The sequence below is a fragment of the Pantherophis guttatus genome, chromosome 1, assembly GCF_059756535.1.
Source record: "Pantherophis guttatus breed Tessera chromosome 1, ASM5975653v1, whole genome shotgun sequence".
NCBI classification, from domain to species: domain Eukaryota; kingdom Metazoa; phylum Chordata; class Lepidosauria; order Squamata; family Colubridae; genus Pantherophis; species Pantherophis guttatus.
In genome coordinates this window covers 162397265-162503253 of record NC_142063.1, presented here as the reverse complement: position 1 = coordinate 162503253, position 105989 = coordinate 162397265, and the positions used below count along the sequence as shown (strand labels likewise).

Here is a 105989-nt window from a genome sequence, read left to right as displayed (position 1 = left end):
ATTGAGAGTCAACATTTCTTTTTAGGTTCCATAAAAAAATAGGGGCAGAGCTATTCTAAACTTGAAGTAACTAAATGATTCTATGGAATTATTCCAAGGTGAAAAATATCAAGTCAATGCTAGCAGCAATGCACAGGAATAATTTCTGGCCTCCATCACTGTGTTAGAACCTTACTTGCTTGTTATTATCCAGGAAATTAAAAGTTTGTTCTAATACAGTATCTTGTTTTGGTTGACATGAATCACTTTCTTCAGTCTTCATAAAAGGGATGATGGCATCTTTCGAAATGTTTATTTCGGTGATATTCTTAAACTACTATGCCTCATCAATGTTCAGCTGCGATTCAAAGCAATCAATTTTCATGGTTTTGTGAACACAATCAATGCCTTGCAATGACTGGCATGTCTCAGGGTGGCCTTGAATACACATTCATAAGGTTTCTTATGCTGGTGATTCTGAAGAAGAGTCCTCTTTAAAGTTGCTGCAACTGGCCAAATTTGTATTGCATCTTTTTAATTTTTTTAAAATAAGGTTCCTTTAACAGTGATAGGCTTAAATACTATCTCAAAAAACAGGATGACTCTTAGTTGTAATAATTGATAATTTTAATAGGGCACAATTGGACATAATAGAACCTGTCTGGTCAAATAAGAATATTTTTGGTGTAAGGATGAAAAAGTCATATGCCCACTAAATTAAATTTCTATAAATTTCCATTATATTCTATACATGGTACCAGATTTATATAGACTAATATTGCAATCTAAGAATGGATGTAAAACCTGATGATGAAATTCAATGGATTAGGAAAGTAAGTGAAACTATTGTTCAAACTGATTGCATGTTAGATTTTTGATAGTTTATGTTTTGCATATGTAATCTTCTAGGAGTCAAGTTTAGAATTCTACATTACTAAATGACTTGAGGTATGAAATAAGACTAACTCAAAGATTCTTTGCAAATATATTTGCTTTGAAAGGGGAATTTCAGGGATGATGGAGTTTTCATGAAAAAGGCATTTTATTCTCTTGGGGTTTCTAATAACTCTTTTGTAACTATAGGAAAACAGAGGAAGGTCAAAATGACATTGATCTAATGTATGTTGGGTTCAGCCATAAATCCTAGAGTAAGGAGGACAATTTCTTCTGAGACCATGAAGCTTGGGCAAGAGTGAGGAACATGATTATAATGGTACTTCCATCTTTGTTCACAATTTCTGACAAAATTGTTGAAATGGCCTGAATGAACTTCACAGCACATGAATTGGAGAGCAAAATTGGGAAGCATTTTCAGCTCAGCTATGTTTATAATCTGTACTAGCTATCTTCATGAAATGCAGTTCTAAATGGAAAGTGAGGTGAAATGGAAATTCAGTGGGGCAAACATCCTGATTTTCAGCAAAAAAGCAACATGAGCTTAGGAAGCACAATTTTATCAAACCTGATTTAATTTTCTGAGTTACCTTAATAAAAACAGATTATAATCTGGTGTACTCTTTATATAGTATATGATAAATTTTCACATGTACACTACCTGACTTTTTTATTTACATGGTAATAGATTTTTGTTTGTATTTTTTTCTATTTCTTTATCTTTTTCCTCATGTATGCATATATGTACTTCGGAATTATGTTAATACAGCTACCTGATATTGTAAAAGAAAAAATAGATAAATATAGCACTTCTCCTTTAAAACCAAAAAGTAAAATGAGGTTTTGGTAACTCCTTATCATAGTGGCAAAAAAGAGGAAGTTGTGCCATCAAATACGGCTGTCTGGTCTTCGTTTTCCATTCTTCCACTAAAAACCTGGATGTGATTTTGTATGGTTCCATTTTTTTATACATGGTGGAAATGGTGACTCTTATAACCATTTTATAGTTATAATTTTATGTTTTGTTTTATCAAGCTGTGCTGCGAGTGAGAAAGGGAGAAACAGAACAATGTTGAAAGAGAACAAGAAAAACAGACAGCATGGAAGAGTTTTGAGTTTTCAGATGGGGCGATGAGCAGGAGATGGCAAAATAAGGAGGACAATGGGAGAAATAGACTGTCTATTATAAGAAATAAGGTTGTCAAATCTGGACTGCAAAAATCTAGATGGCCACGTTTCTTTCCTGCCATATTTAATAGTCACCCAAATTTGTTATAGTTGCTATAAAATAGCCATACCAAGGGAAATGACTTAAGTCTGGGGAGCAGCTTTATATAAAGGGATGAAGTTGATGGGCTGAAATTTCAACCCTTGACAGTCATCTAATCAACATGGAATGGAGTCTCAAGGTTAAAAAAAAAGAAAGGACAAAGCCCATTGATCTGAAAAGATAGGAAGAAGAGGCCTGGGATTTGAGCCTGAGACTGATCTATACAAGGCAGGTTTCTTGTGTGTTGCTATAGGCTGAAGGTCTCCATATCTATACTTTCCTAATTATTTACAATAAAGTTACTCAGTCTGCCTGGCAATATGAATGAGAAGAAAGATTAAGCCGTTGTTGGAACTTCTCAGCTCAATGGAATTTAAAAAAAAAAACACAGCAGAATCAGATGGTTCTTCATCTGGGAAGCCCTTGTATTTTCTCAGTGAGCAAGTTATATTAAAGATCATTTATGAAACCTCCAGAAGAGTAAAGCAACACAGAAAGGACACCACAAAGTTTTATTACAATATTTTATTATGTGTCTCTGTAAAGAAAAGACCAACAACTGTATAAAAGCTTACAAAGATGGTTAACCTCCAACACCATACATGTGTGAATGTGACAAGAGAAACTCATGATTCTGCATCTTTATTGACTTTTACAGAGTGAAGGAAGAAAAGCCCTTCAGAAATGGCCTACCAACCATATGGCATCCAACAAGAGACATGTATGACTGTTGTCAAGTTTTGGTGTTTCTAGGCAAGTCAATAAAACCTGGCTTGCAGATTTACAAGGGAAAACATACACAACTAGCACCATCATATGTATCTTTTTTACACTTCCCTAATTTTAGTGGTTGACCAGCAATGACAGGAAAGTTTTGGAGCACCCTTAAAACATGCAATGCAGTCCAGAAATAAAATAACGCAAGTCTGTTGGTATCAGGGCATTCTTTTCTTCTGATGGACTATACTCTGTTCAGCTCAATCTGGCACAGGAAGAAACTAACAAACATAAAAGACCAGATGTATTCCTTGGTCCCAACACATTTTTCTTTCTGCTTTCTTGATGGGAATCATCAAACTTATCCCGGTTTCTGTCCATGTTGAGGTAGTTGAAACAGGGAATTCTCTCTAGCTTTATGAACTGCATCTTATAATGGAAAGTAAACTTGGATGCTGGAATCCGTCAGTGCTTGATTGATTGGGCAAGCATTCAACTAAAATTATCATTTTAAGTTTTACTGAGTGTTGAAGTTGCAATGTAGCACCATGAGAGTATTGTTGAACATGGGAGTTTGGTGAAAGGAAAAAGAGCAAAAGACATTTTTGTTGTATTCTGTGTGAGAGCAAAATAAGAAAATGGTAACCCTTTATGTGAATTTATCTTATTTTTTTCCTCCCCCCTCTTTCCAGAATTTTTGCAAATAAATAACTGGGGTACTGTTGATTTGACTCTAATAGTTGCCAAGATTAAAACAAGAGCAAAGATGAAGTGTGAATTTGCTTTCTAGGGTTCAGAATGAGCATTACTCGTGATTTATAAGAAGCAAACTGGGCCAACGTCCACACCAAATTCTTGATTGGGAGCGCCAATGTCGAAAGGTGCAATATCTATCACCGGCAACCTCATCGGCTTGCGTGTTCTGTATTCAAAGACGGTTTTACCCCATTCGTCAGTATGTTTCTGTGAAATGTTAAAAAAACAACAGCTATGTTAAAATATACTCATGTAGGGCTGTCATACTTGCTCTTCTGCCTACCCTGATTTCAGAACTTTTGAGAAACCCAGTAACTTGCTGGGCTTCTACTAGCAAATGTAACCAAAGGAAATGAGGAAAGAATAATCTTGATATCTTACATCCCCACCCATTGGATAGATTTAAAAATGGAATGCTTTGAAGGATCTCTTTTCATTGATGTGGACGGAGAAGAGTAAATTGCTGTCAGCTGCTTCTTGCAGATGCTATATTAAAATATTACTTTGCTGTTCCAATTCTGATACTTCAATTTTTCCTCCTCTAAATAATTTCATGAAAAAACTTTTATACTTCTTACAGATTAGATCCAGGTAAAGTAAATGAGTCATGGAAACATATTGTTCCCATTGATTTCAGCGGGACCCAAATACACACGTCATCTGTAGCCATCATATCTTTCTAACCAATCTTGCGTCCTCTTGAGATATGTGGCAGAGTGAAATAACAATTTCACTTAGACTTATATACCACTTCATAGTGCTTTACAGCCCTCTCTAAGCAGTTTACAGAAACAGCATATTGCCCCCAACAATCTGGGTCCTCATTTTACCCACCTCAGAAGGATGGGAGGCTGAGTCAACCTTGAGCCGGTAAGACTCAAACTGCCAGACTGCTGGTGGCTGGCAGTCAGCAGAAGTAGCCTACAGTTCTGCATTCTAACCATTGCGCCACTACAGCTCTCATAAACAGTACATAAATGTAGTTTTGGGGCATTCAAATCAACAGAACTGCACTAAAGTTTAATATGGAGATACGTCCATTTGAAAAATTCTATTTTTTACAATTGTTGTGTATGTATTTGTATTTGACTTTCTGTAATGACTAAAAATACTGAATGTCTCTCTCTCTCTCTCTCTTTTTTTTTTTTTTAAAAAATTGTAATGGGGGCATTTTGTTTACTTACAGTACAGCCATCTTCCAGAACTGTGTATGTGAATTTGTTGTTTCCTTCTGCCTTGATTTCACTATCAGTAGAACTCATGAACTTGAGTGCTCTCTTCACATTCCCACTGGCTTCATCCATATAGGCAATGCTGTTTTTGCAGTGATACGTGATGTTTTGAGAGGCTCGGCTTGAAAGGATTCTGAGGAATGCCAGCTGAACATCTGCAACTTCTTCTGGAAGATCTGGATCTCCATAGCTGAACTGTGGTGAAAACACAAAAGAGTTAGTGGCTGTTTGACACAGGTCTTTCATTCAGTTCTGCTTCATAGAAGTTGAGAACTATAAACACTTTCATCAAGTATCAAACAATGCGGTCTTTACCTGGAAGCCTCCACTCATAGTCTCTCCAAACCAAATGTGCTTCTTTTCAGGACCTGGGCTTTTCCACCAGTTCTTCTTTGGAACTCTTGAGGGATTGGCACTGAGGCATGTTTCCCCAGTTTCCATGTTGCAGAATACTTTGATGGCATCCAGTTTGCAACCTTGGTTAGGATCGATCCAATACTCTCCTACAAAAAGAAAAGCAAAACAAGCAAGTGAGTAAGCAAATAAAAAACATTATTTAGTTCAGTTGGATGATGATAGACTCCATTTAAATGGTCGGCATTTTGGGAATAAGGCAATCTTCTCTAATAATGTATACGTCACTCTTTGCATGTTATTTTAAAGCTATCTGGATAAACATATTTCGTTAGCATTTTAAAGTACAAATTAAGTGTAACTCCCAAAGTAAAATTAAGTAACTCCCAAAGACTTTTTTCTTTACATTTTCCAGGAATATTCAACATTTTCTTTTTGAGGACAGAAGAGTTTTATCATATTTTTGTGAATAGTTAAAGAACACGTGACTTTATATTGCAAATCATATATTTGTATTACTAGAAAAAGAACAGAAATAATCCTATGTCTTGAGGATCCCACATTGCTTGCTAGCACAGATAGGAAAGGAATGGAACATACCACTTGGAAGTTCAGGATGGCAGAACTTGAGATCTCTGCAGTTACGGGCAGGATTCTTCCGTGAACCATCAGGGCTAATGATGTTTTCGATCTGGCTGTTGACTGATTTCAGTGAAGCTAAAATCTCACCCACGTCAATTTTGCCCTCAGATGCCTGATCTCCATAGTAGCCAAATCCTTTTGGGTCACCACCACCATTACCACCACCACCATTGCAGCATGGACCAGGTGATCCAGGTTGACCAGGAGGCCCAGGAGGCCCACTGTGACCAGGTGGACCCTTTCAAATACAACAAGTAAAATTGCCCATCAAAACTCCATCCATAGGGATGCATTAAGAGAAATAATATTCACATTTTATACACACATTTATTTCACACCACCACCAAAAAACCCACCCCTTAATATGTATTAGATCCCATACACTGGGTATTAATGGTTTTTTTCTCATGTTCATTGTAAGCCGATTAAAGGTTTCCCCTGTCTGGTTGAATCCAACTCAAGAGGGCAGTGCTCATCTCTGATTCTCAGCCTAGAGACCCTGTGTTGTCTAAGAGATGTGTCCATATCGTGTGGCCAGCATGAAAATATGGAATGCAGGAACCTTTCTTGCCAAAGCAGTACCTATTTATCTACTCCCATCTATATGCTTTTGAACTGTTAGGTTGGCAGGAACTGGGGTGAATAATGGGAGCTCAACAGGGGTGGGTTCTACTTACCTTTACTACCGGTTCGGAACGGGATCGTTAAATGATCTAAGTGACCAGTCAAGGACTATCTTTATATGTGGGAAGGTGCTAAGTGTGCATGTCATGTGTGCCAGGTAGATTGCGGCAAATTTTATTGGAGTATTTTTATGCAATCCTTTGAAGCATAACTGTGAACTTCTGGGGAGTGGCAGCATATGACTAATTTGCTTCTCCTGTCCTGTGTTAATCTTCCTGACATTGCTGTCATGTTGATGCATGGACATGTTCCTTTATAAAATGCAAGATGGAAACTTCAGAGTGGAAACTTGGTTTATCTTACCGATGGTCCACTTTCACCTCTGTTCCCACGAGGACCTGGAGGGCCAATGGGGCCTGCATAACCAGCTCTCCCATCTTTGCCAGGTGGGCCACCTGGTCCAGGAGGCCCCTAAAGAATACCAGAAATCAGATATCTGTGTCATTCACGTGTTGTAAAGTAATATTATGAAGTGACATCATATCTCTTTAAATAGCTAGATATAACTTAAACACGGATTAAGAAGATACAGAAGATACTTACTCTAGCACCTGCAGGTCCTGGACTTCCATTTTGACCTGGGGGACCCAGTGGACCCTACAAAGGTAAGAATAAAATAGAGATTGTTGTATTCATTTCAATTGATTGTATAGAATGTGAAGGATGTGTGTTTTTGTTTTATTTTTTTTTATAGTTTTCTTAAGTATGATGTACACTGAAGATGGCATTTAATTTTGGTGAACGAGGTGCAATGATAATAAGCTAAACTAAACTCATTACAAAGTTTGATAATTGCCATCAATCTAAACCATGTGTTTTAAAAAGCAGATGAGGGTAAGTAAATAGAACCTTCAATCGAAAAGAAAAATCAGTATATGATCTAGGAAAAACAATAGGCTAAGTTTCATAGAAACATTACTGTTGGATACAAATTCTGGATTAGAAATTAATTGAGGCTAAGAAGCCAGGCTATAAGTAAGAACATCCCCATTATGAATTTTTCACTTGACATAAACTCACTTTAATTGAGGGAAACCATTATTTTTCAGACTTACTTCTGTTATGTATATGAAACACTTTTAATAAATATAAGTAGCTGTATTTCTATTGAATGCTATTTTTATCAACAACAGTCAACAACCACTGATATTTGTAGTACAGGTTAAACTGTTCATTTAAAAATCTTTTAACTATTTTGAAGTCAGAAATGCAAAAGTTGTTGAATTGAACCCCAAAACTCTTTCTTAAGTTACTGAGCATTAATGGGTCAGAATATTGCATTTGCAGTGTTTTTTTTTTCTTCTATACATGATTTCCAAGGATTTGGGGATAATAATAATAATAATAATAATAATAATAATAATAATAATAATAATAATAAAAAGCTTTTTTCTTTACACTTATGGAAAAGAAACATTGATCTTCTGAAGATGATCCATAAAACTTAAACTAATAATCTCTCCTGAAATAATAGCATCAGATACTATCTTTCTGCAATTGTGAAGAGCTCCAGAATGGCTGGTTTTCTCTACCTCCAGGTTCAGAGAGAGAATTGGGCAAACTGGATCTCTACTTGAATAGGTCCATGCCCTTCTTGTTTCTATCTCCACTACCTAATGGTTTTCCCAGAGTTGCTTTTTCAAAAAGCAACTAGACTTTGTTTTTCCTTGAAGACATTTCTCTTCTCATCCAAGAAGCTTCTTCAGTTCTTCAGAAGTGAAATATCTTCAAGGAAAAACAAAGTCCAGCTGCCTTTTGAAAAAGCACCTTTGGGACAACCATGACGTGGATGACTGAGAATCTCCATAGACATTTACCTAATACTTTCCCTTTCTCTTGGGATCCCATTTACTTGGAAAGAAAACCCCAGATGAGCAAAGGAAGCTGTGTCCTTCACTGCTGTCTCTCCATCCACAACTGGAAAAGGCAGGAGAGCAAGCAGTGATGTTCAGAAGAAGAAGAATCAATTGCGCTGGAAGAATCTTCACATTGGGAATGACTTAAATGGACATGCTGTTCGGCAGGTGTCCAGTGATGCCTACTCCTAAAACATTATGTCTTTAAGATGGAAATAGACAATAAGGAAAGAGATGCAGCCATTTTAATACACAGCAGTGCTATTCCCACAGTGACACGTCATTGTAGGATGGCTTCTTCTAGTCCCATATTTTTTCCCCCTCTTTCTTTAGGGAAGTCAACAAAAGCTGCCAAACTTACCGCTGGACCAGGGGCACCTGGGTTACCATTAAATCCTCGGTGACCCTTGAGTCCATTGCTACCTCGTTCTCCAGCTTCACCTTTATCACCACGTGGTCCAGCAACACCCTTTAAAAAAAAACATAGTGAGAATGAGTTTTAAAAATGCTTCTCAGATGAAAGAGAACTAGCTGAAGCAGACAACGAGACGTTATTCTGAAGTGAGGACTTACAGGAGCACCACGAGCACCAGCTGGGCCAGCTGGGCCAGCAGGACCAGCAGGACCCTATGTGAGAACAAAAACAAATGGAAATTAGGATTGCAGGCATCATTCCATACCAATAGATAGATACATTATGACACAATAAAACGAATAATTGTCAATAGGATCCCAAACATATCACTGCATTTAATATACAATTATTACCTGAGAGTTGGCCTTCCATAATAATTGAAATCCCTTAACTTTTCACAAAAGCACTCATACCATTTTGACTTTTCTGACTGGAAATGGTTTAAGAAACTACTTTCTAATTATTAGATGAAAGAAATCTTGTTCTGCAGACTTAAGAGTAAGCAAGAGTAGGGAAAGAGGTGGTTCTCCAAATATGCTGCCTTGAATCCCAAGCAGTTTTAAAACTCCATGCTGCTTATCTGCCATGCACATAACAGAGTTGGAAGGGACCTTGGAGGTCTTCTAGTCCAACCTCTTGCTTGAGCAGGAGACCCTATATCATTTCAGACAAAAGGTTGTCCACTCTCTTCTTAAAAATGTCCAGTGTTAGGGTATTCACAACTTCTGGAGGCAAGTTGTTCCACTGATTAATTGTTCTCACTGTCAGCAAATTTCTCCTTAATTCTAAGTTGGTTCTTTCCTTGATCAGTTTCCATCCACTGCTTTTTGTCATGCCTTCCAATGCTTTGGAAAATAGGTTGACCTCTTCTTTGGGGCAGCCCCTCATATATTGGAACACTGCTATCATATCACTCCAGTCTTTTTTATTAAACTAGATATATGCAAATCTTGCAATCATTCTTCATATGTTTTAGCCTCCAGTCCCCTAATCATCTTTGCTGCTCTTCTCTGAACTCTTTCTAGAGTCTCAACATCTTTTTTATATTTTGGTGACCAAAATTGGATGCAATATTCCAAGTATGGTCTTACCAAGGCATTATAAAGTGATATTAACACTTCATTTGATCTTGATTCTATACCTCAGCCTAGGACTGTGTTGGCTTTTTTGGCAGATGTGGAACATTGCTGGCTCATATTTAAGCAATTGTCCACTAGGACTCAAAGATCTCTCATAGATACTACTAGGTACCACCTATTCTATACCTATGAATTTTGGGTTTTTTGCCTAAATGTAAAATTTTATTTTTCTCCTCTTTGGATTTCATTTTGTTAAATAGGGCCAGTGTTCAAGTCTGTCATGATCCTTCTGTATCCTGAGCTTATCTTCTGGAATATTGGCTTTTACTGTCAGTTTGGGGTTGTCTGCAAATTTGATGAGTTCCCTTTCTATCCCCTTGTCTAAATCATTGATGAAGATAATGAAGAGTACTGGGCCTAAGACAGAGACTTGAGTACCCCACTGCATACTTCCTTCCATGTAGTCACAGTTCCACTAAGGACTATACCTTGAGTGCAATTGGTCAGCCAGTTACAAATACAGCTGGTAGTTATGCTGTCTAACCCACATTTTTATATCTTTTAAAGTAATAAGTTGTTGTCTACTTTATCAAATGCCTTACTGAGGCCAACATAATTAATGGCAAGGATGCTGGGAATTACAGTTCAGCAATGCTAGCAGGACCATATGTTTCTCATCCTATACTAAAATGGAAACAGCATTCAAAATGAAATGGAGTATCCTAACTCATTTAAAAGCATTTGAACATCCCTGATTGCAGGGCTTAAGGAGATCTCCCTCCCACTGTCAACCCCATGATGTTTGCAGTTGTTGTTGAATCTATAGGACATTTATCACATTTGATCAGGTTCTTTCAAAGAGAGTTCCATCTCGAGAGTATAAATATATTAAATTTCTCTTTGACCATTGCAACATAAAAATGCAGCATTGGTTGACTTGAATAAGTGGCTTATTCTTAATTTTTTGCTAATGTACAGGTAAGAAATGTAGGATTCAGCAAAATTTTCATCCTTACCGAATGTCCTCTTTCACCAGTTTTTCCAGGTGAACCAGCATTACCTGGGGGTCCAATATGACCTGGAGTTCCAGGCACACCAGGAGGACCATTTTCACCACGATCACCCTGAAATGAAAAGAAAATGAAGCTTTAATTTATTATTTGACATATGAAATAAATGCACAATTATGCAGGAAGGTGTATAAAGATTCAGCAGAAGCAACCACAACCAAATGATAATATTGACGATTCTCACCTTTGGTCCTGCAGATCCATCACGACCTGGGAGACCATCTGATCCAGGATTACCCTTACAAATACAGAATGATAAGTATTTAGATTTTTTTGGGTGAGGATAGGAAGAAGGAATAGGAAGAACCCCCCCCCCAATTTAAAAAGCATTAACTCAGGAGTAGATTTTCTTTTCACAATATCTCTCCCTTAAACTTAGCGGTGTTGTAGAGAGCTTGTCAACCATGTGTTCATTGCATTTATAAGACTGCTGGTTCATATACGTTTTCCTAGTTTAAGGCAGCATCAAGTGATGATTGTATATATAAAAGGTCAAACAGATGTATTGCGAATAGACAATTCATATTAACTCACAAAATGTTTTTCAAGAGAATCAATCAGCTTAGTAATGGACCATCTTGACCAGTGCATATCTTCACTAGGAAAAGACCTACCAGCTTTCTCAAACCTTCTGCAGATTTCATCCCCAAATCATGTGGGATTTTGATCTTATGTACGATTATCAAGGATATGGAAATTAAGTGGTGTAGTCCCTTGTATAAACCAGCTTTCACTTTCACACTATATTAAGTTGATTAGATCACATGTCTGAACAAGATATCTGCATGAGGTCCCTTTTTCTCATTCTGAGATTTATGTCGTTTAACTGTTCTATTTGTGTCAAGCATCCAACACAGGAATACAACTAAATTAAAAATATGATTACATCTCTTCCTGGTTCTCCTGGTGCCCCACTGATGCCAGGAGGACCTGATGGCCCTGGAGATCCTCGTTCCCCTGGACTACCATTACTTCCTGGTTTGCCATCTTCACCCTACATTGGAATAAGAAAGAAACTGATCATGAGTTGAAATGTTTAGATTTTGTAAAATTCACTTTCCCCTTTACTATTTATTTTAACATTGGAAAATTTATTAATCAGAATTAGAGCAAATAAAGAAATTCAAGGACTAAAGATCAAGAGAGAGGATTACAAGGTCCAAGCATTTGCAGACGACCTTGTTTTTTTCGTAGAAAACCCATTAGAAACAACACCAAAATTAATAAAAGAGATTGAAAAATTTGGAAAGGTAGCAGGTTTAAAAATTAATAAAGAAAAGACAAAAATGATAACAAAAAACATGATAACAAAACAGGTAGAGAAATTAGTAAAAGAATCCGGTCTGCAGACAGTTAAAAAAGTTAAATACCTAGGGATAAATTTGATGGCCAAAACGACAACAATAAAAGAAGACAATTATGATACTTTAGTCCAGAAAATAAAGGAAGATTTAGAAAAATGGGGGAAACTAAAATTGTCTTTATTGGGGAAAATAGCAGCAATAAAATCAAACATACTGCCAAGACTCCTTTATTTATTCCAAACAATTCCAATAAAATTAGATAAGAAATTCTTTGATAATTTGGATAAAATAACTAAAAAATTCGGGTGGGGAGGGAAGAAATCAAGAATAAAATTGAATATACTACAAGATGATAAAAGTAGAGGTGGATTTGGACTCCCGGCATGGGATAAATATTACAAGGCCGCCAGTTTATTATGGATTAAAGATTGGATAACCTTAGATAATCAAAGATTGCTAAATTTAGAAGGGCATGATTTAATGAAGGGATGGCACGCCTTTATATGGAGTTCAGGAAATAAAATATATAAACATTTTAATAACCATACAATTAGGAGATCTTTAATTAACACATGGCTACAAATTAAACAAAAACACTACATGAAAATTCCCGGCTGGCTATCGACTATAGAAGCAATAACTCACCCCAACATATTATCAAAACAAAAGATTCTAAGATACAGAGAAATAGTAGATGTTCAGGGGAAATTGAAAACTAGGGAAGAGCTCAAAGAACAAGGAATAGGAATAGACTGGTGGCCCTACTCGCAAATAAAAGTAAGATACAGAAAAGATCAAGAGGAAGAAGGAATAGATTTAAAACAAAATCGATTAGACAAACTATTAGAATCAAAAGAAGGGAAATTAATTTCAAAAATCTACAAATATTTACTCGAATTCGATTTGGCAGAAGAGTTGGTCAAAGGGCAGATGATAGCCTGGGCGAGGAACATAGGGCATAATATACAATTAGAAGATTGGGAAAGAGCATGGGAAGATAACTATAAAATGACAAAATCAGTATCATACAAAGAAAATCATTATAAAATGTGGTACCGATGGTATCTGCCACCCGCAAGGTTAGCAAAAATGTATCCAAATGTGAACCCGGCCTGCTGGAAATGTAAAAAAGCGCAGGGAACTTTTTACCATGCTTGGTGGCTTTGCCCAAAAATCAAAAAATATTGGAACAAAATAAAAACATGGATATTAGAGATAACAAATCACGAAATTGAATTAACACCTGAAGTCTTTTTACTCGGCATGATCAATAAGAATATTAGGAAGGACATAAAATACCTAATACTCCACATTATAACAGCGGCAAGATTAGCGTTGGCACAACTTTGGAAAATAGACCGTTTGCCAACTGATCAGGAAGTAATACAGAAAATCTACGTATGCGCAGAGATGGATAAATTAACCCTAAAATTACAGGATAAGGAAGATTCAAAATACTTTAAAATATGGAATAGCTGGTACCAGTGGATAAGTCAGAGAGAGGGAATGCTTAGAGATGAAAGTTAGGAGAAATTAATGCAAATAAACAACTGCACTGTCAGAGAGATATAGAAAGAAATAAGTCACTGTGTGTATATATATATATATATGTATATATAACATTAGAAAGTAGTTGATAGATGAAGTTGAGCATTATATATGTATAGTATATGTACTTGTAATTTGTGTGTTTGATTAAGAAAAACTTGTTCAGTTTTTCTTATAATTGTTTTAAATGTCCTTTTTTTAAATACGAATAAAGTTTGTTTAAAAAAAAAAAGATTTTGTAAAATTCATGCCTAACTTTTAAAAAAGCAGCTAACATAAATAATAAACACAAATAATATATGCCTATAGATATATTGTTCAAATTGTACCTTTGTTCAGCCAATCATGGAAAATGAAAGGCTTTTCCCTTTATAGTAATAAAGGTCCAGATAGCTATACAAAATGTAGCTCTCAAAATTCCATTAATCCTCCAAATTATTGATATTTTCCTACTCTCAATCTCAGATGTCAACTTTTAACAAATATTCAGGTCTTTGCCTAAATGTATATAATCCTATGTATTGTTATTGACTCTTTTTTAAAAATAATCAAGGTAGAATGTAATTGCATTTGCCCTGGTCTTGTGATAAATGGGTGAGAAGGTATCATAAACCTAAGAGAAAAAATAACTATGGTAGGTGGCTAATTCACTAGGCAAAGCAAAAACTCAACTGCTATCATGTGAAGTATTAATACTGCTTTATAAATCCTTAGTAAGGTCATACCTGGAATACTGCATCCAGTTTTGGTCACCACATTACAAAAAAGATTTTACTATATTAATTTATTATATGACTTCTAGTTTTATTGTTTTTATATGGGGTTTTATATTCTGTAAACCACCTTGTGTCACTATGTATGAATAGGTGGTAATATAAATTCCCTAAATAAATAAATAAAAGAAGATGATGATGACTTTGGAAAAAGTGCAAAGAAGAGTAAGAGTAAGAGTAAGAGTAACTAAGATGATTAAGGGCTTGGAGACAAAAACATATGAAAAACAGTTGCAGGAATTGGGTATGGCCAGTCTAGAGAAAAGAAGGACTAGGAGTGACATGATATCAGTATTCAATATTTGAGGGGCTGCTACAAAGAAGAGGGGGATCATCTTATTTTCCAAAGCACCAGAAGGCAAGACAAGAAACTATGGGTGGAAACTAATCAAGGAGAAAAGCAACCTAGAACTAAGGAGAAACTTCCTAACAGTGAGGACAATTAACCAGTGGAACAGCTTGCCTTCAGGAGTTGTGGGTGCTTCATCACTGGAGGTTTTCAAAAAAAAAAAAAAAAAAAAAGACTAGACAGCCAGCTATCTGAAAGAGTAAAGGCTGTCCTGCTTGAGCAGGGGGTTGGGCAAGAAGATCTCCAAGGTCCTTTCCAGATCTATTCTGATTGATCAGTAGGCAACCATGTCTTGGGTTAATTATAAAAGGAAGCAAGCTGGGGACAGAGAGGGATCTCTGGAGCTTTAAGAACTACTGGTAGCGGAGCATTAATTAATATTAACTTGGGGTCACAACAATATTAATGAATGAATGAATATTAATGTAGGAGATGATGCCATGGAATTATGGGGAAAAAAAATCTTGTCTAGTTTAGAAAAATGAAGGCCCTTTTTAAAAGCATTGTCAGGAGACCTTAACCCTGATATAATGATGGCAACAAAATTAGCAAATCGTTCTGTTGCTCTGAGGCTAAGTATCTGAGCAAAATAATTAAAAAAAAAATTCTCTCCAATTCTCTCCCCCTCTCACATGCACAAACCAATTCAAGCCCCAAACCAAACAGTCTCCACTTTCAGCTCAATCCTTCTTCCATGAAATCTTTGGGATGATGACTTACCTTGGGACCAGCTGGACCAGAAGACCCTGATGGTCCCCTTGACCCTGGCAATCCTACAATACCACGCTGTCCAGGTATGCCGCTATTTCCTGCAGGACCTGGTAGACCCTAGGAGAGATCAATCAAAACCATAATTCACTAAATATCAATGGAGTTAGGGGTATAAGAAAAGAGATATGCTTGAATGATGCTGGAGGTTTACATTTTAGAAGATTTATCAATATATCCATATGGATATCTATAATTATTGTATTATTATTATTAAGTATTTTTCCATATATTAAATAATAAACTGAAAGGGAAAAAAAAGAAAGAGAAAACTAAAACAAAACAAAAAAGAGCAAGAAACAGCAAAGAATAAGAAAAGAAACAGAAATCAAGAAAAATATGTTATTTCTAACCTTCTTTTCAACAGGTATTTACAATCTTATTTTCCCTCTTTCCTCTTAGATATTATACAAGTCACTTCAAACCCTTATTTAATCCACACAGTTTTTCAATTGTCATACTATTGCTGTTGTTATTGTGAATTGGATATATATCTTTCCAACTCCATTCAGACTTTCAAACTGTTTACATACATATATATATATATGTATGTGTATATATATATATATATATATATATATATATATATATATATATATATATATATGTATGTGTGTGTATATATATATATATATATGTTTTCTGAGGTTTTCACGGGTATTTGTATGTAGGTCTTGGACTTCGTTGAAACGTCGCCAAGACACTTCCAATTTTACGTGGGAGAAAACCCGAATAACCAAAGACCTACATATATATACATGGCATTCTGACAATGTGCTCAAGATAATTTGAGCATAAAGGATTCCATCCTTTCTTTGTATAGGTTTACTTCAGATGGTATCGTTCTTATAAATGGGATCTGAATAAAGTTAGGAATGTTAGAGACAAATAAAAGTAAATAAGCCTCTTGTTATAATAGACCTGTGAAGCAGCTCTGTGCCACATCAAGGCATGGTTTCAATTCAAAACTCCTGCAGCTATCTGAGGTGAGCCACCATCCAGAAAATTAAGACATTTAGTGTCATTGAAGCATGGCAACCTGATTCTGCTGGCCACTTCAGTCTGGTGGAGCAGGGATAAGTGCAGAAGTCCCCTTTAGCAATAGGACTGAAATGGGATGACTGCTTTCACCTGGCCCTTGAAAAGGGGACTTTGATTTGGCCTTTGACTTCAAGGGGGTGTTTTAGTCAGAGATTTATGAAACTGAACAACCCCTTCAAATTTCTATACCATCCTGGAAAATCAAATAAGAAAGTGTTATATCGATAACATTTTTCTGTAGGCAGGATGTAATGTTTGGATGGGTTTTTAAATTTCTGGACTTATTTATAATGGTAGATCACCATGCAGAATAGTTGAGTGTGATAACTGTTCAAGATCTGCAGAGCTGAAGTATTTAGAAAGCTACTGTAATCATTTCTGAATATTGGTTATTTTTAAAAAAACGTACAATTTTCAAAGAATGTACTTACATCATTTCCTTTTGGTCCTGATGAGCCTTTTTCTCCTGGTGCACCTGGCTCACCTTTTGGACCTACACCACCTGGGGGACCAGGTGGGCCAGTAGAACCAGGTGGGCCAGAATGTCCATCTTTGCCTGCTGGGCCAGAATTGCCAGGTGGTCCTGACGCTCCCTAGAATGTGATATTTGAGAGAGAGGAATATAATATAGTTCTTGACTTAATGATACCAGGACATCAGGAAATAGAGAATGTATGATGTAGGTATAAAGGACAACAACTAAACTTCTTAAGTACCTCATATCCACTACTAATAAAAAATGAATATATCTAGAATTGCATGCTTTTAAAAATAGCAAAGAAATTAAAGATTAGAGATCAAAAGAAATATCTGATAGTGTAGGCCAAATTGTTTTTTCCCAGTTTGCATGCATACTCTACTTTTTCTAAAAAGTCATCCTAAGGAAATGAGGATGCTATAGTTGTAACAGTGATGGCTAGTGTTATCTGGCCTGTGGCCAACAGAATATAACATAGTTCCCTATCCCACTTCCTTACTTTGGGTAGGGCAGGAGTAGCAGGCTCTGCTGTTGCTACCATCATGAATTGAAAAAACAGAAAGATTGGCTTCCATGAAGGATAGTTCATGCCAGAGTTGCATCTCCATGAGACCTTATTCAATTCCATGACTGCATTGCAACTCCTCCATTGATCCTGCTCTTGGACTAGCTGAATCCTTCAAGCTCCAAAGTTATTGCTCTAGCTTTCCATTTCTACAAACTATACTCAAGATGGAGCATTGTTGCTCACTTTTTTTAAAAGAAAAGAATATATATTTTGGAAAAGAGGTATTCCTTAGAAGATTTTCAGTTAGCAATCATGGGCATGAAGTAGTCTGGGTTAAATATTGCCCACCAGAGATATATGCTTAAGAGGCACTTCAATTTATAAATGGAACATCTGTGATCGAAGCACAGCACCTGTGACTGAATGTGCAAATGGAATTGTTGTACAGTTTGATTTCTCTACTTATTTCCAGCTACAATACTGGAGCGGAGAAAAGAATCTGAAAGCAGAGAAGACCAGTAAGTGTTAAATATTGTAGTAATCCTTACATTGTTACCAGGAGGACCGGGTAAGCCTCGAGCTCCAGGAAAGCCAGGTGCACCCTGAAACAAATGAGTATAGATGACATTAACAAGTTATCAACTACTGCTCAGCAGGAGATGGAAAAACCAAATTCAAGAAACTGATATACTCTTTACACATACAATAAATACACCACTTATATATCTTTTGCCTCTGAGTCAGTCTTGACTCCTGATGACTGCCTGGTCCATGCAGTTTTCTTGTCAAGGTTTTTCAGAAGTGATTTCCCATTACCTTCTTTCCTTGGGCTGAGATATAGTGACTGGCGCAAGGCTACCTAATTGGCTTTGTGCCAAAGATGGGGCTAGAACTCCCAGTCTCTAGCCTGGTACCCTAATCACCAGACCAAACAGTCTCTAAGGAGACTGTTTGCATTTGACAATTTGGTTAAAAGGCCATTACATCTCTTGTACGATAGCTTGCTGTAACATGACTCTAAATAAATGGATCTCAAGAAAAACTGATAAGCTACAAGTAGCTGTTAGACTGCGCAGTATGCACAGTACATGTTTATAAGATTCAAATGGAAAAGTCTGATTGTTCTAAGCCCACGGATCACTACTGAACCACTGAGAACATTTTGGAACTGAAATGTCAGGTGAACTGGAACATGCCATATTAAAAGGACATTTTTAGTTTATTTATGTTTCTTTTTAAAGAAATTAGTGTGTTGTCTTTAGACTATGGTGACTTTTAGAGGCCCTAAGAATTTGGATGCAAAGATCAACTAGTTTACTAAACATTTAAAAAAAAACAAACTATACTTACGGCAGGGCCTGGACCTCCACGTTCTCCTTTAGGTCCTGCTGATCCAGCTGGACCCTAGATAAGATATGAGAATTAGCACCATAATACTAAAGTAAAGAACAGACCAATCAATACATGCATTTCAATGGAATCAATATAGTCGATGGTTTCTCTTACAAAAGATGCAGGATAAATCAAGTTTCAAAAACAGTAGAGAATACATAGAACACATAGATTACAGCACACTTACTGGGGCACCAGGGCCTCCTGATGGACCTGCAATTCCTGGGGGTCCAGATTCACCTCGCTCACCAGGAAGGCCTCTCTCTCCTTTTCCACCAGGTTCTCCATTTTGTCCCTATATAAAGATTAGATATTGCAAGTGTTAAACCTTAATAGTTAATGATATTTACTAAGACTTAGTAGAAGCGGAAGTAGGACAAATCTTCCTGAAATACTAATAGACAGTCAGGCTTTGAACAAAACAAACAGGCCTCTTATCAGCTGCCTGATATGCTGGTTGATATTTGCTTTGGGTTGCTCTGCTATTTATTTACTTTACTTTAATTCATCTCAACCAGTAGAACAAATCTTTCCCACCCTTTATGCTAAAATATCTTCATACTTACAGGACCTCCAGGGAAGCCAGCAGGACCAGGGGGCCCTTGTTCACCACGATCACCCTGCAGGTGACAAAGGAATAGAGAAGAAGCATAACTAACCCTACAAGGAAAACGTTCCACTATGCTAACACCATTCTATGAGCCATGGTGGTGCAGTGGTTAGAGTGCAGTACTGCAGGCTACTTCTGCTGACTGCCGGCTACCTGCAATTTGGCAGTTCAAATCTCACCAGGCTCAAGGTTGACTCAGCCTTCCATCCTTCTGAGGTGGGTAAAATGAGGACTCAAATTGTTGGGGGCAATACGCTGACACAGTAAATCACTTAGAGAGGGCTGTAAAGCACTATAAAGCAGTATATAAGTCGAAGTGCTGTTGCTATTCTTTGCCTCACTCAGCTACCCTCCTTTGCTTACAATAATATGTATTTCTAACACACTTCTTTTTGTCTTTTCCACCAAAACCTTTATCATAAAGTTATTCAAAGCTCTTTGTTATTGTGTGAATTTTTCAGATGGAGTGGGAGATTTCTGCACTTTTGAATACACACAAGGGCTTTGTAAAGAACTGCTAATTCCCTCCAGAGTGCTTCAAGAGACCCATCTCAATCAGATGGCTGGAACCTCCACTCTGGTGCAGAGAGGCATTGCAACATTTGGCTTTGCAGGCAGCATCAAAGGGGATCAATACAGGTCTGTCAGCCTCTATTAATCCAATGAAAGCTGCATTTGAGTTTTCCAATTCTTGTGAAAGCAAAATTGACAACAAAGAACAAGAAGTGGGTTAATATTTTCTGAAGACAGTGTTCCATAGGACAGGGATCCCCAACCCCTGCTCCGTGGCCCAGTGCCGGGCCACAGCCCATTCAGAACTGGGTTGTGAAAACGGTGGGTAGGTCTGTGTGTGCATGTATGCATGAAACCATCCCAGAAAGGTTGGAGACCTCTGCCTTAGGATATAAGCCAGATGGTTGCAGTCTATCCCTGTTCCTAATTCACCTGCTGATGACCTCCATTTCTACTTCCTATGTTATTTTCATTTATGGATTTACTTGTCCATTTCCTCTTTTATGACTTTAATGGAAGAGTGACAGTGTATCACCCCTTGAGGAGGCAAACAATTTTAGGAAGATAGGAGACTAAGAGATTGAATTTTTTTTCCTAATTAATATTGATTATGAAGAATTTTATGCTGTTAACTGAAGATACAGCTTTTGAGATATGAATTAATATTCTTAATTGTAGATAGGTAAAGGTAAAGGTTCCCCTTGCAAATATGTGCTAGTCGTTCCCTACTCTAGGGGGTGGTGCTCATCTCCGTTTCAAAGCTGAAGAGCCAGCACTGTCCAAAGATGTCTCCATGATCATGTGGCCGGCATGACTTAATGCCAAAAGCACACGGAACACTATTACCTTCCCACCAAAGGTGGTCCCTATTTTTCTACTTGCATTTTTTTACATGCTTTCGAACTGCTAGGTTGGCAGAAGCTGGGACAAGTAACAGGATATCACCCCATTACACAGCATTAGGGATTCGAACCGTTGAACTGCTGACCTTTCGATCGACAAGCTCAGTGTCTTAGCCACTGAGCCACTGCATCCCTTTAATTGTAGATATTTACTCTAAATTATCTATAATATGAAATGTATTAATGTTTTAAATTTAAATATAATTTCTAGATAGGTTGAAAAGAACAAGAGTATTCTAGCATATTACTCTTATCAAGAAAGTAATCTAACTTTCCAAACCAATTCAGATTATTCAAATAAAAAAAACCTCTTTGTATGAAAATCGTAGGAAAAGGATGAAACACCTAAAAATGTAATTAGATTGTGCATTTGAAAGAATTTCTTACCGGACCACCACGGGGACCTGATGGGCCATGGGGTCCCGCAGGCCCAGGTTCTCCCTACAAGAGAAAGAAAGAAATAAAGAAAGCTTTTATTTCAGAATCGTTTTCTTCAAAAGGAATTTAATGTACATTAACATATGAATGGAATGTATACCTTATCACCAGATTGGCCAGATGGACCAGGAGGTCCAATGGATCCTACAGGCCCCTACAATGTTAAAAGTAAAAATCAGTTGGAAGCATGGGCTCATCAGTCAACAAGTATAGAAATGCAAAAATATTCAGAATACTCTTCCCTGCACTGAAAACCTCTGCTCATTTTAGTTTTGCCTTCCTAATCCAGTCTGTCTCCTGTTATGCTGAAGTTTCATAGGCAGAGAGAATATGCATAAGAATGATCAAAGATAAAAGATATAGAGCCTGATGATGTTTAACAATATGTCACAATGCTTAGGACATGGCAAGATATTTATTTATTATAGTGGATTCTTTAATTTGTGTCAATCAATTTGCCATTGCATAAATTGATTGAAATGAGAAAAAAATCTGGTTTTGTTAACAAATATTTTTATATTTCCTCCTCCCACTCCCCCCATGTTCAGGGATTCTAATTCTAGCTCTTTGAAAGATGAGGAACAGCTAAATTTTTAAAAAGCCTTATAATTACTTGTATATGATTGGCTGGTTATTAATTGATTATGTGCAGTCAATTGGATGCCAGCTCTTAGCAATCACATAGCTAGATTTTCCCTATGTCCCTTACCTGGTCCTTCAGTTCTTTCAATGTTACATCCATCATCACTGTAACTCAGTCCATCCATTTTGTATATGCTTGCCTATAAGCCTATTCTACTTCTTTTTATTCTGTTCACTGTATTCTCATCAAGAAACTACTCTCAACCCAGTAATAGTCCTGGAGGATAAACCCATCTGCCTCTTCAAAGAATCTTGGTAGATCTGGGGAAAATTAGGTCAACTAGATTATTTTTAATTTTATTCCTATTACTATAGAAAAATGCTTATTAAAATATTTACAAAATTGCACACATTAAGAGAAGAGCTCCTGAAAATAGCTATAAAATACATGTGTCTTTTTGGAAAGCTACATTCAGCAAGGGTTGAGGCAAAAACTGAAGTTTCAGATTCAAGCATCTCTAGAGATAAGGATTTTGCTGTGCCTCTCTTAATCTTGGTTAGATAAGGAAGGAGTTGCTACAGATAATCTGGAAATAGATGCAACTAATCAATCAACTACATTTCCTAAACTTCTCCTCAGCATTAGAAGTTCTTGGCATGCCTAAAAATATCCAGGCTATAATATTAAATGCAAAACCTTTAAAAAGCTATATGCTCTGCTGGAACCAATTTTGTTCTGTTGTAAATTAGATGAAGCAAACAAATTATCCATGATATGGCAGAATCTACTTACTCGTAATCCATCTTTACCAGGTGCACCATCTCCTCCTTTGCTTCCAGGCTCTCCCTATCCAAATGAAAGAAAAGAGTAGATATGTTGTGACTGAGCTAACTAACAGCAACCTGTTGTACCATGCAGTTCATAAGCTTTTCCCAAACTAAAAAGCGTTTAAGTCTTTATTTAAAATTATATAATAAAGAGTATTAAACAAATACAATCAGCAGGGAGACATGAAGCAGGACATTGACTTAGTGGACAAAGAGTAAAGCATTAACAACTTCCACTTCTGAAGTAGGTGAACCTAATTATTCACTAGCCCTATTCTAAGCACTCTTCCCTAAATCCATTAACCACAGTTGGAGTTACTCTTCTCAACATACAGAAGATGGGCTTTATGCAACCTGGAGATCTACTTTACTACTTACACATATTGCCCTGCATCAAGTTTTATGAATAAGTGATATCAATCTCAAAAGTTTAAATCAATTTGGTTAAGCTTAGTAATGCTTGATAATAAATCCTAGTTTGGCTGCTCTTCATAATTTTGGATGGTATTATCTTGTTATCAAGGGAAATATGAAAGAAGGTACCCTTTCTCCCTTAGGTCCAGGATTTCCAGAAGCTCCTCTCTCTCCTGGCATTCCTTGCAATCCTGGAGGTCCCATACCACCAGGAGGACCAGGTGGACCACCAGGGCCCTAAAATCAAATTTTCCAGAACAATTATTAGGACACCTGGAAAAAAGTACCTGGAGCATAATTTAGGTATACAAAGTGCAATAATTTCATCTTACTTTTCCACCTTCAGGGCCAGCAGGGCCAGGACCACCTCTAGCTCCAGGGGGACCTGGAGTTCCTGGTGTGCCTCGTTCACCTGGGATGCCATTTTCACCCTAATAGAAATAAGACCATTTAGTTTTGTTTGAGTTCTTTGTTTTCACATTTTTATGTGACCAGATTAGTACCCAAATTTACCTTTCCTCCTGGAAGTCCTGGAAGTCCATTTTCACCTTTTGGGCCCTGTTGTGAAACAAAGATAATTTGATTATTATTTATATATTTTCATGGGTGACAACTTCATTAATATTCTAGATGCAGCCAAACAATTCCACCTGAGGTGTCTGTCCAGTCAATGACACAACTAATTACATTGATCTTTTTCCAATACATCATATGTTCCACTGAGTTTAGCTAAAAGAATAGCCACTTCTGAAGAAGGAGGAGAGAGCGAGAGAGAGAGAGAGGGAAGGAGAGAGAGAGAGAGAGGGTAAGGGAGAGAGAGAGAGAGAGTGGGGGCTTTGGAAGTATATAATAAGTTTGATTTCTGTAAGATATTATTATAAAAATAGCTGGAATTGTATCTAAATAATAGGTAATGAACTTTCTTAAAAGCTGAATTTGGAGTGAAGTTATAGAGATTTGTTTTTGTGGAAAAGAAAGAATGTTTCAGAACAAGGTCATATTTCTGGAATTATAATTTATATTGTTCTCCATACTTATAGCATTACATATTCTTTTTAGCCCTATTGGGGAGAGACAAAAGGACAACTTACTGAATCTCCAGGTTTTCCACTCTCTCCAGGAGGTCCTGAAGGACCAGGTAGACCCTACGGGAAATACGATTATAGTTTAATGCATATTCCTCTCTTCTTTCAAGATTGCATTTAAAAATATCAGAAATAGAGATTTATTGTACCTGATGAATTTTTATAAAAATTTGAAATAGAGCATAGTCAGGCCATTAACATCATGTATGTCATTCTTGTGATTATAGCATTCAGTGTCACCACTTTTTATTGTGAACCACCATACACATTAAATAAAAAAATAAAATAAATAAAACATGAAATAATTTGGTGGACAAAATCAGCCAACCGTAAGCTTCTACTTTTCTTCACTAATTTCTTGATTCCGGTTTGAATGCATTATTTAGAAAGCAAGCATTGAAGAATATCAGCATACCTGGAATCCAGGTGGACCTGTTGCTCCTTGTTCTCCTCTTTCACCAGGACCACCCTGGGGAAAGAAGAATATCATTTATGGTTTTCCATCCCCCCAACAACCCCTTCCTTAGGTTGTTTGTGCTGAGCGGCAATAACTTTCTGTTCCTGGATATGAAGCTTTCAAAAACCCCAAAGGGACAACAGCAGTATTAATTAAATCATAATAAAGACAACAAAAATTAATGTGCTATTGTAGAGTTACAATAGTCAGTGGTCCATTCCACTCAATCTAATTTTCAAGGATTTAGGCTAATTCACTATTTTGAAAAATATTGCTTTCCAATAGATCCTGTGATCAAAGGATGGGCTCAAATAATTCTTTCCATCACTGTAAACAATATGATGACTAGTAAGTTAATGAAAAATTGTCTTATTCATTGCTTGCATCCATTACTCTTTAGTAATATAGGAGATATACATATACATTAAGTTAGTATTAATACATGACTTTTATGTTTCTATTACTTACAGCAGGTCCTGGGGGTCCCTGTGCTCCTGCTTCACCATCCTTTCCAGGTTGCCCCTGTTAAATAATGGTATAGTGATTAGCTTACAGGGGCAACAGAATTCTATATGTGCGTGTATACATGTGGAAAGAGTGAAATAAATTATTAAAAGATTGAGTTTACTGACCGGTCCACCAGGAGGTCCAGAAGTTCCTCTTTCTCCGTTTTTACCTGGTGAACCCTAAAAATACAAAAGATAAAGTTTAATATCTTACCAATTATTATACATCAAAAATTATAGGGTTCAAAGGCAACTTCAATTTAACATGCTCATAGTAACATGGTTGGATATTTTCTTATTAGTTTCATTTCTGTGAACAATACACTCTTGAAAGCTTATTTCTTTGTTTAGTTTTACTTTTGATAAACAAAGAGTTGACATCTGAAAGAGAAATGTAAAAAAATGTCATCCTAAAACCAAGGGTAGTCTGGATAATAACAAGGCTATACTGACCTCGTTGCCTTTTGGACCAGGGAAGCCCATCACACCTGGTTGACCTCGTGGACCTGCTGGGCCTGGGGGACCACTCCGCCCTGATTCTCCTGGTGAACCCTGAAAGTAATACAGATGAAGAGAGGAAGAAACATAAGAAAACACTGGAAGACCACTGAGATTAAACATTCACAGACACATTTAAACAATGGGATCAGCCCACCCCATTCAGTCTAGCAGAAGGGGATTGGTACAGACCCTGTCTGTCAAGAAATTTCAGCTTGTGGGGTCAAAGAGAACAGACTTTTCCACTGTGGCCCCTTCCCAACATTCTGCTGCTGTAGGTGAGATCTGCCCCCACCCTTCTGACTTTCCAGAAGGACCTTAAAATATGGATTGCCAGCAGGTTTGATGCCCTGATTTGGGCACTTTTCATTGGAGGTGGTAAAGAAGAAAACCCTTCCCCCCTGCCATACATCCCCTTTTAGTTCTTATTTAAGATTTATTAATTTTAATAATGTTTTATATTTACATTTTTTACTATTTTGTAAGCCACTCAGCATTACTTTACCAATGAAATGTGCGACATATCAAATGAATGAATAAATAAATAAATAAATAAAATAATGTATGTATGTATGTATGTATAAATAAATAAATAAATAAATAAATAAATAAATAAATAAGTAAATAGTGCTATCCTATTTGATCACTTAAAATATAATTGTTTTTTTTTTAGAAGCAGAAATTAATGCACTTCGGGTAATAATGGACGTTAATACCGAGATTATGTAAAAAGGCTTACAGAGCTATTAAATAAAATGGTCAGTGAAATGCTTGTAAATAATTCCCCAAGAAGCGAAATAAGCAACTAAATTAAATGCTCATAAAGTGATATCAAGGTAAGGCACAGTAACAAAAATAGTATCAGGTAAAACAACAGAATATAGTGACGTACAGAAGGACCTGGTTTTCCATCTACTCCTGGACCACCTGGACTTCCTGTTAAGCCCTGAGTAAGAAAATAAAAACAATATTATATAATAAGTGCATGTTCAAAGTAACAGCTTTTCTAATCCTACTTTATTACGTAAATAGGAATTAAGAATACAAATGGGGATATAGAACTGGTTGGATAATTCGTTTCAAGTACTTTTATTAGAGAAATCAAGAGAAGCATCAATAGAGCTCAGAAATATGTCATGCTAACACTACAAGGTTGGGATATAAGTAAGATAGTTACTGTAAGTCAGGAATATTACAGTCATTTCTTTACTTTAATAAAAACTTTATTTAGATAAGGTTTTTTTCAAGAATCAAATTCACAATGATAGAGGTAAAAAGCTTTCCTGAAATTTCTAGCTGACTTAAGTTTATGGTGGGAAAGGCTAAGCAAGATTGGGCTCGGTTCATACATATATGGGCAATCACCACAGAATCTCAGGACTATAGACTAGACTGGGAAGATGAAAAATATCTTAGAAGAAGGAAACAGGAAACCATTTTTAAATTGGCTACCTAGCTGTGTCCATATTATCACTGAATTGACCGGACATAGTCTTCTCCATTTATTAAGAATATAGTCATTTGAAATGAAGCTCAAATGAATTTTATTGGTTGGTGTAAACAATTGGTTACTGCAATCGTCATGAAAGATAACTAAGTGACTAAAGAAGTTATGACTCTTCAGTTCACAAAAAGTTAAGTTACAGGCAAAAACTCAACCAAATCATAATGAAACTCAATACTAACATCATTTGGTACCATGGTTCTTGATCCTAAAAAGTCCATTTATCAATTCTTTAGGGTACTTTATCTGGGGGGAGGGGTATTCTATGCATTTGATCAATACACTTCATTTCATAAGAGAGCTATCCTACACTCACTGATTTAAAGGTTTACTTGAGTGAGTAACCTGTTTGCTTAGTTTTTTAAATTTATTTTTTATACAGGAAAGATTTTACTAATTCACAGAAAAAAAAAACTTCCTTGGGTTGCAGGTAAGAGCCCACACATTAAATAAGTCTTGACATCTAGCACAGAAGGGACCAAGCTAGGTTATATATATTCTTCTTGACATTAGACTTTTTTCAGTAGAGATATTATTTTTCTTCCTACAACAGCAAAAAGAAAGAAGTGGTGCAACATGGCCGCCCATTTTCTCGCTACATTACCACAGTGAAGTACAGTTCTTTACAACTTCAAAACCTATATAGCAGGGCTTCACAATTTATCCTGGGCTAAAGACTTTGCCTTTTAGAGATATACTGGGGTCTTTGTTCCCAAAAATAATGAGTGAGCTATTAATTAAACCCATTGACTAGCACTGACATTTAATTAAAATTAAAGCAATTTCAAAAGACTATGGCCTGGTCATATATTTAATACTGTTCCCTTTCCTTCACAGCCTGTCAAATTCTCTGAGAGCTATACCTCAAACTTTCTAGAGTTACATTCTTAAGGGAACAGTGAAGTATTATCTATAAAGAAAGTCAGGTATCTTTTAGATATAACTGATTCTCAGAACTGCTTTTGAGATATTTGCATTAAATATAACAAGTATTTACAATCTGGAAATATGGAATCTGATCATTAATAAGGGAATGCATTGGTCTTTTTTTGTTCTTGTAGCATCTTTCCTAATAATGTCTCTGAGTTTTATATTCTACATCCAGGAAATTTCTACTTACTCTCATTCCTGGAAGGCCAGGGCTGCCATCCCGTCCTGGTTCTCCAGGAGCTCCTCTTGGACCGGTACTGCCTGGACCACCTCGCTCACCAGGTGCCCCCTTAAATGACATTGGACAATATGATCATACAAGGATATGAAGGAAAAAGGGGATTACAAATCATAATGTGACCTGAACAAAAAGTAGTAAATATCTTTGGAAACCAAAACTCTAAATAAGAAATATATTCTTCACCTTTTCACCTCCAGGTCCACTCGGACCAGCAGGACCGCGGAATCCTGGAGCACCCTGAAAAAAGAGAAACACAGACATTTTTATTGAAAAACTCATGAAGGAATTTCTAATGGTAGGTATATCACATAGTAATGAAGTTGAGAAGTCAATGCATACTTTAAATTTGTGTTCACATGTCCGATTATTCTGATATCTAATGACTAAAATAACTAAGATTATATCCTTGTTAACAAACTGAAATTTTGCTTCTAGAGTGTAGCAGAAGAAAAATAATGATAACAAGATAATTCTGTCTATCAACATTAACAATCCCATTGCCATTTCTCTGGTGAACAACCATCATACTGCTTTTAATTCCAATTCTTCTGAATAATCCCATTGGTTTGATTAGCAATATAGACATAACTGATGTACACAAATAGTACATAATCTCATCACTTTAATCTCTTTTAGGCACAAACGTATCTAGAAAAGGAGTGCTGACTACCATAGGTTGCCTTGTGTTCCTGTCTAAAATGAACTTGTTACTTGCCCGTTCTCCTGCAGCTCCAGGTATGCCATTGGTACCAGGTTGACCAGGTGCTCCTGCCTTGCCTTCTTCTCCTGGAGGACCAGAACCACCAGGGGTGCCATTTTCACCCTTATAACAAAATGCCATCAAACAGTCATTGATAAAACTAGTGTCATTCGAGATAAACTTTTAACAGAACAATACAGCTTTTCAAATTAAGGTTTATTCTATTTTAGTAAAAAGGGCAGGCCTGTCCCACCCATATCTACTACAGTTGTATAAATCAATACTTACACGTTCACCTCTTGCTCCTGGCTCTCCTTTTGCACCATTTTTACCAGGTTCACCCTGAAAAGAACACAAGACTGATGAATTGTCTTGTCAAATCTGATTTGTTCAGTCCCACCAAACACAGATCTTGGTAGTAGATTAGAATCTTGCTTACAATCAAAGACAAGAGTTTATTTGAAATTGGATCCAAAGAATCGTGTGCACAAAGAGAATGTGAATCAATACTGTTACTCTGTGAATTCTTCTGCAAGCACTAGATAGATTTCTCACAGTGAGATGTCATTGAGAATTGGGGATATTGATATGGGAATGAAGATGGCATACAAATACGTAAGATGTTTTGAGACAGCTATTACAGAATCAGTCTATGACAGAAATGTGTATAATCTAAAGATGATAAACAATGCAATGTTCTTTGGCTGTTGTTCTATATTGCCAGTATAGAAGGCCATTTTATATTATTTTTACCCAGCAAAAAAAAGTAGAAAGCCTTTTGCTGGATTTGATTTATGAAGCTTGTATCTAGTTTGCAGAGGCTTAGGTAGAATCCTACTTCCTTTCTGGATCCTTGTTCAGATTTTAGTCCTTTACTCAGTGCTATTCTAGTATATTTCTCCTTGTAGGAGAAGATAGGAAACTCCACAAAAATGGAAACATGGGGCATAGAAACCCCTTTGAATGTTACAGGGAGGCAGATATACAAGTGAGCATATTACTTGAACATTACCTCTGGATCCAAGTCAGCTTCTTTAAATTGAGGCGTTTCAGAGTGAATATCTGATCTACACTTACATGTTTATTGCCTCAATATATAAATGAGGAGACATGTATATTGCCCCTCCTCTCTGAGATCATTTATAAATGTTACAAATTCTTACTCGGCATGTAATTCTCTTAAAATATTTTCTTACAGTTAATATTTGGACCTTCTGGCTCTCTCATGTTTTAGATTATCAAAATTATACAATAGGAAGAAAAAAGTTGACAATCTCCACATATTGAAAAAAAATGAAGGAAAAAAAAAATTTGAAACCTAGGAGTTATTTCCCTCTACCCAAATCATGTCCTTCTGTCAAAAGACATTTTGCAGATTTCTACAACATGGCACATTTTGTGTGTATCTGAATTCATTTTTCATGTAATAATAACATAAAAAAATAACATGCTGATGACTTACAGATGGACCTCTTTGTCCAGGGATTCCATTAGTCCCAGAAGGACCAGGAGGACCACGAGCTCCACTTAGACCAGGAGCACCAGGAATTCCAGCAGCACCCTGGATAAAACCAACATGTGCTCAAGAAAGATACCATGGAATGATTTGAGTCAACATGCACATTACTTAGGAAAATGCAATGGCATTTACTATTCTGCCTGAGACACTTACTGGAGGACCTTTGGCACCAGCATTTCCATCACGTCCTCCAGGACCCTATTGACAAAAGATAATAGCTTTTATTAGGTTATGTATTTTTTTTGAAATACTAAGATCTTACTAAAATACACTTTACTAAAATCTAAAATAGACTTGACACATCATTTTATAAAGAACATATACTTACAGGAGGGCCAGAACCACCAGGTTGGCCTGGGGCACCAGCATCTCCTTTTGGTCCAGGAGGTCCACTAGAGCCTGCCGGACCAGAAGGACCTGTTTCACCCTGTGAAGTGAGAGAGAGAGAGTTAGATCAATCAAATTGATAATATGTGGCAGCTGGAGAACTTTATTGGGGTTAAGGTAGTAGTGGATTATCTCTTGTGGTTGGAAGAGGTTGGCAATGTGTTAATGAATATTCTTTAGAAGAAGCATTATCCCAATGAAATCTCAAATATTCTCAGTGCTGATGCACTGTGCATAGAATGGTATCTAGCAGAGGATAGAATAGTAGAAGGTAGAAAGAATTAAGGATGTATCAGCAGTGCCCGTCAATATGCCACAGTAACAGTGGCTTCTTTTCCTCCCTTTGAAGGAATATATACCAAACATAGGCTAATATATGAAACATCTTTTTTTAGAGTGTTAATTTAATCTCTGTCTCTTTTTATACATGCGATAGTAAATACCTTAAAACCTGGAGTACCAGGAAATCCTGTAGGTCCAGGAGGGCCTGGTGGACCCTGAAGAAAATAGAAGAGAGATATGATTACTTGAAAATTATCAATGATTACTTTAAAGAAAAAAAATATTATTTGGTATTACATCATATTCAAATGAGAGGGAAAAAAAGGCTCTTGTAATTGAGCCAACCAATGTAAAATTGTGTTGTAAAACAGACATCTATAACACATGGAACCTGTGTGTGGAAACCGTTATATCTCTAGTTATATGACTTGTTGTTCTTGGGGTGACTTGTGGAGCCTCCAAGATAAGGTGACCAATGACAAAGTTCTTGAACCTCCATCCAAATCTAATTATTTGCTAATTTATTATAGGGTTCTTTTTTTTCAAAAGCACTGGATTTTCATTTTCTCTGCCTTATTTGCAAATTGTAGTGTACATTATAAATTTACTGTCCAGGTCTCAAGAGTTTGCGACCTTGATCTTTTTAATGGATAGGTGGGAGAAATAATATTTGAAAATAATATTTTATTTTAAATATTATTTAAGACCCAATTAAGGTGCCAGGTTAGAAATCAGAAGGTTGTGACTTCTAATTCCACCTTACACATGAAAGCCAGCTGGGTAACTTTGGGCCAGTCACTCTTTCTCAGTCCAATTCACCATGGTTTGGGTTGTTGTTATGGTATAAAATATAACAAGTATAAAGTTTCAAATGGGATTTTGGTGATCCACGGACCATAATTTGTACTTCAGCCAAGAATTTCAGTATGGGAAATCTGAAAAGGGATGGGAAATACCTAAGAAAGAAAGAAGAGATATACTTACAGGTTGGCCAGCTGCTCCAGGACTACCATCATTACCACGAGAACCCTGAAAATACAAAGGAATTGATTAGAAACAAATGAATGTTGCTTGTGGTGTTTTGAAAATAACTAAGCAATATCACAAAGCTTACAATAATGAATGATCTATAACCTTTCATAACTGCTCTGAACTCATTTATTTATAGATATCACAGTTCTTTGATAATTAAATATGGAACCCTAACATCTTAAATGTACATAATAAAATATACAGTATATGGGAAAAACCTGATGTTATCTAATTACATTTTTTTTAAAATAAAAAGAACTGTTCTGTGAAAAAGATTCCATGTCTTATCACTAAATCTCTTCAACTGGGATCATATTCTAATAGTCTTTTTTGAATTGGAGCATGCAAGCCAAATATGAGGCAAAGGAGGAACACATAAGAGCCAAAAATTGCAAACAAAAATTCCCGGTTTTTATACACCAAATTATAAATATGGACAACACACTGCTAGAAAACAATAGAATCAGAAATGGCAAAGTTGTGTCCCTGAAGTGAGTTGTAAAATGTCTCCAAAAAGACTGATTTTGCCCGAGCAACCCAGAGAAACCAAAGAAAGTACAACAAAATCAGAGGTGGGTTTTCAGCAGGTTCTGACCAGTTCTGGAGAACTGGTAGTGAAAATTTTGAGTAGTTCAGAGAACCGGTAGTAAAAATTCTGACTGGCCCCACCCCCATCTATTCTCTGCCTCCCAAGTCCCAGCTGATCGGGAAGAAATGGGGATTTTGCAGTAACCTTCCCCTGGAGTGGGGTGGGAATGGAGTATCCTTCCCCTGCCACGCCCACCAAGCCATGCCCAACACCAAGCTATGCCACACCCAACAAGCCACACCCACAGAACCGGTAGTAAAAAAATTTGAAACCCAACACTGAACAAAATTGACTTCCATTATCTTCTCCCTTCCAGGATTCTTAAAGTCTATAATCTATACCAGAGGATCAAAATTGGCAATGATAATAAGAGTTTATATTAAACTTTCACCCAGCTACTTACTGAAGTTCCTGGAAGCCCAGCTCGTCCTCTTTCACCGGGCAGACCTCTGGGTCCCTAAGAAACATACAAAACATTTAGAGAATGAAGGGCAAACCCAAATCATTCATCACTGAAGGGACAGCTGTAAAACCTTCATTAAAGAAAACATTACAGATGAATCATAAGATTTGGATCAATCATAGTTCAAATTAGTCAATTGAGGAAATGAATGTTTCATATGTAACATGATTTCCCCCCCTTTCTCTTATTTTTAAATCAGTTCTTTCTATACTTCCTCAGATCAGAAGTGATTTAGGCAAGGAAGATTAATTTAAAATCAGAAAGTGCAATAATGGGACCTGTTTCAGAGTTCACATTGCCATTCCAGCGTTGTATGTGAATTAGGCAAATACTTATAATTGCCTCAGGTGTCCATAATCTTATCCCCAGGGTTGGTACTACCAATGAGTATCCTGAAAAAATTATTTGGATCTCAGCTCAGCCATACTTTTATTATTGCTAAGCTTAATTGCAACTACATATGTGATAAAACTTCATGTACTTCTTCAATCAGAATGGAAATGTAAACCTGTTTCCTTATTACTTACTACCTAATAGATTATCACAGAGTTCTTTAGATTTTTCTCCATGTGTATGAGTAAAAGGATCCCAGGTTTATGATAATTCTGTTGTTGTTTTCTCCCACATATTTTCTACAATATTCTTCAGAAAGTTACCATTGGTCCTGGGGATCCATTTTCTCCGGGAAGGCCATTTTCACCCTATGTGATAAAGGGAATATTGGTCAATACATCGTCTTTATCATTCCACATTTTGAGCAAACCACCTTTACATCATTGTCCTAATCCCATCTTTCTCATATTCTCATCATTCCTATTACCTTCCCCTATTGGTATTTTATGATTTATCACTTGTTGTTTGTGTCTTATGATTTACGATTGTATCTTATGATTTATGATCCACTTTGTTGTTTGTATGTACACTGAGAGTTTACGCACGGGAGACAAATTTTTTGTGTCTAATTACATTTGGCCAATGATGAATATTCCCATTCCTATTCCCAATTAAGAACCTAAGCACTCTAAAGCAAATTTCCATATTTGAATCTCTTTCTGCATCAGACCAGTTCAGTACAAAGAAGAAGGGTCAGTTTGCACCAGCTGAAAATATATATACCGTATAATTCTCCTTACGGAGATCATTTTTATCAATGAAAATGTGGCATGCAAACTTTAGAAACGAATAAACAAGCAAACTTCCAATTTCCTAACAGTGATCTTATTGGAAATAATGTGATGGGCAGTGAAGAGACAAAGTAATTGAAGATAACCTATTTTCTTCATCAAATGATGAGGATGATGTTACTGCATCTGTCTATAGAGTAACCTCATGAAAAGAAAAAAACGGTATGTACAAGATTTTTTTTTAGGACAGTTCAATATGCAGTGGTAAATGTACCTCTCTATCAAACTCAATTTAATAAGAACATAAGATTTCCAACAACTAGCAGCCAAAAGCAGAGTGAAATTATGATTAGAGGTACTATGTGGCCATTCTGACTAGCGATCCCTAATGGATCAGTTTAATTAGTCTTGTTTTCAGAATTGTCCATCATCTTGTTAAATATGTTCTAAGTGAAGAAATATTTTATTGATCTCTTTTAAATCAACTTTTGGGGATGGAACATGGTTATTTTATTTTGAGAAGTTGGGGGGGGGGGAGGGAGGGGAATCCCAATGCTAATATCTAACTACTTTCTTCTCATTGTTCACAGATGGGTATAAGGAAGCCTTCAGAAATATTTACTAACAGAGAATATAAATGGGCAAAAAAATATATTAAAAAGTCATATTGTCTGACCTCTTTGTCAGATTTCTTTCATTGGGGGTGTTACTTGGAACTCTGACACATATATTTATAAATTTTGTGAACTGAATTTAGATTATAATCCTGCTATTTCAGGGGCAATTGGGTAAATCAGATTTAGGTATCTCACGCTGGAAGAAAAGGTTTGACCTCAGAGGTAGTAACCCACCTAACCCCCCCCCACCAATTCAGATGACCATGGCAACAACTTTTTTCCTCTTGGCTGAGAAACAGAAAGAAAGGGAAGTGGGGATTGCAAGTGAAACATGAACATAATGGGAGAGCCATTACCGGGGGGGAAAAAGGCAGATCCAGTTCAGTCTGGATATGACCAGCAGGTAAATAAACTGAGAAGCCCAAGAGACTGCACTGTTTAACATCTTCAAAAGAAGAATTTTATCTGACTAAGCCTGTCTTCTTCTGCACAAGTAATAAATGTAAATGGTACCTTTAGACCAGGAGCACCAGCATCACCTTTGCTACCATCTCTTCCATCAAAACCCTTTGTGCAAAGAAAAAAAGAAATAATATATGAATGACACGTAGAAAATTTCCTAAATCAAAATACTGAACTTCCAGAATGTTTATATGTCTCCTTGGCTATATCTAAAGCTTGTAAAAGGAGGATGATCCCTAATTTTTCTATCTTCACTGCTTCATGCTCCCCCAACCCACTCAGCTAAAGTTCATTGCGTTTGCTTCAGCAATTCCTTTAGAAAAGTTTCTGACTGTAACATGCGTGTTCCATCTGCTATTGTAGTTTTCTCCAGCATAGTGCCATCCTGATGAGTTGTACCTCAACTCTGATAAATGCCCACCAGAATTCTATAGAGATTGCTTTAATCGAAAGAATTTGGAGAGCATTAAGTTGAAGAAGCCTGAAGCAGAGTTAGCCGTGTTGATATCATCCCCCATTTTTTTATGATAGAATATTTGAGGTTGAGCACTTACCCTGTGACCTTTCATTCCAGGCATTCCAGGCATTCCACCAGGACCTTTGTGGCCCTAAATTAAGAGAGCGAGCACAATAAGATGAGAAGAATTGCATTGGAAGATTATGATGATCAGGAAATGATAAACAGCATAAGAGTTTAAGCATGGCTAATGGAATAACTGAGGAATTATCAAGGGAATCAAGCCAGAGAAAGCCAAAAGGAGGAATACTTCAGAATACAAAAGATACATCAATATTTCAAAAAACCTGACCCTTGGAATGGATTATTTCTGAATATTCAATTACAAGGTGTCATCTAATTAGATGACATACCATGACTTTCTCTTTTTCAATAGATCTAAAAACAATTTTCCTCAGCTTTGATTGCAGAAAGAATCTGCTCTTTTCACAAAGCATGGATGTCACTACATTTTTTTATGATTTTGTTCTTTGATAAGAAGTTGCCATAGGATGTGATTTCATGTTATTTGTCCTCTGCTTCATCTGCTATCAGTAGTGTTTAATTTGATTGATTGCTTCTGATTTATAACTTTCAGATTATTGCTGTGGCACCCTCAGTTAGGTTTTCACTTTCTACCTAATGAAATGGCAGGGAAGCTATATAAGAAAGTTATAGGCCCAGAAAGACTGCAATGGTATGGCTATTTTTACAACTGGGAATAAAACCTACCACTTTCTCATAGCCATAGAACTAGCAATAGCAATCAATATCATTGATAAACAAACATAAATCTTATAAGTGAAGCAAGAACATAGGAGATCTGGAAATGGCTGAATAAATTCAACAAAACAAAATACCTTATTTGTAACCTCATTGTTAGATCACACAGATGGGAAGGCATTTTTTGTATTTATTTGTGCATTTCTTAATTGGGGAGGGGGTGGTGGATGGGACTATGCCTGGGTGGAGATGGATGCCACAACATGCCATTTCCCATCAACCCTAAATTATGAAATAATAGAGTGAAGGATGCAGTAGGAGGATAACAACATAATTTTATCACACAAGTGATTGAAATGGAGTTGGCTGGGATATAAACACACATACACACGATGGAGTTTCTCAAAAGGCTTAATACCTTTTAGGGTTAGTTTCCAACATATCCTAAAATTAAAAAAAATGTGTTTACTTACAGGAGGGCCAGGCAATCCACGTTCTCCAGGTCTTCCAGGTCTTCCAGATTCTCCCTGAAAACACAATATACAATTACTACACATAGACACCGACACACTGACACACATATTCTATAGTCACTCTAAGAAGGACTGGAAAATAAGAACACATAATGATGAAAAGAAGCTTTGGCTATATATTGAGGAGCTACTGCTGGTTGGCCTTTCAAGAATTAGGGCAACTGGAATATTTCCTCCCCACAGCCAAGATATCTTCAGTAGACCTCCAGACAAAATCTTTCTTGTTTTCTTTCAGTGCACAGGCAATCTGGCAGGTTTTTTGACTGATAATGAAAGAATTAACAAGTGGTTGTTTATACAACTATCTCCTGAACCATTTTCAATCAGAAAACTGACCATTACATCATCTAGCAATTTTATGTATGATGGAATGGAAAGTGTTCTAGATCAGGGGTCTCCAATCTTGGCAATTTTAAGACTTGTGGACTTCAACTCCCAGAATTCAGAGTCCACACGTCTTAAAGTTGCCAAGGTTGGAGACCCCTGTTCTAGATTGCTATGAGTTTATATATGAGTAGTGAAAGCTAACAAAATACATTCACCGATGACAGACCATACAAAAATTAACCAGAAATATGTATCGATATGTAGAGTGTTTGCTCAACTGAAGTATTCTCTATTTCCTAATGAGATGATGCTGATTTAGTTGGTTTGATCTCATTGCAATTTACTTAGGATTCTATTCATAAAACAGTTCTATAGTATTAGCAGAATGTTCTTTTTTGCATTTTTCTCTATCCCCATAGAATGATATGATCTAAATAAGGCGTTCTGAGGAAAATTGCGCAAAAATCACCTCTCCTTCTTGTGACAGCAGAAGCCTTTTATAGATCTGAAAACTTTGTGAATGAATAGAACCCTTCCAATTATGAAGAGCAAAAATATGACTTTCCTAATGGAAAAAGATTAAGCACTGCAGGAGCTCATTAACCAACAGGCCTTATTTTTTTAGGTATGTCTTTAACGAAATCTAATTATTAAATCTTTAACCTGCTTTTCATGGGAGAAGCTGTCTAAAGGCTAGGATACAAACAATTCAAACAATTTACAGTATAATAATTTAGAACAACTTTTAAAGAAACACTCTTTTTGAAAAAAACATTAAAAATCTAGAATTTTGTCTCACAGGATGGAAACTAGTTGATTTCTACTTCACTGTACTGTAAATACATAAAAGAGCTTTGGTCAATTGGATTGAAATATCCAATTGAAATATCAATCAAAATCAAGATGCCAAAATCTGTGAAAAATCACATTTGGATCCAGCATATGAGTAGAATAATTTAAAAAAATTATCACTCTTTCCTCTTCAAGCAATGCTTTTCTTCCCCCCACCCTTCAAAATCTCCATTTAAGTATTAGGCGACCTTCTATGTTGAAGTGTCCTGTGACACCCCCCCAAAAGGTTTAAGTCAGAGGAAGGGGCCTTTAATTACTGCAACTATATCATTCATACTATATATATTTTTAGAGTGATATGCCAAAAAATCTCTTTATCTTTTATTCATGTATTGATAATCAAAAACTTACATCTTTCCCTGCTGGTCCAGGGGGTCCTATCATTCCGGGGGGGCCAGGAGCACCCTGGAAAGTAAAATAAAGTTAAATAAAAACCAAAGATAAACAGATACTTTCCTTTTTGTGTGAGCTACTTTGGTATAGTGGTTAAAGCACCAAACTAGCTCTCAGAGAAACCAGGTGACTGTGAGTTCTAGTCCCTCCTTATGCATAAAGCCAACTGGGTGACCTGGGCTCAGTCATTGTCTGTCAGCCCTAGGAAGAAGACAATGGCAAATACTGATTGGAAGGCATATCCTCCTTCCCCAAATTATAAAAATGTATTGGAAGTACATTTTCTGGGTTGCTAGGCCATTGCAAAGTGATTGAGTTGCTGATTTTATACATCACTTTCTCTTCCAACAGTGTCAAAATATATGTGAGATTTTAACAAACAAGCTAAATATTTTGCTAATTATGCAACATAATAGGCTTTGGTAGTATTTCAAGGATATGATCTTTCTATACTTCTACCTGTTTCACTCCCCCAAATCTGCAAAGTGATTACAGTTTCTCTTCAAACTGTTTTTGAGGATTTGGTGAATGAAATTGTGGAACAGAAGAACACAGTGTGTTCATGCTGACATCTTCACTTCTTTCTTGAGAAATGGTGAGTAGTAGTAAAAATTACTGTCCCATTCCAGGATGAGTTGTAACATGCCCTATTAACAAAAGAAAACAGCCTACCCCCACAGCCCCACTCCCTATTCTTATCCTTATTTTACATTGCATTTTTTTTGTCTGACTGTCTGGAAAAAAAAAAAACACCCCTTCAAGTGCTCCTATGAGGAGAGATCTGAAAACTGCAGATTCTTAAACAGCCATTCCTCTTTAAAGACCTACTAATGCAGGTCTAGCCTGTGGGTTATGCGGTGGAGTGAAAGCTATGAAAAATTAAACTATCTCAGAAGAGAAACTAGCTTTACAATAGCCAAATACTGGAAATAATTTCACATGTTTCCCATATTTCAAATTCTTGAAAATAAATTGGTTCAGCCACTGAATATGAAATATCTTATCACAGTGCTGCGGGCCCTGTTGAGGAGGCACTTTTGTCTCATTATAGTTCTATTTAATTAAGTATAGAATAACACAATATTCTGCTACATAATGATATTTTTTCTTATGGGGACATATATTTAAAAACATATATACTTTCTTTTTTAAAAAAGGTAGTAATTTGGTTTATTCCTGATTTGATCTACTCCAAACAAAAAGTTGATATCCAGCAGAATGTTCCACTTATGGAAGAGTTGATTTTCACCATATCATCCTTCTTCCAGATGTACTCAGCACCACAGCCTTTTGGAAAACTCTCCAATCTACCAGGCACATTTTCAGAAACAGGATTGTAGAGAGGATGGAACTAGATATTCATCCCATTCTTACCTGGCATGATGGAGTTTACAGAATTTTGCCCTATCATATTTAGATCCAAACCATTGTAGGCCACATCTGCTCTCAGTCTGGAATTGCTTTTAAAATCATAGTTCTAAAAAGCTCTTGCATGTTGTTAGAAAGTTCCTTGGTAAACACACACAACTGCAGCTTTTAAAACACAGTTTTGCATATGTGTGGGTGGTTGTCCATGACCTCTAAACAACACAATAGTCCAAGAGGCCTATGTTTTCATTAATTCATGAAGCAAACTACTTTTCAAACTGGATAACTAACACGTGTACACACAAACAAGCCTATCTTACAATATGATATACTGTCTAGTATGAGATCTGCAGAAAGGAATATTGATACTTACAGGAGCTCCAGCTTGCCCAGGTTCACCAGGTGCACCTTGGTATCCATGAGATCCCTAACGAAAAAAGATGAGTTGCTTTCATTAGATCACTGTATACCATATCCACAATCAGATGGAACAAATTTCCACTATCTTAATAATCAGATTGTTAGGAACTACAGGGAATTGGACCAGACAAATCCATTCTATTTCATTTGTGCATATAATAATTTAATGTGTCTTATAAGTAATTGCTTTCTTTTGTACAAAGCACTATATAAAGGAATGTTGGTTTTCTTTGTTTCTTTTGTCCTCCTTCCTCCTCCTATGGAAGGGGTGTCCACCAGATGGGGGTAATAAAGCTCAAGATAGTAGCCATAACTATACTATCAGCCTTCCCCCGATATCCTGTCCTGTGGGCTGCATTAGAATTGCTTCTCATTATATCTGAATTGAACATGATGAGAGCCAGTTTGATGTAGCAACAAGGCTACAAACCAGGAGACTGTGATTTCTAGTCCTGCCTTAGGCACAAAAAAGCCAGCTGAGTGGCCTTGGGTCACTCACATTCTCTTAGGTCTAGAAAGCAGGCAATGGCAATCCGCTTCTAAAAACTTGCCAAGAAAACTTCAGGAACTTGTGCAGGCATTTGCTAGAACTCAAGATTGTTTCAAAAGCAGCCCCCCCCCACTCCCTACCTCTGAATTCTGCTTATCTTAAAACAAAGTCTATAGTTTGGCAGTAAGCCAGATGGGATACCCTATTTTGTTTTAAATATTCAACATTCCAAAGCTTAAATTTACTAGAGAGAAGTGGTGGGTTGCCCCCGGTTCACACCGGTTCTATAGAACCGGTAGTAAAACTGGCGGGAGGCTCCGCCCACCGACCCCAATGTCATCAGAACGCTTCTGCACATGTGCAGAAGAGCGTGCGGCCCCATTGTGAACCAGTAGTAAAAGTAAGTAGAACCCACCCCTGCTAGAGAGGACTTCATTTAATAATGGAAGCCAATGCATCCACTTTGCTTCTTTCCTAGGGAGGTCAATGGAACAATGTTTACTAGTTTGTGTAGTGCTAAACTGTTTTCTAGTCCTCTATCACAAAGAGTTCCTCCTTTGGCACTGCTCAGCTAAGGAAAAAATAATTTGCACCCTGGTGGTATTAAGGCATTTTTGAAAACTTGAAATGTCCAACATCTTTTCAAACCTCAAACTGGGTATTATAGAGTATTTTTTCTCATTATTCCTGAAAAGGGCTGGTGCTTTAATAGCTATGCTACAAGACAGCCTTTAAGAAAATGTATTGATTCAAAATATCTTTAGCAGCCCTACTAAATAGCAGAAGGCTACAGAATGTATTGTTCTTTGCTGTGCTCAGACAATGTTCTTTAGAGTTTAATGCACATTCTTGCCTTTATTAGCGACATGGTTAGCACAACTAACCAACAATATGAAATATAACTTGGAAGCAGAAAAAGAAACGACAAATACTTACAGGTGAACCTGGCTGACCAACAGGACCAGGAGGGCCACTAGGACCAGGTGGGCCAGGATAGCCACCACCCTATGGAAAAGATTGAAAAACAATGCAATGAACTGCAGATAAAATGAATGTTTAATTCTGTATTGAAATAGAGTGCAAAGGGCAGTGTGTATACTGTAACAAAAGCTGGTTATGTGAAAAGTGGAAATGCTTTTAACTTGAACCACTCTAGTATTAAATCAGCATTTCAGTTCAGTTTCAATTGCTTTCGCTCCCTAGGCTGGTGTTAAGACAAAAATAACTCATTACACACAAAGCAATGAACAAGGCAGCACCAGTCATTAGGATGCCATAGAAAGTTCTGTTTGGTAAGCCAAGTTCATTTGTGTACTGCCTGTGATTAATTATGGATTCTGGGAAGTGAGACATAGATAACATATCCCTGGTTGACCTGAGTAGAGTTACCAGTTCCTCACCTGGGGACTGTGCTTGTCTCATTGGAAAGGTTTAAGGCAGTGATGGTTAACCTTTATGGTGCTGAGTGCCCAAAGTGTGTGTGCCTCAATCAACAAAATACAATGCGAGCACCCCCCCATTCATGCCCCCCCCGTGCATGCTCCCCGATCCCCGTTTTGGCTTCCATGTTGGTGCAGGAAGCTTTTCAGGTGCAAAACCGGGCACAGGGGGCCTCGTGATCTCCACAGTTTCTCCCCTCCCCCCGTGCCCAGGCTTTCTCCTCTATTCCTGCCTCCCATGATTTTCCCAATCTGCACAGTTTCTCCCCCAAGCATGCCCAGGTTTTCTCCTCCATTCCTGCCTCTTGTGCCTTCCCTGATCTGTGCAGTTTCTCCCCCAGGGCGCCCTATCTTTCTTCTCCATTTCTGCCACAAAGAGGCATCTGAGGAGGATGGAACCTCCAGAGATGGGGGAAGGCACAGGCAGCAGGTATGCAGGAAGAAGCTAGAGTGCACCGGGGTGGAGAAACTGCGGAGATTGGTGAAGGCCCCGCCCCTGCACATGCGTGGCAGAGACCCAAAGACCAGCTGGCTGGCAGGAGGTGCATGCATGGCTGATGGAGCTAGGCTGGGGTGACAGCTGGCGTGCCTGGAGAGAGGGCTCTGCATGCCATCTGTGGCACGTGTGCCATAGGTTCGCCATCATGGGTATAAGGCTATGAACTTTGAGCACTAGGAAGAAGGTACATGAGTTATTTGACATCACTCTCCCTCTGTCTCTCCGAATAGTAGTAATATGGCCATTTTCTTTTCTCTACATATTATTTCCCTATATCTTGTTTTAAAAATGCATATCCAACTTCTCTGCAAGGATGCTGTATGGTTTGATGAATAAGATTGCAAGATGTTCACTCTTGTTCATTAAATAAATATCCAGCTCTCTTCACTTTTATTGAAAACATACAATTTTAATAGAAATTGGGATGTGTAGGCCAGATACATGATATTTAGCCCTAAACCTACATCTTGTCACCAAATGCTTATGTAGTTATACTTTAAGTAGTCTACTAACAGAGAATTCATTATTTATAATTGTTTCAGGGAAAAAAGATTAAAACCTGTTGGCTTCTTAAAGCACAAATAATATATATATTTGAGAGCTGGAATAGTTTCTATGAATTACAGTTTAGTTAAAAATAATAAAGAAAGAAATCAGTGATATAAGAGATGTAAGGGCAAATAAATATTTCTTCCAGTGAACTGCTATGGTGAAAAAAAATGGGTTAATTTCATTTTGTAAGGTAGCTTTATAACTCATTAGGATTCATTAGATGATTAGACCTCTCATCTCTTCTTGTTAAGCAATTGTATCTTGGTAAGCAATGAAATATTAAAAGTCATTGCTTGCCCTAGAATTATGGTGTAACTCTGTTGAACCATCTACGGCAGGGGTCTTTAACTTTGGCAACTGTAAGTCTCGTGAACTTCAACTTCCAGAATTCCACAATTCTGGAAGTTGAAGTCCACGAAATTGCTAAGGTTGGAGACCTCTGATATGCAGGACTCCATACATTCATGCTCATCCAGAGCCCTATATGCCCAACAACTCAGGTAGTTTGAAGTTTGCAAACAGCTCCATTAATCCCAATGGAAGTGATTTATAAAGGGGAAATGCAGGAGAAGGACCTTTGATTGCAATCACATATTCTTGGATCCATTAAAAAAAAAAGCTATAGTAAATATAAACAAGAATCAATATTGGGTCTTTTAATTTTTTTTCTTTTTAAATACAGTCCCACTGGAAGGATATGACCATAGATGTCTTCCTCTGCTAGATTCTCTGCAGTGATATTTAATATCAAATTCAATAACTTCACTGCTATCTGGAAATTACAAGAGTTGCAGTCCAACATATCTGGAAGGCATCTGGTTGCTGTGGTCCTTCTGGCCATGCATTCCCCAAAACCCCTTCCATGGAAAAACCAGGACCTCTCAGATACTTATCAACCAAAGACATGAAAGAAGAAGGCATTTCTGGTTCATACATCTCAGATGCAGAAGCCAGCGGTAGACTACAAACAACAGAAGTTGTGAGAAGGAAAAAAATGGTGAGCAACTGGAAACAGATGAATGAATTATGACGGATGGATGGATGGATAGATGGATGGATGGATGGATGGATGGATGGATGGATGAACGGATGGACTGAAAGTAGAAAAACTCTGTGAGGAACAGAAGACAAATGAATTTCATGATTCATAACACGGTAGCAAATGGACAACATAGGAGAGAAGTAGACAACCAGGAAAGTCTGCTGTGAGCACTTTTAATAGCCCAGCATGAGATCAGTTGCCCTTTTCACAGATTATGCAGATATCACACATCCACATATATACATACATTTTTACATTTTGTCAAAATATTTGCTTTCTTTAATTTTTGCTTGTGAACAGAATTTATATGCTGCTTTTTATTTTTGTAGAAAAACTCAGCAGCTTACTCAAGGTCCAGGTGATTAAAAGATACCACCATGGAAAAATGTAGGTGCCTCTCTATGATCTCTCTACTTTTTAGGCATTTATCTGAGGATGAGTTGTGTGATTTTTCTAAAAATCAAAACACCTTCACACAATCCTTCTCTTTACCTTCTACAACATCCCAATCCAGCTCAAAGCCTGTGCCTAGATTGACCAACATATAAGAGGCACCATCCCAAGTTAATTGAGTTTTTTTTAATCCTAAATTGCCTCATTTAGCCTTGATTTGGTGTTTGCAACCAGGTTAGAGCATAGCTTTATTTTGGAACATCATGTGGAATTATTAAGAGAGGCTGCAAATTTAAAAAATCAAAAAAGCTCTCCTTCTGTGAAAAGAATGCTAAACAATTAGCAAGTTGATTTATTACCCATTGATATCTGCATTCTGGAAATAGCAAATACTGTGCAATTAAAGCCCGGAAAATTGTTGCAGTGGAGAAAAATGAGGAGAAAGATCTAGACAAAAAGAATTGGAAGAGCAAACATTGCAGGAAACACATGGGAACAAAGAAGCAGGTGACAAAAACAGCTGAAGGTGTGCTGTAAAATGTAGAAAGGAAAAGGAACAAAAATGTGAGGCAGAAACATCAATGAAATCTTTGGTTTGATAAGAGGTTCCGAAGAGTATCTCTAATCAGAATTCCAAGGGAGAATACTGCTTTAATCCAGTTATGTTTTAGGCAATCATAAATCAGTATTTGTTTGCTAGATAACCTGTGCAAGAAAAGAAAAAAAAAACCAATTTTTTGAAAAACCATTTAAGCAGCATAAAGGTCATGCTACTATCTTACAGTTATAACGCCTGGGCCTGGGCCTGGGCCTGGTCCAGCCTTGACATCATAGTCATACTGAGGAGAATAGGTCTGCAGTAGAAAACAAATTGAAAAGAGAAGTAGTTGTTAGAAATGAATAGGTCAGCAATTGATACACTGGGAACACACACACAATATATACCCATCCCTTAATCAGCTCAGCTTGGAATCACAGGTCATACCTTCATGCACTGGTGGATAAATCAAACCCCAATTATTTTAAGGGTTTATAATAGGAAACATAAGCCCCAGCATTTTACATCCCAACAGCTTGGAAAGTTACAGAAGAGACAGAGCAATGGGTGGAAAATCTGTGAGCAATAATTCCAGTTATTGCTGAACCAAAGCATTGCCACCATTAGATACAGTGGCTGGGGATGCTGGAAATTGTTCCACCTCGGTGACCAAAGGCTTCCACTTAGATTCCTCCAGGAATGAGATCAAGCTTTGCTGAGAAAAATAATGTCAATCTTTGAGGAGGTCCAAATGTACAATGAGAAGAAATGTGAAAAATTGGTTGGCTGGAAAGGGGTATAGGATACCAGTTTAGAGAAAGTCATGGGGAAAGGTAGAATTTTTCCAATTCCAATTCAGTCTGTGTCAAGCCTTGCATCGTAGGACATGTTCTAGAAAGCAAAAGTCATATTAACTTCAGCATGGAGTTTTAATGTAAGAACTGTGGTGAGATACAGCATGCTGGAAATCGCAATAGGAACTCCCAGCCATTATTTATTAGTGAGTTCATTCAGGTGGGATCACTTTCAATATTTTAAAATCTTCCCAAGCCTTTTGCAACACAGACTGAGCTGCTGTTTATGAGGTAAGCTACTAATTAACTCCTCCCTGATTCATTGGTAGTTTGTGGCTAAAGTTACCATATTGAACTCCATCTTCTCAGACATACAGTTCACAACAGAGGACAAAACAGCTAGACAATTACCATTTTTAGACGTGCTTGTCAACAGAGAAGAAAATGGAATGGCAGGGTACGAACCCACTGCAATACCCAGAAAGCTAAACAACTGGAAAGCAGGTACTCATGTGAACAATTCAGGCAGAATGGGTACCCACAAGCATTTGTTACAAGATGTCAGTATAACATGGTGGGAAAGGAAGAAACAAGGTAAAGACCAACTAAATGGCACACTCTGCCATATATCAAAAACACTTCGGAAGCAATAAAATGCATCTTTTGAGATCGGGAAGTGGGCATTGCACACCACCCAGAGGCTACCATATGAGGACAAATGATGCATTGTAAAGATTGCTTTGAGGTGGGAGATACTTCCAATGTAATCTACTGGATCCCCTGCATGGATTGCCTCTGTGACTATGTAGGACAGATGGGGAGGAAGCTAACCACCAGATTGCAAGAACACAAACAAGCGGTCAGATGAGACCCGAACTCATTGGTAGCCTCACATTGTAATGAACAAGGACATACATTCAATTTTGCAGATACTAAATTTGTTGGATGAGCAGGCACAAAAACAGTCAGGGAAGTGATTAAAGCCTGGGAAATGGCCCCTCATCTGTTCTCAGGAGTGCTGATTTACCACCAGTTTATCAAGTACTTAGGTGGCAAGGGCTTGACAGCACAAGGGAACAACAGCTATCAACATCCCAATCAACAACTAAAAAACTATATTATAACCAGGCACCTTATGAATACCAAAACACAGAATAGCCCAAAGTATACACTCTACTAGAGAGAAGTTCCCTGAGGTTGGCTTCTAACATGACTCCGAAAGCTTTGAAGACTAAATCTCTGGTCCAGGTGTCCAACCCAGATTGGATGCTGCTAAAGTTTTTCCTACTTCTTTCTCAGACTCTTCAATCTTTTACAGCCTGTTAATTGGAGGTACCATTTCAAGTTTATTATACAATATCAATCTGGAGGGAATATATTCAAAATGTTTTTAATGACAAATTTTAATTGAATTTGTTTTGACTACTTTTTAATATTTCATAATAGTTATCACACAGTAAGTCATTTCCTGAATTTGGTTCAGAATCACTGAGAGGCCAGAAGCACGGATTTCTCAAGGTTTGAAGTACAGGGTACATACAGGTTGACTGCTTCTCCAGTTCTCCACAGCAATATCTCTTTGATTATTTCCTTTAATTTAGATTTGCTATGAACACCTCTTTCCATGTCTTCATAAATTTGGAAATTTATTTATATACTATATTAACTAGTTCTTTAGTAAACTACAGACAATTATAGTAACATATGGTATTATCTACAGAACGTGTGAGAGTAAACCTGGTTGCCAAGCTATATACATGCAAACATGTAACATTTAGATTTTGCCACCCAGAATGATTCTTGCCTTGTTCATTCCAACTTTTGCAGGGGTGCCATAGAAATAATTCATCTAATTATTCCCCATGCCATGCTGGCTGGGGAATTCTGGGAGTTGAAGTCCATGCATCTTAAAGTTACTGAGATTGAAAAAACATTGATCTAATTCATCTTTTACCGTAAGTTTAAAAAAAAAAACCCCTTTGTGTTTCTGAACCAATGACATGCCAAGCATTGCAGATTAACTTTTATACACTAGCAAAAGAAAAGATGACAGAGAGAATGTTACTTACATTTCCATTGAAACTTGGGCAATTTTGACAGACTCCAGGGGGGCCAGGTTGACCAGGGTCTCCTGGCATGCCAGGGATACCAGGGGATCCATTTCTTCCAGGAGTACCAGGTGAGCCCTAAATATAATTTTAGGGGAAACATGGAAAAAAATGAATATAATGCACACTCAAATGGTTTCTCATCTAGGCAATGCATGGAATGCTAAACAAAAGGAATTTTGCGACACTGAGGTCCTAGGCATGTGTGCACCCCCCCTTCCAATATAGTTATATTAACTATAGGTAATTGGGGAGCTAAGATCCTTGATAGCGGATCAATGCAATCATTTTAATCATAGGATACTACAGCTGCCCTTTCTGTTATATCAGCTCATATGTACTGACTAATCAGATCCACTCATTTTCTGGATATATTTCAATTGGGTTTAGGGTTGGTTTTGGCACTGAAATTGCTTGGTCATTTGGACGATCTTTACTGGGAATGATAAAGGAGGAGTGCAATCCCATTGATTATCTTGAATGTTTCAGCAACTTTGATATCAATGCTATAGTGCAGTGGTTCTCAACCTTTTCTTCACTATGGACCCCCAAGATGTAACTCAAAATTTAAATCATAACATTTCTTAAAGTCTTCACGGACCCCCTGTGATGACATCGTGGGCCCCCAGGGAGTCCGCGAACCACAACTACAGTGTCCTTCCAAAGATGTTGTTAAGTTTAGTCCGGGAGAAACATGTCAACCCTATTTAGTAGACTGAAATCAATTCCACACGATGGCTAAAACATTTTACTGAAAATGATTTAATAATAAATTTTACAAGTATGATTGTGCTGTACCTCCTCCTCCTCTTCCTCCTCTTTTCCCCCTCCTTTTCCTCCTCCTTTTTTTCCTCCTTCTCCTTCTCCTCCTCCTCCTCCTTATAGTTCAGTAAATTAGGGAGGTATACTCCTGAGCCACTTCCTAATATTACCTGGACATTCTGGACTTAAAAAGTGCTTTAGCCTCTTTTGCCTGGACAATGGAGCCTTCCTGTTTCCATCTACTCTGTAAAGAATAATCTTCCTTACTCTCTACAGAACAGCCTTGAGGTCATTTGACTCATAGATTTCTCCTCAATCTCATAGCATTTAGCATTTTAGAATAAATGTCAACTGAATGCTGATGACATCTAGCTCTTTCCCAAAAGAGTCTGGTGAAGAAATAGAATCAGTGCTTGACTCAGGTAATGAATTCAGTAGGACCAATAAGCTGGGACCGATAAAAGCCAGCTTCTTCAGAACCATAAGGAAGTCCAAAAACATCTTCTACCCAAGTCAATTTAGGAATCATTAAAAAAAGGATTCATGGTGAATGGCATCAGTTTACATTGTAGTGGTAATTCAAACTTTATGTTACTAGGAGAGATAGAAAACTGGGTAATTTGTACCATGATGGTTACAATTTTGCAGCGGAGATGTACTTGCTGCAATGAAAGATCAAGGGTAGTGCTGCCACTTGATTACAATACCTTGAGTAGAGTAGAAAAGAAGAGAGGCAAGTCATTAACTTGTTGTCTTGGAATTGATACATTATCAGTCCTTCTACTTCAGCTACACTTGATGTTATGTCCATGCCAATTGCCTTATTTCACATCAGAAATAAGAAAATCAGAAAAACTATCTCATGAGCAGTCAAAGTAAATGCCCTGTGACAAAGGTAGTATGATATGGAAAAATCCCAGTACCTCCAAAACAAACTGGTAAGTGGGAAAATGAAACTCAGCCTTCTTTGTATCTTTAAAATACAAGCAGGGACCAATATTAGAACAACACATGTTTTAGTATGTGCTTCAATCCAGACAAATAAACTTATTGGATTGAAGCACGTACTAAAACATGCCTTTTCTGGAATGAAAACAAAATCCTTAAAAACCAAATGTATGTTGTTGTTAATGGAACGTCACAAATATATCTTGCATAAACAGGGCAGATTGAGCTGTCCATCCTTACTGTATTTTCAAACATTTCTATTTTCAAGCAAAGGAACACATTAGTTGAACTTACGGGGTCTCCCTTTGGACCTTGGGGGCCCTGGACTACTTCTTTATCAGACTAGAAGGGAAAAGAAAACGCTGTTAGGCTGAGCAATAAATATAACACAAATGCAAATTAAAACAATTAACCAGAATTTCAAATAAAACAAAAGATGTAATCAAATGAGTGAAATGAAATGGATATATTGGTACGAGGCATGTGCACTTCTGAGCCGGTAAGGAAGGTAAGTAGATTTCACCCCTGTACCAGATGTTTTCCTTTTAGGTTTGATGGACAAAGAACTTGAAAAAACATGACTTTGTTATTATATATGTTGACAATGGTGAGAATCTTATAATCTTATAGTTCCCAGAATGAAAAAGTGAATAATGATGAAATTAGCAGAGATGGCAAAACCAACAGTTTTAATTAAAGGGAAGAATTTACCTAGTTTTGTTTGTATTTGGAAACTTTTTTTCAGAACTAAAAAAAGATAAAACTTTGAATTTAGGCTTTGATGATTTTATTACAGAAATGACTTGAAATGTTGTGAAATCTAAAAGAAAGGAGGCTAAAACATATGAAGAACGGTTGCAGGAACTGGGTATGTCTAGTTTAATGAAAAGAAGGACTTGGGGTGACATGATAGCAGTGTTCCAATATCTCAGGGGCTGCCACAAAGAAGAGGGAGTCAAACTATTCTTCAAAGCACCTGAGGGTAGAACAAGAAGTAATTTGTGGAAACTAATCAAGGAGAGAGGCAACCTAGAACTAAGGAGAAATTTCCTGACAGTTAGAACAATTAATCAGTGGAACAACTTGCCTCCAGAAGTTGTGAATGCCCCAACACTGGAAATTTTTAAGAAGATGTTGAATAACCATTTGTCTGAAATGGTGTAGGGTTTCCTGCCTGGGCAGGGGGTTGGACTAGAAGACTTCCAAGGTCCCTTCCAACTCTGTTATTCTAAGTTAAAAGCTTGAGCTATTTTTATTTTGCTGCACTAAAAAAAGTCAGAAGTTATCACTTTTCTCTCTTTTGCACTTTGCACTTTCTTTTTTCTTGGTTTTCTAACTTTTGTCTGTATTTTTACAGAAAAACTTAAAACTTAAGGGAAAAAAAAGAGAAACACTTGGTTGGGGAAGCCTATATAGTTCAATTCTTTATATATCTACTGAGAAGTAAGATGCATTGCATTCAGCGAAATCTACTCCCATATATGTTAACCTGGGCATAGGACTTTACTTTTATTTTAATAGCTGAATAAAATTAACACAAGACTTTCAAACTACTGTGAGGAAAGAAGCAGTGAGACATCTTGATATATAAAAGATATGAATAATTATGAAATTATTTCATAACTTAAGTTAAAAGTATGCATGTACAGCCAAAATGGACAGAGATACTCCATTTTACAAAAGTTTCTTGACTCACATCTGACTCAAACATTTTAAACATGTTTAACTAGCAGAAACCAAGTGTTCTGTGTGAACTTCTCTCCAACCATCCAGGCATTATGGGAGAGTTCCAGCTGAATTTCACTCTTGGCAAATCAATTGTGGACAAGCTGGGTCTTCTCTTGGGACTGAGTTTAGTGTTCTTTGGATCCACGTCTTTTGGCTGGAGCAAATATTCATAATACATGCCAGGCATTCAACTAAATAACAGGTCCAGGCCAATTTTGAAATGCTCAACCATTAGCAGCATCTTTCCATTGGGAAAGTGGAAAGAGCAATTCTTGGGAGATTGCTGTGAGACTTCCTTGGTTGATCCCTGGTTGGAAAGGCTTGCAAAAACAACTTTCTGCAGGATGTTTTGGCACTTTGCATTCTGTTCAGGAAGGACAGAGGTCTCTGTTATATACAAAAAGGAAGGATGTGAACCTTCCTGGGCCTCCATGAAATGGTCTGCTGGATTGTGAGGTGTGGTTTTGGAGCAGGGATGGGCAACCTGCAGCCTTCAAAAACAGATTGTATGCAGATGTTAGTCTAATTTGAAAAGTCTTCCAGCAGTTCTGATTTTTGGCAAAATCAGTGTGTCCCTCCCTTGGCAATCTGCTTAACTGGAAGAGACACAAAGATATAGATAGGGATGTTGGGATGGGGAGAGAAAAGTTGGAAGAGAGACAGGGAGGGGGAGAATAGCAGAAAGGGGAAGAGCAATTCTTTCTGCTGTGACTCTTTCTACTGACAACATTTGTCCCCTAGTAGATAATAGACTGTAGATCTATGGGAAAAAAGCATGCTGGAGATTTTGTTCTCCTGTAGCTCAGATTATTTAGCCCTTTCCTACATTAATATCTCATTCTTTTACTCAGTGTCCAAATCTTTTGAAAAGAGCACCAAAATATTTAGGGCAGCTAAGCTCAAAAACAATAGCACTCTGCTTCTGCACCATCTTGTTCAAGCCCCAAAGATTTGACTCTTAAAGTTAAGCGTATCTTGTGAAATCAAGAGGATGGAACCCTTTTACATCTAAGCACTGAGGCAGAATTGATGTTGATATGAAACGGTCTGAAAATACAAGTAAATCCAGATGTGGAACTTACAGGTAATTCTGTTGGATTTGGACAAACAGCGCAACATTCTCCAAATGGAATCTCTGGGTTTATGCATTGTAACTCCTGGTCTTCACAAACGATGTCATCACAAAGAACAGTTCCTGAGTCACATACACAAATTTGACATGGTTCTGGTTTCCACACGTCTCGATCAGAATAACTTTGGCCAAGGTGGCTGCATTGTCCGAAAATAACTGGGAAAAACATAGATAGGAGAGGAAAAAAAGGAAGAAAGAGGAAATATTAATTACTTGGATTTCACTACATTGATCATAGTAAAAAAGAACAGCAAGTAATAATAAAACATAAGCAAATTATAATTATGACCTTGCTAAATGCTCTATTTATAATGTGTTCAACATGTCAGTCCTTGAGAATAAAATTAAATGCATTGTCATTTATAATGCTCAAGTTGGTCGCAGCTCCTGGCTGACCCTGGGCTTGGAAGAAGAAATCGGCCTGGCCTAGTTAGTGCTTGGAAGATAGACCACCAGAGAATGCCAGAGCTGTGGGATACACTGGGGAATATAAAAAGGGGTTGGAAGTAGGCAAAGGCAAATCATGTCTACCACATTGCCAAGAAAACTACATGAGCATGCATGAAGTCACCAAGAATTCAGCTTGATTCTATGGAGACTTTATTAGTCATTGCTATGAGAGCCAGCCAGGCTCCCTAGCAATAAATATACTCCTAGAGAAGATGCAGATTTGTCTAGACTTGCTCATGTTACTGTGCACCATTATGAGAGGGACACTCACACCATTTAGCTCAATGGGGCCAGATCATTCAAGATTCACACGGCCCAATGTTGTGCTGCCAGTTAGATGGGTGGTCTCTAAATTAGATAGATAGGTGATGATAGGTGATGATAGATGATGATAGATGACAAGTGATAGATAGCTAGATGGATAGATGGATAGATGGATAGATGGATAGATAGATTTCACTTGTCAAGGGTAGGAAGAGCTCCTCCTCAAAAATGAAATCCATTTGAGAAGGGTTATCTCTGGATCACCACAGATGAACTTTCTTCAGGAAGAAACCAGATAGAAATTCATCATTTTGTGATAGCCCTTTCTTTCTTTCTTTCTTTCTTTCTTTCTTTCTTTCTTTCTTTCTTTCTTTCTTTCTTTCTTTCTTTCTTTCTTTTATCAAATTCTATAGCTGTCCAACTCAAGCATGTGACTCTGGGCAACTTACAATTCTAAAATTATAAAACAATTTAAAAACATGAAAATCATAAAAACATCCACAAAATAAATAAATTTTATCTGAGGTGGATTGCAATGGCTGCCTCATCACATGCTTTGCCTGCTCTTTGCTGCTGGAAATGATCAGATAACAAGCTATTATATAGCTGGGAAGATTAGATATCAGAAAAGATGTTTGAAAGATTAAAGATCAAAATCAAAATAGCTTCGCCTGGGCAAAGCTATGAATACTAGCCGACATACATACATACAGATTTTAACACTATTACTTTAATACCTTTATATAGAAATGGTGCACTAATCTTGTGTGTGACCCTTCAGGAAAGACTAGAGGTTTTCAGATCAACCATCTTGACACAAATCATTTTAATCATTTCCACATTGTTAAAAATGCTAATAAGAGGGCATGATGGCTTAGTGGTTAAAGACACTGAGCTTGAGATAATAAAACGTCTTAACACTGAAATGCAGATGTTCACTGAAGAATGAAAGTAGTATAAATATATATCTTCTTAGATTAACATTTAAATATACTTATAACCAATGCTTACCCTTTATTGTCACTATAGTTTAACATGGTTAACACATAAGGTCCAAGATTTATATTTAACTTATTCCAAACAATTTTATGATCTTTAAAATAAGAACAACAGATTGTTTATGTTTTCTATGACCAGCAAGGGAGAACTAAGAAATTTATGATTAAATTCTACTATAGTCCAAGTTATCAGGCAGAGAAGATGTTGAATTTGAACACCGGACCCCAATCAGGAAATGACTAAAATAGTCTTTCATAACCTCCATTTCTTATTTGTAAAAGGGAATGAGAGAAAATAATAATAATAATAGGAGAGAAGAAAAACAAAGAACAGCAAAGCTAAGCTATGAGGAGGACCCTCTGTTGGTGCAGCTCAAAACTACATTGGCTTCCATAACAGAAGTCACTGGAATTCAGTAGATAGAATTTTAATATAAACAGGTTCAACTTGCTCAGATAAAAGGGGCATGGAAATCAGGAATTCTTCCTAAATACTTATTTAAAAATAGGTTTGAAATAAGCAACCTCCTCCCAAATAAGTTAAGTCCTTTGATCATACAGATATTTCCAGTTCTTTTCATGGTGGTAAGGAAACAAGTAATGTTACCAGGCTTGGCCTAAAATCCAGACAACTTGGCCTATATAAAATCCAAACAATGTCAAATGACGGCAATAAATACATAAAACTTTAATTTTAATAGCTATTAAACTTATGTAGAGCCTAGATATAAAAGTTTTAGGAATGTTGCAGTAAGAAAATCTTGGAAAAAAACAGATTTTCAGACCCAGAGAATGTATTTATTTCTCTAAACTAAAAAAAAAAAGTTAAATTAAAAATTACCTTTACTGAAAAAGAAGGAAATCCAATAATGTTTCATTTCATTCTCTTATTGCCCAGGAGGTGGCACTATTGACTAGATAGAAAATAACATTGTAGAAACATCTGGTTGTAATGACACAGGGTTTGCTTCAAATTGGCTGGATATTGTTAAATTAGTTACGAACTAAACTGGAAGTGCTGACCTACAAATCTTTGAAACTTTTGGAAAAAGTAACATACTGAGTCCTTTTTTCCAGGAGAATCTTCCATTTTGGGGTTTTTTTTGCCAACTGAAAAAAACCCTGCTAGGTTAAAATGTGCATCTTTGTGCTGATTCCTTGTAATGTAATGGCCTGTCTTTTGTATATCTACAGTTCTTTGCTGGGTACAACTAAGCTAACAAAAGTTTTTAAAACAATGGGTAGTCAATCCTGCAACCTGAATTTCCTGTTTCCAGACTTGTGGCTGCAAGGACAAAAGAAGAACATTACAATTAAAGAACGACTTATTTTGTTTTCTGTTGTAAGGAGGAGACTTCAAAGTGTATTCAGATAACAGGAAACGACTTTGTATTTAATGGCTACTTTATTATGCAACCATGGAAGAAGGCTTAAATCAGAGGATGATAAATTATGTGAGAAATGGTTGTGGGATCAGAAATCTGGAAATTCTTCAGGTTGTAAAGATGAATCATGAGAGATGAAGAACTCTTCTCATTAACTATCAATTTCCCTTCTCATTAACCATGTTGGTGGGCTTCTAGAAGTTGTAGATCAGCAACATCTGGATGGCCTATCTAAGCTTCCTGCTTGAGACTGCTTTAGTAATTCCTGGAGGGACTGAAGGAATCAGGAGCCTAACTGGTGAAGGGTGCTTCCTGCAGGCTTGATTTATCAACCATGATTTCACAGTGTAAAGGAAAAGGACAGCCCCAGGCATTTGGGTAGGGTGAGTGGGAGAACAGAAAATAAAATGTGTGTTATCTTTGTGAAATTCCATCCTTTTCATGCTTGTATCACCCTATCATACAAAAATGAGGGGTAAAACTTGCATCATAATGTCATACCACACATTTGGTCATTTTTGCATCATCATAGGTTGTACAAGTCACCTAGAGAGGGAAGTATAAACATCAGCAAAAAGGATCAAAACCCATTGTCCACAAACCAATACAGAGTCTGTTAGATTTATACTCATTTATCTCAGGATACGAATTTCCAGTTTGGGGGCTGGAATAGGGCCTTTGTGTGCTCTAACTAGGAAATTTCAGGGAAATCAAGGATGGATGGCTTTATTCCTGGCATACTGTGTATCACCCAAGTTGTTGTATATAATTTTCTTTTTAAATAATGATGGGAATTGCTTGCCAGCTTTTGTATAAATAAATTATGTTATTGAACATCTGGAAGACATTTCACAAAACATAAAGAAGGGGAAGGGTTTTTGTTTTTATTTTCAGTATCAGAAGAATTATGTAGCATATTAAAATAGCATTTCCTGAGTATTTAATGACAGTTTTCTCCAGGGAAGACTTGCTGTCCTTACATCAAACTGAAGAAAATCAGAACTGAAGTTTGCTTTCATTAGTTTTAGTTTAGTTTACTTTATTGTCATTGCACCTCGTACAATGAAATTAAATGCCATCTTCAGTGTACATTATAACTATAAAGATACTGATGAATGATATTTGATATAGTGCCAACACTTTTATGCATGCCACTAAAGGAACTTTACAGTGTGACAAAATATTTATAGTGTGACAGAGCGATGTTTGTTTTTGAAAAACCACATTTTAGCTTGTTCATTAACGAAACAACACAAAGTTCCTAAGAAACAAAAGGAAGAGAGAAAGCTGTATTTTTTTTTATAAGGATGTTAAATATCGGATTTTCTCCTTCTCAAAAACATCAAGGTAGAGATGCCCAATTAGATAATTTGCCCATTGTGAAATGAGTTAAGTGTCAGCCTTAACTGGTAGATCAGACAGGAAACACGACCAGATAAATTATTTCTACTTTATTGTAGGGCTACATGAACAGGATCTTACAAGTCTAAAATCAAATTCTCCTGCCATCTTTTTTACATCCCATGAACATTGGGAGGGCTCCTTTTGAGCCTCTTGTTTTTTCCATTGTGCAGCTGTGGACTATAGTGTTTCTTATTTGACCATTTCCTAGCAGCATCTCTTCATTCTGTCTCCCAAGTTTTCCCCAAATATCATTATATCGATCTAGAGGGAAATGACTGGAGGAAAAATGGAAGTGATTTGGGTAAATGCTGGAGGACAAATATACTGCCTCATCAAATATTTCTCTGTGTAGTACAGTAGCTAGAGAGAATTCTGGGTACAGTTGAAGGTGCTAGTAGTTACCTCTAAAGGCTCAAGACTTGGAGATCTTCAAGTTTTCTCTGGTTGAACCTATCTGTCTGGTTTGAGTTGGGAAATACATGTTAAAAGTTCCCCACTCAAGGTAATGTCATCCACCGTTGAGCCTTCTAAATGATGCCTTTTTGTGAAATAGCTTATCCACTGATATTTGAACCACCCAACTTTTTCTTGGTTTCCAAAAAATCATGAAACTGCAGCTTTCTGGGCCAGCACTTGGAGACAATGAAGATTAGGGGGTCTTGAAACAGTTAGGGGCTGTGATTTTTAGTATGTGTTTTGTTGCTTGTTATAGTAAGAGCTATTTGGAATTGAGTAACATAGAAGCTTAAATAAGTAAGTATGTTTTCTTTGGCAAACACCAAAATGTTATTTTATGTACCATATGTGAGGTAGGAGGACTTGTAAATTAGCAGAATCCTGTGGACAGAGGGATCTATAGTTTTGGGATATCTGGAAACTATCTCACATGTGCCCATCAATTTATGTCAGTTGCCACTGAATCTTGGAAGAGGTTTATGTATATATTATTAATGGTGGAATTTTTAATGTATGAAGCAAAACAACCAGATTAAAATATATGTCTCTTCAGAGTTTTCTGCATAAGACCTATGTTAGTTATTATGGCAATGTTTACAAGTAAAGCTAATGCATTTGTTCCATATTAAGAGTCAAAACAGAGCAGTGCATACTCTCAAAATGAACTCACTGAGTTGCTGAGCCAAAATACAGCATGTTTTCAATTTGGGGGCAATTAGGTAAGTGCTGAGTGCAGGAAACTGGAAACATTTTGTTCATGCTGACTTAGGAGGAGACATGAAGAGGTATTATCACAAGAAGATGACAAATAGATGCCTCTTTACCATTCTATAGGTAACCTACGCATGATGGGATTTTTCATCCTTCTGAGCTGCCAACAGATAAGTGGAAGTGATAGCTAGTAAATGAGAAATTTTAGACACAAACAAAGAATTCAGCAAATCACAGTAGCTATCAGAAAACAGGCAAGAAGTTATTCTCATTTTACTGAACTTAACTGATCAACATTGAGTAGGCAATGTGGAGTCTCTTTTGGCACGCACCAGACCAGACACTCTCCTGTCCAGTTTCAATTTGTATTTCCTAGAATCTTTTAGTTTTTTTAAAAAAAGGTAGACAAACTAGTCCTTCCAAAGTGAACCACAAGTTCTAATATTATTTGGAACTGTAGTTGATACCATGCCATTTCTGCCTTACCTTGGCAAGGCAGAATGGAAGTCAGGGTATCACCTCACCATATTGCTTTCTAGTAAATAGAAATGTTAAGGCTGGCCCATCACTTTAGTTTAACTGTGGCAGTGAATATGAAAAAGAGGTGGGAGAATACATGGACTAATATTATTCCCTATGCATGGACTGTATGTTGACAGAACCCCCGGGATTCAGAAAGAGAGAAGCAAGGATCAAACAGATGATGCAATGTTGCAGTGTTAATTCTGTCTCTGATATATTTATGTAAGTCATCCTCTGATCCATCTTAATTTCCTTGCTTGGACATTTACAAACTCCCATATCCCATGGGGTTTTTTTTTTTAATAGATTGATACAACCATGTCTAAGACTTGTGACATCAGGTGAGTGGGAAGAACAATCAGGGATTGACTTTACCTAGTATCTTTATCGAATTATCTCTTTCCCTCATTGCTAAGATGGAGCATGATTTGTCAGAAATGCATGCAATCTAATTAATGAAGCAAAAATCTCTAATGATTAACTCTCAAATTTTAAATCTTTTTTTAAAAGATTTTTAAATGGCCTGATTAAAAACTAATGGTGTAGCAACTCCAAAACTTTTAGTGGTCATTTTTGCTAGATTGTAGGCACAAGTTTAGAACAGTAGACAAATATCCCATCTGCAACACATATATGCCACCAACCTGATGATGATTAGATTAAGCAATATTCTCAAGGCCTATGTGTGAGAATTAATGGTCAATCAATGTATGAAAGAAGAGTAAATGCTTATTTAAGACCTGTTTCAAATGTTTGGTTTTGGACTTTAACTTTGTTAATATAATGGGTAGACTTATCAAAATGAGATATATAATATATCTTCTTAACTATATAGATAAATTATATACACACACACACACACATATGTATTTATTTATTTATTGTTTATTTATTAGTTCGATTTATATGCTGCCCTTCTCCGGAGACTCAGGGCGGCTTACAATGCGTTAAGCAATAGCCTTCATACTTTTGTATATATCTGCTTAGTAGGGCTTTCGGCCCCCCCTAAGCGGTGTTCTATTTTATACAAAGTCAGCTTATTGCCCCCACAATCCGGGTCCTCATTTTACCTACCTCGGAAGGATGGAAGGCTGAGTCAACCTTGAGCCTGGTGAGGTTCGAACTTGCAGTAATTGCAGGCAGCTGGTGCTACTTAACAGCACTTTAGTCTGCTGCGCCACCAAGGCTCTTGGTCTATGGGTGCAGGCATATATTTATGTAAGTATATATGATGTGTATATGTGTGTTATGTATGTGTTTGGGTACATATATACTTTCTCTTGAGAGCAAGCAACAGAATTTCATTTTTAATGTGGGCCAGTGTGCTCACAGTAAAAAAATGATAATAAAGTTATCTTATCTCATCTCATCTCATCTCATCTCATCTCATCTCATCTCATCTCATCTCATCTCATCTCATCTCATCTCATCTCATCTCATCTCTTTATCTTATCATCTTACCTTACCTTACTTTTCCTTTCCTTTCCTTTCCTTTCCTTTCCTTTCCTTTCCTTTCCTTTCCTTTCCTTTCCTTTCCTTTCCTTTCCTTTCCTTTCCTTTCCTTTCCTTTCCTTTCCTTTCCTTACCTTACCTTACCTTACCTTACCTTACCTTACCTTACCTTATTTTACACAATTAATAGATAGCCAAAAATAGGTAGCACAATATAGAATGTAACAATAGCCAGTAATTTAGATAAGAATTGCAAAGGTTCCTAGAGCTAATGCCTCTAAGGTACGTCCAGGATCAGGAATCACATATCTCTACATAGTTGCTGGAGATTGGGCAGCATGCAAATATGCTAAAGAAATAATTAAATAAATATTATAAACCAGTGACAATGGGACCAATGGTATATCTTGCCCTCATGGGCATCTGCATATAGAATATGATTGGCAGCTGCAACGTATGGGAGGTTGGACCAGCTAGCCTTTGATTTGACCCAAAAGGCTGTTCTTATATTCCTGATTAGATGCATGTCAGTTTAGTAAGGTTTGCTGAGATTAATGATCTATATTCCTAGAGAAATCTGTAGAGGACAGAACCTGGGAGCTTGACAGGGTTTAATTTGAAATTCTACCCATGTTTACTGAGAAGGAAATCTCTTCCTTTAGAAATCACTGTAGGGTGTCTGCAAGATTTCTAATAAAGCATTTTACATCGCTGAGATTTTTCCTGGCATTTTCCCCACAGCTGTACATCATTCTTTCCATTATGGCCTAACCCTCTATGCAGGCATACCAGAGTTCAAACAAATCCTGGCACTTGGATTTCTGCCTAACACTTGGATAAACATGTTCAACTGGAAATTCTGTTGATTCCAGTGAAATTTACTTCAATATGGAGAGTAATGGCAAGGATATCCCGCCCCCCAAGCATGGTTGACTGGAATCTTCTGATTTATCATACATCATCTGTCAACATAAGAACAACACAATCACAATGCAGAATCTGTTTGTTTTATTTTGTTAGTAAAAAGAAAAGCATTTTTACTTAGCACTGGACTGCTAAGAAAGGTAAAGAAGAACATATACATTAAATAATTGAATTATTTAAGAAACACTTTCTGCTGATCAAAATGTAAAAATGAAAATAATAAACAATTTAATCTTAACATTAAATTGGTTCTTCACATATTTTAGTTAATGGGCATGATTCCAAATTCATTTTAAATGTAAGTAAGTTTAGATCCTTCTTGTTTTGGGAACAATTCATTAAGTATTTGTGCCAGAAACTTGTTCCATGCAAGTCGCAAATGATGCTTTCAATAACATATATCCAAAAAAATGTTTCACTGCTATGCAGCTCTGTGCTTGATTTATTAGTTAGACTAAATATGAGTGACGCCAATTTTCTAGTAGGCTGCTCACAGATTTATATTCTTTCAACTCTCATACTGCTTAGCTTCATGCTTGTAGAAGCAAATGAAATAATTGGTGCTTATGAAAAATTTGAAAGGCTGATGACATAAAAAGAAATTTGTCTTTTATGGGAAAGAAACAAAAAGGTGAGCCTAAGTTTTTATCCATAAGTATATTTAACATCAACATACATTTTATAGTGATTATAGTGGTGCCCAAAGTCCGACAAAGCTGTCTGAGAACATAAGAGCAAATTTTCTTATTCAAATTTTCCATGGGTAAAGTTCAAGTCAGGGGACACTCCACTCCAAAAAAGAGGAACAAGTTTAATTGTTTTCTACTTCTCCTCAACATCATCTGACATAATGTTCCATAGATCCACTGGAACAGCTTTCCAGGAGAAGCGGGCCCAGAAGACTGAGGTGGGAGAAATCTGTGAAAATATCTCCATCCTCCAGTCAGTTACTCTAAGGAAGCTTAGGCCTTCTGCAAGTAGAAAGTCTGAGTCCTTCTACTCTATGGCTTAAGTCAAGGAAAGTGTATCATGCTAATGAGACAATTACATTTCTCGGCTTTTCCCCAACACTTCAAGCAACTGCAACAAGCATTGTAGGGGAGAGATGTGGGGGTAAATCAGGGGTGGGATTCAGCCGGTTCTGTCCGGTTTGGGTGAACTGGTAGTGGCGACTGTGGGAGACTCCGCCCACCCACCCAGACATAATGCGTGAGCATGAAAGGCTGTGCGCATACACAGAGGTGGCGTGTGCAAGCGAAGCACGTACGCGTCCTCGCTCACATTTGCAAACTGGTAGCAAAGGTAAGTGAATCCCACCTCTGGGGTAAATGTGGATTATTTTCTAATTAATGTGCTTTTGAAGTGCACCGAAGGAGGGATCTCTCCAGGTGAACAGGAGCCAACTTCTCTAAGCAATGGTTCTCTTCTGCTGAAGAAACAAGCATAGCCAATAGAACACATTCACAACCTGCTGTGGCAATGCAAATCTGGCATTTCCAATATGTGAAGATGGTTTAAATCATCAATCTGTGATCATTGGGATTTGGAGATTCTGATGAATTCTATTGTCTGGAATAAATAGACTCTATTTCAGCACTCTGAGCTTCCAGCCCTATGCTTATTAACTTGTAATTAATCTTGATGGAGTCAGGGAAATGCCCTCACACAACTATGAATTTGTGAATGTCAGGATGGCAATCCTGTTTATTTTCTACACTAAGAAGGCAGGAACATATATGCCTTTCAGTTGACACCTGATTGCTCAAAAATTTGACAAATTGATTGGAGTGATTACCAGCTGACTATACATTAAGCCAAATGATCATTTTCTAGCTGCCTCCAACTTTTATGGTTGAGGAACCCTACAGAAACATTAGCAGAACACTGCATCAAAGAAGCAGATTTGTAAAAATGAGCAATAAAAGGAGCAAATGCCAGGTAGAACAACTTTTTAGTGAAATGCACATAAATCAAGATTAAGATGCACAAGTACATTCAACATTGCTTCAGTATTAATGGAGTTCCTTTAGAAAACACATTGAGACATACGAACGATTCAGAATTACTTTAAAAGGTAACAATATTGTGCAATTTAGTATAGGTGACTTGATTTGACTTGTGACTGGTAGCTTAACAACCATTTGAAGTTACAACCCCCTCCCCTCAAAACTACTTATGATCTGGTTTCAAAGTTACAGCTACTGCAATACCCCTGTGGTTGTCTACAATTAAACATAGGGCTGTTGCAGCAGCCCCCCCCCACTTATGTCCCACCAATCCCATTGGATCCCTACAGGTCTTGGCCTACTTCCCATCCAGCCCCTCAGTCACCTAAGGGAACCTAAATTTGGGCAGCACCATTGCTACCATTTCAGATGCTATGATGGGCAGGTTTCCTTAGGTGACTCAGTAGTTGGATGGGAATAAATGCAAGGATGGAGGGGATCACAAAGAGGAGGAAGCAGAGCATGGGGTGCCTCAGGAGTAGGAGAGGCCTTGGGAGGTCCTGGACATTCATTTAATGGCTGCATCAGGGAAAGCAGAGGGTACAGCGTTGAACTAGAAGACCTCCAAGGTCCTTTCCAGCTCTATTCTGATTCTAGTTCTAGTTCTAGGGGGCCATTAAGCAAAGCTGTCTCGCTTAATGACCATCATCACATGCAATTGTAAAGGATAGCCTCCTAACCCATATTTAGAGGTAGTTGATCACTGCATGCCAATTCCAGGAACAAGTACATATACAAGAAAGCTCTACCTTACATTTGTGCTTGGAAATTTGCCAGGAATATCTTATGATCATTGCTCAAACCAAAACCTTGGATTAAATGAGATTGTATTCAGTGCACTGTTTTTATGGTTTGCATTGCATGCTGGCTGGCAGCCCCTGTGATGAAAACCACCCTTTCTTCCCCCTGAGCAATGTCTAAATCTTCTATGGGGGTGCTCCAGAAATACATTGGGGGGAATTTTCTCAGAAGAACAGAGGAAAGAAGGGTTGGAAGAAAGCTGCTGTTGTAATGTGGGATATATCTTTCCAATCTTAATTGATTTATGTCTTTCCAATTTGAGGCTCTAGAAGCTCAAATCTGAAGGCTCAAGTAAGAAATATGACCTGTTTGATGTCTGGTTTGGCCAGATATATTTTCCAGTCAGCAGGAAAAACTATGGGAAAAATAGAGTGGAGTAGGGGAATGGTATTTTTCTCTGCCAAGAAGAAAAAACTTACACATTTTTATGGAATGGAGTTTTATGGAGCTGTTTCACTTTATTCAATGCATTCTATTGTCTCTCTATCTCTATATCTCCAGATAGGAAAGAAATTTGTTTCTGGTCTATCTCAGGCTGCTGCCAGTAGTAACTTTATCAGTGACCCAAGATTAATTTTGGCTAATTTATCAATGATCTTAATGATTCCAAAGCTTATAAGTCAGTGAAAAAAACCCAGGCAACCATTTCTGGTATATAATAAAGCAATCTAGCAATCTAAAATTATTGATTACAAAATAAAATGAAGGATATAGACCAGTGGTGGGTTTCAAATTTTTTTACTACTGGTTCTGTGGGTGTGGCTTGGTGGGCATGGCATGGCTTGGTGGGCGTGGCTTGGGCATGGCAAGGGAAGGATATTGTAAAATCTCCATTCCCACCCCAATCCAGGGGAAGGTTACTGCAAAATCTCCATTCCCACCCCAATCCAGGGGAAGGTTACTGCAAAATCCCCATTTCCTCCCGATCAGCTGGGACTTGGGAGGCAGAGAATAGATGGGGGCGGGGCCAGTCATAATTTTTACTACCGGTTCTCCGAACTACTCAACATTTCCGCTATTGGTTCTCCAAAACTGGTCAGAACCTGCTGAAACCCACCTCTGATATAGACATTTTCTGATCTTGGACACATTCGCTGACCCATAAACCTTCACATATTTATTACGGTGTCCATTAATGGAGAGCTAGGTGAAAGTGAATGACGAAAGCAGGATTAGAATGTAAATATACATTGCTGGTCAATCAGGAAAAAGCTACTTTATATGAACTAGCTGTTAGTAATCCCACAACTACACTCCTGGGCCTCCTATCATGTTCCTTAGGACTGTGCAAAGCATTGAAAATAGGTATTTTGCAAAATATATTAGGGGAGGGAAGGATCACATTTCAAAGCATTAAAATAGCACCATCCCTTTGAGGGATGGTAAGGGCAGTTTTGAAGGCTGATCTCAGCTGCCTGGCCTAGGCATGAGTGCCCAGTGTCTTAACATGGCTTCTGGTCCAAGTGGAAATATTGCAGATCTATTTGACCTCACAGCCCAGTATTTTTATTTCCAAGTAAGAGACCTTTATTAGGATCCCAGACTACCTCCTTCTAAAAATTGGAAACGACAGGATTTGAACCTGGAATCTTCTGTGCACAGATATTCTGTCACACTAACCTAAGATGAGATACATTTTTTAATTCTCCACAGTAGCATCACCACACCTTGATTGCTGATAGTACTAGCAGGGAAAGTAATCCAAATACTTTTCTTAAGAATTTCTCCATTACATTCAATGCTGTTGAAAATAACATGGTAGTTTGTTCACTGTCCACTTGTCTATTACCCTAAACTACATGCTACAACAAGGACATCAAGGAAACCATGTTGAATCCCATTTAATATATCATGGCACATCCATGACTTCCACAAGTAAATGGATCAAATGTTGCACAATACAATGTTTTGTATTGCCAAAATTTTCCATATACAGACTTGTTCCTTAAGTTTTCTTTTCACAGTCAAGAACCTACACATTCTAAACAATCTCTCTTAAGACATGAATGCTCATAGTTCATGCCTTCTCAACATCCTGAATCAGCCTTCTCTGTTGGTGGTTAGGGTCGGTCTTCAATTTTATTTATTTATTTATTTTTATTTGTCAAGCATATATAAGATAACAAGTAAAAGTATAAACATAATTTGAATACATGAAAAGAGTAAGAGTAAAAAGTAATATTAGGACAAACTCTTCATGATCATTAGAAACTTGGCAACATAGAGATATAAGATATAGAAAAGTTTATGTACTAATAACACCACCATCTAAAGAAAACCACGTTTAGCTATATAAAACATGATTTTCTGTTGAGTTTGGGTTGTATTTGAATGTGATATGGGAACAAATTGTTTGGACACTTAGCACCCAAACATGGAAGCAATGGAAATAATCAAAAGAAGAAGGTAGTCCAGTATTCCTAGAACTATACTATGTACTGTGTTTCCCTGAAAATAAGACCCTGTCTTATATTTTTTTGAACCCTGAAATAAGCATTTGGCCTTATTGTAATGCACTCAAAAGCCCGATTGGGCCTATTATCAGGGGATGTCTTATTTTGGGGGAAAACAGGGTAGATATTTTTGTTCTGGGAATAATGCTTTGATTTTTCCTCCTTTGCAAAGTTCCCCTTCATTTTGGATGCTATTTCATCCTGATGAGACACAGTTTAATCAGCTCTATGCTATAACCCGCTGAGCAGTGCATAAGACCATCCATGTAGAAGGCCAAAAGAATCAAGGTAACAGCTGTGACCCTTTTGATGCTTTGTATTACTTTCTTTCTTTTTTTTCTTTTTCATATTGTCTGTCAACAGCCATGACTGTGTAATTTAAACCTAGATGCTTTTTACATGCACATTTTCAAGGGGTGTGGCTTCAATGGTAAACTCAAGACTGTAATCTTGATATTTCCCCCACCCCATCCTGCCCTGCTCCATAGATGCACCTGGCAATGATCCCCTTTGAGATACACCACTGCAACTAATCAGAGAAACATTGAAATATAATAGCAGGAAAATGTATTTGTAAAGGCTTATTAGTCTTCTAATAGGATGGCAAGACATTATCTATTTATGCAGATAACAGTTTACTCACCTAAGGAGAAAATAATGAGGCATTATTGTTTGTATGTGTGAGTGCCTTTGAATTATCGATGATTCTTGGTGACTGCTGTCCCTACAGTTTTCTTGGTAAAGAGTTCAGAAGTGGTTTGCTCTTGCATGGTTCCCAGGCTGAGGAAATGAGGGACTGGTCCATGGTCATCCAGGGGCTTTGCACCTGAGATGGGGCTAGAACTCATGATCTCCTGGTTTTTAGCCTAGTGCCTTAACCACTACATCAACTGTCTCTCTGTTAGATTTACCCAAACAATATTATAGCACTCATTCCACATGAAATCTTGGAAAATGGAATCAGCTTGTTAGCTAATATGAAAGGCATCTCGTTCGTTGTGTTTCAATAAATGCAGCCAAAATCCCTGTTGGTTGATGCGTACCCAAAATAAATCTAAGAAGGGACTCTTGTTGAAAGAAATGTTTCATGTTTTCCATTGTCATCCTAATATGAAACAGGCAAAGTTTACAAAACTTGGAAAATGGAGCCAACTTGATGTTAGCAATATAAATGGGGCTAAATTCAGCTTTAAAAAAAAATCTGGAAAGAATTATGACATGTAAACAATTGACCTTACTTTTTTTTAAAGCTGGAATTAGGATGCAGAAGATGTCAGATTTATTTAAAATGAGTATCACTGTGAGTATTACAGTGAGTATCACTGAGACAGTGATAGTACTGTTATATAGATTGGTGTTTAAAACAAAATAGACTTTTTATTAGCAGTATTTAAGAAGAGAAAGAAGTGAATTGGATTATGAGATTATATCTATATTCATTCAGTTGCTGGTGAACTGTAGCTTTTATCATAACAGAAGCAGGAAACAAATACAAAAGGAGTAAGATTATTCATTATATGTAATTAATTTAAGTTTAAATTCATATTTTATATTCAGGTTTTATCCAGCTCACCCACTTTTGGGGAAAGGTTATAGAGGCAGAGGGCTTCAAAAGTCCTTCTTAATTTTATCATGATCTTTTAGAATAGCAAAGCTTGCAACATTTTGCAAAATCTAATGAGATCATCCAACTTTCTTGGAACAATTGCTTAATAATGAGTGCAATGAAATGTGGTAAGGAAGGCAGGTCTCTTAAAAGAAATAATTCTTTTATGAAACATTGAGAACATTTTCTAGTAACTTTGATTTCTCTTTTTTTTGTCTTTTCCTTATCTATCTTTATATCTATCAACCTCTCTCTCTCTATCTCATCTATCTGTCTATCTCATCTATCTATCTATCTATCTATCTATCTATCTATCTATCTATCTATCTATCTATCATCTATCTATCTATCTATCTTCTATCTATCTAGTCTGCCTACATGTCTCTATCATTTATTGCTTGTCTATCTATCTCCATCTGCCTGCCGGCCTGTATCATTTATCGTCTGTCTGTCTGTCTCTGTCTGTCTGTCTGTCTGTCTATCTCTATCCATCCATCATGCGTCCATCCATATCTATCTATCTATCTATCTATCTATCTATCTATCTATCTATCTATCTATCTATCTCTCATCTATCTATCTCTCATCTATCTATCTAGTCTGCCTACATGTCTCTATCATTTATTGCTTGTCTGTCTGTCTGTCTGTCTATCTATTTCCATCTGTCTGCCTGCCTGCCTGCCTGTCTCTATCATTTATCATCTGTCTGTCTGTCTGTCTATCTATCTATCATCTATCTATCTATCTCTATCCACCCATCATCCATCCATCCATATGTATGTATGTATCTATGTATCTATGTATGTATGTATGTATGTATGTATGTATGTATGTATGTATCTATCTATCTATCTATCTATCTATCTATCTATCTATCTATCTCCTATCTATCTATCTAGTCTGCCTACATGTCTCTATCATTTATTGCTTGTCTGTCTGTCTGTCTATCTATCTCCATCTGTCTGCCTGTCTGCCTGCCTGCCTGTCTCTATCATTTATCGTCTGTCTGTCTATCATCTATCTATCTATCTATCTATCTATCTATCTATCTATCTATCTATCTATCTCCTATCTATCTATCTAGTCTGCCTACATGTCTCTATCATTTATTGCTTGTCTGTCTGTCTGTCTATCTATCTCCATCTGTCTGCCTGTCTGCCTGCCTGCTTGTCTCTATCATTTATCGTCTGTCTATCTGTCTGTCTGTCTGTCTGTCTGTCTGTCTGTCTATCTCTATCCATCCATCATCCGTCCATCCATATGTATGTATGTATGTATGTATCTATCTATCTATCTATCTATCTATCTATCTATCTATCTATCTATCTCCATCTGTCTGTCTGTTTCTCTCTATCATCTATCACTTGTCTGTCTGTCTGTCTGTCATCTATCTATCTATCTATCTATCTATCTATCTATCTATCTCTATCCATCCATCATCCGTCCATCCATATGCATGTATGTATGTATGTATGTATGTATGTATCTATCTATCTATCTATCTATCTATCTATCTATCTATCTATCTATCTCTGTCTGTTTCTATCATCTATCACTTGTCTGTCTGTCTGTCTGTCTGTCTGTCTGTCTGTCTGTCTGTATCTATCTATCTATCTATCTATCTATCTATCTATCTATCTATCTATCTATCATCATCATCTATCTCCATCTGTCTGTCTCTGTCTGCCTCTCTCTATCATCTATCATATGGAAGAAACTATGCTCTAAGAAAGAGAGCTGGTTCTTCACACTGTTAGACTCAATGTACAAAATGGCAGCCTCAAAGATTGTAAAAATAAGTCAAGAGGTTTCATTACATAAAATAGCTATTCAAAGTCTCAAGTAAAATACATGCAAAGAATTTCTTTGAATTTATCATTAGCTGGATTGAAAAAGTAAAAGAGGCCATTTAATAGAATCATGAGGATGGATCAGTGAATGTTTCTTGCTACCCAGATTGAACCTATCATTCAATGATCAGCATAGCCATTCACACAATCAATATAAATCATAGTCACACTCATTTGGAAATGAATCCAGTTGACCATAGTGGGTTTTCCAAGGTTTGTTTAAGAGAATGTATGGCTGCAAAGCCTCAGTCCTTCCAGTTCTTCCCAGAACTCTCAGACAGAATGAGACTGCTCTGGTTAAGGACTTGGAGAACCTAAGCCTTAAAAGGCCTTGTTATGGAACCAAGTCATATAAATTTACCAGTGTTCTGCTCAGAGTCACTTGGTGACATTTTGGCCACAGAGGTTTCCATCATTCACATTGTTTTATTGCCTGCGCAAACCTGCCAACTCAAACTCAAGCAAGTTTGAGAAGTAGGAGTTGTTAAACTATATTTCACAGGGATCAAGAAGTCTTAAACCAGGTTTGCAGCCTGAACAGCAATGCCTAAAGATCAATGTGTTATCCAGATTGTGTTTCCAGAGATTCAAGATTTTGCAAAGATCCACTTGAAGTGTCATCTATTTGAAGTATCTTTTGTCATTTTCATCATTCTACTCCCACCTTGCAAACTGTGGTTGTGGGGCTCCTGGCTTGTGTCAGCATTGCACAAGTTGCATGCCCTAACTTGGGTCATGAATACATAAATGATTTAAATAAATCTTCCTGAAATGTGGTGCTCTTCGAATGTCTTGTGACTATAACTTCCAGAATCTCTGCCATGGCCAAAGACCAACAGACCTGGAGACATTAAGTTGAAGGAAGCTGATCTAGATTAGAATAAGAATCCTGACTGACCACAAAAGTGGGACTCATAAAAAAAAAAAAAAACCAGACTGATTGTTTTCCATGTTCAGCATTAACCACTGAATTCAAATGGCAATGATTAAAGCTGACTTTGGATTTCTTGGCAAATGGCATCAATTCAACATTGTCAAAAGTCAGTGAAATAACACTGAGGAAAAGAAACTCCATTCTCCATTCCTTTCTCCCTGCAGTAAAGCAGTATTTCTCCTCCTTCCATCCTCATCTCTGCAGTTCTGCCCCCTCCTGCAGGAAATCATTTGATGACTCTTGGTCTGAAGTCAAAACACACACATGGAAAGTGAAGACAATGCAGAGGTAACCATTTAGCTTTCATCAAACCACAATTCTCCTCCGGCTGATAGAACTGGCCTAATTTCAGTAACACCTACTCACTTAAAGGATGTGGACTAGTTCTTAAAACATAATTAAGAATTGCGCTTTCCTTAGTTCTAGGAATTGCAAATGAAGTACTCTATGAAGTTTATACTTTACAACAGTTTAAACAGGGTTGGACGGCCATGGTGGCAACTTTTTGATAGCTAAGGAATGAGCTCGCTTAAATGTTCCCAAACCAAAGTGAGAGGGAGTGAGATACAAACTGGGTGATCCAATTGGGGAAGGCCAGGATTGCCTTCCCCCACTCCAGAATAGACTTTAAGGGATTTCTCTACTTCAACCAACCTTCATTAACTGGGTGAAGCCTATTTTATAATCCACATGATAGTTTTTTACTGATTTCTTGTCTCAAAACAGCCACCAGCTTTTAGGATTTGCAATCAAAGAGGGCTCTGGAGGCTGCAAACATAAGTCCAGGACCTGCTAGTTGTGTATTCTTGACCCACAGAAAACCAGGATCCTAAAAGTGAAAGTACGTTGAGCCTTAACTGATGTGGAGAGGAAGATATGCCACACATTGTTCCTTTCTCTTGGCTTGATCAGTCAGCCTATTTCACATTTATAATCTTTGTTTTAGGTAACTTTGGCCATTAAGAGTTAAACTGAGGTAGTTCCAGTAAGGTTTTTATAGAAAGAAATTGGCGAATGACATCCAGAGAACTTTTATCAAAAACCTCTGAATACTTTGGAATGTAACATGAGCACATTTTACAAATTAGATTGGCAGAGGCAACAACTGTTTCAAGTGTATCATTGAAATGTAACATGGAAGCTGAAGCCAAACAAAAGTTATATAAGCACAGGATCTTGTCTGAACAATGATATGCCAACAAATTAGTTAAAAATAAAAGGTTTTGCTAGAGGAATTCTACTTCAACTATCTTCTGGAAGTTCAAAAGAGTTGGGACAAGTCTTACTTCTTTGCTAGAACTATTGCACAACATGGAATCTAGGTATGGAAGGCTCATATTAAAATAATTCATTTTAGTCATTTGTTTGCTTCGAGAGGGGTATATCCATAATCTCATCCATGTCTGCAGGGATAGGACCCCATTTCTAACTGTCATTACTATATGCTACAAATAAAACTCTGATTATGTACCAAGTTATTATACTTTCTAAACTATGGTTTTTTAATGCAATTTCAATAAGCTATGGTTTAGAGCAGTCATGTCCAACCCACAGCTTTTGGATCACATGCGGCCCTAGACAGCTAGAAATGTGGCCCCACAAGACACCCCTCCAAATAAAGAACATATGTTTTTTATATACGTTAGTTATATATTTTATATTTGGCCCAAGACAATATGTCTTCACTCAATGTGGCCCAGGCAAGTCAAAAAGTTGGACATCACTGGTTTAGAGGGCTGTCTTTCCCAGTCCTTTGGGAAAGAATGGAATTAGCTGAGCTCATACAGTAAGATATAAATTAGGCTTGTCAAAAGATTCTGTTATATAACCCATAATTCTATTTCATGCTGCATCTCTTCTGCCATTTACATGTATCCTGACTGGAAATTTTGGCTTGGCTTATCTCACAATCCACTAATTCCAAATTAATGTTCAAATGCCAGAAATGTAAGCAGTATTTGTGCTTTTTGCACAGTAAGCACAAAACATACACTGTAATCGGAAAACCAGAAGATCATTTTATAAATATATATATATTTTCCTTTGGCCAAAAACCTCAGATGATAGTTTGGGGTGGAAATCTAAAGTTGATTCATACATTATCCACACTGTGTGAGACTGCTGCTTCAACATAGATAGATCCTACTTTCAACATCTCAGTCAAATCACTATGAGAAGAATGGAATGGAATCTGCTATTTTTAACGCCAAAGAAACCATATGCTCGGTTAATACCACAAAGTTATCAAATTTAAACATTAATCCTATACAGTGGGATCTATTTGTAAGGACACAACAGTCAATAAATGAAGAAAAATACTTCCATTTTAATGTTAAAAGCTATTTTAACAGATTGTTTCCCCTGAAGACTGCACTTGTATTATGCTTCTACATGCTTGGTATATTGTAGATCTGGCTGTCTCCCTTTTAGAAAAAAAGACACAAAAATGCTGGCATTCCTCAAGCTGTTCATTCTGTCTAGAATGTTTTTACGTGAAAATGCATCATTTTTGAAAGCGAAGCCTTTGTATATAATCTGTTTCAAAACACTTCATGTTTTCATTATACTGTACATGAAAACTTAGGAATAAAACATGAAGAGGCAAGAGTGCAACAAATCCCAGCACCCATGGCTACAATCCAACACATTAAATATGGAAACCTCAAGTCCTAATTTTGGTTAAGACTTGTAGTGATTCTTATTCTTCAAATTCTTATGAGGTAGCAAGGAAAACAAGTTATAAAGTCATTTATTCATCAACTTAAGAAAGGTGGTGCAGTTGAGTAAAGACATTATGAATTTCTCTAATAATGGAAATATTAATAATTTCTAGTAATATAAGATGAGGATCAGATGGTATGGCACTACCAATTATAGAAACAAAAAAAAAAAAATTAAATAGGAGCATTATTATCCACTAGATAGCCTTTCATTATCACCAGTGCTTCCAGGAGCTGAAGTCAGGTTATGGAATACTAAGAGAAGATACTTCATTCAAAAGAATGTAAATTAATACTCAGATTAATCTACTGAATGAGGTTTGCAAGGAAGAAAGACACATGGCATATTAGAATATTTTCTAATATTCGTAACTAGGAATCAGGAAGAAAAGAAAGAAACTAGAACTTTGCTGTAAGATGAATTGCATCAGCATAGGTCCAGGGCAGAGAGAGGGAACCTGGTGGTCCTCTAAATGATGCTGAATTAACTAATTAACCCATAAGGCCCAACTAATGTGACCACTGGAGAGAAATTCTAGGCCACAAGTTCTGAACAGCCATAAATTCTCTGACCCTAGTATAGGACACCCAAACAGTCCATGTATACTGCAAGTACACTGTAGTGATGTTTTATCCACCTTGGCTTCAATGCTTAACCTAATAATTATGATGCAAATCTGTCTTCATTCTCCTTTTCTAGCTATTATAGCAAAGAAAGAATTCATGGTTGAGTTTTAGTGTGATTATTTGATGCTCAATGTATAATCATCAACTTCTTTACCAGAATATATTGGCACAATTTAACATTTGACATTAATATTGTTCCTTCCTTCCTTCCTTCCTTCCTTCCTTCCTTCCTTCCTTCCTTCCTTCCTTCCTTCCTCCCTCCCTCCCTCCCTCCCTCCCTCCCTCCCTCCCTCCATATTTAAATGTTACTTTCAGCATATGCAGAACAATTTACCATATATAGAAAATATCTTCCTATATATATAAATATTAATTTCCCAGAAGGTTACTGTTTTACCATATTTCATCTATGTGTTATAGCTTATTACAATCTGAATAATCTTTATTCTGATGGGGGGAGGGAGGAAGGAAAGAAGGAAGGAAGGAAGGAAAGAAGAAAGGAAGGAAGGAAGGAAGGAAAGAGGGAGGGAGGGAGGGAAGGAAGAAAGGAAGGAAGGAAAAGAAGGAACTCATCCATAACACACCCATGGCATAAGCCATTCCAGCATGCTATATCATTTCCATGTTTTAAAAAAATCAGGTCAATGTTATGGGATTTTGCATTTTCTCTCTTTCTTTCCTTTTCTTCAATCTTACAGGGTGTTGCCAAATAATGATCACAGAAAATATAACAGTAGAACAAAAGTAATATTTCTGAACATGCATTTGACTACTATATTATAGCTATCTAAAATGCATGTTACAACTAGAAACAAGACTGCATCTGTTAAATACATCAAATGTGTAGCCATAAATGCTTCATATCCTTTAAATTACTGGATGTAAGTGATTGGATGCAGTGGAATGTGGAAAGCAAACAAAATCTAGAAAATTACTACAAGCAATTTCAGTATAGTTTAAATCAACCATATATAATCAATTATATAAAGGAACTTTATAAAAAGTGATTGCCTTTTCTCCTTAGTCACTAAATCGTGATGAATGAATGAATGAATGAATGAATGAATGAATGAATGAATGAATGAATAGGTTTATTTCTATAATTCTTGCAGCGTATTTTTTTTAAAATATACAGAATATCCTTTTTTTCATAGGATCATATGTAAAAAAGCTTTTCTATTAGATAAACTGATGAAGAAAAATCTAATTTTAGATATGCCTATTAACTATGTGAGTATAGAGAGTGGTAAGTACAGCCCAGAAGATTCTAGGAAGCTCATTTCCTGTCATTCAGGATACTGCTTATAAGTGCTATGTGCTTAAAGTTCGAAACATTGTTAGAGACCCCACACACCCACTTCATGGTCTGTTTCGGTTGCTCCCCTCTAGGAGGTGGTTTCAAAGTATTTCTATCAGGACTACCAGATTCTGTAACAGCTTTGTTCCCTATGCCATCCATCTGGATTCATTTTTCTCACCATATACATGTATACATCCAAACTAGACTGTGTTGTTTCTCTCTGTCATATAATATATGTGGGTATATGCATAATTTTGTATTTATTTATTATTTATTCTATCATGTTTATGTAGTGTGTTTTGGTGTACATTCAAAGTGACAATAAAATTATTCTAAGTTTAAGTCTTCTATATTTGGCTGGGGTAAATTATGATGTAAAGCTTGTTATTAATCAGTTGTATCAATCAAATTGTGCATTCAAGACATAGATCACACAATTCAACAATTCTGCAATTCAACACAGTGCACATCACCATCACCACACACCAGGCTCCAGAAATGTCCTTTATTAAAATATCCTGAATTTTAATGACCAAATGTGCTTGCAAGTGATTGTTTCCTGCAAATCCTTTGACTGTTCACAATCAGATGTACTCTCCAGGAAGCATGTATAGCCTAAGGTTATTTACTGTTAGGAGAGCAATGGGCATGAAAGAGTTCTCTGATGAGTGATGAAATGAAGTTTGAGATGTGATACATCCCTCTCCTTTCCTGTTTATGTCTCAGAAGAATACACTCAAACCCACACCTGGAAAAATCTTTCCCCAGAGCTGAGCCAACCAGCCTGGTTCACAAAAGCAGTTCCTTAAATGGTATAAATAACTTTATACGCAAGCCTACATTTAAAAAGAAACATATGCCAGCAAGACCCCAAAGCAGTGTTTCTTACAAACCCTATCCTACCCACAAATGGCTAAATACAACCTTCTTTTACATTGCAAATGAAGTTCAGACTTTCCTGAACTCTGCACTCAAGAATTTTATTCAAATAGCAAAAAAGAAAATCACAGTAACGTGTTTCCAGAGGCAAAATGAGTCTAGAAACATCAAGTTTAGGAAAAAGGCACAGAATATGGTTAAGCCTCTACAATTTCCCCCTTTTAAGGTTAGCCTTCATGCTTCAAACGAAGGCTCCCCAACCCAGCTCAGAGCAAAAGCAAAAAAAAAGTAACTGGAGAAATGCTTGATATCTGGCAAAGTTGCATATAAGGGAATATTTATATATATATCTAGAATATTTATATATATATATCTAGAAACAACAACAATTCTCAATTCTTAAGTGGGATTACTTACCCTCTTGTTGTTGTGCCAAAATGACGGAGAATTGTGACACAGTAAAGAAGAACAAAACGGCTCCCTGCACACAGCTCATCATGTTTAAATAATTTTAAACATGAGACTCTATGTGCAAAAGAGAATCAGAGGGGAAAAAAAAGGGGGGAGGAAAAAAAAATCAAAAGATCACCATCAATTGCTTCCTGCCCTGTCAACCACTGGGCCTGCAGAGAACTCAGCCACAGGCATTCCTGTGTCTTGCCCTTAAATAGGGAGAGCTTTGGCTTCCTCTACTTGCCAGCCCCTTTCTGAAATTTGAGAGGAGGTCCCATCCCTTTCACATGAAATCAAGTGATTAATATTTCTTTTGGCCTTGCAGTAGGAGCAGCCAAAATGAAGTAGATACATAACACATCTGGAGTGCCTGAATCTGAAAAGCTTTTAGCCTGTGCATGTTCAGATAGGGGATGAAGGCTCCGAAGAGCTGAAGTGGAGGTGTGAGGGATGGAGTTTTTTTTTTTTGCTTCTGGCAGATGGGGGAAAAATGAATGTGAAATGGGGATTTAACCTTTTTATTTGTAGTAGGACCTGGTGTATTTACATGCACAACATTTCTATTTGTTTGCTAAATACGATAAGCAGGATCGCTGAGAGGACGAGGAAGGATGGAAACTGGTGCTCCTTGAAGATGTTGCTGAACTACAGCTTCCTTTAGGCTTCCCAACTGGCTGTTTGGCTGGAGCTGCTGGGAACTGTAGTTCAGCAATAGCAAAAGTATCGAAGACTCCTCTCTCTGACCCACACATTGTAAGAGGAATATTAGTAATGATGGGAAGCCACATAAAAGATGGTGAAAGGGACCTTCTAGAGAAGATACAGCATTGATAAGCAGGAGTGAGTTTTGTCGGCTAATTTAGAAAACGTACTGACTGATGCCAGAAACCAGCCAGCCTTCGGTGCTGTTTCACTTAAACAAGAAGCCCAGAGAGCAAGACAATGAGTGGTTGAAGCGACAATCTTATTTTGTGCTGAACTATGATTCTAATCATATCTTATGATAGCTGAGTAGGTGAGATTCCTACTTCCAGAGATCTGTCACCTGGAGTTTCCAAGCTCTCGTGCACAGGCGTCAAACTCGTGATGTCACATTGCAGTCATGTGATGTTTCACGATGTTTTTCCCATTCGTGGAGCTGGGGTGGGCATGGCCTATGTGTGACGCAGCTGTCCCGTGGGCTGCCAGTTTGACACCCCTGCTCTAGTGCAAATGAATAGGCTACTTTTCTTCAGATGGTGGGAAGGTGGGGAATAGCTAATCAAATAAAGGATGTAATGAAAGATTCTTACCTTCCTGCAAGGGAAAATTATCCCAGCAATGAGATCTTTAGTATACTAGTGGTGTTATCATTATGGTTTTATCTATGATGATGATGATGATGATGATGATGATGATGATGGCAGCAGTGATATTCCTGCCCTGGAATCTACAGGATCAGAGTTTGTGACAGATTCCTATTATTTCATTCTACTGTATATATCCACCAGGATCAGAGCAACTCTAGAAGGGGAGAAACACTTTCCTCAGAGAGTTGATGAGATCAATGCAAGTTCAATCCAATTGTTCAGGCTTGACTTTATAAATAAATAATAAATTAATAAATAAATAATAAATAAATATTTTTGTAGGGTTTCCAATGCTTTTGAACAATGCTGCAACCATTTTAATAATATGGGCACCCATCCTCCTAACTGAATTCTCCTAATCTAATCTTAACCCTAATACTAAGATTTAACAAAACACCATTCATATATGAGAGGGACTAACTACTTTTATAGCTGAAGGGAATGCTAAGAAAAAAAGGACCATTGTGGGCCACAAGGCTACAGTGGTGATTAGGTGATGTCACTAGAGAAAGTAGAGCCAATTTGGAGGATAACTTTTTATTCTTCACTCTCCCACTTTTTGGGGGGAGTGGGGGTGGGGGGTATTGTTGATTGGTTTGTTTTAAATATTTATCGTAGCAGAGAACACAGTTTGCTTTTTAAAAAATAATGAAAAACCATATCACCAAATTTGCATTGGATGGGAGGCAGGAAAAACAAAGGTTGCCAAAGAAAATCTGGGAGAATATGGACTCTTGGCCATAGATGCCCACTTTGGCTATTGCTCATTGAGTTCCATAGCCACCTTGCATTCAAGATAAAGTGTTTATAATTGGCTCACTCCCAGGAAAAATCACTGAATTATTCTCCCCTTTTAGAGGGATAAATTGAAGGGTGGGAGATTTAGCTCACGTAGAAATGCTGGATTACTCATCCTTAGTGGAATTCCATCCATTCAGAGCAAGATGTTTTCTCTCTTCCCATTTCTTTTTATATGATTGATTGCTTGGTTGCAATTCACTTTGACCCTTAAGCACTGCTTACATAAAAAATGTATCAGCAAAAATAACCAGTCATAGTGACATGCTATTAACAGTCAGTATAGAACCCTTTTAGATTTAACACTTGGGGCTTGAAAGAGTCATATGACCTGAGCACATTAAAATCCAATAATGGCTCATGAATCCCTAAGGTCCCATAATTGCCAAAATAGCATTTCATGTAAAATATATAGTTTAGTCTAAGGCGAGATGGACATCAATAGATTAATTCTGGACCAAAATGTCTTTTCCAGTTTCCATAAACTGAATGTAAAGGATTTGTTTCTTGACCTCATTCTCAAGATGCTGGTGAACTTCATTAGCATTTCATTTTCTTGAATTTATCTTATTGTTATGTAGGATAAACTAAAGAGAATGCTGAGAATATATCCTATTGCTCTGCAGCTTAAATTCCTTTGCTTCTTAGTCTGAAAAAGCCCAATGGAAGGAATTGTATTCATTCATTTAATTTCTATAGCAGCCACCTCAACTAGTGTCTCTTATTCCCTTATGATGACATCCTTAAAATGTTTTTATGATATACCTATAGCAGGTGCTGATATATAGTTGGATTCAAGGATAGCCAGCTTCAGAATAGCTCTATGATGCTTTGACTAAGTCCGTCTCCTGTTTGAATGGGACAGCCCTTCCCATGACTGTTTACATCCAATGCAGAGCAGAAACTTAAGGATTCAATAAGTGATCTTTAATTTGTTTCTATAATGGATTTCAGGTTAGTATCATACATGCAAATATGTTCACCGCACTTGAATTAATAAAGTATACACGAAGCCTAAACAGCAATCAGAAACAATACTTTTCATGGATATGTAACCTTTCCAGGCAGGTCTTGCAAATTAACACTCTGGAAAAAGTGCCAGCAGATAACTGGCACTGCCTTTGAATTTTTCAGTCAATATGTAAATCTGTACTTGCGAATGTTCATATCAGATACATTTTTTTGGCCTGATCTTCCTATTCTTCACTTGGTCAAAGAATGAGAGCCAGTGTTTTATGGACCAGGGGGAGACCACGGACTTGATGGGGAAAATGTTAAGACTCTTGTCCCGTTGTAATAGCTTGGCACAGTGCCTGTGTGTGTGTTCTTGAAGCAATGAGAGAAATCATTGTCTGACAGGAATCCTTTGCTTTGCACCCATAAGAACAACAATGGTGTCCCTGACTCCGAAACTCCTGGGCCAAGACTAGACATTTATAAAAACTGGAGAAGAAGCGAAAAAAAAGATGGAAATGAAGATAATATGGAATGCGGTTATTCATCTGATTCACAATTTGGACTTTCGTGTCCAACACAGCTGTATCTGCTCCTAAAGCACAGCCAAGCTTATGACTGTAACTGGATTAACCAAAGAAGACCGGCAATCACCGATCTGCAGGGGGAAAAAAAGTTGCACTTGGAAGTGCTTTTGGTAAGAATACATATTCTTGACCCCTGGGACACAAAGAAATAAGCAGGGTGGGGTCCCGTTTGTTAGCAAGCCCATTATTAGCCAGAGATGAATCAGAGGAATTGGCAAACTGAACCAGACTGCTGTTCTAAAGAATGCACATCTTTTCAAATTAACGTGTTCTCCATTTAGAAGTTGCACATTGTCAAGTTAATTTTGTTCTGCAAAATAGTTGACAATTCAGTTTCGACAGAAACTAAGTGGTGATTTTTTAAAAAAATTGTAGTACAGCTGTAGGAATTGATTCAAACTTCTGTGTGGCCACCTGTATTGGCCACCTGTATTGAGTTCTGATCCTGTAGACCGAAAAAAACAAGATGTTGATTTCCATTTTCTGAAAATGTGCAGCCCTTCAGCCTGTTGCTTCATCAGACCAAACTGGGGACTTGCAAAGAGAGAAGCATTAATCAAAAATTACCTTCTACTTATTACCACCAGGAAGAATAGACCTCTGAATAAAACGTCTAGAATCTAAGTCAGCGTATAGCGTATAGCAATGTCAAAATCTTTATAGCTGGCCACAAACAAGAATTACAGAGACTTCAACAAAAAATTTAATGCAACAACTGGTAACATTAATCCTGAAAACTACAGAATTTTGAAAACTACTACTGGAATTTTCACCCATCTTTAATTACCAAGCTCGTTAAGGTGAAATCTGTTTGAAAGTCTTCCTGATATTATTTATTTATTTATTTAATGTAAGACACTTTTTTTGGTAACTGGGACTGACTTGCCATTTATGAGATAAGCTACTGATGATTATTTTATCCCATCTGCTGATAATTTCTGTCTAGGGTTCCTTCGCCTTCTTTCTCAGATTCCTAATAATCTTTTATAAGCAGCTTGGAATTAACATAAGCAGATAAGACTATTTTGGAGATAAACCTTTAAACCTAAACGTTATGTTGTATTAGGATGGTGGAAATATCCCTTGTAGAAGTATCACTTTTCTGTTTAAAAAATTTAGGAAGAAATAGCCTAGATTAGAACATAAAGATACCATGGGACAGGAGTATAAGTAGACACATTGATATTAGTGCAGAATATTTTTTTGGTACAATTCAGGTAAAGAAAAAACTTTAGCTTCCTTGGAAATAAGTCATATCACCAGACATTAAGAATTTTCAGAGTGAATGCTTAAAAGGTGCAAAGGGAAGAGTTTTTTGAAGTGAGGAAAAGGAAGGAAGGAAGGAAGGAAGGAAGGAAGGAAGGAAGGAAGGAAGGAAGGAAGGAAGATGATGGGATGAGATGAGATGATGATGGGGAGAAAAAGTGAAGGGTGGACGAAACTGTGCTGCAGAACTTCCCCAGCCTGCCCATGAGCATTGGCCTTGGAAGAGATCACATTCACTGACTCAAACAGGAATGCAGTGAGGAAGGCTGATAACAGTAAAGAGAAGCTGAAACTATGATGATGGCATTCCAAGTTTTCATTTTCAAAAGCAAAAGATCAAAGGGTGTCAGCCTGCTCTACCAAGATGGCTTAGTTATCAGATTGAAGTATCAAGGGAATTTATGCTTAAATTACAGCTCTGTCCCTGAGGGGGAAGGTATGAATACATTAATGTATCTCTATTGCTGTGTTTTGTGTAGTCACTTACAACTGGTTGACTACATCCCCTTGTCTGGAACATGTAATACCACATTAGTTCAGAAGTGAGATACATAAAGAATTTGGTTAGGAATCTACTAAGGAGGTGTTAGGCTACCATTGACTTATGAAAAAAGTGTAGGGGTGTCAACATAAACTCTTATAGCCACTTTGTTTTGCTCTAAAGCCTCACAGTTCTCCAGAACAGTCAAACAACAATGGTATGGTGGAGGGCTATGGCACAGAAGACTGATGAGCAAGCAGATGAGACTGCATCTAATAAATTGAGCTAGAATGATGACTTCGATAAACCAGCCCCATATGTACAACTAAAGGAACACGATCTACCTGCAGCTCAGGCCACAGAAGAGATGGAGCCTATCCTTGTGTTTTGCAAACCATGACATGTCAGCAACAGATTTGGGATGATAAACAATGGTGCAGCACTCAAATACCAAATAGCTATGTGTGGCATGGTAAAGACATTTAATTGCATGTTCCTTTAACCCCATGTTCCTTTAAACCCAGGATTTAAGTTAAAGTTCCTTTAACTTAAATCCTTTCTTGAGGCAGGATTTGCACAAGATGTTCTTCTTTATAATGAATTTCTTGCATGCAGAAATAGTCACTGGGAGCCCATTTTTACTCTTGGTTCTTTTCTTAGTAAATTGCTTAGATGAACTCCAAGAGAAGCTGGACTCTGAGGAAAACAGCCCAACTTTGCATTGGGATCATGCAACAGCTGAAGCATTTGGTTTCCCAGAAGGCATTTATGCTTATCAGCCCATATAGGTCCAAGGATAAGAGAACTTTTGATTGCATAAGTTGCCCTGGTGAAGTTTAAGCTATAGCCATGTGTAAGGGTTGGCCCATCCAGTGAAAGTTGCTCTCCTATCACCATCAAGAACAGGGCTATCAAATTCATGACCCATGGGCCAGATGCATCATGCGCTGGCCACGCCCATGCCCGGTTTAACAAAGGGGGGGGGAAGTCCCGATATGTCATGTGATGCCACCATGATGGCGTGAGTTTGATATTCCTGATCTCGAGCCTCCATTCTGTCATGAGAGTCTCCGTGAAAACTCAAGTGTATCAATCTCAATTGGGGTAGTACGTTTGATGCATCGTCAGGGCCAGTGATAACAGCAGTGTCTATTGGCTTGGTTAGCAACATGGAACCCCTATTTTGTGTTGAGTAAGCCAAAGGAAGGTGAGGAGATGCACCAATTGCAATTGTGAGCAAAGTCACAAACTGGCCTGATTTGCCTGTGGTTGCATGATGGTATCTTGTATTTCTTGCTCACCAAACAGCATCTAACCAAAAGGGGATATTTGAACAAATAACAAGGTGGAGATTTATTTACGTGTAACTACAGTTGGATTGGGCTGTTTGTTTTATTTTCTGGTCATTTTTTTTAAAATCAGTTTGATTTACTTCTGAAAGCTGTCTGATCTAAAACATTAAATACATAATACTATTCTGTATCTATGCTTAGGAAAGCATTTCCAGTAGTAGCTGATATCAACCAGGATCCTGGTCTTGAGAGCAAAGTACATATTCACATATTCACATATTATATTTCATAATCATCTGGTTTGATGAGTGCCCACTCAGGATCAACTAAGAAACTAAATATGTATTAGAAAATACTTTGCACAGGTATTAGATGTATGATTAAATCCAAGTAAAACTAACTCAAGGAAATACATGCTGATAAAATGTTTGACAAAAATGTATTTAACAACTTGGGCAAGAAAATAATATTGAAGGGGACACCACAGTAGTTCTTATCTCTGTATGATACAGATACACTTGTTAGGCAATGTACATTAGAAGCTTTTGAAATTGTTACTTGGAAGTGACACCATGCTAAAGCAAAGAACTATTGGAGTAGGATTCATATTCTAATACAGAAGATTCTTAAAGGGACCATAAAGATAAAACCAGAAACTTTTCTTTTGGGTTTAATGGGAAAAGACTTGGAACTTTGATGTTATATAACGGCAGCAAGATTACTTTATGCATGAAAATGGAAGGACACTTTAATCCTCACAATGGATGAATGGTTGCAGAAGCTGGAGGAGTTAGCAAAGATGGCTAAATTGACTGCTTTGATAAAAGGAAAAAAAAAACATAGGTACTTTTGTTTCTACTTGGAAACCACTTCTGGATTTTCTGCTTGAGGTGGGGGAAAAAATGAAACTTTGATTTGGGGTTTTACTGATTAGATAGATCTGTTGTTATAAAAATGGTTAGTTTATACGATTAGGTAAAAGTAAAAAGTTGAGGTTTGATGTTATTTCTTATTCTACTATACCAAAGGGAGTTGGAAGTCAATGCTTTTTCTTTCTTTTTCCCTTCTTCTCTACACTTTTCTCTTCCCCCTTTCCCTCCCCTATTTTTCCTATTATTTGCTTTTGTATTGTATTTTATATTATATTATAAAAAGGATTGATTTATAAAAAGAAAAGAAAGAAAGTGACACCATGCTATGATAGCTATGTAATCTTTTGACATGACGTTTGACTGTTTTAACCTATAATAGAATTAATATTTAATAAAAAGAAATACACTTTTTGCCTGTAAAAATGATTTAAAGATACACATTTTATATTCAAAAGCTCAAGAAAAATCTTAAAGACTGTTGAAGTAATTCTTTCAAGTTAGCCCAGAAACAATTAAGCTAATGGGTTAACTAACAAACATAAAATAATTTTTTTAAATTATAAAACTGTGGTTCATACCAGCATAATTAGTGAAGCAGCTGAAGCCAACTTTAAGATTTCTCCAAAATTTATCATTGTAATTATACCATACTGAATAGGATGAATTCATTTTCTTTGGCACTCTTTTCCTAATTTTTACTATAATTTAACTTGATGTGAGCATGTTTCAGCACCTTTAATTTTGGGGAGAGTGCAGAGAGAAATGAATAAATGCAAGAAAAATGTGTCAACATGGATTTTCTCAGATTTCATTTATTTTATTACTGCATTTGGCTATTCATACAATTCACTTAAAAAAAAAAAACCCTTCCGAAAAATACTTTGTTTTAATTTCATTAATATGTGAGTTTTCTCAAATTACTTTTAATCTTCAAAATATGTTTCCAATCATCATAATCAACATTATATTAAATAACCACACATTTTTTAAAAAATAGAAGTGCTGTAGTCAATTTCCCATTTCGCAAGAATGGTGTTTTAGCACTGGGCTGATTGAGTTTATGTCAGTGACTTGCATGCTGTAATGTCTTATTCAGCATTTGTTTTTAATAGGTGGAGGGAAGAACTTCTATTGATCCTCTCTAGTCTGCAGCCCGAGATCTGTTTCAGCAGCTGAAGAAGAAAGGGAGAACAAGAAGTCATCTCCTTCTCTCTTCCAATCATAGAAACTCTACAGGACCAGAGCATTTTTATAAATAAAAACAGAGTATTTGCTCATGTCCATGAGTGCATGAAAAGCCAGCGTGATGTAGTGGTTAATGCACCAGGCTAGAAGCCCTTCAGGAGACCGTGAAGCAGTGGTGAAATCCATTTTTTTAAATTACCGGTTCTGTGGGCGTGGCTTGGTGGGCGTAGTGTGGCTTGGTGGGTGTGGCAGGGGAAGAATACTGTAAAATCTCCATTCCCACCCCACTCCAGGGGAAGGATACTGCAAAATCCTCATTCCCTCCCCACTCTTGGGGGAAGGATATTGCAAAATCTCCATTCCTGCCCTAATTTGGGGCCAACCAGAGATGGTATTTGCTAGTTCTCCAAACTACTCAAAATTTCCACTACCGGTTCTCCAGAACCTGTCAGAACCTGCTGGATTTCAACCCTGCCTGGATCTGGCCTGCAGGGTGCTTAAATCTGGCTCATGGGGGCGGCCTGGAAATAGCAAAAGACTGGCCTACTGTGCCTCTGGTAGTCAAAATGGGGCATGTGAAAGCTGCGCGCACCCCTCCGCACCCCATTTTGGCTGGCAGGGTGCTGCAGGAGGCGTGCATCCCATTTTTCCCCACCCCAGCCAGCCCACGGAAGAGAACTACAATGCTGATCCAGCCCTTGAAGAAATCCAGTTTGATACCCTTGATCTAGATAAAGTTAGGGTATTCAGATTCCATTTTGCAGGTAGTTAATGTGGCCATTCTGTTTTCACCTTGCACTGAAAGAAAATTGATTTTTTTTTAAAAAAAAAGAGGAGCCTGACATGATTCCAGATACTATAATATTTAAAGAAGTCTGCAGCTGCTCCATAAATAAATCACCTCATTAATCAAAAGTTATGACTCAGGCACATTCCTCTGGTCACTTGCTAATCATTTAAAATGTGAAAAGGGTATTATCTTGAGAGATGAAAAAATGCAATAAAATGTTGGTATATTTTAATGAATTGTTACAAGCTTTCTTTGTAACATATGATTAATTGTAAGGCACAACCTTCGATTTGGGCAAAACAATAAATAACATTAATTAAGGCTGTTCAGAAACATTAGTAAATATCCAAATCTTACATCCTATTCAGGGATCTTGGGTACAGTTCAGGGGTAAAATCCACTTATCTTCACTACCGGTTCGCAAATGTGAGTGCGCGCATGCGAGCGCTCGCTACGCTTGAGTGCACCTCCTCCACACATGCACAGAACTTTTTGCACATGTGCAGAGGGTCAAAAACGGATGTGATGACATCCAGGTGGGTGGGCAGAGCCTCCTGCTGGTGGCGCTACTGGTTTGCCCGAGTCAGATAGAACCGGCTGCAATTCACCACTGGTACAGTTATTGCAATCACAGTCCCATTCCCAGCCAAGTTGACTCTGGACATACAAATCAAGGCCCTGTTTTAATTCCTTTATACTTATTATTTTCACTTTAGTAAAGAAACTATATTGAAATTTTAAATGGGTGAGGGGGAGGGTAAGCTATTGTCCAAGGATTTTAGGCAGTCACAGATCCATTTTTTTTACCCTTAATCTGCTGGTTTATGACTGAATAAAGCTTGATTTTGATTGACTTTACCCTCATAAAACTACCCACCATACAATATAGGTCAAAACTATTCATTCCAAAGACAGTTGTGTAATAAGCCTTGGTGGCGCAGTGGACTAAGTACTGTTAAAGTAGTACTTAGCTGCCAGCTGCCTGCAATTACTGCAAGTTCAAATCTCACCAGGCTCAAGGTTGACTCAGCCTTCCATCCTTTTGAGGTAGGTAAAATGAGATCTGCATTGTGGAGGCAATAAGCTGACTTTGTATAAAAAAGAACACCACTGGGGGGGGTGGAAAGCCCTACTAAGCAGGTATATACAAAATTATGAAGGCTGTTGCTTAATGCATTGTAAGCCACCTTGAGTCTCTGGAAAAGAGTGGAATATAAATCGAACTAATAAATAAATAAATATCATTATGCTTTTATGGTCATTTTTTTTAAAATAAAAGGAGTCCAATCAGAAGAACAAGTCCCTAGTCTGAATATTTATCTAGCAGATTGAAATATTGTTCTGCATAATGGTGAAAAGAACATCTTAAATATTGTATTTGTATATTTGTATATCTTTGTATTACTTTAAAGCCCAATAAATAACACAAGATGTAGTTGTTACTGTTGCTATCTTAATTGCTTTGTTTAAGTCTCCTGCGCGAGCTTCACTGGCTCCCGGTGGTCTTCTGGGTGCGCTTCAAGGTATTGGTCACCACCTTTAGAGCACTCCATGGCTTAGGACCTGGGTACTTACCGGACCGCCTTCTGCCACCAGTAGCCTCTCAACGGCCAGTATGCTCACATAAAGAGGGGCTCCTCAGGGTACCGTTGGCCAAACAGTGTTGACTGGTGGCCCCCAGGGGGAGAGCCTTCTTTGTGGGGGCACCTGCTATCTGGAATGAGCTCCCCCCTGGAGATATGGAGGATCCCGGATTTACGCACCTTCTGCCATGCCCCCAAGACCTATCTATTTCAACAGGCTGGCCTGGCCTAACTTCCCTTTTAATTGTAACTTTTAAAATTGGTTTTAAAACATTAGGGGTGTTTTAAATTATTTTGGGCCAAATTATTTAATGGGTTTTTATATTGTCTTTTAAATTTTGTAGTCTGTGTGTTTTATCTTTCTGGCTGTTCACCGCCCTGAGTCCTTTGGCAGTAGGGCGGTATATAAATTTAATAAAATGAAAATGAAAAAAATGAAAGTGCTTTGGATAAATATTCATGTATTTTGATACTTTTATTGCTGCTGTGCCAATCAGGTATAAAGTAGGTTAGATGGCAGAGTTTTCTCTCTTGCTTAATATGGACTAGAAACTTCCAACTCTGTTATTCTGTAAACCATACAATGAACGGCTAGGTACACTTAGCCTTATGAAGAGAAGGACTCGGGGCGACATGATAGGAGCCTTCCAATATTTGAGGGGCTGTCACAAAGAAGAGGGGGTCAACCTGTTCTCCAAAGGCAGGACAAGAAGCAACAGATGGAAATTAATCAAGGAAAGAAGCAAGATAGAATTAAGGAGAAATTTCCTGACAGTGAGAACAATTAATCAGTGCAAAGGTCAGACATTCACTGGAAGTTTTCAAGAAAAGATTGGATAACCATTTGTCCAGAATGGTATAGGGTTTCCTGCATGAGCATAGAAGACCTCCAAGGTTCCTTCCAACTCTATGAGTCTATGTTCTGACCACTTTCTTTTCTCACTTCTGAGTAGTAAAAGGGGAAAGTAAAAGAGTTCCTTAGAGATTGAGAACCTTCGGTATTCAATATTCTCTCCCTCACACAACACAATATTGCTAATATTAACCCAAAGCTATTGCCTGGAACTGTGACCAGATTTCCATATATCTTTAGAAGAAGAGCTGCACTATTTTAATTAGATCTGAGGCAGAGCTATTCAGGAAGGAAGAATGAAACTTGAAAAGGCATTTTCCAGTAGTTGAAGCTTAATTGCAAGACTCCAGGGAAGCAATCCACAAAGAAAAGCAGGACCTCTTTTGAAAGACTGGAGCAGAATAATTCGGATGGCTGGTTAAATGGAATCGGCCATGGACAATGTCATATGGAAAGAACTATCTGATAAATGTAGTTTACATCCCTTTACAGCCACGGTGGTGCAGTGGTTAGAATGCAGTACTGCAGGCTACTTCTGCTGCCTGTCGGCTGCCTGCAATTTGGCAGTTTGAATCTCACCAGGCTAAAGGTTGACTCAACCTTCCATCCTTCCGAGGTGGGTAAAATGAGGAGCCAGATTGTTGGGGGCAATAGGCTGGCTCTGTAAACCACTTAGAGAGGGTTGTAAAGCAGTATGAAGCGATATATAAGTCTAAGTGCTATTGCTATTGCTAATATTTCCAAAATATGGGTAATTAAGTTTATGTAGGGGTGAGCAACCTACAATCTGAGGGTTGTATGTGGTCTCATTTTTCTGGAATGCTTGGAACCTGTTTGAAAATTTTTGTTGAAATTTGGAAACACCGTGTTCTGCCATCTTGAAGTAGCAACAGACAACAAAAAGTAGAATTCACTCTTCAAAGCAGGCCTAAAATAGCTTAGAATAAAGCAAAGCAATCTGCAAGTCTCCCCCATATCCCAGGAAAATCTCTGAGTACATCTTCTTGTGTCCACCCATGTTGCATTGTCATTCTGCTCACTAAAGTCTTAGCTTCCCCAACAGAAATGGGGAAAGTTGCCCAGTGCTGCTCTCGCCAAATCAAGAACAGAGAGAAAAATGTACTTCCCTTGGAAAACAAAAATATTTCCCATTAGTTGTCTTTCAAATAATTCTAAATCACAAAACTTGTTTGCCATTTAAAATATTGCATTGCTAAAGTGACAAACCATATTTTGTGGTAGCAGCAGGACCTTGGTGTGCATTTTATAAGAGTAAGAAGAGACTGCTTGGATTAAAAAGAAAGCCCAGTTAAAATAATCATTGTGTTCCTTGCAGCCAACAAGAAGAACAGAAAGGCATTCATGAGTCACACTTAAGAAGTCTCTAGTCCTAAATTAATCTTTTGCCATTGTGACTGATGTCTGTTGATAGCTTTATCCCCCATGATAGATCCTTCTAACTTTCCCTTGTTCAGTTTGGAAAGGGCTAGAGGTTACAACTGGGAAACATTAATTATTATTGCCAACTTCAGATGTTCAAGTTATAACAAAGAATGAAAAGTTAAAATCAAAGAGGGAAAGAACACTATTGGGTGATTTTATCCTCAAAGAATTTAGCAAATGAATCACAGTGCTCAGTTGGATCAATGACTATATCACTTCTACTTGTAAGGGACAGGTTATTCTTATTCTGGATAAGAATCTGGGAACATTAAGGATAGAGCAGGGGTGAAATGCTCCTGGTTTGGACCGGATTGCCCGATCCGGTAGTGAGGGTGGCGGGTGGTTTGGAGAACCGGTAGCAAAAATCCCTCCCCCCTCATGCCCAGTTTAGCTGTGCTCTGATAATCAGAGGCTTTTTTTTAATTTTTAAAAGCATTTTTTCTACAACCTCTTTGGCCTAAAAAACACTTTTAAAAGTAAAAAAAAAAAAGCCCATGACGATCAGGCACTCAGCTGGGATCATCAGAGGCTTTTAAAAGCATTTTTTTTTACAACCTCTTCAGCCGAAGAGGTTGTAGAAAAAATGGTTTTAAAAGTTACAAAAAAAAAAAGTTGGCCATGCCCGCTCAGTCACATTACCCCCCCACCAAGCCACGCCCTCAAAACCAGTAGTAACAAATTTTACATTTCACCACTGGGGTAAAGCATTAAAATAAAAACAATTTAAATTTCAAGTATCACATTCAATATTCCAATGTTTATGCCTTTAACACAAGATGTTGTATACTTTATTACAGTGTGATTTGGAAACATGCCCATCACATTTCATGGCAAGTTCTGATGGCTGTGGACCCTAGAAAGGCTGCCGGTCCTGATGGTCTCTCTGGCTGAGTTCTTAGAAACTGTGCTGATCAGTTGGCTGGAGTCTTTACCAGGACCTTCAATCGGTCTTTATCCCAGTCCACTATCCCATCTTGTTTGAAGGCTTTCACCATTGTTCCACTGCCAAAGAAGTTCCCTATCAATAAACTCAATGATTACAGACCAGTGGCACTCACTCCTATCATCATGAAGTGCTTTGAGAAATTGGTCTGTCAGCACATCACTTCTGGTCTTCCTCGTACATTTGATAAACACCAGTTTGCATACAGAACAAATAGATCTACAGAGGTTGCTATAGCCATCGCTCTTCACACTGCTCTGACTCATCTGGAACAGCGGGGGGGGGGGGGGCTAAGTGAGGATGCTTTTTGTAGATTTTAGCTCTGCATTTAACACAATACTTCCACATAGACTAGTGTCTAAACTTCTGGATCTTGGACTTTCTTATTCAATCTGCCTTTGGATTATGGATTTCTTGTCTGGCCGCTCTCAGAAGGTCAGATTAGGTAACCATATGTCTTCAGCCAGTGGTGAAATTTACTTACCTTCACTACCGGTTCGCAAATGTAAGCAAAGCAAGCACACAACACCTCTGCACATGCATAGGACCTTCTGCGCATGCGCAGAGGGTAAAAAATGGGATGGGATGACGTCTGGGCAGGTGTGCAGAGCCTCCCACCGCCGGCGCTATCAGTTTGCCTGAACCAGATAAAACCAGCTCAATTTCACTATTGTCTTCAGCCCTTATTCTTAACACTGGTACACGCCAGGGTTGCGTGTTGAGTCCTTTACTCTATACTCTTTATGTGCATGATTGCATTCCCACTCAGGCTAGTAATGCTATTACTAAATTTGCAGATTATACAACAGTGTTGGGACTCATCTCCGGGGATGTGGGGGGGATGAGTCTGCCTATCAAGATGAGGTGGACCAGTTGCTTTCTGGTATGGAGACAATAATTTGGTCCTCAAGACCAATAAGACCAAGGAGCTTATAGTGGACTATAGAAGGAATAGATCAGACATCCGGCCCTTGCTTATCAATGGAGACTGAGTGGAGCAAGTGGCCAGTTTTAAGTTTCTGGGTGTTATCATAAAAGAGGACCTGACCTGGGGCACTCACATTGCAGCCCTGGTCAAAAGCAGAGATCACTCGGGGGGTTTTTATACAAAGAGGTTCTTTTTACAGATGCGGGCAGATGGCAGTTGAAGACATTACAGACACTGTTGGACGAAGGGATTAACTTAACTTGGTTACAATATAATCAATTACAATTGAGATGGAAAGAGGACCAAAAAAACTGGTATTATGTTGCATGAGGAAGAATTGGTCAGACATATAAAAGAGAAAGGTCCAATGCATATTAAAAGGCTTTATAATGTTTTGTTAGAAAGGGATTCAGAAACTGAATTGGTTAAAGATTGTATGATTAAGTGGGCACAAAATTTTGAGGAACCAGTGATGTTGGAAACATGGGAAAAAATTTGGGTTCAGAATGTTAAATTCACACAGTCACAGAATTTGAGGGAAAATTTCTATAAAATGTTTTATAGATGGCATTTAGACCCCCCAAAATTGTCATGTATGTACCCTAATGTTCAGCCAAAATGTTGGAGATGTGATTGTTTAGATGCTACATATTATCATGTTTGGTGGACTTGTAGGAAAGTTAAGGCTTTTTGGATAAAAATTTGGTGGGTCATGCAGAATGTTTTGAAGAAAAAAATTCAATTTTCTCCACAATTTTTTTTATTGGGTATAGTTAAGGGTTTTACATTGGGTGAAACAAAATTGATATTGTACATGATAACAGCAGCGAGATTGTTGATAGGTAAATACTGGAAGAATGAAGCTTTGCCCACTATCGAGGAATGGATTTTGAAGATGGCCAGTTTTGCAGAGATGGCGAAGATTTCAGCATATTTAAAAGACTGTTCACAAGAGACTTATGAATGGGAATGGAAAAAGTGGATAGATTATGTTCAGAACAAATATCAAACTAGGAAGTATCAAATAGCTTTTATTTGAAAATGTTATATTAAGATAGAAATATTTTAATGTAATGAAGATGAAAAATTATAAGGGGGCAGGAGGGGTTCAAGTTTTATACAAGTTTTATACAAAGGAGGGTTTTTTTTTTTTACCTGATATGAGTATATCAGTGCGGAAGTCCGGGGGGAGGGGAGGGTTAGGGTGGGTTAGGGAGGTTGGGAAGTTTGGGGTGGGTTGAGGGGGGGGGAAAGGGGTGAAAATGTAATTGTAAAACTTTTGCAATAAAAAAAAAGAAAAAAAGTAGAGATTATACTGCCCGAGTATAATATTACCTGAGACTTCTCAGGAAACAACTGAATGAAAAAGTACTGGTGACCTTCTAACGCTGCACGTTAGAAGGTATTTTAGAGAGTATTTTAATTTACTGCACCTGTGTATGGTTTGCCAATTGCACAGTGGTAGATAGGACAGTACTCCAGAGGGTTAAAGTCATTGCCCAGAGGATTGGTTGCCCTCTCCCCTCTTTGGAAGAGTTTTTTTAGCTCCCGCTGCCTTAAGAAAGTTCAAAACATTCTTAAAGATCCGTCTCATCCTGAGCACCCTTTTTTTGAACTATTACCATCTGGCAGACGGTACAGGACTGTCTGCCAGATGGTAACAAGGACAAATATGCTGAAAAACAGTTTCTATCCCAGGTCAGTAACCATATTGAATTCTACTGTATAATGCAATATTAATGCAATATCAGGGGTTTTCAATTCAATTGTATAGAATGTGAAGGATATGTGTGTGTTATTTTTATAGTTATAATGTACACTAAAGGTAGCATATAATTTCGTTGTACGAGGTACAATGACAATAAAGTAAACTAAACTAAACAACTAGCATTATGAAAAGTACACAAAAAATAGCAGTAGCGATCAAAAGAAAGTAAAGATGTAATATAGCCAAAACAATTTTATATAATCATTTACAATATAACTTGCCATACATTTCTGTCTTTGCAAACAAACTTTTCCTCCACCAGGTTCCTCCACTGATTCATGTTGCCTTTTGTTTCTTCAACTTCTCACCTTTATGATTATCTCCCTCCAGTCATGACTAAGTTTTTCCCTTCCATTCATTCTTCCCTTATATATTTACTTTGCGATTTGATCTTTATTCGTTCTTTTGACATATTGAAGCCTTCTCAATGAACTTTTGTCATCTGAGTCATTCTGTTTTGTATATTTTCTTCATTCCCTTCTTTCTTGGATGATAACTTCACACAGGACCCCATTCATACTGCATTCAATTTTTCCTGGCATAGCCAATTCTCACTTTTGCATGGCAAAGTTGACCGAAACAGTTCTTAGGCTTAGCCATTTTCATTTATTTTAACAAGCTTTCCTTTCTTAAACAGACCACATACTACTCATTATCTTGTATTAACATTTGCACATCTTATAATTTTCCCTGCCATTTCCTCATCTTTAATACTCATTCCTCTAGGGTACATACATTCAGCAGTTCCGTTCCAGTTTTCTACTATTTATGTATAGTTTGCAATTGTTCACTCCATTCTGCTTGGCCAATTTAACTGCCCCGCCTCTGATACCAGTATATTAATTTTCAGATGCATATTTCTCATTATATTATCCAATCTAACATTTGCTATATGTTGTTTGAGTTCACATATAGTAGCACAGTTTACTATAAAAGTGTACACATATTCATGTCGCTTATTAACACACCTCTGACATCACCACATACATAAAGATGCATTTATTTATGAATACATTAAATAATCAAAGGGATATTGTGGTCTATTTGCTAAATGTTAAACCACTCACTAAACATTCTAGATATGCTCACCTGTTGTACTGCAATATATCATATAACACTCTTTTCACATTGATTAATCAACATTAAAATTCATATTTACATGAAACATTCCAACATTCAAGCTTATTCACTTTATCTAAAATCAAGCCTCCTTAGTTTTTCCTCAAAATAATCCAGTTTGGGAAGCAAGAGACAAAGTTTCTTCTTTAAACAGCAAGCAATCCACAATTGCAATTTGCATTTTCCCTCTCAGCAGGCAACCATTTTAGCTTCTTCCGCTTATTATTCTCATACCTTAAAAAAACATTCTGCTTGTTTCCTCTTCTCCTTCTTCCTCTTCAAAGCTAATCCATTCTCGTTAAGGACCAAGAAAATATCAAATTTTAAATCCATCCAAAGGGACATTAAATTCCAAAAGCAGTCAATAAGTACTATTGTCCTTTAATGGGTCTTCTCCTTGTTACTTGTTTGAGTTCTTTGCCCAAATAGTTCTTAGCCGCTGTTAGGGCCAGGGCATTATTAGTAATTAAATATTTGAAGACTGTTCCTGCCTGGGCTAGTCCTACTCACCCGGCATTCAAACATTTTGCTCCTGTGTCTCCTCCTGCACTTTGCTTGTCCCGGTTGCTGAAGCTTTGGGGCAGCCGTCATGGCTGCCTCTCCCACCACCGCCGACGCAGAGGGCAATCCTCTGGCCCCAAGGAACCTGCCCATTCCTCTCGACCATCCGAGGAGTCCATCTCTAATCCCCTGTCCCTTCAGGACAGGGTAGGTCCGCAGACCTGCCGGCGGTGGCTTAATAGACGGGGTTTTCGCGGAGCTCCAAAGAGCCCCGCTATTTACCTGTCCACTCGCCGCAACGCCAACCGGAAGAAGCTTATTCACTTTATCATACACATTCTCTAAACCAATAAATGTAGTGCATTTCAAACATTTCTTAATGATCTTCATGTCTCCTTCTTTTTAAAACTTTTTTAAAAATTCAAATAAGGGCTTTATTTGTGGAGAAAAAGCATTACCCTTAGCTTCAGTGTGACAAAACCAAGTAAAGATCGTACTTTGGGTTACAATTATAATGCTATTTTGTTGGTAAATGAGGTTGCTAGAATTTTAATAGTCTCACAAATAATGTCTCCTGATAGATTTATAAGAGGCCGTCAAGATTTTGAAAATATTAACATTTTGATTCAAGTGCTTCCTTTAATTCAGCATAGATAGAATTCAGCACATAGTATATCACTTTAGATGTTAACAAAGTTTTGATAGCATCTCTTGGAAGCAGATTTTGATTCATTGGGTTGACTTTCTTCTGACATGCTTTATTTAACAACTAAATCACATATAAATACTTATGCTATGTGTTTGACTTAGTTAAATTAATGTGATAGCTTTAGAAGGCCAGATCCTGAAGATGAAACTCAAATACTTTGGCCATCTAATGAGAAGGAAGGATTTACTGGAGAAGAGCCTAATGCTGGGAAAGATTGAGGGCAAAAGAAGGAAGGGATGGCAGAGAATGAGATGGCTGGATGGTGTCACTGAAGCAGTAGGTGTGAGCTTAAATGGGCTCCAAGGGATGGTAGAGGACAGGAAGGCCTGGAGGAACATTGCCCATGGGGTTGTGATGGGTCGGACACGACTTCGCAACTAACAACAACAATAAGCCAAGTTTAATTTCTTTTTTTGTTTGTTTAATTTGGTATTGGAATCTCTTATTATTACAAATTCTAGGGGAGGCAGATTTATTTTGCAAATCATTTATTATGATTAATAGATTGATCAGAAACATCTTTAATTAATCTAATTTCATTAATGAAGTTGATATCCTATCAAATTAATTTAGAAACTAGAGTAAATCAGATTTGATTTCTTTGAGTATTAGTAATAGTCAAATTCTGACATAAGTAGAGATTGAATTGTTCTGAATTTCTTGCTATCTTGCTTTAAAGCTCTCAGGAAGCTCTGTTTGAACCTACCTCTATTCTGAACACAAACAAAATATTACTAGACCTCACTGCACGCCCATTTATATAATTAGTCAGATCAAAACTGCAATTTTAGATTTTTAGATGTATTAGTTTATCCCATTGTTCATATCAACGAACATGCCTAATACTCCTTCCTCCTCCTATTCAATACCTTGAATAATCTAAGTTTATTCCTAAAGCTCCAAGGGATGGACCTGGAGCAAAAGGCAGGGATGAGAAGAAGAAATTATCTTGCTAGTCAAGGTAAAAAAAATAGCAGTTTGGTCTTAATTCCAACAGGCTGTGCAACTATATATTGGCAATTATATACTGCAATCTCGATCTTCCTTATAAAACCTAAAGATAACTTCCTAAACTCCATCTAAGGCAAAACATCAACAGTTCTTGCTTCAATTTAATGCTGTGGATACAGAACAAAGAACTAAAGAGTCGGTTACAATTTCTTTGAGTATCTGAGAGAAATTTAACAGTAGGTTTAATATCATTGCCATCAAAATCATCATCATCAGTCTATGGAGATTCTCAGTCATCCAGGCTATGATTGTCCAAAGGTGTTTTCTTTCAGAAAGCAACTGGTTTTTCTTGTTTTGCTAGAAGTTGTCTCACTTTTCACCCAAGAAGCTTCTTCAGTTATGATTGAAAAGTGGAGAATGGAAGGATTTATATTTCTTGCAGTCATCTGATTGTTAGCACTCTTTCTGAGAGTCATTGAGGCTGCTTGAAGGTTATCTGTGCCCTCAGAGTCACATGAATCCTATAGTCTGCAATTTGTTTCCTGGAAATCACCATTCAAAGGGTGTTCATCCCGAAGTGCATAGCTAACTGTCTATGAAGGTCATGGTTGTCCCAAAGACAATGTTTGTCACAAGTGGTCATCCTCCTCCTTCTCCTCCTCAATCTTCATCATCATCTTCCTTTATTATTCCCACAGTTGCAGGGTCTACTTTTCAGATTGATGAATGCCATCTTGCATGATCAAATGCAGCATCCAGGTCCAGCTGGCAATTTTCATTTCTGCCTTTATTGTTTCTTGCCACCTTTGCTTTGGCCTTCTATATGAATGCTTGCCATCTGTGTTAAAGTGGAAGGCAATGCAGGCAACGGTGTGAGGTGCTGCTTGTAGGACATGGCTGTACCACTCTAGGCATTTCTCCTGCATTTTCTCAGATATTGGTGCAATACCCATTTGCTGCCATTCTGTGTCATTGCTGACATGTTCAAGACAAGAAACACCGAATGAGCAATGAAGCACCGAATGAGCAATATGCCATCTCCATGGCATATAAAGAGCGCTCAGGGCATTTGATGGTTGACTAGCACTCAACGCTATATAAAGCTAATGGGTGTACCAGTAGCTTTATATAGCTACTGGTTTTATACACCTCTGATTTTAGATAGACTGGTATATGTCGATCGCAGAACACTTTAGTGATCTCCTTCCATCCTAGCCATGCTTTGTTCACTTTTGCATACACTTCGACCTTAATGCTGCCATTACTTCGTAGATGGCATCCTAAGTAACCAAAGGTGTTGATCTTCACTAGATCTTCATTGCTGACTTGCATGGTGGAGGTGCTCATGTTGAGGTGTAGGCCAAATTGGCAAAGATGGTTGTTCCATGTTTGTACATATTGCTGCACTTCTTCTTTGGTGGCAGCTGCGCATAACATTATCAGCATAGAGCAAGGTCCAGGGATGTCTTGTTGTAGTTCTTTCATGAGAGTATCCACAACGAGAATGAACAGCAATGGTAAGCTCCTTCGTACAATTGCAAGGAAATCTATAGAATATTAAGTAGCTTCTTTTGACAGCGGACATTATCCAGAGACCTAAATAGCCACACATAGTATGTCCAAAATATGATAACTTGAGCTTCATTGTTTATGCCTTTAGTGGATTGATTATGGATTGATTTGTTCAATGATACATTGGTTTGTTTGTTTTGGCTACCCATGGTATTCTCAGGAATCTTTTCCAATACCAAAGTTCAAAAGCATCAATACTACATCAAAGAAGTCTCTTTTGAAGAAAATGAATTCCCCAGAGTGTGTTTCTTAAGGACAGTTAAGTCATGACTGCCTTGTTTCTGCAGATATAAATCAGCATGGAACAGTAATCAATTTAATGCCACTTTGCTATATTATTTCTATGTTTTGGATTGAATCAATAAAGTAGTTAAGATTACTAAAACAATTGTTGCAGATTAAAATGGATCCATTCTTCAATTACATCCACAGTATTTGGAATTTATTATCTCTTTAGGGATCACAAACTTTCGTTCTGATAGTTTTCTATAGTTGTGCCACTGAAATTAGATAATGTGGTCATTAAAGGTAAAGTAAAGGTGAAGGTTTCCCTTGCCACATATGTGCTAGTCGATCCCAACTCTAGGGGTCGGTGCTCTTTTTCATTTCAAAGCTGAAGAGCCAATGCTATCCGAAGATGTCTCCGTGGTCATGTGGCCAGCATGACTAAATGCCAAAGGCACACAGAACTCTGTTACCTTCCCACCAAAGATGGTCCCTATTTTTCTACTTGCATTTTTTACGTGCTTTCAAACTGCTAGGTTGGCAGAAGCTGGGACAAGTAACGGGAGCTCACCCCGTTATGCAGCACTAGGGATTTGAACTGCTGAACTGCCAACCTTTTGATCGACAAGCTCAGCGTCTTAGCCACTAAGCCATCATGTCCTGCGAATGTGGTCATTAGGGCTGATGGAATGGAATGTGTGGATACCCTGGGATGGAATGGAATGTGTGGATACCCTGGGGAAGCGGGGAAGAGATGCTGCCTAGGAAACAATCAGACAAGAGAGGCAGTAGGCTCCAATGGCTTATTGATCAGAGAAAGAAATCTAGAAAAGACCTGCTCTAATGGATCAAACGATTAAAAGTGGTGGTGGGATGTTTGCAGTTTCAGACTTGCAAGATTCTGTTAATGTGGCCTCACAATAAAGTAGAATTAGTTCATCTTGTCATATTTCCTGTCTGGTTTGCCTGGGAGGGATAACAGCTCCAGAGACCATAATAAAGAATCTGGAGATTACTTGTGTCTATAGAATTCCACAGATTGGCAAACTCTACTGCCAACAAATATTATTTTCAGATTTTATGTTGGGATGTGTCCTGAATTGTCTTAACAAAATTGAATAAATGTCTTGAGTTGTCCTAACAAAATTGAATATACAAGGAAAAATAAATAATCCTTTCAATCAAAATTATCTTACTTGTTTGTCAAAATAATTCTTCATTCAAAATAAAAATGGATCACTGGGGAATTATTTTCCAATGTTTCTTCTCCTTGGCCTCATTTTAGTTTTGATAATATCCCTGGAATTAAACTGGAAATGAGTGCCACGGAAAACGGATTTCTTTTAAAAAAATAGGAGTTTCAACATTTCACTTCTTGTGTTTTGCCAATACTTTTTCACAATTCTTGAGATGAAATCTGACCAATTTTTCACGGACATTTGAGAAATATATTATTTGGATTGTAATTGCTGTAATAATTTTAAATCATTTCAATAACAATTATTTAATTCTATTAAAGAGACATTGAAATGGAACAAAGGGAAGTCTTGTGGAACTAAAGAAGTAATCAGCATCTAATAGCCATTAATTCCTTATGAATCATTATAGTAAGTTTAATTTTCAGAGTGATGTGACATTAACAAACAGAACAGGGCATCTTTTACTCTACAAAATGGATTTATTCAGTTTATATAGTTGTCCCTCTCACATAGCAACTCTGACTAGTTTACATCAAGTAAAAATTATAAAACAGTATAAAACATAATAACACATGAAGGGGTTGACTCTTTTAAATCCCCTTTTGTTTTGATTATTTAGGCCATTCAACTTGTTGCAAATCATTTCACTACATCTAAAGATTATTTTACTGTAGAAATATTGAACAGTTAGTTAGACCATATACCAGGAACAAAATACCAACTTGTTCAAAAGGTAGAGCAAATCAAAGAAATTGTCATGGAGAATATATGGGCTAATGCATCTATCATGAACTCTGAAAAACAAAATAAATACAGGCAAAAAATATGGCAAATAAAACCACCAGAGTGAAAAAGCCATAGTGATTAATACATACATTTACTGTAGAAGCATGAAACCATACTAGAAGATGCTTGATCTACTCTAATGTTGGTCTTATACCCATGGCAGAAATGGTAGAAATCATATTCATATTCTCCCAAATCATATTGTTATTGGGATAAACACGGATAAAGAATTTGGGAACTTGCAGATATTATTATACTCCAGGTAAGAGTGGTCCTGGCCAGCATGGCCAATACTCAAGGGTGATGGAAGTTACTCTTGGGAAGCCCCAGGGTTTCAGAGTCTTAAAAAAGTATAAGTCATTGAGTCTGGATAATATTTGCTCAAGAATCTTAATTCAAATGTAAAATGGATGATCTTCTATTACAAATATGTGACTTATCAATAAAATTGATCTTACTGTAAGAACATTAAACAGAAGCCAGACTGGTACTGACTTTTTAAAAAGGAGATCAGGAGACAGACAGACAGCATGTTAGAAACCCATTTATCTATAAAAGCAGATTTGTTGAAAACTGGAAATATAAAATTTGAGATAGAATTGATAAATGTGGAAGACAAATGTTTTTTATGAAGGAAATGGTGTGGCTTTTCCATGTTCCAAGAACATGAAAAACATTGATCAGGATTAAGCAATGTAATCTTGACTTTTAAAAAATTCTAAATTATTTGAATAAAAGCAAATAAGTGGGAAACTAGTATGTAGAAAGCAGTAACGCTAGTACCATCTTTATAGCAACAACTTTATGTAGGCTCTGTTTGTACTTTTAAGAACCAAAATGATGGGTGTCTGCAAATCGGTACAGAAATATGCTCATGTGCCAAGAAAAAACATAACATGGAATTATATGGAATATCCTGGACCCTTCTCTCACCAAGCTTCCTTCTAAGAAATTCACATTTGATTTCCATCAACTTGTAGTTTTATTGAAGTTCTCAGAAACATCCAAGTGTCCTCATTTTTCAACAAGCACACAATTTTGCCTAAAGTCTATATTTTGCAAGCAATTGTACCTACTATAATATATTCATTTTATACATGATTTTCATTAATTTCTAAATTATATAATTGTTCTTTTGATAAAAACCCTTATCATTGACTCAAAGCTGTAAAAAGTATTGTTGTTGTTAATTGCGAAGTCATGTCCAAACCATTGCAACTCCATGGACAACGTTCCTCCAGGTCTTCCTGTCCTCTACCATCCTCTGGAGTCCATTTAAGCTCACACTGACTGTTTCAGTGACTATCCAGCCACTTCATTCTCTGTCGTCCCCTTCTTCTTTTGCCCTCAATCTTTCCCAGCATTAGGCTCTTCTCCAGTGAGTCCTTCCTTCTCATTAGGTGGCCAAAGTATTTGAGTTTCATCTTCAGGACCTGACCTTCTAAAGAGCAGTCAGGGCTGATCTCCTCTAGGACTGACAGTTTTGATTGGAGTCTTCTCTTTAAAACTTCTGTTTAAAAGTATTAAAGAGAGATAGAAAAATGTCTCTTAGAATGAAATTGAGTTTGGATGATGTCCTTTAAAAAAATGAAAGGGGTCAGATGAATCTGTAATGCAAACACACAGGTGGAAAACCTGTCACTTCTGGAATCATAAAGTTTGGAGGTATACACATCCATGTGTGTGCATGCACACAAAGAGATGAATATGTTCCATTGTACTTCACATTTACTTATCTATTCTCTGAAATTCAGCCATCTAAACAAGTAGTGCCTGGGGAAAGATAGCTCATTTGCTTTCCTGCCTTCCTGTTAACTCCAAACAGATAACCAGTTTTCTTGCTATTAAAGACAAATGTTTGATTATGATCTCTGTTACTCTGATAGCTGAAGATGCAGTTGATCTGCAAGCTCTATTAATGAAAACCAAAAAGCCCAGTAAAAAAATATGTGACAAGATTAAATATAGAGAAGTTCAAACTAATGACAACAGAGATAGCAATCAGCCATAGAATCGACACTGAAGATATCAAAATGGTAGATAGCTTTGGCCATTTAGGATCAACAATTATCAGGTAAGGCACAGGCAATTTAGAAATATGCCACAGATTAGCATTTGGTAAAACAGTCATGAAGGCCTTGGAAAAGATATTCAGATGCCATGGTGTATCTTTAAATACAAAGATCAGAATCATGCAGGCAATTGTTTTTCCCTGGGACGTTCTGTGGAAGTTAATGTTGGACTTTGAAGAAATGGAATAGAGTTTTGATGCTTTTGAACTTTAATGCTGGTGGTAACTCCTGAGAATCCTGCCATGCCCACCAAGCCATGCCCACCAAGTCACATCACGCCTACCAAGCCATGCCCACAGAACAAGTAGTAAAAAATTTGAATTCCACCATTGATTATACAGTAATCTCTCCAACAGATGTGCAGTCTCCCTGGCTTCCCATCATCATAGAGAAGCAATGGTGTTTCTCTCGGTGTTGTGAGAGAGCTCTTTCCTTGAGAAGTTGTTGAAAATTTTCTCTCTTTCCCATGCGGAAATGCAGGGAAGCCATACATTCAGTTTTTCTGTCCACAAATTGAATGAAACATTTAATGAGGCTGTTTGTGCCCAACTCAGTTCAGCCTATAAAAGATATTTATTTCATTGTATTATTTATTAATGTATACACATTTATACAGTCTCCCATTTCCCCAAAGATGACTCTGAGTGATGCACAACAATAAATAAAATAGGCAATATAAAACAGGTAAAATCTAAAAGAAAGCCTCACAGTAATAAATAATATAAAAGCAAAAGTACTGGCATGAGAGAAGTGAGGATAAAAATGCCCCCCTCAGCTATTGAGGCAAATGTCTGTTTCCCTGGAAGCTCCAGGCCTGGCAGCATAGCCATATGTTGAGGACCTTTTGAAAAGTGAAAAGGGATGGGGCAAATCTATTTTCAGGGGGAATGTTCCATAAGGTGGGCATCACAGCAGAGAAGACACATCTCCTGCGACCCATGAGATGTAGGTCCCCAATTGATAGTACCTGCAACATGCCTTTTCTCTGAGATCTAATGGAGGGGGTGGTGGTAATGTAAGCGGGTAAGGCAGTCCCTTAGGTAGCCCAATTCCATGCCATGAGGGGCTTAAAAGGTTAAAATTATTACTTTGAATTGTAAGTAAGCTAGAAGCAAATTGGCGAACAGTGCAGCTTGTGGAACAGAGGTGTAACATGTGCTGTTTTAGGAACAGGATAACTGCCCACATTACTGCATTCTGTACCAGCAGAAACTTCCAGATGCTCTTCAAGGCAGCCCCATGTGGAGCATATCACAGTAATCCAATATAATAATAATAATAATAATAATAATAATAATAATAATAATAATAATAACAACAACAACAACAACAACAACAACAACAACAACAACAACAACAACTTTTATTTGCGGTCACAGACCAAAATACAAATATAATTGCAAAAGAACGTGGGGAAAGTAACATCATAAACAGTTGGCTACCAGAAGCCTTGGTTGAGAGGAATTACAGCGTTCTCCTCTGAGTAATCCAATATGGTGACTAGGGCATGAGTGACAATAAGTAGGGCATGCCAATCCAGGAATGGATGCAGCTAGCACAGAAGGCAAAGATATGGTGGTGAATAAAAGGCGTATTTCCGAGGGGTAAAATGCACTTACCTTTCCTACCGGCTCACTAATGCACGTGTGCCATGCATGCGCACGCTGAGCTCGTGCACGTGCTGTTGTCAGTGCATGTGCTTGCTTCACTCGCCAATGCGCCATTGTCTGCACATGCGCAAAGCCTTCTGTGCATGCGCAGAGGCTCAAAATCGGGACGTGATGATGTCCCGGTTTGGAGGGGGGGTGGAAACTCCCACTGCCAGCGCTACTGTCTCGCCAAACCACCCGCTGATGGCGCTACCAGCTCCCACGAGCCAGATAGAGCCAGTCTCAGAATCCTCAGGCACAACAAGTACAAACCACCAAGAACAACGTTGGATGTGTAATGCTGGTTTAATCTTGTCCGTCCCGAAAATGCTGCAGTCGTAACAATGTAAAATTGGCGCTACATGCATATGGCATGTAGCACTTATATCTGCCCCACGCCTGTCAGCTGTGAGGCGGAGCCCGAATACCGCCCGGAACAACGCCCCGCCACCAGCGAATCAGCAGACCAGGGAGCGGGCAGGGCGATAACAAGAGCCAGCTGCTGCATTTCTGAAACTCCCTGAACAAGCAGTAACCCAATCCCGTGGAGCCCTGATCCCGACGCATCTACCCGTCTGCCTACCGTAGCA

The 105989-nt window shown here is 37.5% G+C and overlaps 1 protein-coding gene across 1 annotated transcript; it reads right to left on the bottom strand.

Moving 5' to 3' along the window:
- Positions 1 to 2653: 2653 nt before the first annotated feature.
- COL3A1 (collagen type III alpha 1 chain) lies at positions 2654 to 77711 on the bottom strand. Its single transcript, XM_034429189.3, has 51 exons — positions 77489 to 77711; positions 53280 to 53485; positions 50764 to 50811; positions 48721 to 48837; positions 46102 to 46173; positions 42331 to 42399; positions 40858 to 40911; positions 39075 to 39128; positions 37485 to 37538; positions 36347 to 36400; positions 35844 to 35897; positions 34246 to 34290; positions 33530 to 33583; positions 32490 to 32534; positions 31667 to 31720; positions 31165 to 31263; positions 30990 to 31034; positions 30780 to 30878; positions 29606 to 29659; positions 29333 to 29440; positions 28801 to 28854; positions 28567 to 28665; positions 26835 to 26888; positions 25898 to 25996; positions 25571 to 25624; positions 25407 to 25460; positions 24897 to 24950; positions 24488 to 24541; positions 23910 to 23954; positions 23729 to 23827; positions 23526 to 23633; positions 22948 to 23001; positions 21673 to 21726; positions 21522 to 21575; positions 19676 to 19729; positions 19297 to 19404; positions 19068 to 19121; positions 18266 to 18319; positions 17163 to 17324; positions 15643 to 15750; positions 11835 to 11942; positions 11133 to 11186; positions 10895 to 11002; positions 8958 to 9011; positions 8746 to 8853; positions 7072 to 7125; positions 6832 to 6939; positions 5803 to 6082; positions 5164 to 5351; positions 4801 to 5043; positions 2654 to 3823 (listed from the first exon to the last, which is right to left on the bottom strand). The coding sequence occupies exons 1-51, from the start codon at positions 77568 to 77570 to the stop codon at positions 3677 to 3679; spliced, it is 4395 nt and encodes a 1464-aa protein (XP_034285080.2). The 5' UTR covers positions 77571 to 77711; the 3' UTR covers positions 2654 to 3676.
- Positions 77712 to 105989: the final 28278 nt, after the last annotated feature.

Excerpts from the sequence above, each read along its gene's own strand:
- COL3A1 (XM_034429189.3), bottom strand. The coding sequence starts at position 77,570 with ATGATGAGCTGTGTGCAGGGAGCCGTTTTGTTCTTCTTTACTGTGTCA. Across the intron at positions 24,542-24,896 it reads CAGGTCCACCTGGATTCCAG|GGTCTACCTGGTCCTTCAGG; the intron begins GTATGCTGATAT and ends TATTTCCCGTAG. Across the intron at positions 21,576-21,672 it reads CTGGCCAATCTGGTGATAAG|GGAGAACCTGGGCCTGCGGG; the intron begins GTATACATTCCA and ends TTTCTCTTGTAG.